This window comes from Notolabrus celidotus, chromosome 7 (genome assembly GCF_009762535.1).
Source record: "Notolabrus celidotus isolate fNotCel1 chromosome 7, fNotCel1.pri, whole genome shotgun sequence".
In the NCBI taxonomy this organism is placed as follows: domain Eukaryota; kingdom Metazoa; phylum Chordata; class Actinopteri; order Labriformes; family Labridae; genus Notolabrus; species Notolabrus celidotus.
Genome location: NC_048278.1, coordinates 31,324,879 through 31,431,886, shown reverse-complemented (window position 1 = coordinate 31,431,886; position 107,008 = coordinate 31,324,879). Strand labels below are relative to the sequence as shown.

General features: G+C 39.4%; 6 protein-coding genes across 8 annotated transcripts; 1 reads left to right on the top strand and 5 right to left on the bottom strand.

The window, feature by feature from the left end:
* Positions 1–2,961: 2,961 nt before the first annotated feature.
* cdc37 (cell division cycle 37 homolog (S. cerevisiae)) lies at positions 2,962–15,026 on the bottom strand. 2 transcript variants are annotated; one of them, XM_034688899.1, is made up of 8 exons: positions 14,709–15,026; positions 12,305–12,601; positions 12,103–12,208; positions 8,369–8,484; positions 8,142–8,264; positions 7,852–8,034; positions 5,150–5,221; positions 2,962–4,674 (listed from the first exon to the last, which is right to left on the bottom strand). In XM_034688899.1, exons 1-8 carry the CDS (start codon positions 14,823–14,825, stop codon positions 4,588–4,590), a joined length of 1,101 nt encoding a protein of 366 aa, XP_034544790.1. In that variant the 5' UTR covers positions 14,826–15,026; the 3' UTR covers positions 2,962–4,587. The 2 variants fall into 2 exon arrangements, with proteins under 2 accessions (XP_034544790.1, XP_034544791.1); XM_034688900.1 differs by having other exon boundaries at positions 14,662–14,821.
* A 975-nt stretch (positions 15,027–16,001) lies between these two features.
* LOC117815264 (neurotrimin-like) lies at positions 16,002–25,904 on the bottom strand. Its single transcript, XM_034686877.1, has 6 exons — positions 25,814–25,904; positions 25,399–25,669; positions 20,936–21,205; positions 20,463–20,795; positions 19,838–20,095; positions 16,002–19,725 (listed from the first exon to the last, which is right to left on the bottom strand). Exons 2-6 carry the CDS (start codon positions 25,469–25,471, stop codon positions 19,553–19,555), a joined length of 1,107 nt encoding a protein of 368 aa, XP_034542768.1. The 5' UTR covers positions 25,472–25,669; positions 25,814–25,904; the 3' UTR covers positions 16,002–19,552.
* Positions 25,905–36,245: 10,341 nt separating this feature from the next.
* Positions 36,246–52,105, top strand: LOC117815266 (proline-rich protein 36-like). Of its 2 annotated transcripts, XM_034686881.1 has the most exons (5): positions 36,246–36,393; positions 49,337–49,396; positions 49,823–49,884; positions 49,945–50,380; positions 51,347–52,105. In XM_034686881.1, exons 1-5 carry the CDS (start codon positions 36,336–36,338, stop codon positions 51,439–51,441), a joined length of 711 nt encoding a protein of 236 aa, XP_034542772.1. In that variant the 5' UTR covers positions 36,246–36,335; the 3' UTR covers positions 51,442–52,105. The 2 variants fall into 2 exon arrangements, with proteins under 2 accessions (XP_034542772.1, XP_034542771.1); XM_034686880.1 differs by having other exon boundaries at positions 36,247–36,393; positions 49,823–50,380.
* LOC117815265 (cell adhesion molecule 3-like) lies at positions 37,474–43,622 on the bottom strand. Its single transcript, XM_034686879.1, has 5 exons — positions 43,478–43,622; positions 41,715–41,984; positions 41,242–41,574; positions 38,951–39,208; positions 37,474–38,838 (listed from the first exon to the last, which is right to left on the bottom strand). The coding sequence occupies exons 1-5, from the start codon at positions 43,548–43,550 to the stop codon at positions 38,666–38,668; spliced, it is 1,107 nt and encodes a 368-aa protein (XP_034542770.1). The 5' UTR covers positions 43,551–43,622; the 3' UTR covers positions 37,474–38,665.
* A 332-nt stretch (positions 52,106–52,437) lies between the features above and the next one.
* LOC117815263 (general transcription factor 3C polypeptide 1) lies at positions 52,438–78,101 on the bottom strand. Its single transcript, XM_034686876.1, has 40 exons — positions 77,620–78,101; positions 76,542–76,751; positions 76,064–76,240; positions 75,832–75,975; positions 75,611–75,707; positions 75,377–75,500; positions 73,683–73,862; positions 73,223–73,338; positions 71,727–71,779; positions 71,300–71,634; positions 71,114–71,173; positions 70,244–70,371; positions 70,035–70,162; positions 69,794–69,944; positions 69,290–69,393; positions 68,892–68,974; positions 68,235–68,507; positions 67,950–68,095; positions 66,654–66,751; positions 66,476–66,572; positions 65,944–66,127; positions 65,759–65,855; positions 65,546–65,678; positions 65,359–65,446; positions 63,876–63,937; positions 63,213–63,321; positions 62,983–63,125; positions 62,135–62,277; positions 60,742–60,826; positions 60,535–60,653; positions 60,326–60,385; positions 60,133–60,226; positions 58,244–58,416; positions 57,175–57,816; positions 56,926–57,065; positions 56,051–56,155; positions 55,673–55,971; positions 54,696–55,234; positions 54,398–54,587; positions 52,438–54,283 (listed from the first exon to the last, which is right to left on the bottom strand). Exons 1-40 carry the CDS (start codon positions 77,838–77,840, stop codon positions 54,071–54,073), a joined length of 6,543 nt encoding a protein of 2,180 aa, XP_034542767.1. The 5' UTR covers positions 77,841–78,101; the 3' UTR covers positions 52,438–54,070.
* A 2,385-nt stretch (positions 78,102–80,486) lies between these two features.
* Positions 80,487–99,434, bottom strand: LOC117815851 (axin-1-like). The gene is made up of 13 exons (XM_034687816.1): positions 99,255–99,434; positions 96,094–96,787; positions 92,749–92,942; positions 92,487–92,639; positions 90,758–90,892; positions 90,554–90,650; positions 90,129–90,266; positions 87,732–88,122; positions 86,252–86,429; positions 85,974–86,150; positions 84,120–84,419; positions 83,885–84,034; positions 80,487–83,793 (listed from the first exon to the last, which is right to left on the bottom strand). The coding sequence occupies exons 2-13, from the start codon at positions 96,715–96,717 to the stop codon at positions 83,667–83,669; spliced, it is 2,664 nt and encodes an 887-aa protein (XP_034543707.1). The 5' UTR covers positions 96,718–96,787; positions 99,255–99,434; the 3' UTR covers positions 80,487–83,666.
* Positions 99,435–107,008: the final 7,574 nt, after the last annotated feature.

Below are 107,008 nucleotides of genomic sequence, written 5' to 3'. Positions count from 1 at the left end.
GCACCAAAATCAACAAAAACAGAAATTTCCTCACAGAAATGTAAAAAAAGTCATCTCTTTGGGTGCTCACATGACCCCTGGGTGCTCCTTCATGAACCCTGGGTGCTCCTTCATGAACCCTGGGTGCTCCTAAATGAACCCTGGGTACTCCTACATGAACCCTGGGTGCTCCTACATGAACCCTGGGTGCTCCTACATGAACCCTGGGTGCTCCTAAATGAACCCTGGGGTGCCCCTAAATGAACCCTGGGGTGCCCCTAAATGAACCCTGGGTGCTCCTAAATGAACCCTGGGTACTCCTAAATGAACCCTGGGTGCTCCTAAATGAACCCTGGGGTGCCCCTACATGAACCCTGGGTGCTCCTACATGAACCCTGTGTGCTCCTTCATGAACCCTAGGCGCTCCTAAATTAACCCTGGGGTGCCCCTAAATGAACCCTAGGTGCTCCTACATGAACCCCGGGTGCTCCTAAATGAACCTTGGGTGCTCCTACATGAACCCCGGGTGCTCCTAAATGAACCCTGGGTGAGCCCTGGGTGCTCCTAAATGAACCCTGGGCGCTTCTAAATGAAACCCAGGCGGCTCATTGTTTGTCAGAGACTTTGTTTACAGTGCTGCTGACCGTCTTGTCAAGGACACTCAAGATCTTTCATCTTAACAAGCTTTTCCTCGGTAGAATGAAGGTTTAAGAACTAAAGATAAAACTCCCAGAGCACAAGATGATGACTTCATCTAACCTACTGTCCTCGAGGAGGACGACTAAAGACAGCCAGTACTTATTTTTTTCATGGCTGAAAACAAGTTCATATGTGTCGCTTCAGGACTTAGAAAAATAGATCTTTTATATATAACTAGCTTGTAGTCAGCAGGTAATACCAAAGAATACTGAGCTAAGTATTTTTCTTTCTAGCTTCAGAATTCTTTGCCACTGGATCTCAGATTAGCAAAGTCTGTCCTCTTTTAAATCCATCCATCCATTATCTTGACCGCTTATCCCGTTCGGGGGGCTGGAGCCTATCCCAGCTGACATTTGAAGGGAAGGCAGGCAACACCCTGGACAGGTCGCCAAAAAATCTGCTAATGGGCAACTAAGAGTGACTAATGAACCTGACAAGCATGTTTTGTGGGAGGAGGAGGGTACCCAGAGGGAACACACATGTGCACGGGGAGAACATACAAACTCCACACAGATATCACCTGCCTGAACCGGGTTACGAACCAGGAACAATTTTGCTGTGGGGCAACAGAGCTACCCACTACACCACTGTGCATCCCCCTTTAAAATCATCATTAAAAATGAACTTTTAACATATTCTAACACAGGGACTTCTCTTAACTGGTGTGCTAGTTTAATTATTGAGTCTTATTTTCATTTTACTGTTTTTTTTATGTAACTTTTTCACCCCTTCTATTTGAATTCTGAGCTTGAGGTACCTTGATACACTTGTTTTTAAAGGTGCATTACAAATGGTTATTATAATTATTATCATGTATTGAATTCTTAAATGTGAAGAAGTATTTAAGTAAATTTACAGAACGGAAAGAGATTTTTTTCTCAAAGACGTGTCATCCAAATTGCAAAATTACTTTACAAAAAGTGGAAATCTCGTCTGAGTCTGGAGTTAAGTCTTGGGTGTTTTAAATTTTGTTAGATCTCTATTTCACATATTTTTCTAAACAAAATTAACTTTTAGTTTTTCTGAGTGGACGACACTTAACCTCATTGGTAGTGCCATATGATCCAACCACTTTTGTTTTCCTTTTTTCTAAGATAATTACATGAACCATGTCACCCAACCTATGGTGATTGTATGTATGGACTTCTGGAATGTCTGTTCTTTTTAAATTTAAAATAAAAAAAAAAACAATGTAAAAAGAAGGCTTTAGTCACTTTATCACCAAAATATTGTATTTATTTCAGATTTGTTGTTTATTCAGCTCTACAGGACAGACACTCTGACAGAACACAATGTCAGTGAAACAGCCTCTAATGATCACAGTGTACCTTTAAAAGTCAAACCTGTGCTGACATATGAAGTTCAGTGATTTTTTCAAACTTTAAAACATTCACACACAAAGAGACGACCCCACACAATACTTTAAATACACAAATAAACACATCCATACAGTCCTGCATGAAGCTGGGAGGCCTCCCTGTTACTCTCCCAGCGGCTTTTATAGGCATTATCTAGATTTGATTTATGCCCCGGGCCTGCGCTGATTGTTTTCTATTTACAAAAGTGACTGCACAAAGAAGCTTTGCCTCAAAAAATCCTGCACAGACCACTAAATCAAACCCACCAATTAATTATAAAGGAGAGAGAGAGAGAGAGAGAGAGAGAAAGGGAGAGGGAGAGAGAGAAAGGGGGCTACCCAGCAATTAATTAAGTGATTGAGAGAGGAGTATGGCAGAAAACCAGTCAGGATTCACAGCAAGAAATAATACATTTACCTGTAACAAATTAGGACTGATTTACTGTAAATGATTTGAAAACACAACTAAAATACAGTCAACTAATAGCTATATTAAATATATGTACAATTATATTCATCATGTTGTTAAAACTGTTTAATGTGGAAGAGGATTAGGGCCACTGAAATTTAAAAAAGGTATGAAAATGAAAGTCAATTTTTTTATTATTATTATTATTATTATGAGAAAAAACAGATTAAAGTCAAAATTTTGAGATTAAATTTGGAATTCTGAGGAAAGTCAGAATTATGTCTACTTTTTGTCTGAAATTAAATAAGTAAGTGGAAACAGGGAATATTAAAAGTATCTCATTTTGAAAATATCCAAAATCATCATTAAAAAAGTCACAGAACTCAAAATTAATCTCAGAATTCTGACTTTAATCTCATAATAATAATAATAACAATAATAATAACAATAATAATAATAATAATAATAATAATAATAATAATAATAATAATAATAAACATAAAAATTCAGTGTCCATAATCCTCTTCCGTAGTTTAATTACCAAGCAGCTAAAAATAAATAAAACAACTTCCCTCAGTTAGACTTAAATTTAAACGCAGCTCTACTTCAATTTTAGAAGTGGAGCCCACTCTACACAGATTTTACACTGTAATATTAGAAGTTTTGATATTAAGTTGATGATTTCAGTCATTTTTAAAGGGATAGTTCCACATTTTGAAGTGGGGTTGAATGAGGTATATTAGTCACAGGGGATACTGGTCAGCTCGGCCCCTTGGTCAGGAAACAGGCCGGAGCTCTGCTATAAACCGCTGCAGACTGGGTCAGCTCTGCTATGTAAGTTAGTTCATTTTAATAAAGTCAGACTAAATATTTACGTCTGCGTAAGCATGCACTCTAGTCAGCAATTTTCAGTGCTTTACTTTGCTGTCAGAAAGCCTATTTGTTTTCATCTGTGTACACTACTCATGTTCTTCCACCTGCAGCGCACTGATCAGCTGTTCGGGTATGCGGGCTTCAAAAGAGGAAAAAATATAACCAAACTGAAAATGAATGATTCTAACAACAACATGACAAGTTGTTTACTGTGGACACAAGAGGACACCTTTATGAACCGGAGTTCAACCCCACTTCCAAAAACAGGAACTATCCCTTTAAATGTTGAGAAGTCACATTTTGCACAAATAGCTTCTCATAAATGTAGCTTGTTTACTTCTTTTCTCTTCCTTGTGTCATTGGACTGACATTTTTTACACAAACATAGTAAGGTACTGAAAATAAAACCCTCCACAGTGTATTGAATTGTAGTTAATTGAATCACTAAAGTCCAGTGGTACCGAGCAGACTCTGAAAGTCTGCCTGAGGCCACTCATGGACTGGATAGATTGTTGGTATTGGAAGCCTTCAGCACTCACAGATTTCTTGGGAACATGCTCACAAAGTGTGCAAGTCTGCTGGAGCTGTGAAGTCTGGACATTTGGATTCAGCCTCTGAGTGTTGACACACTTTGTTTGGATATACTAATGACGAATTCAGGCTGACTAATATCAGTTGATAGTAAATATTAATCAGTCAGTCGGAGGCCTTTAATTTCACCAACCACAAAATGTACATATTGTAAGTAGGTGCTGTGGAGTTCAGACTTTTTACTGTCCCCAAATAGACTGAAGAGGGCGCTGTTGGCCAGTGAAACAACAGGTGCAGGCTGACATGTAAACAGTTGTGTTGGCATTCTTAACTTTCTCTCTACTAAAATATGACGCTTTGACCTTTTTGATATCTGAAACTTAAAGAGACAATGTCATCCCTCAGGTCTTCCTAACAGCTTCACATCCAGTGTGATCTGAATAAAATCAGCTGATTCTAAAGGAGAGTAAACAGGGGACTATAAGAAACTCTTCAAGGAGATCATAAATGTACGTGGTTGACCAATATATCTAAAAAATAACTGATTACTAAATAAATACAAATGACCATTACATTGACAACAGGTAATTTTGGAGTTGTCCACATTTACAGTCAACTACCGAGGATGATTGCCTTACAATGACTATGAACAAAGAAGAGGTCTTTCAGTTCAGCTGATGTTACATGTAACATTAACCCACTTCTTTTTCACAACTCAATCATCTTCTTCTTTCTCTGTCTAATCTTCATCATCTTCATCAGCCTCTCCTGATTCAGGGACCCACAGCCCAGAGTCAATGCACCGATGGAGGTGGTATTTTCCCTCCTGTACAAAAGGAAAAAAAAACACAGAGATGTTTTTTAAAAGACTGAATGAGTGAATAAAAAACATGTTCAAGTTATTTTTGGGGCATTTTTTTTCTTCCTTTGTTAGATACAGCAGCTGAGGAGAGAGAGGAAATGTAGGGAGTAGAGATGGTAAGGGGTCATGGCTGCAAGAAAAAGCAGTAATCGCTGCAACAAAGCATACAGCCTCTATATGGCACTTTCTTTTAATTGCACTCTTTTTTACATTAATGCACTTTTTAATTATTTAATGAACTACATATTTTACCTCAACACCGGCACTTTTTTTTGCTCTAAGTAGCCGTCCATTGTATTGTCTTGTATTGTCTTATTTTATGTTTTTTTTTATTTATTCTATTTTATATCTGATCTGGGGGCACAGTATTTCACCTCTCTGATTCTGATTCTATAAATGGGACGCATGCTCAAAGTGTAAGGCCAACCAGCACACTCACCAGAGGATCCAGCTTGCTGATAGCTTCCTGCAGCATCTGAATGTTCTTCTCATCAAAGCTCTTCTGCATTTCCTGTGAAAGAAAACACGTGTCAGTGCTCATGTGATGACAAGTCAGCACTAAATCTGAAAAAAAACACAAGGACAGAAAACTTTCATGACAAACAATCCAGGAAATATCTACACCTGAGTCCTTCAAATTTCATACAATTGAATTAATTTGATTGAATCTGTGGTGTTTTATGTCAAGAAGAAGAAATCAAAGCTTGAAGTAAAGCTATGGATAATGTTTACCTGGCACAGTGAGCTCATGCCTGCCTGTGGAGTCCAGTCTGCTGATCTGTTTATTGACTCCTCTGATTATCCAACTGGCAACACGCTTTGTATCAATACGCTGCGCAAACATTTACTTGAAAAATAAATGCTTTCCGAATCTGTGAAAAAATGCCATCTGTCTCACAAGATGGTCAAAAACGTAAAGACCACTTCTGTTGCTTGTGTCGTGCAATTTCATCCACATGGAAGAAAGACACGTTCACTCAAAACAGACAAGGTGTGGAGGAAACAACCGCAGGGAAAAAGGTGTCTCAGTTTCTTATTTTACATCAAATATTTATGCTATTAACGCCCTTAAACAATACTAAAAGTAGACAGACAATTTGCATTTCTTTAATTCTCATGTATGAACACTGGCTTGTGGCTTCAGACAGCACACACAGAGAAAGGTGGTCTCTGATATTCTGTGTAGACTGGATGAAATGGGAGACAGTAAACAGGCTGGTGTTTGTTCTCACAGCCTCGAGGGATGCAGATGGAGGAAACACAGTGTTTTAAGCTGCAGAATTAGACTACATTAAATACTGCTGACCTGAGTTCACAGTGAACGTTCTGTTAGGGTGTAAACATTCAGCGCTCATTACAAGGAGAGAAAGGTTTATTCTGCAACAGACAACCGATACTTATTGACTGGGTTATTTATTCTTCATTGGATTGTCTTGTGTAATCATGATGTTTGTGTCTGTCTCTAGAGAAAAAGACATGCACTACAATAAATACAATGATAATAATAAATTGAAACACCAAATACTGTGATCTGTCCTTCTTGAAACACATAAGAAAGCTTTAGGGGTCCGAAAACCTTCAACTGAGAATCTCTTTTGTGGTTTTTAACATGATGTGCTCATATAAGACTGATTTCACCTCTAAACATGGCTTAATTCATGAAGTTTAACAACAGTTTTAGTTTGTAAGATCTTTTAATATCATAACTATTGACAACTAGGGTAAAAAATAGGGATATCAACAATTAATTAAGTTAAGGACTTACTTGAACACATTTTTTGTCTGGATTTTATATCACGTGGAACAAACATCATGTGGTCTCATACTTCGTTCAGCTATCAGGGAGGTGTTTTAAGTTTAAAGCATGTTTCAATGTGAATCAGCTGACTGAACGTGTTGTGCACAGCGGAGATGCTCAAATGGGGGCTGCGGCTGAGTGACAGGTCTCCACGAGCACTTTTTTTCACCACAGCCGGACTGATTATGACCCTGTTGCGCTCCCGGCTGACACTTGACCGCGTTCATATGCTTATTTTTCTCAATAAGAAAACTTGACACTGTGAGTCTAAAATATGTTTCTGTTCAGTTCCCTTGTTGAAGTCTGAGCCTTCACTTTTATGACTGTATGTCTGCGGAGATTATGAGCCTGCTCCACATGTTGATATTCAGGGTGTTTAATATTTTGAACACCTCAATACGATCCGTAGCAACTCAATACCATCAGTTATAAACATTGTGTCGTGAAGGAAAATTTGATTTAGGGGGAAAACTCATTTGCCATTGTTTTTGTCATGGAAAACTTTTACGTTTTTTTAATGGTTAAATGATATCAATGAGAATACTTGGAATTTAAATCCCTAATTTAAAGAGATTTAACTCATTTGTTTAAATATTTAATACTTTCATTTGGGAATCGTTCACTTTCAATTTCTCTATAATTGTTCTGAAATTTTTCAACAAGGTATTTTTGTGCAGTCATTTTTTGTTATTTTGCAAGGTACTGAAAAAAAGTGTACAGTGGTTTTACTTGAGTTACAACACACCTTAAAAATGAAAAATGATTACTTTGTTTCTAAAGAAATATAAGAGAAAAAATATATATTTCAACTGTCCACATCTGAGAATTGAAATAAAATAATAGTTATTTAAGTTCAATCCAGTTTTCTTGAAAATCGTTAGAGAATAGTGAGTGAATCGAATCTTAAATCGGGATTTGAATCGCATCATGGGTTGAGTGTATCGTTACATCCCTAGTGCTCACATTAGACTTATTTCACTTCTAAACATGGCTTAATTCATGATGTTGAACAACAGTTTTAGTTTGTAAGATCTTTTAATATCATAACTATTGACAACTAGAGTAAACAACATCCTGTTATCAATGAGGAAGAAGTCAACAAACTCCTTTTCTGACTGTTTAACATTGCATGTCCATGGATTAGCATGAAAGTGTGTTCTTTGCAAACAACCAGGCCTTTATTGTCTGTCTTTCTATTCTCTCATATTTCAGCAGCTTGTCATATAACATGTCCCTCTTTTTTTCTGTGTGTTAAAAGGCAACATCTGCTGAGCCTCTTGAAAGGATCAGACCTTTGTGTATCTTTGCGTGCGTGTGTGTTTGTGTTTGTGTGAATGGCTTACCGTTGGCAGTGACTCATAAACCTCTAGAGGGTCTAAACCACCCGGGCCCAGTCTCTTCTCCTTCTCCTCTTCCTCTAACTCCTTCATGGCGCCCTCCATACGGCTCTGCGCACAGCTGCGGACCCGCTCCTTCAGCAGCTCCAGCTCACGGTCAAACATGTCCAGGTACTGCTTCTCTGCAGTCTGACGTGAACAAGGGGAAACATCAATGTACAAATGTGTTTGGTATAACATTTAAAACTTAAAAAACACTTGAGGGTTTGAGGCGAGCATGTTTTGATGCTGCAGACCTTGATCTTTGAAAAGAAATGCCTGAAGCAGCCTCTCGGGTCGACCTTCAGCGTCCGAGCCAAATCCAAGATAAACTGCATGACTATGGCCTGATGAGCCACTTGCTCCATCAGTGCATGTTTCTGTAAATACATGGGATATTTCACAGAGCTTTACAAGGTAAAGTTTCCTTTTTTTTTCATGGTTAACCCAGAACATTAACACAGATCTTTCTCACAGCACTCACCTCATCGATCTCATGGTCAATACACATGACAACAAGGCAATTAGGCGTCTCTTCACACACCAGATGAGGGTTGTCTGACAGATACTTCTGACTGTCGTCCCAGCGATGCAGCATACCTGATGTACAACAAAAACACATTCAACAAATGTCACACAAAAGTAGAGCTGTAAGGGATGATTTTGAAACAAGATGTCAAATGTGTTTAAGAATCAGACATGAGAACACTTGTTTGGTGACTTCCAAAAAATGGCGACATTCACCCACCTTGACTCAAATAAAATGCCAAGGATTCTTTTTAAATGTGTGTCTTTGAGTCCCCAAAAATTACATTAAAGAGGCACTAAATATAATAATAATAAACTTTATTTATATAGCACTTTTCTTAACAAGGTTACAAAGTGCTTCACAACAAAAAAGCAGATTAGAAAGCATAAAATACAGTGCAAACAGGTGTAAGAATGCAGAGCAAATTCATGAATTAGGGGTGGAGAAATGCCTTCTTCTTATATTAAATGTTTTTAGTGAGGATTTAAAAGCAGTTAAGGCTGTGGATTGTCTAATTGTCAGTGGCAGGGAGTTCCACAAACTTGGAGCCCTGACTGAAAAGGCCCGGTCACCTTTTGTTTCAAGGCGGGATCTTGGCACAACCAGCAGAGCTGACCCCCACAGACCTGAGGGGCAGCCCAGGCACAAAGGGGGTCAAAAGGTCGTCCATTTAAAATTTTGAAAGTAATCAATAAAATCAACACGATAAAAAAATGGCAGTCAATGTAAGCTGGCGAGGACAGGAGTGATGTGTTGATATTTTGATGTGCCAGTTGAAATCCGAGCGGCTGCTTTTTTAACTAGTTGGAGTCTGTGGAGGGAGCTCTGACTGATACCTGTTAAAAGTGCATTACAATAATCAAGACGAGAAAAAATAAAAGCATGGATGACTTTGGACAGATTGGAGGGGGAAAGGAAAGATCTTATTTTGGAGATTTGTTTGAGGTGTAAAAAAACAGGATTTTCAGAGTAGTTTATACATGAGTGTCAAAGCAAAGATCTGTGTCAAATGTCACTTCTAAATTTGTGACCTTCGTTGTGATGTTATTGCAAAACAACCACAGTGTCTCTTTAGAAACATCAGCATATGATATAACTGATCAGATTAGCATACACTGTGCAACAGCTTGTGTCAAATGAAGAATATCATGTGGTCAGTGACGCCAGGAGTTTGAAGAGACACTGTGGTGTTTCAGAAAGCGCTTCATTCAGTTTGATCGTTTAGAAACAGTTTATGGTTGACGTTGATACATTTTACGTGTCATGTTACAATAATGTGATAAAAGCTATTCAATGAATTTGGGTCCCTTTATAAATTGAAATTTCAAAATGTGAAACAAATATCCACCATGTGCCTACACTGGCGGTCAAACTACATCAAAAAGGTCATGGTCATGATGTTATCATGGAAAATATTTCATATCAGTCGATATCGATTATTATCACGATAAATATCAAATCATTATATCATTTAAATTGAAAGTCAAATAAAATTTTGTCCGTTTCAGCTGTGTTTACATTCCGCTCCGAAGGTCTTTAAGTCCCGCCTACCTCTCACCCTGCGACATGATTGGCTGTTCAATGCTGTCTTCTTCTGCTGTCTAATGCTGGCTGGCAACTAGTGTTTAAGGCTCATTAGTGACTCCCTTTCCAGTGGTTGGGGGGTGTAATTACAGGTTTATCTATATCAAATTTTATTAAACAGTTGTTATATTTATATTGAGAAAAATTATATCACAATAATTATCGTTATTGAATTATCGCCCAGCCCTAGTTGTGTGTCAGCAAAAGTATCCGATGAAGCCTCATTATTTACAACATAATTTGACCCCATAACATCTGCAGGCTTCTTGGGCTTTAATTGTTCACATATGAACCTCCAACTATCAATAGAAGCACATGGTTGTGGTGCATCACGCTTTTAAATGAAGGACTGCTCTGAGTATTTTTACAAGCTACTAGATGTCATCGTGTTTGATGTATCAAACACTCAGACAGAAAAACCATTGACTTGATTTGGCTTCAACCACCCCACACCAGTTCTTATAGACATCTATACTCAGCACGACCGCAGCACATGACACGAAGATAATGAATGAAGATGATTATTCTGAAGATCCCTCAGATTTAAAAATACAGTGTTGTCTACAAAACTGTTAAGTATTTACTGTGGTGTTTCCATATCAGCTATCATCAAGCACACATTTAATACACAGAGAAGTGACATTAAATGATAGTAAAGGTCTCAGTAGTGTCCAAATTAGTTTTTCAATACCTCTACTTGTGTTTGTTTAAAATCATCTGAGGTTCACAGGATTTGTGTAAATTTTTTCAATTTACTCATATGTGCATTGTTAATGACACAATGCCTGTTCTGCTACATGTTTCTTAATACTACCCACTGTACCTTTAAGCTAACAAACAGATGTTATATTCCTGTGTTTAGTTTTTGATATAAAAAAGTAGCTCAACAAGGTGGCAACATGTTCATTTTTTAAGCTTAGTTCTTCAAGGACTCAAAAAGAGGATGTATGCCAAAGTCAAAATTCAGTGAACTAAAATGATTGCTCTGCACTTTGCTGAAATGTTGCCAATGAATATATTTTTGCTTGTTAATAGATATATACATAACATATACACTCCCAGTCAAAAGTTTGGACATACCTTCTCATTCAATGGTTTTTATTTATATTAATTATTTTCAACATTGCAGATTAATACTGAAGACATCAAAACTATGAAATAATCTGGTTTTGCCATAATCTGGATTACAACAGTAGTCAAATAGGACTCTCCATTGTGTACTAACCCTACCTCTGAACAACACAACTGATGGTCTCAAACACATTAAGAAGGCAAGTCATTCTACAAATGAACTCTTGACAAGGCTCATGTTAATTAGAAACCATTCCAGGAGACCACTTCATGAAGCAGACTGAGAGAATACCAAGAGTGTGCAAAGCTGTCATGAATGAAAAAGGGGGCTACTTTACAGAATCTAAAATATAAAACATATTCTGTTTTGTTTAACACTTTTTTGTTAATTAAATAATTCCACATATGTTCTTTCATAGTTTTGATGTCTTCAGTATTAATCTACAGTGTTTCAAATAATAAAAAAAAATACAAACCCTTGAATGAGAAGGTGTTTCCAAACTTTTGACTGGTAGTGTATATATATATATATTTATATACATGTATTTGTTTAGACATTTTATTTTTCAATTTTGCAGTTTGACTGTTCCTGCCAATAATTCTTGATACTGTGACAGTTAGTTTAAGTATATATAACAGTTATCATTTTGCAAAAATGGCTACTGTCATGTTTAATGTCTTAAAACTTTAGAAACAACTCATTTGTTAATCTTGTATGATTTAAAAATATTGCTATTTTCAATTTGTGTCTCATTTTATTTAACTGAAACCTATTTATAAGAAAGTAACGCTGTTTGGGTTTCTGTTCTTGTTCTTATCTCCATAATAACTGGGTTATCTGGTTCACTTGACTGTAGTGTAGATTGCCAGTTGAATTTGTCATTTGCCATTGTTTTGGTTTTTGCTGTGTCACTGTTTATGCTGCTCTCTTGGGCAAGTCTCTCTTGTTAAAGAAATTATAATATCATCAAGGTTTCAGCAGGTTAAATAGAGGGTTGAACAACATACTCAGTCAAATGGAGACTAAAGCATACCAAAGTGTTTGATTTCCGCTGCATGCTTCTCCACAAAGGTCTTGTGCTTCTCCACCTTTTCCTCCTCAGTTTCCTCCTTTGTTATGGGTTTAACGTTGAGTACACTCTAGAAATCAAGATAAAGGAAAAAAAAAAAAAGAGTGCTCAAACAAGTGAAGTCAGACTAAGTCTTGTGACCCTGATGATGACTCAGCCTTGTTACCTTGCTGAACCCTTCTTTACTGAGAGTGTCGACGTTCCAGGGAAGTTTCTTTTCTTCCCGTCGGTATTCTTCGATCATTTTTTCAAACTTCTTTTCATCTTTCGTCAGTTTTTTCACCTCAGCCTGGGCTTTCTTCAGCTCAGCCTCCCTCTCCTCATCCTCCTCTCCTTCCTGCCTTTCTTCTTCCAGCTTTTTAAGCCGTCCCTGGGCCTCCTTTAATAGGGTCTTGCATTCTGCAAAGTTATGCTCCAGGTCTTCTCCTTTCTGCTGGAACTCAGCCATTTGCTCCAGACGGGACTGTTACAGAGAGTAATAGAGAGGAAAGAAATAATTGAAAGAGACAAAGAAACAGTATAACTCCAGTTGGGAATTTTACTTTAGAGCTAGATCAATTCACTGGTGGGTTGATATTACAGCCCAATCACAGGTATGCTTGTGTCTCTGTTTTAGTTTGTCCAATATAATGTTTGAAACAATCTTTACAGAACATCTCGAGAGGAAAAGTGCTTCTTATTATTTTAAAATGGTCCTATTGTGGGTTTTTTTTTTTGGGATACAAGTTTATCAAACTGAGCTGAAATATCACAGCAGAGGTAAATCAAATCAAATTTAAATTCTAAAAGGAAAAATGGGATTTCAAATATCATGGGAAGTATTTGTTAGAATAATATTGACATGTATAGAAGAGCTGATCGTCTTCACTAGTATTATATAAAATGACTCGAACAAAAAACAATTGTTCAACACTAGATGAAATGAACAATGATACTGAACCTCATGCTCCAGTGCATGAGCCATTATCAAAACACACATATCAGCCAGTGGTTATGCTTAACCTTTCCCACATCTCAGCTTGATTTCTCACAGACATGACATTTAACCAACAATGGAATAAAAACCAATGACAAAACCAGGGGAATTCTACAAACGACATCACACTCAGTCCACTTTCACTTCACAAGTCACATGACAGTTACACAGAAGTAGAGCCATACAAACAGAGCTTGATCAAAGATGTGTTATCAGACTATTTCCAAAATAACTTGTGACCCATGACTCAAATCTTTCTTTTTTGGGGAGTGGCTTATGATTTACTTCAATCTCAAGGCCACTAAAAATGATTCATTTACAGGAAGTCACAAACAATAGACACTCCAAAGTTCACACATTTAAATTGTAAAGGGATTATAAATGTTGGCTTTCAATGAGCTTCAGTAATGTTTAAAGGGCCACATGGCCCATTTCTACAGCCTGACCTTTTTTTTTTTTTTTTTTTTTAAACTTTATGCAGATATTTACGGTGGCCCTGAAGTGGCAAATCAAAAAACATAAAGGCAAATCAGAAAACACTACAGAAAATCAGAAAACACAACGCCATCAACCAAACCGGAAAAGGTAGGTACCCTTGGGCCATTAGCACGTTGTTTTGTTTTCTGATTTGTTGTAGTGTTTTCTGATTTGCTGTTGTGATCATAGACTGTAAATAAAAGGTTGTGATTTGCACTTCAGGGCCACCGTATATATTTAATTAAATGACTGTATACTATCACAAATTTGTTGTTATTGGTCCAAAAGTTTGGTTGTTTTGTCCAAGATGTTTACAGCCTAGATCATTTAAATGTTTAAAAATAAACCTGCAAATGTTACAACAGACAGTTGTTAGGTAAATTCAAATATACTGAATAATCATTGAAACCTCAGGTTTACTCACTAGCTTAATCCAGAGCTTTCTACAACATTCGCATTCACCAGTGACGACACATGGGTAATGATGTCCATGAGATGCAGGGGAAAGCTCTAGAAAAAAGCAGGTTATGCAACAGTGCAATGTGGCTGCAAGTTTGTGAAGAATTCATTAAGTAGATCTGGATTCTATAATAGTAGTCAAATGAGCATTTTCCAATTTCAAATTGAACATTCAGGCTCAATCTAAAGTTAATTTAGATATTTATGTACTGAAGTGCAACATCAAAAGATCTCCTATCATCCGAAACATGCTATTGATACAATCATTGCCAATTTTTTCAGTGAGGGTTATATATTCCATTTATAATGTGATCCTTTATGTTTCAGGTGATCTTAGCTGCTTCAAAGTGTCATCTTTTTGTCTTTTTTATTATGTATTAACTTGTATGTTGTCAGCTGCACATTTAATAACATGTCACAATTATCTCATTTTAAAGTCCTTTACAACTGCTGCTCTCTGCAAGTGCCTTATTAGTTTTAAGCCAGCTGGTGGGTCACGAATCAGATGAGTCACAGATTTCTACAGAACACCTGTCGCTTCAATCACAGACTGTGGTCCCCTCTCTGGTTGTCGCTCTGTTACTAGGTCACTTCTACAGGTAAAAACTAACCAGGTAAGACTCCAAACTTCACGGCTACAAAGAGTTTCACTGCTGACCCGGTGTCTCATTCTAAATAAGCTCGGCGTGTCGACGTACGGACAGGTCACATCTTCATCGTCGGACACATAGATGTGATCCCACACGCTGTAGTCGATGCCCGCTTTGGTGCTCATCCTCCTGCTCTGTCCGCCCCGCTCTCTCCTGGTGTTTACTCACAAATACAGATACACTTGGAAGAAGATACAGAGCTTTTCAACTGGGACACTTGAGACGAGAAGGCGTCAGTACACAAGCTAGAAAATTGATAGTTTCCTCAATCCTCTTAGAGTGTAAGCAGCTGACAGAAATCCCCTTAGTGCCCCGCGCGCCTGGGATCCAATCAATATACGTCATCAAGAAGCGCAGGTGGAGTCTATTCTTTAAAGTGTTAATATTTTATTTATTACTACGGAAGAAAAAAGGTCAATTTTTTTATTATTCTGAGTTTAAACTCAGAATTCTGAATTTACTTATCAGAATTCTGAATTTAATTCTCAGAATTCTGAATTTATTCCCAGAGTTCTGACTTTATTCTCAGAATTCTGAATTTAATTCTCAGAATTCTGACTTTATTCTCAGAATTCTTACTTTATTCTCAGAATTCTGACTTTAAACAGCAACAAGTTTTTTCTTGGCTTCAAAAGAAAGGCAGGATCTGATGCTGAAATAAAAATCCAGCTTTAATTTCAACCTTTTAGTGAGCTGCTGGATGTAAGGGGTAAAAGTCAAAGAATCATCAATTAAAATGTTAATGTATCTGTAGTGCGATACAAGTTTACAAGTTCAATATGCATCCCCTCATGGGTTGCATGCACATTGTCCCAGCTCCAATGACCTTATCATTTGAGTTTAAAATTTACAACAACAAATGTGACTTATCAGGTGTTCACATGTTTTTCCTACACTTCTGCAATAACAAGCATGCGCTTGTGCCATGATCAATATGGAGCAACTGCCGGAGTGTTCCAGGCCAGGATGCAGAGGTGTTTCCTGTTTAAGTGCTCTCAGTTTTTAAGTCATTACTCTGTCACCATGGCTCGATATTCAGTGGTAACTTGAAAAAAAAGGAAGTGGTTTTTTGAGTCTTGTTCAGCTAAAGGAATGTTACAAATCTGACTGCAGGACATCTGGACATAATGGTTTGGACATGTTTTCAAATAAAGTCTCACAAGAATGTAATCTGTGTAGTCTATCACGAGTCTCCTGAAGTAATAAACATGCAATAACAGTGCAGACATGATTAGATTTCACACTTGTGTATCTTGGATGAACAAGTGTGAACATATTTTCATCAGCTTTGACAAGGATACTTCATTAGTAAAATTTCTTTTACTGAGAATCAGAGATTAAAAACAAACAAAATGAATGTTGTCCTCCTCTTATCTTATCTCCTATAAAAGTTTCTTCCTGGCAGGAGAGGAGAGGTAAAGGGAGGAAAGAAACAGAGTTGGAGTGAAACATTTTTGGGATGCATTAACCCGCCCCGCCCAAAACAAAATCTGTGCAGCAGGCAGGGTTCCCCATAAAAGATCAAAACCCTCCAACAGTTCTGAAAGGGTTAAAATGGCCTCGCAATGAAGAATCTCATAAACAGGAAATCTGTAATTACTTTTTTCCAGTTCCAGCAGATGCTTCAGTTTACTCCACTTTGTAGAACCAAGCAAGCATGACAAGCAACCATTTACACACACTATAAGGCATTTGAGGTCAGATCCTCAAGCTTGATGGCAGAAATCTGTAGTTTTAAGTGAACAGTTAGGAAACAGAAAACAGGTCATGTTGTGTTTTAGTTCCATGTATTTGTAAATGCAATGAAATATTGTTTAAAGACACTGTATGTATTGTTTGTACAAAGTGTGTACATTTATCCACATATCAAAAAGGATCTTTTCAGCTAACAACTTGGAATTACAGTTTTTGGTACAAAAACAACAACAAAATTTATTCCAGTGTCATAAAGCTATCACACCAATACTGCACACCACAAAAAATACACACACATGAACTCGCATACAGAGGGGCAACTGTTGCACAATCAGTGACTGTAGGTTAGAACCATAGGTTGTACATTAAAATGGATACCATGAGTGCATTTTTGCTTTGAGGCCAAAAGTTTAGCGCGCCCCCTGCTGACTGGCTGCAGTACAGTTCATAAAGCATCCGCCTCCGTAGTGTTAACAGAGGGAAAAGAGGCAAAGCTATAAAATTAAAATATCAAATTGACTTTTTTCAAACATGGTTTCTGACATTACAGTTCTTATCATGCTGATTTCTGTCAAAGTGTTCATTTTTCTGACAAGTTTAGTTTTAATTAGTTATTTCATTTTAAAAAGAGCGTATGTGACGTCATGATTGACAGCTCTGTGGAGGCTCCTGCAGTTCTGTATCAGATTAGCAGAGCAGAGAAGGAATGCTGAGAAAAAAACATACTGAACACCAACACAAGAGTCATTGAACTTTTAAAAGCCATATGTTTCCAACCTGAGGGATCTTCAATGTTCTATCAGTAAGTGTAATGCTTGTTTTGGTTTCGGTGTCCCATGAGACTACTAGCCAGGTTGCTTCCGCGAATGCTTTGGCTGCAGCAGCACAATATGTCAACGCCTGTTGGCCTTTTGGCTCCAAAGCTCACAATGGGCGGAAATGAAGGAACTTTGTCATATACAGCCAATTCTTAGAACAAGTTTACAGTATATATTTCTTTCATGTTAAAAAAAAAAGATGTATGTAAATATACAGCCACTCCCTACAGACAGTCATTTGTAGTGATACAACAACAACAAAACAGCAAAAAACACAAAAGAGCAGATTACCTAATTAACACTTACAGTTTATATTTTAGCCAATGTGGCCAAATACACAAGATGTGAGTGACTTTTTTTATTTTCCAAATTAAATGAATTAAATTATTGATTGTAAGACTGCAAAGAGTTTTTTTGTTTTTTTTAATGGGTTAAGTGGCTCTAACCACCTGTAATTACTTTCACTCTGAGGCTTCAATGACCTATAAATCAACCTACATAAAAATATCCATGTCTTAGGACTGAGTGTCTACTCCTCAAACAATCTGTACAGCTTAGAAATGTTTAAAATGAAGAATCAACATCCAATATCAATCATCAATATACTCTAACCCTGTGGAAATGTACATTCGGACTTGGTCTTTGAAACATATATTTTACATTTACACATTTCTGTATTTTTTTCATGTATTTACAAACCACATCTATGTCTTTAACAACAAGGATGACACTGAGATTAGAATGAATTCTAAGGTTCTTCTTTGTGGCTTCAATAAAAGGAAAAGAATAGCTTTATTTTCTATGAAAATGTAAGTTGTCAGTGCACTGAGAGCCCCGTTTATCTTCATTATGACTGTGCTGTGTTCCTTGTACGGCTTCAATAGTAGCTTTTGCTTCAAGAAGTATAATTATATTATGCAACACGGTAGTCTAGAAAGGAACTTGTAGACTGAGGCATTTAAATGTATGTAGATTATCGCAATGTAACGTGATGCTAAGCAGCTCAGTTATGAATGTATGCTTATGATGTTACAGCTTAAATACTTAAGTTATGTCTAAATACTGATGCTTTAAGCCATTTTAGCATTCGGTGAACTAACAGCAAAGAAGTAGCAACTCAGCTTCTAGCGTAGGTTTTTCAGCAATACTGAGAGAATCAAATCATAGCTAAGAGAACAAAGTATACTGTATTAAATGTGTGTTAATCAAGCGGAAACCTCCGGTCTCAAACTATGAAGCCCATGCGAAAGTGTTATAAACTGCAATTCATCGAGAATCTGCTTGAGGCTGGCTGCAGAAACACCGGAAACCACATAGACATGAATGGGAAAAAGACGATCTTTGCAGCATTAATAAACATGTTTACAGCCTGGTTCAAACAGCCTGGTTCGGCCTACGTAGCTAATCTCTCTATCGGCACACACTGTACGGGGGTGAATTTTTTTTCTAACACGACAGTTCAGAAGATATTAAGATTATGAGTTTTTGCCCAAATAAGGACATGACTGACTTGACTCCCGGTCGGGAACACATAGCTGTTGGCTAAGAGGCTCAAACTCCGCCCCTTTACGTCACACTCTGCCTGGTTGAGTTCCGCATTTCCAATATGGCTGCCGCCATCGATTGGCTTCAAAACAGCGCTCAGGAACAGATGGGTGACGTCATGGATACTACGTCCATATTTTATACAGTCTATGGTGTTAATTAGCTCAAACGGTCCTCATCAAGAGTATTTTTTAAATCTTCTATTGAAATAATGTTTTTAAAAAACTACAGTGCCCTGTTACAGAAAGCTTTGAGTAGACATAGGTCAAACTAGCAAATTAAAACGCACTTTAAGTAACTATTTCTCAAGCATATTTTCTGTAAGTATAGTTAGTATATTTCTGAGAAGTTTGGTTATTTCATAATAAAGAAAGAGGATGCGACGTCATGATTGACAGCTGCGTTAACTCATGTGGCTCCAGTGACACTGTGTGTACCAAATTAGCAGAGAAGAGGAACAGCAAGAGGAAATGCAGCAAACACTAGGACAAGAGTCACTGAACTATCCATCACCCAGAGAGTCCGCTTCGAACTGGCACAAGCATCTGTTCTGCTTCAGACTGTACCAACTTTAGGGAACTTGTGGTGTTATCTGTAGGTTCCATGTGCTTTGGTTGGCAGCAGGGACTTGGTGTCAATATTGTGTCACCAGTGCAAGATGTCAGTGCCTGTCGCAGGGGGTAGCTCATTAGCTGATCAGGGAGTATCATTGTACAATAGGAGGAGGTGGAGACGTGTCGTCCATATTTGAATTCAATAAATGGCCCATACACATTTCAGGCTTCTCCATAGATTCACTCTACAGTAGGCACTGGAGTGTGTCGTTTGCGAAAGCGTAGAGCGTCCCTCAGGTTGTACTCCCCTGTTCGGTTATTCTTGTAGTAGCGGTTGTATACGATAGCCCCAATGATGACAAGAATAGCAACAGCAATAACCACCCCAATTAGGATGTATCCAAGGTAGCTGACTGTGGGAGGATTGGGTAAATGAAAAGAGGAACAAAAAAAACATCAGTGTAAGACAAATATAAAAAACAACCACAATTGGTCAAAATGTAACAAACTGGATTGTGAACTCACCTCTGACCTCCACATTAAACTCTACAGGGATAGTCCCGTAATCGTTGCTGACAACACAGGTGTACTTCCCTTCATGTTCAACAGCTACAGATTCGACAGTAAAGACGCTGCTCCTGGAAGGGGAAAGTCTGCCTGATGGAAGCGTCCAGTTGTACGAAGGGCTGGGGTTTCCCACAGATGTGCAGTTCAGTTGCAACTTTTCTCCTTCATTGATGGTGACCCAGTCTGAATCTCTTATCACCTGAAGCTTAGGTTTATCTGTGTGTGGATTAAAGAGAAAATATGACATGTCAGGACAGAAAAATGGGAACAATTTAATACGATGATCCATCAAAGCAATCTATTAAAAAAGCAGTGTTGGATTGTACTCTCCTCGCTGTCCCATCTTCAGCTCTATAACATTTTACAGATAATTTTGTTCCACTTTAATCCACTAAGTTTATGAAAAGACACATCTGTAGTTATCTGTCACTTTGCAGAGTGCAGAGTGAGGTGATGGAACATGGCTAGTTTGTGCATACAAAGTAGTGATGTGACCGATTGCTCAATAGATGGTTGAAGCAGCTTTAAGGAACATATTTTAAAGATCATAACTGATAGAGAAGATAATTGTAATCAGACTCACAGTGCACGATGGCAGTACTTCTTTGTGATCTAACCACTGGAGGGGGCTGTTGTCCTTTAGATTTCAGTCTAAACACTGACTCACACCAGTACTCTGATCCGTTATCATGCTCAGAAAGGAGACGGGACAAAGGAAAGGACTGAGTCGTTGGTTTTTTGTCTTCTAAGAGGGTCTTCATTACTTGACCAAAAGGGATGCCGTCTTTGTAGAAGACTGCTTCGACATTTCCAATAGGAGCAACATTTTCAATTGTACACTCCAGAGTGTACAAGGTATTTATCATCAATGGCCCTGTGTTGTTACCAAAGCTGAAAGACACATTATCCGGGGGCTCTGAGGAGACAAACAAAGAGAGATCACAGGGTAAACACACTGTAAGAACATCTAGAATGAACCTGAATATCATTCATTTAGTCTCTAAACCAGGAATCCTCACTAGCAACAGTATTTTGTTTAAAGGCAGGTTTACTTACTGTAGAGAGTTAGAGGCAGTTTAGTGCAGCACTGGTAATCTGAAGCATTACTATAATAGCACTGGAGAGAAAGTTCCCATTCTTTCAAACTATCAACTGTCCATGAAAGCAAAGTTCCATTTGTTTCAGTAACTCCCACAGAATGCTCCAAATTAACAATGTTGTTGATGCATTCACGCTGACATGCAGTGCAGCTCGCAGACGCTGGGTCACCATACTTCACTATCAGGTGGGTTGGACTGAACACAGGTTTATCACCACAGTTTTCATCTGTAACACACACAAAGAGAAGAGATTTCAAAACACATGTCTAAAACTGTCTTTTTACACACATTCATTAAAGAAGCACTTAGAAGTAGAAGTGCGACCAACCATACCCTCACAACATTGTTTTACATGTTTATCTATATTTCCTGAAAGCTCTTCCTCTTTACTGGAGAGCTACATTTCCAGGAAACCACACACTCTCTGTAAACGAGCCATACATGCTGCCCCTGCTACATTTCATTTTAGTGGATTGTTGATCAAACATATATTTACATTAGACCTGTTAACTGTGCCAGAGTCAAAGCTGCGGTCAAAGGGCGATTAAGCTGTTGCTGGGACAGCACTTCAACTCTCTCATATTCAGTCAGTAGAAACAGTTTTCTGTTTCTAAATCCTGTCTCAGAAGATTCATTTTTACAGACTCGCCTTTTTAGCTGACAGATAACATTATTACAGTTTGTGTGCACATTCACTTTGTTTTCACATTCGCAACCTATTCCTTATCTGTATCAATCTTTTCTCTTGATCGTGTCTTTTAACTTGTTTTTGGAAATCACTTTGTGCTCCTGTCTCGAAAAGTGCTCTACAAATACAAACAATAGTTGTAATAATCATGATAACAAATCATTAAGTTATAGTTTCTGTTATTCAATCTGATGGCAACATGGCCATATTGCTAATAGGTATAGACCTGAAGACACCTGCTGTAGTAACATGACTATAGATACTAACACAGAGCTTCATATGTGAAGTGTAATATTCAGAAAGTAAGAATAACATATGGTTTGTATGTTATGGCAATAAATACTGTATGACTACACAAAGCCAATGCCAGCAATGGATAAGCATTAGTCTAGGTCTTAAAGCTGCTGTGAGGAACTTTTTATTTGTGGCGGTTTTAGGTCCCCCTGTGGACAAAGTGATACCTCTCATCCCTTGTCCTGTACATGTGAAAGTAGTGTTTTCAGACAAAGAACTCATCCTGTTGTCTTTTAACAAATGACATGTATCACTCACTGCGGGTATATAAAAAATGCTGTTTCTTCTGCCTGCTGTCAATCACCTGGTATATCACATTGTCTGTATATAGAACGGAGATCATCACTTAATTTTTGCCGACTGTGAGCTTTGAAGCCAAAAGATCACCTCCATGGATGCTGACATTTGCGCTGTTGGTGCATAAGCCATGTGCAGAGAGTCTGACGTCACACCCGCAACTAAGGATAGGCAATTCAAGTCAAATCACTATTCATAATCAAGCTTTCTGACAGCACACCTGTCCCGTTAACAGTCCGTTTGTGTGGTAGTAGTGTAAACCAGCACTGGGACGAGGTGCTGCAAGTAGCAGGCACTGGCAGCGTCTGTATGCCGGTGTTTCTGTGATGCAGCAACGTGCCGTGTATGTTTACATTTCACAGCCATGCTCAGTCTCTGCTATTTCTGTTTCTGAATCTCACAGCACTACAGAAATATTTCCAGCAACTGTCGCTGATTTTTTCTTCTTTGGCTGATTTATACTTCTGATGGGAGCCGGATGCTCCCCTGGTGTTGAAGCTTTCAGCAGTGTGTCTGCCCCCTGGTGGCTGGCTGCAGTATAGGTGAAAAATCTGTCTGGGAGCAGTCAAACTTTAAAAAATAAATACATGTCGTACGAATGTTTCTCACATCCGTATGCTGTGGTGATATGTAGTTATTATTTGACTGTTTTGTGTTCAAGGCCTCTTTTTCCTGAAAAGTTTCTTTTTCGTTAGTTATTAGAGTTTAAAAAACGAGGTTTTACTCTCGGGCTTCCTTTGATTCACAGCTGCCGTAGAGGGAAACTTCAAAGGACACTCAGCGTCTTGTGACGCTACGCTGTAGGGTGGAGCTCGTTACAGTGGCTTCACAGGCTCTGGCTGCACAATGGCGGCGCCCAGGACCGGGACTTTTTGGCTTCAGAACCATACAACGGGAAAAGGCGGAGCAATGCTGTCCATTTTTATTTACAGTCTATGGTAACTACACATAGAATTGACACGGGCCACAAGCCCTGTGATTGGTCGGCTCGGCAGCATTGTACTTCCCACATTTACAGCACTTTCGGGATCCCCGCTCATCAGCCGCACATTGGCCGTGTATTTCATCTCCTCCTCTCTATCTTCCATTTAATCATGTCTGTATGATAAACAGCAACATGTATCAGGTGTAGATTAACATAACACGCTCTGAATCGCTGTGGAAAAGTAAACAGAGATCGCAGCGGGGCCGGACACAGGCGGCTGGACTATCAGAGAGACCACACTGCCCTCAAGCCTTTTCGGCTGAGAATTGCTGCGCGTCACTGAGTCATTGACGTAGAAGTATGTGGTGCTCATGTCCGTGTCAGCCCCTGCTGCGTAGGGCCGACGCAGAAGCATCAGCCTTTATTATCCTCCGGTTAGCTACTTAATGCGGTTAGCAAACAGCTTCATGACGCTCTTTAGCCACCGTCTGGCGGGAAGGGCGTATTGCAAACAAGCACCGGTAAAAACAACAAAAAATTTTACTTTTAGAATGAGATCATATTTGCATTGCATTGCATTGTAGCATTAACTCTGCGTTTTTTAATAAGTGAATGAATAGTTGAGCATTCGAAAATCATGTCCGATCCCTACCCGTGACACTAATTAAAACATGCATTGTTCCCTCAGCTGGGTTCAGTCCACAGCAGAGCAGATTCATTCATGTGTTGATTTGATGGAGACATTTATGGCTTTTGAAAGTTCAATGACTCTTTTTTAAGTGTCAGTTATACATTTTTAAAGCTGTTTCTACTTTACTCTGCAAACTCTACAGAACACTGGGGAGCGAGCATTGGTCAACAGAGCTGTCAATCATGATGTCACATCGTCTCTTTTTAAAATGAAATATCCAATTAAAACAATGTTTTGGGGAAATATGGGCACTTGGTCATAAATCATAAAAAGTAATATACAGCATATTTTCATTTGGGTCTGACACACACCAACTCACAGCTGTTTCAGGCATTAGCCTACAAATTACAATAGAGACATGATCAATCTTGCAGCTTATGAAGGTCATAAAGAAGCATCTGTTTCAGTCTGTTTCACAGCCAGTTAAATCTCCTCAAAGTGCCTTTAAAAATAAACAGATGTTTGCTGTACTTCCACACAAAGTTTACAATGTCAGGTAGAATATTAAGAAGGAAAACATAAACATCATGACAATAACTAGACTATATAACACTGTATTCATGAACATGGTCAGTCTACAGCCTAATGCACAGTACACAGAAACGAACAAAGGTCAATTTGGTTAACAAATCATCCAACACCATATAAAATAATAATCTGCAATGGATAGGATGTGGTGCATTGGGTGCATTAAACCTCTTTAATTTGGAGTACGATTTGGTGCAAGACCTGCACATGTTTAGCCTTCCTTATCTGCTAAAGTAAACAACTGTCAAGGACATAGTAAGCAACATTTAGAACAACAAACTGAGCTGTTCATTGACACATGGAGGTAATACAGAGAGGAAATAGTTACCCAGCTAGCAGGGAATGTTCTCACCACATTGGCTAACATTCCACATAAGTCCTGATAATGTTTCAAGACAAGGTTCTGAGTGAAATAATACAAAAAAAAGTTCCTTTTTGGTAACTATCAATGAAAGAAGAACATTTTGTCATAACACTCAGATGATGTTTCAATAATATTCTTCAGGTCACAGATTATTGAATGTTTTCCATAAAATGTTCCCATAATGTTACTTAATAACAAAATCCTCAAAACAGCATTTTTTTACATGTTGCTTTGAGGATTTTTCTGACGCCTCAAATCACAAAATGTTTTATTTAAGAATAAGTTGGTTATATTTAATTAGAACAAAGATAGAATGTGTTATCTTCAAAGTTCAAAGAATGTTTTGATAACATTCTTTGGGTCACAGATTATTGAATGTTTTTACCTCTGAGAACAAATTGTGAACATTTGAGAATGTTTCAAAGAACATTGGGACCCTGTTGTCACTTAACATTTTATGAATGTTTACCAAACATTGTATTAATGTTTTTAGAGAATCTTACAAGAGAACATTCTTTGAACACAAAGCAAACTTAAAAACATTACAGTAACATTCTCTGGAAAATTAACAGAATGTTTTTAGAACAGAACGTTACTAGCTGGGACTCCAAATTGTGTTTCTAAAGACTTACCACAGCCGGACACATGGAGGACGAATAGAAAATTCACCCCAAATAAAACCCAAATCACTTTAGAGGAAGACATCCTGGTGATCCGATCAAATCGTTTAAAAACGGTACGAAATGACTGAATGAAGAAAAGGACGGTGTGAGAGAGTGAGAGAAAAGAGTGAAAGTAAAGTCTATGGGAACATTAAATCTCCTCTCCACTCCCTTTATGGTTGTGGCGATTACAAACTGTCTACTGCGGGTTACTGTGCTGCCTTCACAATCACGTCATCCTCTGTGGGAAGGGCGAGAGAGAGAAATTGAAACCAGTTACTCAGTGAATTTCCGATGTATTGTGTCGTTTCGGAAATTCCGGGACTTTTGAAGAAAAGTGATTCTGAACTTTGTGACCCTGAATGTTGCATATATGTGAACCCACCGTCTTACACAAATGTCCACAAATACATGGGTTCACTTCACACAAGCACCAAAGCATAGAGGAGCTCTAAACAGCACAGTATTTTTTGGTTGAGGAATGTCAGTGGTCCGGAAACACACTTCCCCTATCGGATTCCTGACAGCTCCTTTTCCCTTAAGAGGAAAATCCCTCCTGTCCGTTATCACAGCTCTTCAATCCAAAATGCACAGGCAGGGGCGCTGCCAGGGATTTTGGGCCCCATTAAAAAACATCACATTGGGCCCCATACATGTCTTGTAATATACCATTTATAATAACATCATAATCAAAATTACAACAGTCTTTAAAAATGAATGCACATCAGAAAAGAGCAGCACTGAATCATGCAGAATAATAGATCTATAATGCTATTCTGTATCAGTAACGCTAGATTTGATACTTTATTGTGCTAAAGTTTACCGGATCAAGTTTATTAATTGCAATTATTAAGAGGTTAAAGCTACTTAAACAAATTGCCCCTTGTGGGACCGCCCATAATTCAGTCAGCATCAAAATATCTGATTTTTAGGTATTGTTTGAGAAATCTCTGGGACATTAAAACAGACTAAATCACTCAATGCTTCAACCTGCCCAGCATCCAAAACAGACTATAGGCTGTAGCTTATGTAGCTTAGCTATAGCTTTGTTTTTATAGGCTTTTGTAATAGCGCAGGTCGCCTTAGCAGCATTTTCCTGCATTTTACTGGTGGCACTTTCTAACTTGTTTTTTTGACTAATGGTTGATTTTATGTCTATCTTGTTTTTTATTTTATTATTATTGTATTTTTATTTGGAAAGGGACAATACAAAATTTACAACACTTCAATAATTATATTCATCCTTTTCCAGTCTTTTATATCAATTAATCAAACAATCAATCAAGGAGTTGGTTGGTGGAGTCATACAAAATCTGCTCCTCCCACTAGGGTTATAAATTGGTCTATCTTGTTTTTATTGATTCTACTAATTTCCTGTTTTTATTGAGCGTTTCCTTTTTAGCACTAAGGGAAGGCAACATTATTTGTATAACGCATTTCATACACGAGGGCAACTCAATGTGCTTTACATTAAAACATTAAAAGCATTGGAAACATTCAGACAAGCATAAAAGAACACAATTAAAATGACAAATATGATAAAAGAGAAAAGAAAAGTAAAATTACGAATATGTTAAAAGTAAATTTAAAATGAGCATTTAAAGTGAGTTAAAATGAGCTAAGATAGGAAGGCAGTGGCAAATTAAAAAAGAGGTGAGAGTTGGAGCGGACCTGCAGCTTTCAGGGAGTGTGTTCCAGATATGTGGTGCATAATGACTAAACGCTGCTTCACCATGTTTAGTTCTGACTCTAGGGACTGAACACAGACCAGTACCTGATGACCTCAGAGGTCCAGATGGTTCATAAAGTAGTAGCAGATCAGCAATGTATTTTGGGCCTAAACCATTCAGTGCTTTATAAACGATCAGCAGGATTTTAAAGTCTATTCTCTGACAGACAGGAAGCCAGTGTAGAGATCTAAGAACTGGAGTGATGTGGTCTACTTTCTTGGTCCTTGTTAGGACTCGAGCAGCAGCATTCTGTATGAGCTGCAGCCGTCTGATGGACTTTTTAGGGAGTCCTGTAAAGACCACGTTACAGTAGTCTAGTCTGCTAAAGGTAAATGTATGGAGGAGTTTTTCAGCATCCTGCTGAGACATAAGTCCTTTAATCCTTGATATATTCTTAAGGTGATGGTAGGCTGACTTTGTAATTGTCTTAATGTGGCTGCTGAAATTAAGGTCTGAGTCTAAGACTACACCAAGGTTTCTGGCTTGGTTTGAACATTTCATTGTTGCAGATTGGAGCTGAGCAGTAACCTTTAACCTTTCTTCCTTAGCTTGAAAAACAAAAAGCACTTGTCATGTATTGTCCTGTGCTGTTTGTTGGTTTTGATGTAAAAAGGAGGCTGACTCACGGCAAACAAAATCTTCCCACGGGTACAAATAAAGTAACTTTGAGCCTTCAACTTTAGCTGTATCTGCTCCCTCCTTCAAACCCTGAATTCTTGATATCCAACTGTTATTCATTTTTACTTCCTCATTGCTGCCTTCCTGGTTATAATTAATCTCCTCCCCTCTCTTCAGACAATCTGGCTCGCTCTAAATCTGGCTGCACTCCACATCAGTAGGGAGGATATTGTTTGTGGAAGCCTCTGATAGAAAAAGAGCAGCGATATCAAACAACTTCAATGGAAAACGATAGGAGAACTGAAAAGTGAAACAACTACCTAACAGAGTTTCTGAAAGCTTTTAAAGGTTGAATAAGTTTTCACTTTTGCCTTATTGTTGATACAACTTTGCAGACCCAAAAAAAAAACTAGAAGCAAGATTCTTTTAATTCAGATTTATGTAACCAAACACAACAATTCAACTTATTTTTTTCCTCAAACACGTCAAAGCAAAATAATCTTGACTGGCCAAATCTGTTTCTACAGTTTAGGTCTTTGTTTCAAAGTAGACTGGACCTAAACATCAGGGCAAAGTAGGTTTATTTTGAAGGATCATTATGAACAATCAAATACAAATCTAGATTTAAGAATGAGTTTCAAACAGGTAAATCTGCTTAGTTGCTTCCTTGCTGTAAGAAGAGGATACAGGGCTCACTCATTATTTCAGCTGTTAACACTTGCATAGCTTATCTTAATGAAATGAGATAAGGAGAAGTAGAATGTGTGGAAATGGACACAATAGGAAACATTGAGCAACACTCTAAAACCACAGGATGTTATTTTTGCACGTCAGTAACTGTGTTTATGAAAAAACTTCAAATCTTAATGGAGAGAGAGAGAGTAAGCTAAGCTGCTTGCTTCATCTTTGTTGTAGCCTCATTTAAAGTAACATCTCCATGTTTAAACTGAGCCTAGAGCCTACAGCGGGCAGTTTCCCATGATTCTAGTAAAACGTCAAGCTAAGCTATACTACGCACGGTGTCTTCTGGCTGCTTCCTCATTTTAAGCTTTTTTGTCACTTTGGTTTTAACAGGATATCACTTGAACCAGTGACCTTAAGTTGTGAAAGGTTAAATATTTGGAAAGCTCTATATGTCTAAGGGCTACACCAGCTGTTTCTGTTGAATCTTTGTTGTTGGTTTTTTTTTTTACCCCTGTGCATGTGTGGTATTTTCTTTTCTCTAAAGTTGTGTTTTTGTGCATTGTTGCCTTTACTGGATAGGAAAGCTGGAGAGAGAAAGGAGATGTGGGGGAGTGGAGAGTGGGGGAAGACATGCAGCAAATGGTAGAGGCCAGGAGTCGAGCCTGCGACCGCTGTGACGAGGGCCATAGCCTCTGTGTATTAGACCGCTAGGCCAACAGCGCCATGCGTGGTGTTTTCTGACAAACTAACCAGTTAAATGTACCAATAACTGTAAATCATAGCTAGGGAAGAAGTTGAAGCTCAGGTTGGTAGTCACGGAAAACTAACATGAATTTGAATGTAGCATTTCCTCAGAAACCCCCCCCTCCTATTGATAACATGCCTGTGAAGTTTTGTAACTTTTTGCACCATTACTGTACTGATAGGCAACTAGTCATCATATCCTTGCATTGTTCTCAAATGCCTTCATTTTCAATGGGCATAAATGCGGCTGAAACAGGTGCAACCCAAATATTTCAACATTAAAATAACATTATAGTCATTATGGCCTTTAGAAACATGTTTTTTTTGGGAGGTGGGATAGTGCACTATAGGCTCCTGTTGCGCAGCCTAAGCTTTTGTCCTTAATGTCATTATTTCTCCCCTTACAAAACTTTTACTTTTATACTTTAAGTAGTTTTGAAACCAGTACTTTTACACTTGAGTAAAAAGCTTGAGTTGATACTTCAACTTCTACAGAATTCTTTTTAAACCAATGTGAATACTTTTGACACCTCTGGGACTAAGTCTATGTTTTATTCAGTTTATGCATCTGACACTACATCTTCACAGTGGTTACATGCATTAAAAATTACAATATATATTTTTTCATTCTTGTTGTTGATGATCTTGTTTATTTTTGTACTTCAGAGAGGCATCACTGTTAATTTCAGTCTGTTTCAAGACCAGTCAAACTCCTCACATGAGCTGTAGGTATTATTTTTACAAGCAGACCACAGAGTGGTATCAGTCCTTCCTTTCACATAGCCCTTAACAAGTGTTCTCTCAAGTATAGTCGACTGCTCTGTCCCAGTGAGATCACCTACTGCTGAAATAATTTTAATGTTTAACCACAGGCAAATGTAGTATCAGAGACAACAGTACAGTGTCCCTGCTCAACCTCTCTTACAAAAAATGAACAGGTGGCTTTCTCAATACAACAACCCTCCGCCTATGCAACCCTCTATTTCACTGCACATGTGACCACACAATAAATTCTATCATTTACAAGAAATGAAACTGCAAAAAATACAAAGACAAGCACACCGTAAACCTCTAAATGACCACAAAGTGCCTTTTCAATTCACTCATGGCTCCTACAGCAGACTTATCTCAGACAGGTTCAACAGGTAGTCATGAAACAAACCGGCGATAACTCCATGGTTTACCTTCATGTTTGTTATATTTAATTACTCATTGACCTTATTAAACTTGTCTCAGCTTGTTCTTTAGAAAGCTTGTTATTTCAGAGAAGGTGAAGCAGTCAGGCACGTCCCAGTTCACAGAAATGATACAGTTTGGCTTGAGGTGGAAAAACTGAAAGCTACAGCATAATGTCATTCACACCATAAGCAGAGACGAGCTGAAACAGGAACTGAGGGTATTTTTAACTCCAGTAAATCTCACAACCTCAAACAGACAAATAACTGTCATATAGCAAATTCACATGAATTAAATTTATCTGGTGGAAATAAGTCAGCTTTGTTTTTCCATATACACTAACAAAGTAGTCTACTGAACGTCACCTATAGGTTAAAATAAAGAACTGATACAATGATGTTTAAGTTACACATTTACAAATACAACCGCATGTCTTTCCCCTAAATGTACTTTAAAGTGCTTAGAACAAAGTCTCCAGCTCAGCAGAAAAGCAGAAGTGAAACACTAAAGTAATTTCCTTTTGGATCATTCCTTCAACAATGCGTCACAATGAAAGGGAAGTTGATCTTGGGTGATGTTCAAGACCTAATGTATCTTGTAAGAGAGTTTTTTCATAGAAGTATGACTAAACCTGACAGTCTGAGAAGTCAAATAAATCATCAGTCAGAGTTGCACACACTGGACGTGATGGCAACAAGTGCGCTGAGGTCATGTGAGGTAGTCACACTCTTACACAGTGTCTGAGTGAGGTGGTGATTCAAGGGGAATTCATATTTCACAGCCCAGTTTTCACACATCTACTGAAGTTGCTCATTTAAGCAACACCACATAAGATCATAAACTGATGCTGTAGAAGATATCAGCAGGGCTGTGATTCAGTTATGAATATGAGGCTTCAAGCAGGGTGCTGAAGATAATGGCGGCAGATATTCATGACATTCATACCACAACTTTAGGTGTGATGTTGCCTTTAATAGTTGTGCTAACGGAAAACAGCAGCAAAAAGTAATGAACATCAACCGATTATATTCTTATCACACCAGCTCAACTAGTTCCACACTCGACTGAAACATGACAAACAGTATCATACACTCTAGCTACTTTTTTGCATGTATGGTCACTATACCTGCTACTTTGTACGAGTGCATTTACACGGATCAGCGACAACATTGCAACTGCTGACAGGTCTAGTAAATAACATTGATTATATCATTCCAATGGACCCTGTTGATGGGCTGAAAAGGCAGCAATTGAATATTTTGTCCTTGAAGTTGATGTGTTGGAAATAGCAGGACAAATGGACAAGAGTAAGGATGTGATTGACTTTGATAAGGACCAAGCTGTGAAGGCTAGACTGTCAGAGCATCTCCAAAACTGCAGCTCTGTGATAGATAGATAGATAGATAGATAGATAGATAGATAGATAGATAGATAGATAGATAGATAGATAGATAGATAGATAGATAGATAGATAGATAGATAGATAGATAGATAGATAGATAGATAGATAGATAGATACAAGAATACATACATAAAACGGCTCGTCTCCAGTATGGAGATCTATATCTGCCACCAGATGGAAGCAGAGTGAAAAATTAGTAGAGGTGTTGGGAGTCCAGTGTTAGCTTGCGTGCTCTGCATATGATGGCTCTGTTATTGAGGTCAGACAGGTTGGGTGTGGGGAGGCGAATTATTTTGGTGGCAGTGTTTGTGGTGCGTGTGAGTTTGTTTTTGTAGGGTGTTCCTGGTTTGCAGGGGTCATTATTTACCAACAGAGGTCCAAAGGAGGTAAACTGGTGACAAGAGCATGGGCGGCAAAGGCTCATTATAGTGTGTAAGGAGTGAAGGCTGGACTGTGTGGTCTGATCCAACAGAAGAGCTGCTGGAGCTCAGACTGCTGAAAAAGTTAAAACTGAAAGTGTCAGAAAAGACTGACCCCTGTCTCTACTGAAAACACTTACAACAGACACATGAGCATCAGAACTGGACCATAAAGCGATGGAAGAGGATGGCCTGGATGTCTCCAATTTCATCTTATCTAAATCTAATCCAGCATCTGTGGGATTTGCTTTACAACCATGTCTTATACATGGAGGCCCCACCTCCATCTGCCCCATCTGCTGCTAATGTATTTGGTGCCTGATACCGCAGCACACCATCAGAGTTCTTGTGGAGTCCATGCCTTATCAGGTTAGGGGCTTTTTTTTAGCCGTGACCTGACCAGAAAGGAGCCTACACACATATAAGGAAGGTGGTCATAATGTTATGTCTGATAGGTGTGTTTGCATGTTTTGATTTATCATGCAGCCATTGAAACGCAGATCTGTTGTTTGATACAGCAGCATCAGCTTTAAGTAATCAAGACTAACATCATCCACTGTAGTGTTCATAAAGAGTATTTAGAACAGCAGGCTGAGGCATAGTGATACATGAACTGAAACTAGGAGTTACCCTTTGGAATTCCTCTTGTCCAATCAAACACAAATCTAGTTTAAGAATGAGCAGGTACATCTGCTACAGGATACAGGACTCACTCATTATTTCGGCTGTTTCCATTTAAATATCTTATCTTAATGAAATTAAATAAGGATTACGTGTGGAAATTGGCACAATATGAAACATGAAGCAAAACTCAAACCACAGGATGTTATTTTTCCACGTCAGTAACTGTGTTTGTGAAAGATTTAATGGAGAGAGAGAGTAAGCTAAGTTTCCCACAATTCTAGTATAATGTCAAGCTTCATGTAGCTGCTTCCTCATTTTAGTTTTTTTTTTCACTCTGGTTCTAACAGGATATAACTTAACCAAGTGACCTAAGCAGTTTAATCTTTGTTGTTTTTTTTCCTTTTCATGTGTGGTGTTTTCTGATAATCTAATCTAATCTTGCTGTCTTTCATCAGTACATTGATATGTGTAGCCTACCAGAGCACTTAGCAGGGGATTTCTCACAGTTGCATTCAAGACATCTCTTAGTGCTTTGTCTCCCTCTGCTGTCCACCTTGTGCATGCATTTTTCATACAGCACCGAATCCACTACAGCACTGAATCCACTTCAAGATCCTGCTCATCACCTACAAAACCCTCAATAACCTCGCCCCCTCATACCTGACCGACCTCCTCAAACGCCACTCCCCGCCCCGCCGCCTCAGATCATCAGATGCCAATCTCCTGTCCCCCATTCACCAAGACCAAGCACCGCACCTTGGGGGACAGAGCCTTTGCCATCAATGCCCCGGCTCTCTGGAACTCTCTCCCTCCACACATCCGCAACTCTGACTCTCTTCAATCATTCAAAAACCATGACAAGACCTACCTGTTCAACAAAGCATACAACAGATGACCTCTACCCCCGCTCCACCTCTGTCCTTGTTCTGTTTTATTTACCTGTTTTATTTTTACTTTTATTGTATGTAAAGTGACTTTGAGTATTAAGAAAAGTGCTATATAAATCCTATAAATTATTAAATTATTATCATACATAACAATATTTGCTATGTGCCTCATGACCACCTGTATCTTTATAGATAGTGAGGTAATATAAATCACAGTTTAAATAAATCACACATATAGAGCTTCGGTTTGGTTAAGTGGTTGGATTGCACACTCTATAAACGGAGGCTGCTGTCCTTGGCTCAATGGTTGCTTGTTTGACTTTATGACATGATTCTATGCTGCATGTCATCCCTTGTTTTCTGCTCCCCACATGACCTGTCTGTCTTCAGCTGTCCTATTGAAGGCAAAAATTTGTACCATTTTTTTTCTATTAAATATGTGTTTACCTATTGAGTCAAGTCAAGTCAAGCTTCATTTATAAAGCATATTTAAAACAACCTCAGTTGACCAAAGTGCTGTACAGTTATTAAAATACAATATAATCATACACAAATATAACAATAAATAAAAACAATAAAAGAATAGTAAGAGCTCAATTTAGGAAATAAAAGAGTAAAAAATTGAAAAGCCAAGGATTCTTGTTTAGCTGGGACTGAACGCCAAGGAGAAAAGATAGGTTTTCAGCAGTGTTTTAAAGAGCTCCACAGACTGTGCAGCTCTAACCTGGAAAGGTAGGCTGTTCCAAAGCTTTGGGGCCACCATTGAGAAGGCTCTGTCCCCTCGAGACTTTGATGACCTAAGTACTCTGGAAGTACTGTGAGGCTGTACAAGGTCTAATAAATAAGACGGTGCCAGACCACTGAAACACTTATAAACAATTAATGAAACCTTGAACTGGATCCTAAAGTTCACAGACAACCAGTGCAAAGATGCAAGGACAGGACTGATGTGATCACACCATTTCTTTCTGTCAAACTTAAAGTCACTGTCCAAAATAACACAGAGGTTCCTTGCAAAAGGGTGACAGTAAGGCTTAAGGGTGCCAATGGCACTATCATAGCCATCCAACAGATTTTGTTGGCCAAATAAAATAATCTCCTTTTTATTTTTGTTCATGGAGAGAAAGTTCACTTCCATCCAAGATCGAACATCATTGAGGCAGTCTAGTAAGACCTGGACAGAGGATTGATCATTTGTCAGACTTGTACGTCATTGTTAATCTCACCAGCTAACTGCAGTAAAGAATCCTCTCCATGTTTATTCATCGAATTTGGATGTATCACACTCTTTCTAACAGATCTCTCTCCTCATCTGTCTTTATTTGCACGTGTGTTTAAAAATCCATACTCCAAAGCTCTCCTTTGGGTCAAACAAGATCTAAAATACAGTCATTGTTTTAACAGATCAATATCTGTGCATGTGTAGGGACATATTCTTTTGTGGATATAATGCAGTGATACCCCTAAGCTTGTTTAATAACCCATAATGTCAGGTGGAAACAGTTGTGCAAAGTGCTTCAGTGCACACTCAAAACCTGCTACCTGTGAAGGTACATCATTACATTACTGCAGTTTAACAGCATCAGGTCTTACCTGAGTACAGATACAGGACAACCTTTGCTTTAAAGGTGGTCTGTTTCAGATTCCCTTTTTCATTTCTGTGGCAAAGTGACAAAATTAATTTATCCTGCACTTCAAAAAGTTAAAGAACTTTGATTCCTCTGTTAAAAGGAAGTTTAGACCTGATGCTGTGGCTGAATGATTGTAGATACTGTAAGCACTCCAGTTTGACTTTGTGGATTGCACTGTAATGTGCTTCTCATTTATATTTATGTTTACTTTATTTTTACTGTATACAGGTGCTGAATTCAAAGAGGATTTTTTTTTTGTTGCAAAATTAATTTAGTCTTCTGTGAACAATAAACATTATTTCTACAGCTTCATGTCCTGAGCATTGTGTTTTCAATTTTTTGATGTAGTGTGTAATGACTGCTCAGCATTGTTTTTAATTTTGATTGACTTGGCATTGACAATTGACATTGTTCAGTTTTGCAGGAAGAGTCAGAGGTTTGGTGAATTTAGTTTGAAAATTGGGTTTTGTGCTTATAGTGTTGAGAAAAGCATGGTGGATGCCAGGAAATGTGTTTTAGCAATTGAGAAATACTGTAAGAAAAGATTACTTACTAGAAAGTCAACACCAAATTCATGAGGAACTTTGAACTTTTGATTTGATTTGAAAAAAACAGTAGAAAAGCTTTTGCTTTCTTTAATATCAGCCAGTATAGACATAGATAATAGGACTACGTTTATGTGACATCATTTTTAAATGAATTTCACCAAGTATCCTGTTGGAGTGTGAACGCAGAGTGAACTCCTGTCTATCCTAAACTTTTACTTTTGTTTAGCAACGGAAAGTACCTAAAAAAAAAGGTAACAACACAGTGCCCACTTTTACTTTCACAATGACTTTTAAGAGAGAGAGAGGGCAAAGACTGTCACGTGTGAAGAGAGAGAGGCAGTACTGAATATTTAATCCACTATAAAAGGGACCAGACTCTTTGACATCCAGACTATCTTTGAGTCTTATTTCTTACGTTTCTTCGTTTTCAACCAAAAATTAACAATGAACTTTGCTTCTGTTTTTTGGGTCACTGCTTTGATGACACTGCAGAGCGTCTGTGGTAAGTTAAGAGCTTTACACCTTTAGTCCCCCACAAGAAGGGGGCTGTTCTTTTGAAACTAATGATAGAGACAGTGGTTTGCATTTGTACTAGATGCTTAAAAAAATCTAACTTTTATGTAAATGCATGTTAAACTCATCTAAATGTTAGCCTTAAAGACTGATGAACTCAGAACTACTCTTACAAATGAGGTTTTATTAGGATTTTAATGGAGTTTTAGATTCCCAGATGGATCAAACCTGTAGAATTATGTTGTTTCCCACAATCCCATAAGTGCTTAAAAGTGAAGTCAGAGTTTATTACTATTCTCATTGTGTCCCTGCACTGCCTGGTCTTTCCAAAAACTCATACCTCACATTGGTAAATGATAGTTGAATATGGAGTTTTGTGTGTACACTTGAGAAAGTAAGGCTAAATAAAGCAGAGTTTAAATTTGAAGCAGGCGAACTCTTTGTAATATTTAAAATAGAAATTTTTGGTTCCTGAATGTGTGCAGCTATCATAAGAGGAAAGTGCAGGAGGGTGATGAATATTTCACTTCAACTATTCTTCTTCTTCTTCTTTTTCTTCTTGTTATTTTTATTATTATTAGTCTATTTTGTCTTTATTACGTTTTAACCCTTACATCTGCTTTATTGTTATTTCCTTTAATATTTTCTGTCTTTTATTTATGTTACAGTCTTAATTTATTCTATTGTTCTTAGAGCTTATATCTCTCTTACTATTTCTATCCATTTTAGTTATCTATCATTTCACATATTTGGTCCTCTTGGTCTTGATTCTTGTGTTGCTTGAGTTCTAATGTTGTCTTGGTTAACCATGTTGGCATGATTGTCTTGTTGTTTGTGGTCTTTTCTTCTGTTTGGATTATTTCATCATTTGTTTTTTTTGTGTTTGTGTTTTAAATGTATGTTTGGCTCTTTGTATGCTTTAGCTTGTCAGTCAAAGCACTTTGTATACCCTTCCCTTTAAAGGTGCTATATTGATAAAGCTATTATTATAACTTTTGTTGTTATTATTTTTATGAATTGTAAGGTCTGAAGCAAGAGCACACATTATGCAAACATGCAAAGAGTTTTAATCAGGAGAAAGTAGCTGCAGTTAAGAAATCATGCAAATTCAGAAACACAGGAGAAAAAAAACATGGGAAATGTACGACAAATGAAAGAAGGTTCCTCAAAAACCCAAAAACAAAAGGACAACCAAGATCTTGCTTCTGCTTCATGCATCACATGTCAGTTGTTTGCAAAAATTTCTTCATTGTTTGCATTATTTTATGTTTTGAAACTGCATCTTTCATTAAGTTCCCGTGCATTTCTCCTAGCGGAAACTTCTGGGCAGTTGAAGGTTTTTTTTTTTTATTACGTAAATCCCCATCTCTGCTGGCCTTGGAACAAATTTTCAGTTTTGTTTTCTTGTGTGGAAACTCCCCAAGATAATTATGCATCGCCAGCCTACCCTTGTTTTGTTCAAAGATCATATCTGTGAGTGTGTGTTCACACTTTTCAGTTCTGTGAGTCGAGCGTTGGGTGAAAGCTTCTGTTACGACCGAAAGTGAGAAGTGCAGGTGGTGCATGCTGCTCCTGGGCACACTGAGCCTGCCACCGGATAATATTCATTCTCTATATTGACTATTGGCATGACAGTTTCCAATAGAAATCCTATCCTGACGGTCATTTAGTTTAATCTAGATTTCTCCTGCACTGACATGCGACGGTCAATTAAGTGTCTTTTTCCTTCTGATTTCTTTGTATTTTTTGTTTCTTTCATTATTTTTGTAATAATTTGTGAGTGTTTAAGAAGGGCATATACAACATCGCTACAGAGTATTCAATGTAAATGTATGGCAGATATTTACAGACTTACTGGTGATCTAATGTGGACAAAATAAAAAGGCTTTACAACATGGTGTATACACATAAAAGCAGGCCATCTGCTCATTGTATTAATACTGTTCACTTTAACACAATGTGACAGGAAATCCAGACATTTTAGGTCTACTAAGAGTTGTTCCATCGTCCAAGAGCATTTTATAAAAAAAAAAAAAAAGTAAAGGCACAGGCAGCCTATCTGTAGGTTCCGTGTGTTTTGGTTGGCAGCAGGGACCTGGTGTCAATATTGTGTCACCAGTGCAAGATGTCAGTGCCTGTCGCAGGTGGTAGCTCTTTAGCTGATCAGGGAGTATCATTGTACAATAGGAGGAGGTGGAGACGTGTCGTCCATATTTGAATTCAATAAATGGCCCATACACATTTCAGGCTTCTCCATAGATTCACTCTACAGTAGGCACTGAAGTGTGTCGTTTGCGAAAGCGTAGAGCGTCCCTCAGGTTGTACTCTCCCCTTTGGTTATTTTTGTAGTAACGTAAGTATACGAAAGCCACAATGATGACAAGAATAGCAACAGCAATAACCAGCCCAACTCTGATGTATACAAGGTAGCTGACTGTGGGAGAATTGGGCAAAAGAAAAGAGGAACAGAAAAAACATTAGTGTAAGACAAATATAAAAAACAACCACGATTGGTCAAAATGTAACAAACTGGATTGTGAACTCACCTCTGACCTCCACATTAAACTCTACAGGGACAGTCCCGTAATCATTGCTGACAACACAGGTGTACTTCCCTTCATGTTCAACAGCTACAGATTTGATAGTAAAGACGCTGCTCCTGGAAGGGGAAAGTCTGCCTGATGGAAGCGTCCAGTTGTACGAGGGGCTGGGGTTTCCCACAGATGTGCAGTTCAGTTGCAACTTTTCTTCTTCATTGATGGTGACCCAGTCTTCATCTCTTATCACCTGAAGCTTAGGTTTATCTGTGTGTGGATTAAAGAGAAAATATGACATGTCAGGACAGAAAAATGGGAACAATTTAATACGATGATCCATCAAAGCAATCTATTAAAAAAGCAGTGATGGAATGTACTCTCTCGCTGTCCCAAAAGCCTGTTGTACTTTCAGTTTTGCTGCCATCTTCAGCTCCCTGACATTTCACAGCTAATTATGTTCCACTTTAATCCACTAAGTTTATGAAAAGACACATCTGTAGTTAACTGTCACTTTGCAGACTGATGATTATCTATAACATATATGACTATCTTACTGTAAAAGACACAAACTCTGTATTAAAGAAGCCTCAGGGTCTGAAAAGCAACACTAATGTGGACGAACCTTCATTTTTATAAAGGCCTGCAAGGGACAACCTTTCCGGTTGCAAAGAGAAGCGTGATTGTTTGTAAATCCATATGAAACAACTCTACTTCTCAAATGATGTATTGTCTTTTTTTTTAGTTATAATTTTGGCCGTTTTTGCCTTTATTGGATAGGAAAGTTTAAGAGAGACAGGAAATGTGGGAAGCAGTGGAAGACATACAGCTAAGGACAGTGGTCGTGAGTCGAACCCGCGGCTGCTGCTACCAGGACTATAGCCTCTCGATATGGGGCGCACTAAGACCTCTTGGCCAATGGCGCCCCATGATTTATTTTCTTAGTAAACATTTTCTAAAGAATTTATTGTCTCAATAGATAGTTTTAAGCTTTACTCAAAACAGCATGTTGCTTGTTTGGTAAGTTATTGGTCCCATTTAGAGTTAAAATGGCAACACAGAGGATGTGCTTTAGGGTGTAGGTACCTTGTGAATAACAGGGTGCTACAACGACAGGCTCTCAATCAGGATAAAGGTAGAAAGTTGCATACTTAAACCCTCCCTCCTGGTGTGATCAATTCTGGCTCCCAAAAATCAAGATGCTAACAGCAGTAATGCTTAACTTGTGGTTTATAGTGGGAGTCATGTTAGTAGGTACCACATTGTTATGAGTCTTTATGTAAGTTGGTGCTTTTCACTTAATGTTGACATTGGTATACCTTCATGCTCGTGGCAGCACTTAAACTTTTAGGGATTACAAAATTATTTTACCACACATACTATCACAGTTATCAATCCTACATGGCAATGCATTCAGTAGCTGTTGGTATTTCTCCCTGAACCACAAAAATCTAAGGCAGCTCTAACAGCTGTATATTACTTGAGGACATTGTCCAATCATGTGCAAAATGTCTGTTGGCAGAAAATTAATCAATCTAAGACTGAACAAGGCAAAAAAAACAGAGTTAACTGTTTTGTATTGGCATTGGGTTTGACCTTAAGAAGTCTAAAGTAGCATGCATGCTAATCACAATTTACATATAAATAGTACTTTAGTACTTCTAAACCAATATTATAATGATTGATTTATTTACTTCTTGATTTATAATGAAATTTGAACGCAGAGATCTGACTCCTTATGAAGTATGCATACAGTGTAGTAGTGCTACATCTAACCTGCAATAAAGTAGGTCATCAGTGTGCAAAAGAAACATGCTGTACCCTCAACACTGACATATACTGTCACCTTCAAAATTCATGAGGCCAAAATGTGGTTGGAAGTTGCTCATTTAAACATCTAGCAGATGCAAAGCAACAGTATATTTTTTTTGCCATTATTCACTCTGCTTTGGTCATATTTTAGGAATCTTCAGCTGTCACTTATTCTGTCTTTTTCTCATTTGGTGCTGAGCAGGATGTATTCAGGGAGCTTTTGGAGCTTCTTAAAGCTGATAATATGCCAATGAGGGCTACGAGACTTGACTTAGACCATACATTTATGGACAATAAATAATCAGTCAGATGAAAGACACTGCAAAATGGATTGAGGCAAAGAAAAGAGCAGAGTGAGGTGATGGAACATGGCTAGTTTGTGCAAACAAAGTAGTGATGTGACCGATTGCTCAATAGATGGTTGAAGCAGCTTTAAGGAACATATTTTAAAGATCATAACTGATAGAGAAGATAATTGTAATCAGACTCACAGTGCACGATGGCAGTACTTCTTTGTGATCTAACCACTGGAGGGGGCTGTTGTCCTTCAGATTTCAGTTTAAACACTGACTCACACCAGTACTCTGATCCGTTATCATACTCAAAAAGGATACGGGACAAAGGAAAGGACTGAGTCGTTGGTTTTTTGTCTTCTAAGAGGGTCTTCATTACTTGACCAAAGGGGTTGCCGTCTTTGTAGAAGACTGCTTCGACATTTCCAATAGGAGCAACATTTTCAATTGTACACTCCAGAGTGTACAAGGTATTTATCATCAATGGCCCTGTGTTGTTACCAAAGCTGAAAGACACATTATCCGGGGGCTCTGAGGAGACAAACAAAGAGAGATCACAGGGTAAACACACTGTAAGAACATCTAGAATGAACCTGAATATCATTCATTTAGTCTCTAAACGAGGAATCCTCACTAGCAACAGTATTTTGTTTAAAGGCAGGTTTACTTACTGTAGATAGTTAGAGGCAGTTTAGTGCAGCACTGGTAATCTGAAGCATTACTATAGTAGCACTGGAGAGAAAGTTCCCATTCTTTCAAACTATCAACTGTCCATGAAAGCAAAGTTCCATTTGTTTCAGTATCTCCCACAGAATGCTCCAAATTAACAATGTTGTTGATGCATTCACGCTGACATGCAGTGCAGCTCGCAGACGCTGGGTCACCATACTTCACTATCAGGTGGGCTGGACTGAACACAGGTTTATCACCACAGTTTTCATCTGTAACACACACAAAGAGAAGAGATTTCAAAACACATGTCTAAAACTGTCTTTTTACACACATTCATTAAAGAAGCACTAGGAAGTAGAAGTGCGACCAACCATACCCTCACAACATTGTTTTACATGTTTATCTATATTTCCTGAAAGCTCTTCCTCTTTACTGGAGAGCTACGTTTCCAGGAAACCACACACTCTCTGTAAACGAGCCATACATGCTGCCCCTGCTACATTTCATTTTAGTGGATGTTGATCAAACATATATTTACATTAGACCTGTTAACTGTGCCAGAGTCAAAGGGCGATTAAGCTGTTGCTGGGACAGCACTTCAGCTCTCTCATATTCAGTCAGTAGAAACGTTTTTGTTTCTAAATCCTGTCTCAGAAGATTCATTTTTACAGACTTGCATTCTTAGCTGATAGATAACATTATTACAGTTTGTGTGCACATTCACTTTGTTTTCACATTTTCAACCTATTCCTTATCTGTATCTTATCTTTTAACTTTTTTTTGGAATTGTATTGAAAAGTGCCCTACAAATAATAATAATAACTATAATACAATAAATAATAATGAATCAAGAATGTATAGGTTCACAGATTCATTCATGTGTTGATTTGATGGAGACATTTATGGCTTTTCAAAGTTCAATGACTCTTCTGTAAGTGTCAGTTATACATTTTTAAAGCTGTTTCTACTTTACTCTGCAAACTCTACAGAACGCTGGGGAGCGAGCATTGGTCAACAGAGCTGTCAATCATGAAGTCACATCATCTCTTTTTCAAATGAAATATCCAATTAAAACAATATTTTTGGGAAATATGGGTACTTGGTCATAAATCGTAAAAATGAAACAACTAACTATCTTGACCAAAACCATGTTTGAGAAATAATGTATAACCTATATTTTAATTTGGGTCTGACACACATCAACTCACAGCTGTTTCAGGCATTAGCCTCAAATTACAATAGAGACATGATCAATTTTTTTATGAAGGTCATAAAGAAGCATCTGTTTCAGTCTGTTTCTCAGCCAGTTAAAACTCCTCAAAGTGCCTTTAAAAATTAACATGCGTTTGCTGTACTTCCACGCAAAGTTTACAATGTCAGGTAGAATATTAAGAAGAAAAACATAAGCATCATGACAATAACTAGACTATATAACACTGTATTCATTAACATTATCAGTCTACAGCCTAATGCACAGTACACAGAAATGAATAAAGGTCAGTTTGGACAACAATTCATCCAACACCATATAAAATAATAATCGACAATGGATAGGACGTGGTGCATTACACCTCTTTAATGTGGAGTAGGATGTGGTGCCTGCACATGTTTAGCCTTCCTTATCTGTTAAAGTAAACAACTGTCAAGGACATAGAAAGCAACATTTAAAACTACACACTGAGCTGTTCAATGAAACATGGAGGTTATATCTCTGTTTGTAAAGAGAGGGAATAGACTCCAAATTGTGTTTCGAAAGACTTACCACAGCCGGACACATGGAGGTCATATAGAAAAGTCATCAAAGATAAAACCCAAATCACTTTAGAGGAAGACATCGTGTCTGAAGATCCGATCAAATCAGAAGTCCGGCGTTAAAAACCTCTCCTCTCCACTCTATTTATGGTTGTGGCGACTACAAAGTGTTAAGTGAGGGCTACTGTTGCCTTCACGGTCACGTCATCTTTGGTGGGAAGGGCAAGAGAAATTTAAACTAGTTAGTCACAGTGGTAACATGCATTAAAAATTACAACATATACATTTTAATTCTTGTTGTTGATGATCTTGTTTATTTTTGTACTTCAGAGAGGCATCACTGTTAATTTCAGTCTGTTTCAAAATCAGTCAAACTCCTCACATGAGCTGTAGGTGTTATTTTTACCAGCAGACCACAGAGTGGAATCAGTCCTTCCGTTCACACAGCCCTTAACAAGAGTTCTCTCAAGTATAGTCGACTGCTCTGTCCCAGTGAGATCACCTACTGCTGAAATAATTTTAATGTTTAACCACAGGCAAAAGTAGTATCGGAGACAACAGCACAGTGTCCCTGCTCAACCTCTCTTACAAAAAATGAACAGGTGGCTTTCTCAATACAACACCCCTCCGCCTATGCAACCCTCTATTTCACTGCACGTGACCACACAATAAATTCCATAATTTACAAGAAATGAAACCGCAATAAATACAAAGACAAGCACACCGTAAACCTCAAAATGACCACGAAATGCAATTTTAATTCACTCATGGCTCCTACAGTAGTAGACTGGAAACATGTGGGTTTGACACCAAAAGATGAACATGAGACAAGAGATCAACATTTCAGCTTTTATTTCCAGGTATTGACATCTGGATCTGATACACAACTTAGAAGATAGCATTATTTGTAAAGGAACACCACATTTTTAGGTGAGCAAAACTATTGGAACAGATACACTTAAAATACATTAAAGTGAATAAGACTTAATATTTTGTTGCAAATCCATTGCTTGCAATAACTGCATCAAGCCTGTGACCCATTGACATCACCAAACTTTTGCATTTTTCTTTTGTGATGCTTTTCCAGGTTTTCACCGCAGCCTCTTTCAGTTGTTGTTTGTTTTGGGGGTCACTCCCTTCAGTCTCCTCTTTAGCAGGTAAAATGCATGCTCTATAGGGTTTAAGTCTGGAGATTGACTTGACCAGTCTAAAAGCTTCCACTTCTTGCCCCTGATGAACTCCTTTGTTGTATTTGCAGTGTGTTTGGGGTCATTATCTTGCTGCATGAAGAAGGATCTCCCTATCAGTTTGGTTGCATATTTCTTTAAATTGGCAGACAATGTTTCTGTAGACTGCCAAGTTCATTTTGGTGCTGCCATCATGTGTTACATCATCAATGAAGGTTAATCATTCGCGAACAAAAATACAGAGGCTACACTAGAAGATGCAAACCACTCATTAGCAAAAAGAATAGGAAGGCCAGACTGGATTTTGCCAAAAAGTGCAGAGATGAGCCTCAACAATTCTGGGACAAAGTTTTATGGCCTGATGAGACAAAGATGAACCTTTACCAAAGTGATGGAAAGGCTAAAGTTTGGAGAAAGGAAGGATCTGCTCATGATCCCAAACATACAAGCTCATCTGTGAAACACGGTGCAATGTAGTGGCGTGGGTTTGCATGGCTTCTTCTGGGATGGGATCATTAACCGTCATTGATGATGTAACACATGATGGCAGCAGCAAAATGAACTTGGCAGTCTACAGAAACATTGTCTGCCAATTTAAAGAAATATGCAACCAAACTGATAGGGAGATCCTTCTTCATGCAGCAAGATAATGACCCCAAACACACTGCAAATACAACAAAGGAGTTCATCAGGGGCAAGAAGTGGAAGCTTTTAGACTGGCCAAGTCAATCTCCAGATTTAAACCCTATAGAGCATGCATTTTATCTGCTAAAGAGGAGACTGAAGGGAGTAACCCCCTAAAACAAACAACAACTGAAAGAGGCTGCGGTGAAAACCTGGAAAAGCATCACAAAAGAAGAATGCAAAAGTTTGGTGATGTCAATGGGTCACAGGCTTGATGCAGTTATTGCAAGCAATGGATTTGCAACAAAATATTAAGTCTTATTCACTTTAATGTATTTTTAGTGTATCTGTTCCAATAGTTTTGCTCACCTTAAAATAATGCTATCTTCTAAGTTGTGTATCAGATCCAGATGTAAATACCTGGAAATAAAAGCTGAAATGTTGATCTCTTGTCTCATGTTCATCTTTTGGTGTCAAACCCACATGTTTCCAGTCTACTGCAAAAATAAGGGAATTGGCCTCAGTGTTCCAATACTTTTGGAGGGGACTGTATCTCAGACAGGCTCAACAGGTAGTCATGAAACAAACCGGCAATAACTCCATGGTTTACCTTCATGTTTGTTATATTTAATTACTCATTGACCTTATTAAACTTGTCTCAGCGTGTTCTTTAGAGGCTTGGTTTTTCAGAGAAGGTGAAGCAGTCAGGCACGTTCAAGTTCACAGAAATGATACAGCTTGGCTTGAGGTGGAAAAACTGAAAGCTACAGCAGAATGTCATTCACACATAAGCAGAGACGAGCTGAAACAGGAACTGAAGGTATTTTTAACTCCAGTAAATCTCGCACCCTCGTGTTAAACAGACAAATAACTGTCATATAGCAAATTCACATGAATTAAATTTATCTGGTGTAAATAAGTCAGCTTTGTTTTTCCATATACACTGACAAAGTAGTCTACTGAACGTCACCAATAGGTTAAAATAAAGAACTGATACAATGATGTTTAAGTTACACATTTACAAATACAACCGCATGTCTTTCCCCTAAATGTACTTTAAAGTGCTTAGAACAAAGTCTCCAGCTCAGCAGAGAAGCAGAAGTGAAACATTAAAGTAATTTCCTTTTGGATCATTCCTTCAAAAATGCGTCACAATGAAAGGGAAGTTGATCTTGGGTGATGTTCAAGACCTAGAGTGTCTTGTAGGAGAGTGTTTTTATAGAAGTATGACTAAACCTGACAGTCTAAGAAGTCAAATAAATCAACAGTCAGAGCTGCACACACTGGACGTGATGGCAACATGTGTGCTGAATTCGTCTGAGGTAGTCACACTCTTATCATACAAGATATCAGCAGGGCTTGTACTAACGGAAAACAGCAGCAAAAAGTAATCAAGATCCACTGATTATATTCTTATCACACCAACACAGCTTCCTGGTCTAGACGTGATCTCACGACCAACTTCTCACTGCGATATGGAAGCACGTCCATCTGCCACAGTTTCTCCACATGAGAAAACATGTGGGTTGGAGATGGTGTGAATGTGAAGAGGCACTGTGCTCCATCAAGGCTGTGATTAATGTCATGAGATGGGCCTTGAAGTGTCCATCCTAGACTTGTCTGTACTTCTGCTGCAGTGCATCAGCAGGATGGCTGTGCTCTGCCAGCCCCAGATGCTCAGCCGTGAATGCGCTCTGGATCTTAAACCTCCTTTTCTGTTCAGCAACAGGTGATATAGTGAATGAGACAGCCGCCCCGTGAAGCACCTGTAGCTCCTGGCATACCTCGCGGAGAGCCAAGTCTTCTGGCTTGCCCTTTAGTCCTAACTTCCTTGCGGCTGTTTGGAGAAGGATGGTTCTCTCGGATCCATCGTCAAGGATTGCGTATGCCTCCAGAGATCTGTCCCTGTTCCTTATGATAGCCCTGCTGATCTTGAGAAGTACTTTGCAGCTGTAAGTTGGACGGTCAACATACAGGTCTTTGCTGGTGGTACTTATGAGACAGCTTTCAGTCGTGGCTTTCTCAGGCACATCACTTACTGGTCTCTCGTTCACCTCGTGCAGTACAAGCAGATGCCTTCTGTTGCTCGTCTTGCAGGGAGCCTTCAGTGTTCACTTAGCTGCTTGATGGCCACAACAACAGCGCCAACACCTATTGTTACTTCTGATCCATGTCTCTTTCTACTCTTTGTTCAGCAGCTTGAAGTTAGCACAACTGTTCAGAAAGTGGTTGCTATTATTGCAGTATGGACAGTACCCCTTCCCTGGTTCCACTTTGCTGGTACTGTTGGCCGGAGACTCTGCTGCAGGTGGGTTAACAGGAGTACTTGGTTCAGCTGCTTTGCCTGTGCCAAGGAAGATGGTTGTTAGTTTGCTAGCTGGCTTAGAGTCCTTCCGGTTTTCTTTCTTCCTGTTGAAGGGCTCCTCTCTCTCGTAGCTAACTCACTTTACATTATCCTCCTGCACTTCAAGCTCATATTCCAGCCACTGTGCAAAGTCAACCAGCGTGGGGATGGCTACTCTCAAAGGATGGATAAATCTCTTAAAGCTAGAAGCGAGATCATAAAACCTCTGTGGTCTTTGCAGCGCGTTTTCTAAATGCTGCGCATGTGTTGTCAAATTGATGAAGATGTTTTCTTAATTTGCGTGTGTTTTCATAAGTTGCAGTGCTGTGAGCTCTCAGGGCCACCGTATATATCTCTCTTATTATTTCTATCTATTTTAGTTATCTATCATTTCACATCTTTGGTCCTCTTGGTCTTGATTCTTATGTTGCTTGAGTTTTAATATTGTCTGGGTTAACCATGTTGGCTAGATTTTCTTGTTGTTTGTGGTCTTTTCTTCTGTTTGGATTATTTCATCGTTTGTTTTTGTGTTTTAAATGTATGTTTGGCTCTTTGTATGCTTTAGCTTGTCTGTCAAAGCACTTTGTATACCCTTCCTTTTAAAGGTGCTATATTGATAAAGCTATTATTATAACTTTTGTTTTTATTATCATTTTTTATGAATTGTAAGGTCTGAAGCAAGAGCACACATGATGCAAATATGCAAAGAGTTTCAATCAGGAGAAAGTAGCTGCAGCTGCAGAAATAATGCAAATTCAGAAATGCATTAAAGTACAGGAGAAATGCATCATGGGAAATGTTCAACAAATAAAAGACGGTGCTGCAAAAGACCAAAACAAAAGGTTGTGTTTCTGCTTCATGCATCACATGTCAGTTGTTTGCAAAATGTCTTCATTGTTTGCATTATTTTATGTTTTGAATCTGCATCTTTCATGATGTTCCAGCACATTTCTCTTAGTGGAAACTTTTGGGCGGTTGAATGGTGGTTTTTTTGGTTACCCAAATCCCCCTCTCGGTGGAAACTCCCCGAGATAATTTGCATAGCCTACCGTTGTTTTGCTCACAGATCATATCTGCGAGTGTGTGTTCACACTGTTCAGCTCAGCTTCTGTTACGACCGAAAGTGAGAAGTGCAGGAAGGATGGTGCATGCTGCTCCTGGGCACACTGAGCCTGCCACCAGATTCCTCCATATTGACTTAAGGCATGACGGTTTCCCATAAAAATCCTATCCTGACGGTCATTTAGTGTAGTCTAGATTTATCCTGCAATGATATATGACGGCAAATAAAAGTGGCTTTTTTCCTCTGATTTCTTTGTATTTTTTGTTTCTTTCATTATTTTTGTAATAATTTGTGAGTGTTTAAGAAGGGCATATACAACATCACTACAGAGTATTCAATGTAAATGTATGGCAGATATTTACAGACTTACTGGTGATCTAATGTGGACAAAATAAAAAGGCTTTACAACATGGTGTATACACATAAAAGCAGGCCATCTGCTCATTTTATTAATCCTGTTCATTTGAAACTGCAAACACAATTTGACATTTTTGCTCTACTAAGAGTTGTTCCATCGTCCAAGAGCATTTTATTAGAAAAAAGTAAAGCCACAGGCAGTAATACCTCTGGTTGTTATAATGGAAGACAGATTTAGGTGCTGATTCTACACTGCTGAAAATCAAGACTGTCTTTTCCCTATCTGCATTACAGGTCAAATCTGGATATGCAGTCCATCCAGGGGGGTAGTAGTAAATATACCCAAGGCCACAAGTAAGTGCTTTTCTAAAATTGCTCTTCACTTGATCACACTGTTAAAGTACCCTGAAACTTGTTATCTTAACCAAACGTAATGTCACTTTTACCAAGGGACAAAAACACATCTTTGACTCACCCAACATTTTGAGACTGTTGCATTTTAAAAAGGGCATAGAAGTCCAACTCAGCTGGCTCCAACAAAAAGACCACAGCAGTCCAATGTATTGCTTTTCTTTTGCATAGTTTGCATTGGTACACAGCCTTGCAAGACCAAGATAACCCAACACTGTGTTGCTGGTCAGCATCTGTTAAAAATCAGGGACCTGCACTGATGAAAAACCACAACTATGTCACCTATTCTCATTTTCTGAAAGTGTTCCTGTTAACCAGAAGTGCCATGCTTAAAATCAATGATGTCTTACGTCATCTGTATTTTGGCAGATGTGCCGATACACAGTCCAGCCCAGCCTGTGGCCACACCTGTAGACCAAGACCCTCCCAAGATCGCGGAAGATGAGAGTCAGAAACCAGTGGCCACACCCGTCGACCAAGACCCTCCCAAGATGGCGGAAGATGAGAGTCAGAAACCAGTGGCCACACCTGTCGACCAAGACCCTCCCAAGATGGCGGAAGATGAGAGTGAGAAACCAGTGGTCACACCTGTCGACCAAGACCCTCCCAAGATGGCGGAAGATGAGAGTGAGAAACCAGTGGCCACACCTGTCGACCAAGACCCTCCCAAGATGGCGGAAGATGAGAGTGAGAAACCAGTGGCCACACCTGTCGACCAAGACCCTCCCAAGATGGCGGAGGATGAGTGTGAGAAACCAGTGGCCACACCTGTTGACCAAGACCCTCCCAAGATGGCGGAGGATGAGAGTGAGAAACCAGTGGCCACACCTGTTGACCAAGACCCTCCCAAGATGGCGGAGGATGAGAGTGAGAAACCAGTGGCCACACCTGTTGACCAAGACCCTCCCACATGTCGACCGAATACAGGTAGGTTTGGTTTTAGAGCCTTAACTGGGCTCATCCACACATAAGTTAAAGCTAGTTACATTTAAGCAGCTACCTAGCTTTCTGGTCCTTATCATTGTCTTATATTAAAGTTCTGGTTTGGTCCAAATTGCAACCTTCAATGCCTAAAAAATGAGGCCAATTCAGAGCCCCTCAAAAAAAAGCATTTCCCCACATAGCAAAATGGGTCTGGCCCGGTTCTGGCCCTCATTACAATTAGACTCGGCCAACATACCCCAAAGAATGACGGCCCTTAAGTGGCCCAGATATAGTTTGCCAGAGACGGCTCACACATGGGCCAGCTTGATCACAAGCTCAACCTTAATCGGCCCAGATGCAGCATTGACAGATCTGGGCCACATAAACCAAGCCACAATCGGGCCAGATGTGGCATGCCATCATATATACAATGCCTTCATTCCCAGATCTGGTCCACATCCAGTTGACATACCACTTGTCATGCCAGCAGTGCCGGCTTGACGCCAGATCTGGTCCAGACCTATGCTGTGTGGGTCCTTGAGTGTTCTCTTGAGGCTCCAAAACCCCTAGAAATGTCTTCAAAATCTTACTAAAACGTTTAACTTTGGACAGCTTTTACACTCTGTTAACTTTCCAGGCTGCAACAGCTAAGATAGTTTCAACGAAGGCATAAGTTAATCTTAACTCTTACACCTCGCTCCGAGTCGGAGTAAAGTCCTCTGTGGAACACCAGTATTCACGGCGCATTGTATTGAAAGATGGAATATGTTGGAGAATGAAGTGAAGTGGAAGGTTTTACCAGTTGGTCAGTGAAGGCAACGTGTTCTCTGCAATAGATTCCCTGGTTACTCTGAATGAGTAAAACACCTTTCCACCTGCCACTTTGGTGATCACCTGTGTTGTTTTTTACCCTCTTTTATTGATATGTATTGTCTTATGTTTTCCCTTCCCTCCTAAAATAACTCACAGACCAAGATCAACAAACCAAGAAGGTGCCAGGATGTCACCCCAGCCACACCTTGATGATCCCTTTAGTTGGCCTTATTGCCTGCAAGTCTATCTGATCAACTCTGTGACCCTTACCATCAGGAAGAAGACAGTCTAAAGCTGTTTTATCAGAAATTATTTGGTGATTAATACATTGAAATTTGATGTGTTGGTAAAGTGCTCACATTAACACTGCTTTCTATGTTCTTTCTTTGACTCAACTTCAGATTTGACTCAGTTAAAGCTCTAAAAGCAGGGGTTGTTGTGGTTGTCAACATTGACACCTGCATATGTGGAGTCTCAATAATTAATTTAAGTCAGAAGGGAAGTCACAAGCTTGTTTCACTTTTGTTTTAGAATACTAAATGTTATAGCTTAGCACTGAAGTAAATGCATATACCTTTTTATAGGTTATTTTTAGTTTAATTAAGAAGCAGCTTTGATGCCTTTACATTGAATAAAAATGTAATGGAACACGAGTTGTATATTTTCATCAAGAGTTTGAAAAAAAAAAGAAGTTTTTAACAAATGTTTATTTTTCTACTGTCTAACAAGTTTTATCTTTAGCCATTTCTCTCACTCTTGTTCATTCTGCTCTCACAGTTACTGTTTTGAATCAAGGGTTATTAGTCGGCAATGAGATGATGTGGAAGAGAAAATGTGTGCTGGTGTGTATAGTAGTTGCTGACTGTAATCCTGAAGAGCTCACAAATAAAGATTGAATTTAAATTGAATATCAAATTATGGCTGCAGTGCATGTGAATGAAATGGTTGGGGGGGTCTTCATATTGTGCACTGCCTTTTAATGAATGAAGCATCACATCACGAGTATGACACGAGCTTAAAGTACTGAAACCTTGTAAATAATGTCTTTAGCCATGCTTGCAGTGAGACTCAACCTGAGAATGAGCTAGTGGGTGCCTGCTATAGGATCGGAAATACAAATGTATTCTGCTAAGGGTAAAATAATGCTGAGCAGTGTGACAATCTAACAAGTGATGCAATACAGCCGTCTTTAAAAATGTTATACTAAAACACGCCTACTTATCCGAAAGACACACATCAGTCCAGAATACTTGTGATGCATTTTTATTAATTTTAATGTAACAAGCACAATGAACACAAACACACAACTTTAAAAAATGTACAACAAAAGTTCTGTAAAACCAGAAGTAAAGGGTATCATTCAAAAAACTTGATGACTCTCTTTGTATCACACAACCAGAGGCTTTCACTTAAAAAGCCTTACAATGCACTTTGTTCACCTTATTCACTATACACACTGGTTATTTATCCTCAGATGTCAAGCTCTGGTTGGAGGCTCAAATGCTGTCATCATGTTATACTGTTGTGTGGTTTGTAATTTAAGTTAACAGAATCTGACAAGTTGTTGACATTTCAATGCTTTATTATTAAAGTAATAGTGGGTGGTTTTAAGTTGAAACAGCATTTTGTGTAATAACTTGTTAGCTATCATTTAACGACAGCCAACACTAGAATTCAAACACTTCCTGGCTATCACTTCTGTTTCCTCATGTTACAGGATACAAAAGGAAAGTTGAAAATTCTTGCTGTGAGGTGAGCTAGCAAACGCAATAAATAGCTATCAAACAGTTAAGTTAGCTAGCTATTGTTGAATTCTAACTTTAGCTATGGCTATCCAGTTGGTTGTCAAATAAGCTTTCATGTTTACCTAGCTGCCTGCTTATTAAGTACTGTTTAACAGCAGCTTAAAAGAGCACTCAGCTAGTTATTGGCTAACAATATGTTTGACAGTTTACTGGATACAAAAGGAAACGCATAAATTTGTCGCTAACAGTGACGTGTATTCTTAGCTAGGGTATGTTTTTGTTAGTTAGCAGATGGGTCTTTTAGCTATTAACTGTTGAAAGCTAACATTAGATGTTGGTATTTTTTACATTGTAATAAGGCTAATTATCTCTGAGGTGAAATAACTTGAGCCAGGAGAGCTAACAGCTGAGAGATAGTTTACATTACTGTTAGGATTACAGCTAGGAATTCAGTCTTTTCCTATGGTATCATGCTATGCTATCAAAAAGTTCAGTTTTGAAAAAAGTGGTAGCTTACTGCAGGGGTTCCCAAGTAGGGGTCGGGACCCCCTGGGGGGTCCCCAGACACTAATTGGGGGTCGCAAGAAGTGATCTAAAATTTCGTAGATTGTCCATTACTGTTTAAAGTAATTCAATTTGAAATTAAAACCTTGCAAATACATTGCTAGATAACGCCTTAGGTTGGGACGATTAATTACAAAAGCATCAGTAACAGAGGTTAATTCATAGCAGCACAGGAAACAAAGCTACATGAGCATGTTGGTGTCTAATTTTTTTGCAGACCAGCAAAATGAAGTGTGAAGCTAAAAGTTGTTCAAGGGATAGTGGGGGTCACAAGTCTTTGTCACCCCTGGCTTACCGGATCTCATCTATAGTGCCTCACCTTGAACTATATCCTGATGTTCTTCCATATTCAACCATCTACTGCCATGAAAGCTGATGTTTAACACTTAAGCAGTGAAATGATTATTTTAACATTCCTCTAACAACTTGTCAAACAGTACAACATGATAATATCATTTTTACTTTCCACACTGAGGATGACGTCACAGGAAGAGCCATGTGAATACAGTGAATACTGTGAAACAAGGCCAGGTAAGGACAAGTGCAGGCCATGTGAGGTCCTTAATTACATTCACGGTAGATAAGTGTTCCAGTTTCGTTCATTGGGTAACACCTGAGGGAGTCGCAGAGAGCAGCTGATTGTGGGCTCATAAAAAACGGAGTCTGGGTCTTCAATCATCACTTGTGTCTCACTTCTCGTCTGAGGCACAGAGCGGGTGAAGAGCGAGGGTTTAGGAGCTTTAACCACGGTTTTCTTCTTCACGCAGCCCAAAGATATGAGCGCCTGTCGAGGAACAATAAGAGGGGTTAAATCACACCTCATAACCCTGCAATCTTCCATAGTACCAAGAGAGGAGAGGTGGGGATGTTTAAGTAGGTGAGTGTTATTTTCAGTTACCTCCAGCAGGTCCAGCACCGCCATCGGCTGCAGCAGAGCTTTGTAATGTTCCACCAGAGACCTCTGCGTGAGTCCGGGTCGATACATGATGTGGTAAAGAAGGCCTTCCAGCATGCCTTTGCAAACTGGCCGGTTCAGGCTCCCATCAACCATTCTCCATGGGCGGCTGATGAAGCTCAAATTTTCATCCCTGTGAGGATGAGAGGATTTAAATGAACACACAAAAATGAGAGAGGTGACACACAGCACAGGAGAAGGAAATACATAATTAACAGAGTTTATCAGAGTGTGTACGTACGCATCATGATCATCAGCTGCTGTGTCTTCGTCAATACTGCCCTTCCTTGCTCTACGCTCTCTCCTCTTTCCCCGTCTTTCTTCAATTTCCACCTTCTCTTGCTCCGTCTCCTTCCCTCCTTCCTCTTCAAGCAGCAACTGCTTCTCTCCCTCATTTTCTGCGTTCAACACTTTCTCTTCAGTCCCATCATCCAGACTTTCCTTCTGCTTTTCAGGCTGTTCTTCCTGCGTCCCTTCATCTCTTTTTACATCAGTGGATACTGCCTCAACATCCTCCCTGTCCTCATCCTCTTGTCTGTCCACAGCTAGTTTTTTTGCAGGTGGTTCCTCTTTCTCTCGTCGAAATCCTCGCCTGCATCTCTTGCGCATGAAGGGGAAGTTGTGCTGTCTCTGCAGAAAGGTCAGTTTGTCCGATGAGGAGCGGGACTGGGACCACTGTTTGCAGTTCAGAGTCAGCAGCCATGGCTCAGCATGCTGGGTGAGCACCCAACGGGCGGCGAAACTCCCAACTTGTAGCACCTGTCCTTCTTCTTGTAACTCCTGGAGAAAAAGGATGGAAAAACAGAGGAAGAAGGAATACATCAAAAACTGTGCAGACGTAGAGATGTTACTGTTACTAGGTAGATCTGCAGAGCTATGGAGGTCACGCTCAAGTGCTGTCCGAGGGGCAGTATTAGAAGTAATACATCTTAAACAATTCTTTGTTTAAGATGTATCACTGTTTTTCTAACGTCATGATTCAGAAGATATTAAGATTATGAGTTTTGCCCAAATAATGACATGACTGACTTGATTGACACGCAGGAACACATAGCTGTTAGCTAGGAGGCTCAAATGCCACCAGCATTAGCCGACTGTGTAGCTCTGCTGCCATAACGGTTTGATGCTCTACTACTCTGATGTAAACAAGCACAGATGTCAGATTGAATCTGATAGTATGGCATGGTTTGTCAGTATTTTGATCTAGAATGAATTTACCTTCAAATACTGCTGCAGGCCTCTTGTGCGTCCACACTGTTGCTCCTCCAGGTGTCTGTGAGTCTGGTGGAGATCCTGTATATCCATGCCACTCTCACCAGCTTCCTCTAAGCTCTTTCTGATCCGAGCACAGGCTTCTACATCCTGAGGAGTGTAACCTTTTCCCTCAACCAATCGGTTCTCACACTCCGTCACGTCGGACGCAGAGGAGGAGAAGGAGCAGCAGGTGGAGCGGGTGAGGATTGAGGGCACCAGCGAGGGACCATATTTGATCATGTCCAAAGGAGGAGAGTCTGCAACTGTAGACAGAAAGGGGATAAGAGGACTTATTGTTTGTAGTGGACAGAGTGTTGATGGATGTCCTGCGTTGATGCTTACTTTCTTTACTGAAGGTGTGGTGAGCAGGAGTGTTACGCAGCTGCACTTTCATGTTACAGGACTCCAACACGATGTTGTCACTGGTGTTGAGGTTGCGGAGTTGGACTGGGAACAAAACAGAACAAAACACAAATTTTTAAAAATCCAGACAGAAATAAATTCATATATTTTGGAAGCACATTAGGTGGAAGAGCAGGCGGCCCACATGCAGAGGCTGCAGTCCTCATCGCACTAATAATAATAATTATAACTGGTATTTATATAGCACCTTTCAAGAAACCCAAGGTGGGTCTGGGGGGTAGGTGGGGATATCTAATGGGGAAACGCCTTGAGGAAAAGGTGCGTTTTGACACCTTTTTTAGAACAGTCCAGGGTTGGGGTGCTGCGGATGTCGGGAGGGAGAGAGTTCCACAGAGTGGGGGCTGCCACACTGAAGGCTCTGTCTCCAAAAGTCTGCAGCTTAGTCCGGGGGATGGAGAGGAGACCCAGGTCCGAAGACCGTAGGTTCCGGGATGGAGTGTGTTGGTGGAGGAGGTCAGCCAGGTATTGGGGGGGAAAGGGCATGCAGGGATTTGTAGGCGAGGAGGAGGAGTTTATAGGAGATATGGCACCTAACAGGGAACCAGTAGAGGTGAATGAGATCTATCGATTCCCGGTCCCAGCAGGATTTGATGCATGTCACCCTCCTCCTTTCTCTGCCCACCTCTCCCATCTCTCTCAAGCTGTGCTTAGTTTTTAGTTTTTACACAATATAGTTTCAAGAAGCGAGTTTTGCAGACATAAGAGACCTTTTTTCCTCTTTGTTAAATTTAGGGAGAAGCGATTCAAAGACAAAAAGGGGGAAGGAAAAAGGAAGAATAATGAAGCATGTGTACCTATGCCAGGACTGCAGTATCCTCTCAACATCAGGTAGTTGGTATGAGATGCTTGATGTGCCTTCACCTGCAGCTTCTTTTTCCCATCACAATCCTCACCGTCTTCATCCTCATCGTCCTCTTCATCTAGAGCTGCCAGACTAAAAAGACACAAAACACATCAACGATCATTTACAAGACTTCTTCAAATGGCTTTTAATGCTTCACTGAAAAAAAATCAGAGATTAATTTATGTAGATTATCACTCACCTCTTGACAACATCATTGTCCACCATGGTGCTGTCCACCACCACCATCCGTCTGGGTATGGACAGGTGCACGCTCAGCAGTCCCAGAGACATCAGGCTGAGAGAGGCCACGCAGGCTCCACCTGGAGAGTCCAGAGAGAAGCGCAGCATGTCCGACACATCTGCCTCTGAAGCTTCAGGTAAGGAGTCTGAGGAAGCACCTTCAGGTAAAGGATCCTGTGTTTCCTCTGTGATGGGCTGATCTTCACCTGTACCGACTGTCGAGGAATCTTCTGGGTTTTTCTGTTCTTCAGCTTCGCCTGTCATCTCTGGTTTTTCATCGTTTACCTCCACCAGCTTCTCCTCTCCCTCCAGGTTTTCTTGGTTGTTCTCTCCTTCCTTTGCGGGGTCACTGTTTCCTTCCTCGGGTTGCACTTCTGTCTCACTCACTGGTCTGCTAGTTGTCTTCACTTTGCTTCTCTTTTTTTTCTCTTCAGACACGGATTTTCCCTCCGTCACTATCTCCCCGTGTGCTGACCTGTTTTCAGGTTCATGGTAGAAGGTAGCGAAAGGTTTGTCATCTGCCGTCCCGTTGTTAATCAGAGTTCTCATGAAGCGGAAGGAATCAGTGCACAGCGAGTTAGGAAAACGCCACGAGAAACACCTGTCAGACAGACGAGAGAGAAGGCGTTGGGATTAAGAAAGAGTTAAACAACAGAAAACTCATGGCTTTGGGACCAAACATTAACAGGAGAATTTAACTTGAGTACTCAACTCAGCTACTCTGTTAGAAGTTAAATGTTCCTGAGGAAGTTATACTTAAATTTAAATCACATCCACACAAACCATGTGACATTTTGTCTTCTTTTAACTGAAGATGAAACAGTAATGACGCTGTAAGATCTGAACCAAGAGTAGAAAACAGAAACAGTTGAAGAAGAGATTAAAACGTAGGAAAAGCATGGATCATATTTCAGCAACAATGATCTATTTGTTGTTTTGTTTTCTTGGTTTGAGTCATTCTTTCACTGACACAACAGTCCTCCAAAACACCAGTAACACAGTGAGGCCTCTCTCAGGTGTGGGTGTACCTGTAATAGGAGTGGGACAGCTGGTAGGACATGGGCAGGATGGGCAGGGCTCGGTTCTTCTTTGGTCCAAACGGTTGATTGACTCGACGGCGGTTCACCAGACCTCTCTTCCTGCACTGGATGAAGACTTGGCACAGCAGCTCCTGACTGTACTTGCTGTACATGTGGAAAGTCTGAGAGAGTCGATAGATGAATAATTAGGATTACAGTGAAATTATAGGACAATATAAAGTCTGTGGATATTTAAACTGTGTTTATGTTGATTTTATACCTCATAAATCTATACTTCTATGTCTGTGGCCTTTTTTTTTTATATCCTGAAGCATTTTTTAGTCTCTTTTTTTGATTCTCTGAAGAATTTTAAGCAAACTTTTGACCTCTAAAAAAAAATTCCCTTAGGTCTCTTTCCTTTAATTCGTCAGGAGGATAAAATCCGTCTTGTTGCTAAACCTTTCTACCAGAAGATGGCAATGCAGGCTCCCATGTGCACTCAGAGCTCATTGATTTCTCAGAGCAGAATAATTAGATGTTGGGAATCCTAAACAAAACAAGTTGCCTTTGATGACTAACCCATCTCTGAGAGAAGGATTGAGAGGTCCTCTGGAATATGCATCTTTTGGGTACGTCTCAATTGTTCTTTCATGTCGGCTGCCTTTGTAATGCTGTCTGGATATTAAAGCTTTAAGGAGCAGTGCAGCTGCTAGTCTGAATCAGAGTGTGAAACAGACAGCTCATAAGTACTTTAATAATAATAATAATAATAATAATAATAATAATAATAATAATAATAACTGTATTGCATTTTTTTTTAAAGGTGAGTTTTGTTATCACAGGACTATAGAACTTAATTGTGTTAATATCTACCCTTTTAATTTAATTTTATTGATTTAATATTTTTTGTCAACCAACCCCAACAAATTCTGAATGTAAAAATGTAAACATCCTGCAGACCATCTTAATCTAACAAGCTTGTCTAATTTTGGTTTGGTGGTGTAGACTTACAGCCCCCTGTAGTTTGATGTTTGTACTACAGTCTGTAAATAGTAGATAACACATTTTATGCTAATGTAAGTGTACCTTTCTTTAAGTTATGTATTGTTATTCATTTATTTATATACATACTCACTTCTGTTCTGACAGTTCTGGTCAATCAAACAATCTTTATTTATATAGCGCCAAATCACAACAAACGTTATCTCAAGACGCTTTTACAAACATAGGAGGTCTAGACCACTCTATGTCAAATAAGTTCATTATTGTGTTTATGATGTTGTAAAAATGTGAAAAATAATAAAAAAACTTTGGTCATAAAAAAGGTGAGTTTTGAGTTGGGATTTAAATGAGTGGAGTGAGTCTGATTTGTGGATGGTTGGAGGGAGGGAGGGAGGGAGGGAGTTAGTGAGTGAGTGAGTTCCAGAGGGTTGGGGCAGTAATGCCAAAGTCTCTCCTCAAAGGTTTTAGAGTCATGGGAGTTTAATTCTACAAATTCAAAACTTTGAATCCAGTAAAGACATTATCATATTACATCGACTGAGAAGACTTTTCACTTTTAAACAGAGAAAACACCTTAAAGCATGAGGGGCTCCGTTGGCCTAGCGGTCAATGCGTGCCCCATGTACAGAGGCTTTATTCCTCATTGCAGTGATCAGAGGTTCGACTCCCAGCCTCTGCAATTTGCTGCTTGCCCCCCCTCACCCTCCCTCTGCCCCCTACATTTCCCATCTATCCCAAGCGTTCCTGTCCAATAAAAATGGCAAAATTGCCCCCAAACAAACACAACTTAAACTTAGAAAGCATGAACATTTTTACTAATGCTACTATTAATATACAGCTGTACTAGTTATATACTTCAAATGTAAGATGAAAATAGAAGTAAAATTCTGCTATACCTGAAAGGATCTGGAGGACTTCATCTGGATGTTGGTCATTGCCAGAGTGCTCTGGATCAAGTTATGCAACACTATAGCATGAATGTCGTCCGTGCTGTAACACACAGGCCAAAGAAGATTCAAATAACTTGAACCATAACAACACATGTTTCAATCAGTAGAAGAAATTATTCTGTGTTTTTTGAATCCTTACCAGGTGAGAGTGTCTTTGCGTGACAACTGCTTTCTGTGCTCTATGGCTGAAACTCTGAATCTGTAACACACACACACACACACACACACACACACACACACACACACACACACGCACATTCACAGAATAACATTACAAACATCATCCAGCTTTTCCCCCAGCCATCACTGCTAGTTATGTCAGGAAATCAAACCTCTTCTTCTTCTCACCGTGTAAAGAGCTCATGTTTCGTGTTGGGCATGACCACATCGTGCAGCCCAGCACCTAAAGCAGAGCTGAACTTCTCTCGCAGCAGCCGGACGTACTCGGAGAACGCTGTCGCACAATCCTTCAACAACAAAAGTGTAAAAAATTTAAATCAGAAAGTCATGAATAATAAAAAATATGTGATAGAAATATTATGAGGTAAAAAGTACCTCTGGACTGTCTGGATCAACAGGTTTCTTCTCCTCCAACATCTTCATCAGAGGTTTGTCCTCGTACACCTCAGCCAGACAGATCCTACAACACGTTTATGATAAATATTAGGGCCTGTGTCCACTGACAGAGCTTTTTTAATACAAAACCAGTGTAGCTTAGTATTTTTAAGGCTCAGCACCCTATGCCCTCAATGACCAATGTTTTTTGTCACAGCACACACAGCGCTCTCATCTGGAAATAGTTCAACTTTTGGACACCATTGCACTCATTAATGTCACTTATCCATCACCGACCAATCAATATTAAGAAAGATGGGACTTCTGATTTCAACTGTGTCAATAACATTGGAGGAGGTTTACCCTGAGGAGATGCTAACCTCAATTATTTTTTCAAGGGAAGATTTCCAGGTCTAGAGCTGCTGTTAATGCTACTAATGATTTCTATCATTTGTTTTTATGTTTTATTTGTTAAAATCTAACAAATAAGAGCAAATATGGAGCATACAGTGGTCAGAGAGCTTTCTGTTTTTATGCCCTTAAACTGTGGAACTCTCTGCCTCTGGATATCAAAACAGCGAGCTCTCCGGGTGTTTTTAAAAGTAAATTAAAGACTTACCTTTTTAATCTGTTTTTTAACTTGGAGTCATTTCCTTTCATCAATCATTTTTATTTTTTCCATCTTATTCTATCTTATTTGATTTCATTTATTTTTCTGGTATTTATCTGATCTTATTTTATTGATTTGATCGCAATTCAATTCAATTCAATTCAAAACCTTTATTTATTCTCGGAAAGACATTGAGGTTTCCCTCATTTCCAATGTCGTCGAGATCACAGGCACATTAGAAACAACGAACAAACACACAATCATTCACAAAATAATATATAAATTAAAACAGATACAATTTGAGACACAGTGGTCTGAGATCAAAGTCTTGAATTCTGCAAAAGAGGGGAATGGATATCAACTTTAAAATCTGTTGGAGGGTATTCCATGAGTAAGGGGCATCAATGGAAAATGCTGATTGACCCAGTTCAGTGTTAACTCGAGGGACTTTCAAAATGATTTTATTTTATTTTTAAGTGTTTCATACTGCTTTCCTCTATCTTGCTTTAGCCTTGCATCATTTTACCTACTGCTGTTGTTTTCCGTCTCTGCTATACAAATAAAAAATGAGCAGAGTTGAGTTTTAAAATAGACTCTGTAGTCACTACTAAAAGAAAGAGATGTGTCTCAGGACAACTTTTATAGCAACAGTGAGAAGTGCTCTAAAATTGAGGTCATGGGTGCTGCAAGCTCAAAAAAAAAAACATGCAGTCAGTGGAGACAGGCCCTACAGCTCAGGACTGTATCTAAAATATGTGCCATGTCTGTGTTGAGCTGACTTACCTGTAGTTCAGAAGTGTCTGAGGATTTTTGAGGATGTATCGTGAGCGACGTCCGACGGCAACAGATGTTTTATCCACGGATATCTCAAACTCAGTGTGGAGCAGGTCTCTCACCACACAGTGAGGTATGAACGGCCTTTTCAACTACAACACATGAACAACGGACATTCATTTTAGAATCGAACAAGCACAAAGAAGTGTTAACTTAATCCCCAAATATAAAGTGCTCATGCCACAATTACTTCACAAATTTTAAGGGTATTTTTGGCCTTAGATTCAAGATGTACACTACCAGTCAAAAGTTTGGAAACACCTTCTCATTCAATGGTTTGTATTTATTCTAATTATTTGAAACACTGTAGATTAATACTGAAGGCATCAAAACTATGAAAGAACATATATGGAATTATTTAATGAACAAAAAAGTGTTAAACAAAGCAGAATATGTTTTATATTTTAGATTCTGTAAAATAGCCCCCTTTTTTCCTTCATGTCAGCTTTGCACACTCTTGGTATTCTCTCAGTCTGCTTCATGAAGTGGTCTCCTGGAATGGTTTCTAATTAACATGAGCATTGTCAAGACTTCATTTGTAGAATGACTTGCCTTCTTAATGTGTTTGAGACCATCAGTTGTGTTGTTCAGAGGTAGGGTTAGCACACAATAGATAGCCCTATTTGACTACTGTTGTAATCCAGATTATTGCAAAACCAGATTATTTCATAGTTTTGATGTCTTCAGTTTTAATCTACAATGTTGAAAATAATTAAAATAAATAAAAAACATTGAATGAGAAAGTGAGTCCAAACTTTGGACTGTTTAAGGCTTCATGTATTTGTCTGTGTGTGCACCTTGCTGTTGAGCAGCTGTGAGGCCACACTGCAGAGCATCATCAGCGAGTCCTCCTGTACGGACCAGAGGACTCTCTGTCTGGTCATCATTTTCAAAGCTCGGTGGTCGGCCTCATCGTGGGCAGGAGTGCGTTTCTTTGGCTCTTGAAATAAAAATAAAAAAACACACACAATCAGTTAGCAATCTATCTGTTATCAGTCCTATTCTTTTCCTCGTTTTAATGCTGTACCTTTCTTCTTCTTGGGTGGAGGTTTGACGACTTCCTTTTTGCTTCTCTTCCTCTTCTGACCCTTTCCTCCTACAACCTGCTTATTTCTGATCGCAGGCTCGATCCCCACCTGGTGACAAACACACAACAACAAATAACAAATAACACTGATTATAGCCTCCACTCCAAAAAAAGTCAAGCCAGGGAGTGGACTCATGTTTTATCTGTCCTGGTAGAATTGTCTGGTTCTCATTTAGACAGATTTCCAGCGGACCTGATCAACTACTACATCATGCAGTGCCAAGAGTTTGTGTGTTTTGTTAAACTAGGAGCTATAGAACCATATTAATGGTAGGAAAAAGCTCCCTAGCTTAGTTTAGCTTTTGCTTATATCTGTGATTTAATTTGGAAAACAGTATCTTAAGTAGAAACTCCAACACATTATTTTTTATTATCTGTAAAATAATAATAAGAGACTAATAGGAGGATACAACTCTGACAATGTTGTATGTTGTAAGTATCAATGCCTCAAAACATTTCTGATGAACTTCACAGCACTCGCCATCATTGGTTGACAGTGAGCTTCCATTGAATGCATTGTTTAAATCTAAATCTGGTCCCTGATAAACCAGCGACTATCTGTCGAGATAAAAAAAAAATGATGAAATGATTTCAATCTCTTACCTTGACATTTTCCAACATCACTGAGCGCTTGTTGGTCACACATCGCGGTGCAGTGGTTCCTCCTGTGACAAACAGATGTGTGAAAAAAGCAGATTACTAATGAGAGGAATTAGTGCAAGGATCAGAGTTTAATCAAACAAAATAGAAATCAGAAGAATCATCACTAATACTGATTAAATTGTATTACTTTAATGCTTTATACTGATTGTAATGTTATCTTATTCATTTTTAACTATTTGTCTTTTATTATTCATCTACTCAGTTTTATTGATATTTTTAGTGCATTTATTTGATTGCTGCACAGAGGATAAAAACATCATATGAAACAACAGAATAATAAAAACATGAATGAAACGAATAAAATACATTTAAAAGCAATCATACGTTTAAAGCAGTTCTGAATAGGCAGGTTTTGGTGAGTGGTTTGAAGGTGGACAGGTTGGAGGCAGGTTCTAATGTTAAGTGGTGAGGCGTTCCAGGGGGTCGGGGCAGCGACAGAGAAAGCTCTGTCCCCCCAGATTCGGTGCTTGGTGTCAGGTGGTAGGGAGGGGAGGTGGGCGTTGGAGGATCGGAGTTTTACGGGAGGGGGTGTGGTGGTGGAGCAGGTCGGTGAGGTAAGAGGGGGCCTGGTTATGGAGGGCATTGTGGGTGAGGAGGAGGATTTTAAAAAGTATTCGCTGTTTGATAGGGAGCAAGTGGAGGTTTTGGAGGACAGGGGTGATATGGTCACGGGAGCAGGTTTGGATGAGCAGGCGGGTGTCAGAGTTCTGGAAATATTGTAGTTTGTTGAGTTGTTTGGAAAGAAGGCCATAGAAGATGCTATTACAGTAATAAAGTTTGGAAGTGATAAGGATCAGGGTTTCAGCGGTGGAGAAGGAGAGAGATGGACGGAGACGGGCAATATTTTTCAAGTGGAAGAAGGCGGTTTTGGTGATGTGATTGATTTTGCCATTATTTTATTTCTGATTCTTTGTTGTTGTCAATCACTATAAAGCATGTTGAATTGCATTTATTCATACGAAAGGTGCTGTACAAATAAAGCTTGATTGATTTATAATACCTGGTATTGTTTGGTATGGGCTGACATGGAGCACCCTTCTTATAGGACTGAATCTAACTTAATGTAAAAACAAAAACATCTTTAAGAGTGATAAGAAAATAGTAATGTCTGACTCTTTGCTATCTGTCACTAACTTTACTCTGCCCTTGAATTTTTGTTGTGTATGCTGCTGAGTTTTTTTTTTCATCTGGTACAAGAGCATTTGAAAAGATCGCTTCATTTGCTGCCGTACCCAACAATACCCAATACATAATTTTCAGCCAACATGCAAACTGACTTTCTGATTCTGGTAACTGAAACACAGTATTCTAGCGTGCTGTAAGGATTGTTATTGTTTCAAAAGACAAAACTCTCTCTGACACGACTGGACTCAGAAAGTGTTCAAGGAAAAAAAAAATCATGTGGTTGAAATCAGCAGCTCACCAGCCGTCAGTGCGATCCTGAGAGCATTTCTACTCAGCAAGCTCCTCAGTCTGATTTTAGTCTGCTTGGCCTCCGTACCAGTTGGTGCCTGAAATCAACAAACAGCAGTTGCATGTAAAGAACAAACACATGGCACGAGACCGGGCTAAACACTGTCTGATCTGCTTTGTGTGTATTGTGCACTTACCGTTTTCACAGCGAGGAGGTGATTGGTCCACAGCCAGTTACGTTTAAGATGACTGAAGAACTCAGAGTCTAGACCTCCTGCTCCTTTACCATCACCTGGTATCAAGCCTTCGTCACTCACGTCACAGCTGCCCCTGTGTTTGTGTACAGATCAACATAATCAACACATGTTTGTCTGTTTGTTCTACAGAGAAATTAAAGATGGTATGCTTACTTCAGCAGGTAGGCCAGTCCTGCAAACACGTAACGATCGTGCACAAAGGAAGGAGCAGTCACATCCACCGGGGCGTTTCTCTTATTGCGGATGACCCCTGGAGGAAAGAAGACAGGAACATGCACGAAGAAATGTAAAATTATGACTCCACCGAGAGTGACTCTCCTGTGTGTGTGTGCACGTACCCAGCGGTGTGTTGAGGCAGACACACATCAGGTCAAACCAGTAGTTTTCCACATCTTCAGCGGTGTTGAACGTGTACCGACGCCTCTCAAACGGTTTGTCAGGAGACTCAGAGACTAGCCAGTAGTGTGGCTCAGAGCTGGTGGAGTCAACGATGGTGGCGTTGCGCTTCAGGTACAGAAACACCTGGATGATGAAAATATGGACAAAAATGATGAGACATTAAAATAGAAATGACTTCATTTAGATTTTCTTTGATTGTTTGTATTTTCATTGAGTTGTTCTGTTGATAAATCATAACTGGTGAGAAGCAAAGAAATGCTTAAAAAGGCTCGATTTAGCATTTTATGCTTTTATTTAAGAGCAAATCCCAGAAAAAGTAAAGATATTACTTTTTCCTTTTAAAGGATCTTAATATTATTTTATTTGTTTTTTTAAAAGCATAGATTAGTTACAGTAAAAGACAAATCTTTTTTAGTCACTAGAGGAAGATGTGTTTGTGTTTCTGGACTTGACTATGAGATTAATACGTACCAGGTCTTTGTCCTTGAACTTCTCTACTGGACCAAACTGCACCAGACCCATGTAGACCAGCCTCTGCAGGTTCTCGTGGAATAAGAAGATGTATTTCCTGATTCAAAAATAACAAAAATCTTTAGAAAATTGAATATGACATTATCAAATATAGAGAGGTCAGTAGAGAGAGAATCACCGTCTGTAAAGCAGCTGTCTTTTCATCTTTGCCGGCAGCGTTCGGACCAAGTGGTGTTGTTTCTCTGGGTCGCTGAGGTATTCCTCCAGTCCGTCCACCTGTAACACACAACACAACTACTGTGTTTCTTTGTATTCTATGTGCCAATTCTCTCGTTCTGTAAGGTGTTTTTCAAGAAATCTGACACTAACAACAGGGAAAAATTAAGTTATACGAATAAACATGTTTATATGGTTAACCATAACCCACTTTTTTACCCCCTCATTTATTTCAGTTAACTAAACTGGAATCACTTTTTGATTTCAGTGACTAAAGTGTAAAAGTACTACAAACTGCAGCCTTCAAAAGATTCTGTAATCTTTATACTGGAGTTCTACGGAAGCCCTAAGTGGACATAGATCCACACATTTTATTTACTTCATATTCCAGTAATAATAAACTATTTCTGGTTTGGCAGTGTGGTGTGTTGTGGTCTGACTATCAATACATTTTACCCCTTTATTTTGAGTAACAAGCTTTGATGTCTTGAGATGAAGAGAAAATAAGTCAAGATCTCAAGGGAACTGAAAAGAATCACTGTCACAGGAAAGAAGAGCAAACTATGTGTAAGGAGGATGCACACTTCAGGGGTAATGCAGATTGCAAGACAGAGAGAAGGGGAAAATCTCAACATTTGAGAAGTTTGAATAGGAGTCAATTTAGCATTGTAGCTTGACCAAATAGTTCTGAATCTAAATTTAAATGAATATTAATAAACGTATCAATGCTGCACCTCATGATGGATTTATTTATTTATATAGAAGGGAATGTTTTGTCTGAAAACTCAGATTTTTTTTGTCTCCTGGCCCCAAAAAATTACTCCCAATCATGATATTCTCTTCCTAATTTTAGTTTTTTTTAAACTATATTTGTTTAGCTTAGTAAAATGTATTTATTTGAGAGAAAAGAAAATATCAAAACAAGATATAAACAGACTTCTGCATACAAATTGCACATCTGGGAGGAAAAAAACTCCCAAGGGTTGGTAAAAAGCGCCCGCCTAACATTGAAATGAAAGCAGATCTATGTGTTCATAAAAGTCTAACAGCATGAAAAGATGACATCAATGCTATTATCAGCTGCAACACACCTCATTCAAATACTATCATACACATGTTTTCCTCTCTGATCTCAAACACTTCTCCTCTGATTGTTCAGAGGGGATAACACAGCTCATTAATCCTGCAGTCTGAGCCTTGATTAAGTAGAGCGAACTGCGTAACAACCCTTTAAATACAGACCTTAAAATGTGCTCACCTTATAATTGATCTGGATAACCTGAATAAATACAGAGAGCGGCAGGCAGAGGAGCAGGTCGCTGACCATCGCCCAACCCGTACCGTACTCCTTGTGCACACAGACGGGAGGCACGAATCTCCTCCACGACTCTTCATCAGCGTACACTGACAGACAGAGAGAACAATCACAATCACCAACAAGTTCCAAAATACAGTGAGTGATAACATTATACAGAAGGCACACAAACTATATCATAACACAATCATGTTATAAGGAACAAAGTGGAAGTTTAGCTCCCCCTACCTGTCATTTTCTTTTGAGAGGTACCAGGTTCTGACTTGTCCTGCTCTTCATCTTCATCCCCTGATGACATCACATCCAACTTAGACTTAGACTCTGCGGTTTGTGGCTCTGCTGAGTTTTCAGATGTGTTTGCTGGTGTTTGACTGTCTGATGAGGAGCCAGGAGTTTCTTTTCTCAGTGGGTGTCCGTATATCAGGTACCAGAGGAAGTTGTGAATAACACGCAGGCGATGCATCTTGGGCTGAAAGCCGAGACTCTTCCCCAATCCTCGAACTACAAAAAGAGAAACAGAGATAAAAGAAGTAAATACTGATAACAGACATAAATACAGTGCAAATAGAGGCAAAGTGACACTTTATAGGGGGAGAAGAAGCTGAAAAAAGTTTTTCTTTTCTTTTCTTTTCTTAAAGCAAAAGTATCAACCCTTTCTTCTTGAAATCATCATGAAAATATGAAATGTATGTATTAAATGACATAGACGAATTTTATGTCAGGTGACTTTTTTGTGTCTGGGTAGTTTCTCTCATTGCTTACACATGAAGAGTTTCATCATATCGAACGTCTGTGACTGAACACTGATGATTCAGGAAAATGATTGGGCCAACCAAAGTTACTCCCCCCATTCTGCTGCTCTTTGAACATGAAGTGAAACAGAACCTGGTGTGGGCTTGAAGTCCCTGTCATCATATCTTTTCTTGTCTTTCTCAAGTTGTTTGGCTCTCTCTTCAGCTTGCTGCAGGCTGCAGGACAGAGGGAGACAGAGGGTGAAGACTGAGGACTGCTGGGCAAAAGTTAAATCATGTAGCATGAAAAATCAAGTGCAAAATCAGAGACTATTAAACTGCCACGGGGCCCGCACTCAGCTTTAAGAAGAACCCTGAAGATTAACCTGTCGATATTACAAGTCTATGTGGATTTATCACATTTGCAAGATCAAGGTATATGTTTTCAAATATGAAGATATTTAACATTTAATACAGAAAACTGTGTCTGGGGTGATTTTAAAAAGTGTCATATAAAAAAAAGCTTGATTGATTGATTCGTCTCGTACTCACCGCACCGCTGCGTAAGAGCTGGAGATCCTGAAGCGGACCTGCTCGATGACTCGCTTCACGATGTCATCGCTGGGCAGAATGGACGGATGAACAAACATCTCAACCTGCGTGTAAAGACACATCAGACAGAGAAGAGGACATCAACAGATAAATGTTAACATTTGAAATATATCTAATTTCTAACCTTCTATTTTGTACACGTGTTATAATTGTGTCTTCATTTAATGAAGTTTGTGCTGCTCTTGGGATTATTTGTGGCTACTGAAATGACTGAATTTATAAGAAGCATTTAACATGAAAGTCTAAAGTATCTAAAAGAAAAATCTTAACCTGTTGAAACTCTTCAAACTAAGGATTCAGTTTTTGTCTGGTTAAAAAATCCAGTCAATCAGAAGTCTTTATAGATGCTCTAAGGCAGACTTTGTTTGTATTCAATCTGTACTGAAGCTGAAGGCTGCACTGAAGCAAAACAACCTCTACATAAAGGTGTGATTGTGCATTTACATTCTTGGTGATGCCGTCCTGTACAATAGTCGTCTTGTAAATCTTGATCAAGCCTTGTCTGGACAGACTTTGAGTGAGACGTAAAATCGTCTTCTTGCAACACCTAGTGCTGCAGTTCTGCTTCTCCTCGTCGTTGATCATCTTCTGAAGCCTGCAGGATGACATCACGTTCACATTTGTGCACGCTCTCTTTTTTTTACTTTGCATTAAATTTAACTCAGAAGAGTGGAGACAAACTCACGGGAAAGTCCCCTCAATGACTTTGTGGTGTCGGACGGCTTCAACGATGAGGTTTTTCCTCCTCAGCAGGCGGTACGTCTCGTGACCCCCCTCTGGAGATCTCTTGGATGATTTGCCATGACTGTGGGTCTGATGGAGGTGGATTAAACTTTTAGATTGACTGTCTGATCTCAAACTGAAATAAACACTGAAACCATCCATCAGACTGACCTGCTCTTTAACAACTTCAACGCTGTTCTCCTCTGGTTTCTCTGCTGCATTCAACGTCTCAGCCTGAGGCAGAGAGCTCACTGGACTTGAGCTGCGTTCTTCCTCCTCTGCTTCAACTTGACCTGGTTCTGATGGAGAAGACAAACTAAATTAAACATAAATAAACAGAAAAGAAAAAGTAGAAGATGAAGTCTGTCATGAAAAAAAAATTAATTTTGAAATTAAAGTTTAACTGTAAAGGCGTTTCTCGACCGGGGGAACTTTACCCCGGAACTACGTGCGTTTCGACCGGTGGACCCAGGGTCTAAATTTAGTTCAGGGGTAGATAATCTCCTCCCTAAAAAGCCCCTGCTAGGGGGTAGTACTTTTCAAAGGTCCCGGGACTTTTGGGGGGCAGGGTGTGTGGGTATGTGTGTGTGTACTTTTCAAAAGAAGAAGCTGTGATTCTCTTGATTTAGCAGCTTGTAACAGTAGTCTTCTCTCAGGGCTCCACGAATGCGTCTCTCCCGGTGTTACGGTTTTAAAAGTGACCCTGTAAACTGGAGACCTTCAGCTGAACGTGTCAGTGTTTGTGGAGTTTACACAGCTGTTGAAACACAGAGGGAGTTCCTCTCACGGGATGATTCAGTGAATCCATCTGTGATGAATGGCATTCGTCTTTGTCTTACTGCCCTCTACTGGTGTGGTGGTGTAGTGCATTTACTTTTTTTTTTTGTGCACAATCTACCCGGGACTTCAGCCCGTGGTTGAAACGCAGACAACAATTGGGGCACATGAACCTTTTAGCTCAGGGTAAAGTAGTTCTGGGGGCTAAAAGATCCCGGAACTCTTGGTCGAAATGCACCTAAAGAGCTCTTTCTCTTCATTTACCTGCTCTGGAGTTGGATGCTGAGTCTGGTGTTAGGGGTTTGCTGGAGTCCGGGGTTTCACCTGAGATATGTAAAACAAATGAGCGTGAAGGAAGGCTAAAGCTTTAAATGCTAATCAGGGTAACACTTTGATTCTGAGGGTGTGAATTTCAGCTACAAGCCTTTCAAAGTGAACTGTGTGACTCACTTTCAGCAGTCACAGGTTGTGTAACGGGCTCCTCAGGCTCTGTGGTTTTTGGACCATCATTCTTCCCTGCAGCCTTTCCTCTTCCTCCAGCCTTTCCTCTTCCTTTCCCCCCTTCTCCATTCTCCTCTGCGCCTCTCTTTCCTCCTCTGCCTGCTTTCTGACCCTTCTGTTTTGCAGGAGTTTTGCTTTTCTCCTCTGCTCTGGACTTTGAGGTTGATGCAGCTGCAGGAGAAGCCAGAGCGCTCTCTGGAGTCTGAGAAGAAGAAGAGGAGAGCAGCTTGTTCCGTTCCTGCTCTTTGGCGAAGCGCTGGAGTTGATCGCTCACGCCCACAGACCTGTAGTGGGAGGTGTGCAGAGAAATATCTGGTTCAACAAAGCCTTTTAATAAGATGTGGTTTAAAATAATTTACTTGTTGTGGATACAGACTTATGGCTGATAAACTTTGTTGTCCTTTGCCGACCCTCGTCCACCATGAATCCCTGCAGGGTGAAAAACATCACACACAGAAAAGTAGTGATCAGAAACAGCATCACAATGTAACACAATATGAAGTTAGATAGACCTGAATTATACACTGTATTACTTTAGAGCAGGATATAATTATTTTTTTTTGTTGCCTTTTCTTTTGTTGTTGTGTTTTTTTTAATTGTAGTGGTTCCTTTTTTTGTTGTTTTTTTCTTTTTTTAATTTTTTTTGTGTTTTCTATTGTTGTTGTTGTGTTTTCTTTTGTTGTTGTGTTTTCTATTGTTGTTGTGTTTTCTTTTGTTGTTGTGTTTTCTTTTGTGTTGTTGTGTTTTCTATTGTTGTTGTGTTTTCTTATTTTGTTGTGTTTTATTTTGTTATGTTTTATTTTGTTGTTGTGTTTTCCTTTGTTGTGTTTTATTTTGTGTTGTTGTGTTTAATTTTGCGTTGTCGTGTTTTATTTTGAATGTCTCCAATGCTTTTAATGTTTTAATGTAAAGCACATTGAGTTGCCCTCGTGTATGAAATGCGCTATACAAATAAAGTTGCCTTGCCTTGCCTTGCCTTATTTTGTTGTTGTGTTTTCCTTTGTTGTGTTTTATTTTGTTTGTTGTGTTTTATTTTGTTTGTTGTGTTTTATTTTGTGTTATGTTTTCTTTTGTTGTGTTTTCTTTTGTGTTGTGTTTTCTTTTGTTGTGTTTAATTTTGTATTGTGTTTTCTTTTGTTGTGTTTAATTTGTTGTTGTGTTGTTTTCTTTTGTTTTGTATTTCTTTTGTTGTTGTGTTTTCCTTTGTTGTGTTTTATTTTGTTTTGTGTTTTCTTTTGTTGTTGCGTTTTATTGTGCTGTTCTGTTTTCTTTTTTTTTTCTTTTTTTCTGTATTTTATTTTGTTTTGTTGTGTTTTCTATTTTGTGTTGTGTTTTATTTTGTGTTGTTGTGTTTTCTTTTGTTGTTGTGTTTTCTTTTGTTGTTGTTCTGTTTTATTTTTTTTGCTTTTTTGAGTATTTTGTTGTTGTGTTTTCTGATTTGTTGTTTAACATTACTGATTGTCTGTTGTGTTTTCTTTGTTGTTGTGAATTTTTCAGATATATATATTTCTTTTTTTTTTCATTGTGTTTTCTTTTTCTGTCATCATATTTATTCTTTTCTTGTTGTTGTTGTTTTTTTTTCTATTTTTTGTTGTGTTTTGCACTTCAGGGCCACAGTAGTATAGTATAAATTACATAATATATAATAAACAAGATTAAGTGCTCACAGTGATAACAGCTCTTAAAGGCTGTACTGAGACACAGCAGGGCTTTGAGCAAAGAGCTAATGTAAACATGTGAATGATTAGAGTGTCAATAATAGGATGTTGATGTTTATCACTTAATCACGCTAACATTTTCCTATCAGCACGAAAAACAGCATTGTGGAGGAGTTGGGACATTCTGGCATTATGGCAGGAGTCTTGGTCTCACCTTAATCACGCCGGCTCTCTCTAGCGTTCGGCAGATCATTCGAGATTCCAGCTTACCGATGTTCATCTTAAAGGCGATAGTACTCTTTGCGATTCCGTTCGTCCCAGAGGATAATACTGCAGCATGAAAACAAAACCAGAACACAGAGAATAAATGATACTGCTACGGGAGATCAGATCAGCTGAGTGTTATCAATATCTTCAGGACCAGCTACATTTCTCTGCTGTGTCGTCTGTGTCATACATTTGGTCTACGTCTTTAAACATTTGGGAACCTGCCAGTTTCTTGAGTTTTAAAAGAGTTTCATTAACACGTTACACAGAGTCCGAACATTTTTTGGAACTGGGGTTGTAAATAACAGCCATCATGAGGAAGACTGCAGAGAATCTTGAACAACTGCATGTAAATGTAACAAAATCAATGCATCTCCTTCATACGTAATGAAAGTGTTCAAACCCACCTAACTGATAGGCCTGTGACAGGATGTCGGTCTCCATGATTCGCCCCTGTGCAGGAGTCGCTCTCCTCCTAGCTCCAGAGTCATCTTCGTCGTCCTCATCATCATCATCGTCGTCATCCGTAACGTTCTTTTTTGAGTATGGCTTCAACAGTTTCAGACAGCGGACCATCACTTTCTTCCCTGGAAATAGAAACCATGCAGTGTTAGGCATGAGGAAAATACTGTGCTGAATTACATCACCACAAAACTTAATTATCAAACAGTGTGAGGAGTTCTCACAGGGACGCTAACATTGGTACCTTTTAAATCTGACATATCTTGTTCTGGTTATAGCTTATGGAAAAAATGCTTGACAATGTCTGTGGAGTTCTTGGTGTGAAATACAACTAATGGCTTAAAAGAAAAGGTACTGTGAGTGTCCTTGAATCTTTTTGGCAATCTTTTTTATCCAAGAAACAACTTTTACTAAATTAAAAAAAACTATAAACCACATAGCAGATAGGTCTGGGCCAGATCTGGCGTCAAGCTGGCACTGCTGGCTGACTGCTGGCATGGCAAGTGGTATGTCAACCGGATGTGGACCAGGTCTGGCAATGATGACATTGTATATATGATGGCATGCCACATCTAGCCCGATTGTGGCTTCGTTTATGTGGCCCAGATCTAGAACCGGGCCAGACCAATTTTGCTATGTGGGAATGCCTCAATCTTACATTTATCCTTTTTAGCACTTCTGCATCAGCTTCATTTCTCAAGACAGGAGGTGCCGATTGGTCATAACAGATATTTAAGATCAACCAATAAGTGATTGTGTTGACATACTCTGTTAATAAGGTATTGTTACTGAGCAAATGGAATCAATCAGTGATGAAATAATACACTATCACAGGGGTGTCCAAAGTACTGCCCGGGGGCCAATCGCGGCCCAAGGTCCATTTATTTATGGCCCCAAGCTTCCATCTTAAAATGTGTTATTTATAGCATTAGAAATTAATCACATTCTGAATCATCTGTACATTTGCTGTTTCTTTCAAGCGCACACACAAAACTAAAGTCAATCCAGAAATGTCTCAAAAAGCTTCATATGGACTACTTGTATAAAGCCAAAGCTCTTGGAATTCTGGAAGACAGCAGTAAAGAAGAAACACAAGAACTCTTAAAGCTGACAGGTTTTCAAATTAATGTTTGTATCATGATGTGAAAATGTTCTTGATGAACACTAAAAGTTCAGAAGACACAAAAGAGGACACAAGACAAGATCCAAATTATGAAATGGCAAAATTTGGTGCATAAAAATTGTTCAGAATGCAGGAAAATAATTATTTACTTCTTAAAATGTGTCTGCTGGTCAGAAAAGTCTTTGTGATCCTGCCATAGAAAAATAATCAGACAATATTTTTTCCGCATTGTCCGACCAAATTTTCCTCCAGAGGAAGATAAAGTTTGATAATGTATACGTGGCTTGTGGAGAACTCAGGACTACCTACTGATTTATTGAGAGAATGTTTAAAATAATTGTTATTAAATAGATATTTCATCTATAACTTTTATGATTCCTAAGTCTCAGTAGGAGTCACTGGCCCCGAGGTATTCTGACAACATCAAATGCGGCCCTCTTTGAAAAAAGTTTGGACACCACTGCACTATCATATCATGTTGACTTTAATTCTTCTGGTGCTTCAGTTATACATCACCTTTTTTGTTGGTGCAGGGTCCAGCGGCGGGGTCTAAGTCCTCCAGAGGATACATGCAATACTCAGCCAACTTGGCAGATCGCATGTATTGAAACATCCGCTTAAAAGTACCATCGTTTACATTCTGTGAACGATACACACACACCAAAAATCAGCAACATTGATTACTAACTGTATCACAAACTCAGAGAACAAAACACTCAAACCAACAAAACCTCACAGACTGATACTCACCAGCTGTTGTCTGAGTGACATCAAGGTTGTGAACTGACCCGGCATCTGCTGGAGGAGGTTTGACACGTACTCCATCAGTAGGTCATACTTACTCCTCCTGAGAAACACAAGAGGGATTTAAAGGTTGCCACTTTTGCAGTTCTTCTTTTTTTTTTTCTGACAAAATACCAAAAATGACAGAGATCAAAACAAGAAAGAGAGTACACACATTGTGAACAGACCTGTTTACATGGAAGCGTTTGAGCAGCAGTAGAACCGAGTGCTGCTGCTGCCCCGACCGTGCGCGTGTGACATAAGACTGCACAGTGATGAGTCCATTTTTGACAAGAGACTTCCTCAAGTAGTGCACTTTGCGAGCGTCGATTCTGTTGGAACACAAGACTGGCGTTTAGTCAAGGAAAGATTTGAAGCAGCGGCGGCACTATGCTAAGAAAGCCTGAACATCTGTCCTACTTGAACGAGCATCTGTGCAGATCCCTCTGCAGCTCTCCCTGCCGTCGAGCGCGGCCGATTCGTTCCAACACACAGTAAGAGTCATCGGTGAGCTTCAGGTCAGGATCACTCTCTATGCCAATCAGGGTCCTGAACCGTAGCACCTGAGACGCCACGACAACGAGCTTTCGTCCATATCTGAAGAGGTGTGGGTTAGAGAGAGAGGAGACAAATGTGAGAACAAGAAATGTGAAAATTTCTACCAAATTTAAAAAAGCTTCAAAGTTCTGTTGAGTTCTTCTAAAAAGTAAGTCACTCTGTTTAACTCACATATAAAATATTGAATTTAATGATTAATTCAAAGACAGATGGATCGGTTTCTTGAGAACCAAACATCTCCAAGACCTTCGGCTGAGTCCAGCTGCCTGTTAACTTTTGTTTTGAATCACTATGACGGGGAAGACTGAGCACCCTCACAGATCAAACAACTTCTACAAACCTTTCCAGAGCCTCCTGTAGGGTGAGTGTTGGAGTAAAAGATTTCGAGCGGACAAGCTTAGTGATTTCTTTCCTCTCCTTGAGGACTGCACACGAGCCCTGAATCCCATCCTTGTTATCTAGGAGGATGTGGACCGGATAGATGTCTCTCTGCGTGTCAGAAAACCTCTGTGTTGTCTCAATGCCTGTTTCTGGGTCAATGTCTTTAAACCTGAAAACAAAAACACACAAACACAAAGTCTTAGAGCATCCAAACAATAATCCAAGAGGCACATTTCACTTGCAGATAATCCCAAAAAGAACACTGATTGAACAGTCTCTTTTACTTGAATTGGGACTCTTTGATCAAGATTACTCATCATAGAAAACATCTGCCAGAAACACATGATGCGTCATGTTTCCATTTTCGAGGATGCAGTTTCACAGCAGAAAAGTCTGCAGGTGTTTCAGTAGTGAAAAACAAAGAAGTCAGATTATTTCTTTGAGTTAAGCTGTGTTTTTAAGTCTGTGGACTCATTCTGCCTACAGTCTTATGTTTCATGTTTTATACATATGTGCACCACATATCTGGAACAAACTCCCTGAAAGCTGTAGGTCCGCTCCAACTCTCACACCTCTTTTAAATCAAAGATTAAGACTTTTTTATTTGCCACTGCCTTCCTATCTTAGCTTATTTTAACCCACTTTAAATTCAAATTTTAATGTAATTTTTAATATATTTCAAATTATCCTTATCTTTTCTGTTTTATTATGTTTGTCATTTTAATTGTGCTATTTTATGCCTGTCTGAATGTTTCCAATACTTTTAATCTTTTAATGTAAAGCACATTAAGTTGCCCTCGTGTATGAAATGCGCTTTACAAGTAAAGCTGCCTTGCCTTGCCTAAAACAGGTTAAAAACTTCACATGGGAGGCTGTAAAGAAAGAAGTCCCACTCAAAATGTTTCCACATGTTGTCTGTTGATTAGTTTCATTATCGGGTGCTTTATTATGCATAATTGGAACATTTGCATGTACTTCTCTTTATCAAAATAGAATAAATGGTTGAGCTGAGCCTTTCTAATAAGTGATAAACTCACCTGTCAGTCAGCTCCACATCATCTCTCTCCTGTGGGAGCTCATAGAACTTCAGGTCGCTGTTACTGAGGAGAGACTTCCAGAGAAGCTCCTTGGTGCAGTCGTCGAGCTGTAGGGGAAACTTGGGCTTTCTATCCTCTAGTCGGATCCATAAAGAGGGAAGAGTGATCCCATCCAGCCCCTCCAGAGCCACTTCATCCGCAACTAAACTCAAAGGGTCCATGGCGTGCCTCTCCAAGTGGGCTAACGCTGTCGGCTAGCTGCCATGCTAACTTAGCTTCACTAAAGCTGTTTTATCAGAGTGTGTGTTCGTTTTTTACTCGTAAACTCACCGCGTGTCAAAGACAGACTGTTTGCGTACAAGTGCGCTTTCAGGAAATGTAAGTATATCAGTGGACGGAGGAATAAATACACTTGTTTACAAAATGCTTCCTCCGACTACGCTGTGCGACTGTTGCGTCTCTGTTTACGTGCTTACGTCATTATTCAACTTTGACCTCACGCTGTACGTCTATTGTAGAGACAGCTGTCCATAGTCGGCGCTGACTGTTCTTCAACTCAATGCAGAATTAAAATTAAGTGGTTTATCTTACACTAAGCAAAACACAAAAAATAAAATATACAAACAAATCGAAACATAGTATGTGTGTGATATTAGGACCTCTCAGAACCAGACAGTACGGTGGCCCTGAAGGACAAAATACATTTACAGAAGATGAAACTTTTGTACAAATATGAAGACAATTTTACAAACCCTATTCATAACCCTAAACTATTCAAAACCCTAACCCTATTCATAACCCTAACCCTAAACCTATTCATAACCCTAACCCTATTCATAACCCTAACTTATTCATAAGCCTAACCCTATTCATAACCATAACCCCAATCATAACCCTAACCCTATTTATAACTCTAACTCTATTTATAACCATAACCCTAATCATAATCCTAACTTTATCATAACCATAACCCTATTCATAAACCTAACCCTATTCATAACCATAACCTTATTCATAACCATAACCCTAACCCTATTCATAACCCTAACTTATTCATAAACCTAACCCTATTCATAACCCTAACTCTATTCATAACTCTAACCCTATTCATAACCCTAACTTATTTATAACCATAATCCTATTCATAACCCCAACTTATTCATAACCCTAACCGTATTTATAACCATAACCCTATTCATAACCCTAACTTATTCATAAACCTAACCCTATTCATAACCCTAACCCTATTTATAACCATAACCCTATTCATAACCCTAACTTATTCATAAACCTAACCCTATTCATAACCCTAACCCTATTTATAACCATAACCCTATTCATAACCCTAACCCTATTTATAACCATAACCCTATTCATAACCCTAACTTATTCATAAACCTAACCCTATTCATAACCCTAACCCTATTTATAACCATAACCCTATTCATAACCCTAACTTATTCATAAACCTAACCCTATTCATAACCCTAACCCTATTTATAACCATAACCCTATTCATAACCCTAACTTATTCATAAACCTAACCCTATTCATAACCCTAACCCTATTTATAACCATAACCCTATTCATAACCCTAACTTATTCATAACCCTAACCCTATTCATAACCCTAACCATATTCATAACCCTAACTTATTCACAACCCTAACCCTTTTTATAACCCTAATCCAGGGGTGGAGCTAGACTCTCATCGAAATAAATTTCAAGTATTTTCTATGATTGAGCTTTGGAAATGTTAACGATCATTTATTGATTATCATAAAATAAACAAACGTTAATGTTTTCCATGTCAAAAACAATGCCAAATGTGTTTTTCCCCCTGAATCAAAATTTCCTTTACGACACAATGTATACAACTCACAGTATTGAATAGCTACAGATTGTATTGGGGTGTTCAAAACATTAAACACGCTGAATATCAACATGTGGAGCCGGCTCATAATCTCCAGTCACAAAAGTGAAGGCTCAGTCTTTAAAAAGGGAACTGGACAGAATCATATTTTAGACTCACAGTGTCCAGTTTTCTGTCTACTCGTTCTTGTTGAGAAAAATAAGCATGTGAACGCGGTCAGGTGTCAGCCGGGAGTGCAACCTGGTCATAATCAGTCCAGCGGCAGAGAAACAAAGCGCTCGTGGAGACCTGTCACTCAGCTGCAGCCCCAAGCTGAGCGTCTCCGCTGTGCACAACACCTTCAGTCAGCTGATTCACATGGAAACATGCTTTAAACTTAAAACACCTCCCTGATAGCTGAACCAAATATGAGACCACATGATGTTTGTTCCACGTGATATAAAATCGAAACAAAAAAATGTGTTTGAGTAAGTTCTTAACAATCAATTAATCCATACTTTGTTAAAAACAAGGCCAAACTCACATGCATAACCACCACAGCTTCTAAAATAATCAGTCTCCCCACACCAAACCTCACAGACTTAAACCACAGAACCATCACATGCATCACAACCTCAATAGAAAAGGACATCACACATCCACTAAACACCCACCTCATCCCACTCCCCTTAAGACGCAGGTACAGAGCTCTGAGGTGCAGAAGGGCTCGCCTCGGCAAGAGCCTGATCCCTGCTGTTATAGCGAGCCTGAACTAAAGGCCTCGCTGAATTATACAACTCTGAGTGTTGATGTCTTGGTGGACAGTTTGTTGAGCCTACAGTGTATGTTCTATGTTTGTCTATGTCTGTGGAAATGCAGGAAGGTGCTGTGGAAAACAATTTCCCCAAGGGGACAGTAAAGTCTAAAGTCTAAAGTCTACTAGATTAATTGACATCTCTAGGAACGATAAACTTCTTATATGGCAAATTAATGACTGGAGAATGAGGCCTGAGCAATAAATGTGGAGCATTTTTTTTATTCAACATCTTTATTATGAAGTACCTTTTTAAAAGAAATGTACAAGTGGAACCAGCACAGTGACATCTTGGCGTTTACCTTTGAAAAACAGAAACACCGTGGACATGTGGTGCGGGTCTGAAGACACATATGAAATGATAATGTACATATTTACAGCAGAGGATCTATCAGAACAGAAGTGAGCAAGCATGACTGCAGCTAAAAAAAAAAACAAACAGGACTGAGTGAAAATAAAAAGTTCCATTAAAAAGCATGGATTGGTTCAATAAAGATATTTCCAAAGATAAGATGATAAAGGCACTGTGTTTCACACAAACTGACAACACAACAGACGCAGCTGTTTGTTTTGTCCATCGAATCATAATCACGAGAAACAACTCTTAACAAATGTTGTCATTCAACTGTCCCTGGGCTTTCTTTCTGACAGACAGATCAAATGAATCAGAGGGCCGTAGCTGTTCGCACATAAACATTAAAACAAAATAGATAATTCAACTCGTCAGGAAAACATTCCTTTAAAGAACATGCTTGGTGATTATTAAAATTACATTTTTTTTTCATAAACAAATACATATCTAAATTTAAATTTCATATTGAAGGCATAATGGGTTGAAGTAAGGACAAATATGATTTGATGATCCTGTTTCCCTTATCTGGGGCAGAAGCCCAGGACAACTTGTGTTTGACATTCCTGCAAGACGTTCGGTAGGATCTCTTTGTTTGATGAACACATTCAATGAACTACCAGCATAGATAACACAAAACAATCAGCTCCAGATCAATACTGAGGACAGACATGATGATGTGACCACAGAGAGGGGGTTTCTTTTTGAGGTTAAAAGTTTGAAAAAGTCAAACTACATTCAGCATAAACAGCTGGTGTGTGATCAGTGCACTGTCTGCACGGTGCTTTTAGGATGATCCGACCACAGGGTCAAACTGTAGGAAAGTTAAAAGACATAGTTTCACATCGTTTAAAATACGCTCCAGAGCTGTCTCACTGGAAACTACACTGATATCATCTCAGCTCATTAAACACAATACAGACAGCTCAGTTTGCTTAGACACAAAACTACTAGACTGGCTCTGTCGACAGGGGACAAAACACAAACCAGCACCTTTAAAAACCCACAAGGTAACTTACTCGTCTGCCTTCTTTAATGTAAGGAATCACTGCGTCTCTCCATCATTCAGGAGGGGACATAAACACCTTTAGTTTGGGGCTTCAGAAGCAACGTTCAAGATTTCATTTTGTGCTTTGGGCAGCTGTGACGACCGTGTTTCACATTCTGAATCGTATTAAACTCAAGGTTTCATCTTGAGTACATTTGTGATTTGATTAAAATAATAGATAGTGTTTGATGGATCAGTTTGAGGGTTGGGAAACTGTGATGACATAACATTGTATGGATAAATTAATGTATCCAGATTCTTTTCAAACGTTATAAATAAGAAGTATTTGCAGCTTCAGTTTAATTCATTGGTACAAAGGCCAGGCTAGCTGTTTCCCTCTTGTTCCAAGTGTTTTATGCTAAGCTAAGAAACAACAGGCTATAGCTCTGTATTTGAAATAAACGCATAAAATTAGTTGGACAATTTCTCATCGACTCAGCAAGAAAAACAATGAGCATGTATCCCGAATTTCACCTTAACTTTCAGAGTGAGATGTCGATTATAAACTTTAGATTTCAAATAGAAGGTTTAGATTCCCTTCAGCTCATGATGGACAATTTATCTGACACTCGTAGACTTGGGACTGCACAGACACACGCACGACACAGGCTTAAGGGACGCATGATATGCTCTTTGGCTGAGTTCAGGCATACATGACGGAAGCTTTTTAACACTCACAAACACGCTTCAGAATAAGCATTTCGAGATAGTGATGGCACTGGCCAGGCAGGCAGGCGGCAGGCAGGCAGGCACCGAGACCGAGCTTGGAGTTACGCAGGCTCAAAAGTAGAGCTGAAAAAAAAAATGAGGTGTGACCTGCTGAAAAACAACAGGTACTGTGGTCAAAGACTGCACGTCTGAAGTGCGCGCTCTTTTATGTTCCATGAGAATTTTTTTGAAGGTGGAAACAAAAAAAAATCAGATCGTTCAAATCCATCACGAAGGAGAACAAAAACGGCACACTCAAAGTTAACAGTACAGAACTGAGGTGGAGATGTGTTATAGAGAGGAGAAAACAAAAAAAACATGGCTGCCCTGAAATGACTAATGAACTAGCTTCAAAACATACACAATAATACGACATTAAAGTTGAGATATAGCGAAATTAGGCTGCATTAATAAGTAATAGTACCTGCCTTGTACATAGACAATTCAAATAAAATGAAACAAGTAGCTAGGATACTTGTCTTATCAAAAATATGTAGCTTTGGTAAACAAGTTGTGAGGAGAACTGTAGGCTGAACATGTGGGTGTGAGAGATCACTACATGACATCTAGGAATCACGGTGAGAAAAGTTTGTTTTGAGGCTATGACGTCGACGAAGAGGAGAAGCGGGCTTAAGTTCCACTCCCCCCAGAAGAAAGCCTCCGTCCTCTTTCCGTGTCGCCAGCTGATGAGGAACAGAGACAGCGAAAAGGCAGCGAGACTCCGGCATGGAACGAAAAACCGCTTTTCTTTACTGTCCCGAGCACCGATTGAAGAGTTTCCGTGGTAATGTAGCAGCATCGTAATGGTCTGCGGAGGACAGACTCCTCCAGAGCAGAAGTGGAAGACTACTTTTTCCTCTCTCCTTCCAGCAGTCCCCCCCCCCACCCTTTTCCATCCGTGGAAGAGGAAGACTGGACAGACATCAGATTTTTAACAGCGCCCTTCGAAAAAAATCCACAGCTGAGATGAGACAGGTGACACTAACGTTCCTCCTCCTTTGCTTCTGCTTCATCAGGCCTGAGCTTCTTCGCTGTATGTGTTTGATCCAGGCATGACGCAGATATCCAGATATGCCATAAAAATAACCACATCCTTAATACTTGAGCTTCTACCACGCAGCTCAATCTCCCCTCTGTCTCACTTCGCTCCTTCCATCTTACTACTTTCTTTCGTACTTTTTTCCCTCGCAGCTTAATTTCCATCCCGTCCAAAAGTTCTCTTCTGATCTCCTTTTGTGTTTCAAATAATCTGTGTCATCTTCCTGTTCCCAAAGATTTCAGTCAACCTTCTCCACCTTTCCGATGATCTTCTCCTCGAAGATGGGCAAGATGGCGTCGTCGTCACGAACCTCCTCGAACACGACACCGCAGTCAAACTCGTCGCTCACTTTCTTAAAGTAGAACCTGCACACGAGATCATCAAGCTTGATTACTCCAGAGGCAGGTGATTTAAAAACTCTCCATGACTTTGAATAACTGAGGACGATGTTCTCACCTGTAATGGCCCTTTTTGGTAAGCAGCTCCTTGAACTGGCCCAGAGTCACCACCCTGCCTTTGACAGATGTTCGGTACGGGATCGGCTCTCCACAGAAGTAGTAAGCAACGGTCATGTTCTCACACAATTGGCGCTTACCAGACTTATGCCTGAGGGAGATAAATCCACGTCAAACAGGAACACATGCAACAAAAACACAAAACTCTGAAAGAGTGGTTGAAGTTTTAAAACTACCTCTGCTTGGCCTGCTGTAGTGCGTTCCTCCTCCTCTCCTCCTCCAGCCTCCTCCTAGCCTCCTCTAGCTGGGTGAGCGGGTTGGGAGCCGGGTTGGGGGGCATAGCTGGGTCCTGGATGAAAGGGTGTGAGGGCTGGACCTGGGCGGATGTCGAACCAGGGAGGGCGGGTGACACAGAGGAGGGGTTGTTACGCAGCTGGGCAGAGACCCAGGGGTGCACGGCTCCGGGTCGCTCCACTGATGTTGGACGTGGCGACTCGCTGCTGGCTCCTGTTCTCCTGGAGCTGCTGGTGCTGCTTCTGGAAGGACGACAGGGACGGAGACAACGTGAGCATTGAAGGTTTGACTGATTATCACTAAAATATAGAACAATATGTCCTCAGATGAAACATTTTTTTTATCAATCCTGCTTCCTGATGTGATAAGTGAAAACTTGGTTTTCAGCAGGCTTAGAGAAACGTGCATGTGCATGTGTCTTGTGATAGGAGACAATGAAAGGGACAGAGCTTCATGAAAAAAGCCATTTGAATAGTATGAGAGGAAAACAATTCTCTAGTGAAGCCATTTTAACCAATATTTCCTTTTAAGAATGATTTAACCCTCTTATTAGCCTTGGGGTCAGTTGGACCCCATTCAATGTTTAACGTCTCTAAATTGAAATTTGGCTTCATATTTCATGACTTTTCCTAATTTAAAGAGGAAAACTGGGAAAATGTAAAATTAAAATGTTGATATTTTCCAATTTCCTGTAAAAAAATAATTGCATCGGTGTTCCTTGGGGTCAATTTGACCCCAGGCTGTTTTAGCTGTATATAAATAACATAAGAAATATAACATTTGTTTTGGTTGTTTTGGATGATATTGAGGTCACTATGACCAAGGACACTTCCACATGTGACTGCAGGAGCTTGGATCAAACCGCCAACCTTTAAATTGAGATATAATATTTCCAGCCACCTCGTCTCTAAAGACATTCAATGATGTGTCCTGTGTCATATGTTTTGATAACATAGAAACAAGTCAGGGCTGACGAGAGCATGACAAACTCGCAGCAGTTTGATGTTCTGTTTTACAAATAAAGTCCATCTGAATACTTTAAATTGTGTTTATGCTTCAAATATTTTATTTAAAATGCTATTTAGGTAGTCAACAAAGAAACATAAAGTACCTGACACATAAACCTGGGTAACAATCAGTTTCTGGAGGTTTAAATTGCTGGGGTCAAATTGACCCCAAGGATAAAAGATGTTAGTAAATTTGAGGGAAATGGGAGGATTAAAGGAAAGTGTACAATGTGAACTCATTAAAAGTGATAAGGAAAAATATGCATCTGTCAATTTTCAGAGTTTCACAGAGCATCTTAAAGCAACATGCTTTGATCAGCTCTCTGAGTTTTCTGCCTCTTCCTGCACAGTATTTTATTTATCTTTGTTCTTATTTTGTGTGTATCTTTTTAATTGTGCAAATAAACAAACAAACATAAAAACAGTGTACAATCTTGACCATTCATCAGATGGACACAAACTGGCATTAATCAAGCCTAATGTTCGTTCTGTATCTTTTAGATTTGTCGTCAGGCAACAAGTGCTGATAAGGACTTATTAATTCAATCATAACAGCAGTTTGCTTCCTTAAAATACGTGTAATGTGTCATATTATACACATCAGCATTGACATATTGAGCCTTCTATCTTCCTGCTGCCTTTCATCTGATAAAATCTGCTTGATTAAGTATCCTGGCACATCAGTTCAGGCTTTAAATCATTGCAAATGTAATCAAACATTTAAATATGAAGAGCTTACTTCATTTGTAAACCTCTCTTTTAGAGTGAAACATTTTTAGTATGACTCACCCGTGTGAGCTCTTCCTTTGTCGGTCTCCCTCCATCATCCACTGAAGGATCTTCTGGTTTCTCTCCAGGTCCTCCATTGGCACCTGGCCCTCCATGTTACGCCCGCTCTCCTCACTTTTACCTGATGTCTCAGCTGTCTTCTTACAGCCTCGCCGTGATAGCGTGCTGCCTTTACTACTGCAGAACGAACAGGTGACACAAACACACACCAGGTGAGGCCATGTGGATTGAATACAGAACATTTAGTTCACTGATGAGAGCAGGATCAGCAAACCTACCTGTAACCCATGCCCTCCAGCGTGCTGGCTCCGGCCCCGTCAGCGTAGTTACGACTCCTCGCTGGGTACTGGTTGGCTGGGTCCCCGTTCCACGTGAAGTTAGCCTGAGACCTAGAGCCCGCCTCCTCCTGCCCTTCTCTTCCTCTGTGGTGATACACCGGCTTGTGGTGATGCATACCTGGGATGGAAATCACAATGAGGCTTGTTAGTGAAAAACCAGACTCCTTTTCATCAAATCTAAAACACGCTGCTACTGCAGGATAAAATGATGAAATTCCATTCAAATGAAATGTTACTTGGTTTCAGGCCTTTCCTTTTGTGTCATCTCACATGACTCTACATAAACAACTTTATTAACCCTTATGGAGGAAAATGGTTTTGAGCAGCTTGAAGATAAAAGACTAAATCATAAATGAACACAACAAGCTAAACATCAGATCTGACATGTAGAGGACAAATTGTCCGTGATGTTTTGTAAGATTTATGTTTAGCATGAATAAACTGGCCCTGTCCAGATCTCCTGCCCAAGTCTCTTTTGGCAGTTTTTTGATTAAGATCATGTAAACAGCAAAAACTTCATGACTTATAATTTCTGAAATCATCAGCTGTAAAAGAGCTCGCCAAAGTCTACTTCATTACCACTGCAACCTAAGCAGGAAGTCATAAAGATCCCGTCCATTCACATGTAACTAACAGTGCAAAAGATGTGATTGAAGTCCAATATAATCTTTGGTCTGATCATGAGGCTGGAAGATGACGGTGGAATATCTATTTTTGGTTTGGGTGTTCCCATGGTTAAATTAAAGATAAATACTGCTACAGTATTGAATCCCTGACGGCATTGAACAGCAAATGTTAACACGCTGTATATCAAAGTGTGAAGCAGGCTCATAAAAAAGTCGGGAACACGACCATGTCATAATCAGCTCTGATGTTGCTGGTCTGCAGACATACTAGCATGCCAGCAACATCAGAGCCATCCCACGGTCTGTTGGCTTTGTATCCAAAGATGGGAGATTGTCCTGTGCTAAGTTCTCAACCCTCGTGTCTGTGTAGTTGTTGGCAGCATAGTTTTGTATTCTGCCCCTAAAATAAGAGCTTGTGGAGATCTGGAGAACAGCCACAGCTGGTTGAAAAATGTGTCTTGGAGTAAATTCTTAACAATCAATTAATCAATACCTGATTAATGAATCACAACCCTAGTGCAGGTCAATTAAAAAAGCATCAAGAAAATTAAGATAAGCCTGAAAATGTTGGTTTATCAAAACCTTATACCTGATAAAGATCACTCAGGTGACATGATGAGATAATCTAATATTCTGAGGCATTAAATCAGTGTCAGCCTGTGTTCTTTTCCTAGCTGCTCATTTCATTCAGAAAATAACCGAAGTGTTCCGTTATGAATCCAGCGTGTGTGATAATTCATCCTCCCTGCTCTCTCACCCTTTCACCCCCCTCTCTCCTCTCCACCTTTTCTTACCTTTGCCCCCGGGTAGAGGCAGAGTGTGACCCCCTCCTCGGTGCGGGGGAAAGTGAGGAGGTCCGGTCCCCCCGTCGGGCGAACGTGACGATTTGGGAGGAGAATGTCGACCCCCTCCTCCTAAGGTGCTGTTGGTTGCCCCCGGTGACTGGCAGCCTGGCGTTTTCATCACGCGCTGCACGTGCTCGTCCAGGATGGACTCCGGATCGTCGTCGTGGGAGTCCTCCATGGCAACCAGGCCGCCGTATGTGGCGACAGTCGCAGTGTTAGCAGTGGTCTCTGAGTAGCGGGCGCCATATAGAGGGGGGAACGATGAGGGGAGGGGGAGTGGTATGCTGTGAGAAGAAATGGAGGTCGTCACGGAGATGTCAGCATCATCACCCTCTTCTTCCTGTTGGGATAAGGAGACAAAGGTTTGCTCGTTACCTGTTAAAACAGTGCTGACACACAGATGAGGCAGCACCGAACAGAGGAACTTTATAATGAGGACGAACAGGAAGAATAACTCGTGGCTGCCTCAGTTACATTCTGTGTTTTTAAATGAACACCGAGTTCAAGATTCAAACAACTTTATTGATCCCAGCAGAGCAATTCAGTTCTGCAGCCTTCCCATAAAACAACAAAGCACACACAGACAAACAGAGTCAACAGCAGCATTCATACGTCAGTGACAACAGATCTATCATAGAGAGCTGTGTCATAAAGAGCTTCAACAACCTACCTCACTGAGCCTCACCTTTAAGGCCATCAATAACCTCGCTCCTCCATACCTCTGTGAACTTCTGCTCATCAACACACACAGCCACACTCCCAGGTCCTCTTCTTCTATTCACCTCACTACACCACCCACCCTCTTCACCACCATGGGATCAAGAGCCTTCAGCTGACCTGACCCCCGCCTCTGGAACTCCCTCCCATCCGTAACATCGACTCTCTTTCCATTTTTAAATCCAATCTCAAAACACAACTTTCTAAACCGACATATTCACTCTGATTCAGCTCTTCACTGCACTGCATCTTATCCTGTTCATTGTATTTATTATTCACACTGTAACATGTCTTGTTGATTTCATCGGACTCGTTTTAGTGTTGTTGTTCTTTCTTTTTAAACTCTGCCTTGTAAGGGGACCTCGAGTGCTTTGAAAGGCATCTGTAGATAAAATGTATTTTTGTTATCATTAGAGATGTAAGGATGCATCACAAGACGGTAATAAATCGATACAAATAAGGGTGGATTGAAATCGACTCAACAAAATTTGAATTTTTAAACAGTAGAAGGCACTATCTGCATTTCACTCGGCTTGTTCAGCATCATTAAGTCTCTTGCGCTGCTCTCTTGTCACTCGCTGAGTTGAGCGTAACAGACATGGCGGCAGCAGGTGAAGACCGAGCAGTTCAGTGTTTCAAGTCTGAGGTTTGGCAGCATTTTGGCTTTCCCTGGTATTCCTGAAGAAAAACATGTAAATTCACAGCCAGGAGCATAAGCTGCACTTTTGTTTATTAAAGAGATTTAGCTTATTTGTTTTAATATTTGATACTTTTATTTGGGAATCTTTCACTTTCCATTTCTTTATAATTGCTCTGAAATGTTCCAACAAGGTTTTTTTGTACGGTTATTTTTAGTTTTTTTGCAAGGTGCTGAAAAAAAAGTGTGCATTGGTTTTAATATGAGTTACACCTTAAAATGAAAAAGGATTACTTTGTTTACAAAGGAATATAAGAGAAAAAATAGATATTGCAACTGTCCATATCTGAGAATTGAAATAAAAAAGTTATTTCAATTTTGAGTTCAATCCAGTTTTCTTGAAAATCGTAAGTGAATCGTATCGTGAACCAAAAATCGTGATTCGAATCAAATCGTGGGTTGAGTGTCGTTACATCCCTAGTTATTGTTATTAAAAATAATAAATAGTAAAAGACAACTTATCAAAAATAAGTCTACAGGAACAGGCCGAACAAGTAGTAACTAACAAGTTTTAATATATGTTGAAGGGGGGTATGATCATGATCATGGTACATCATGACCTCTGATTAACTGGAGGATACAAAATGCCTTTAAAAAGGTCAAGTGGAGGATTAATGTCTTTAGTGCCAGTACAAGGAGCCACGATGTAGTGACGTGATGTGTCAAATTATCTGGGAAATCTGTTCAGAGCATCATATTATTTTCAAGTAAAAATATTGATATTTAGTGCTTGTGATTAAATAACGGTATCGCACAATCTGGACAATGGTATAACCCCTGAATATGATCATCAGTGCCTCCCTGCACTGCTGCTGATTCATCCTGAACAAACTCGCCAACCACACCGAACAGTTCTCATCAAGTATAATCTGAATCGTTATTAAATAAGTGCACCAGGAGAAACAACACCACCAACACAGCGATGCACTCACCAGTCGTACTCTCTTCAGCCTCTCTTCAAGTCTTTCCTGAGCCTCCCTCTCTCTGAGAACCGTCTCCAGCTTGCTGATGAGCTCTGCTGCAAACCTCTCAGGCTTTACGTGGATGTCCTTTGGCATGCGGTACGTGCGCTGTATGCAAACACAAGTTAAAAAAAGGGAAAATTACATACAGAAATTTTCATACATATCTTAATGCTAAAAGTTGGACGGTACTTTAATTAGCTTGTTAAATGTTTCACCAGGAAGAATTTTAATAACCATTTAATGGCTCTGAAACAAAAGAAACACGGTCCACGACATAATTTCTTATTAACAGTCCTGCAAATATTGGATCTAAGTCCCCAGGGGTCATGTTACCATTAGTAGTACATGAATAAAGCAGTGGACGCTGATATGAGTCTGAGCTGAAAACTCACAGGTATATGAGGTAGGGGCACACGTCCATTAGCTTTGGCACTTTCATGCATCTCCTTACGATGCTGCTTCCGATATCTGTATGGAGGAATACCATCTCTGCAGACAAACACAGACGAACAATCAATCACAGCTTTTCATTCTGAAACCCAGCCATGTGAGGAAGGATGTTTTGATTGGTTAGAATATACTGAAGGTGTACTCACACACTGCTGTCGGTCAGTGACAGTGTGTCTGCATCACTCGACATGCTCTGCTGCTCACTGTCATTGGCACTGGTCGCTGGAGCACGAGCATAACCCATGTTGGCGTAGTACGGGTTCACCGGTTCACGCCATGTTCTGAGGATGAGCAGAGAGACGATGATGTCGTGTGAGTGCTTTGAATCAATGATATATGTACATGTGCATGCCCATAGAAGCAAGAATCAGCATACCGCTATCATGAATCATTGGAGGGACTTTCCTTAAGAACATAGCCCAAGAGAATGATTGTCCTTTACATAAAACAGGGTTTTCCCATCATCAAATGTCATCGTCTGTTTAAGATTTTATCACGAGGAACGGACTCATTAGATCATCCTAGAGAGAGAATTCAGCAGTGAAAATGTTGAACGTTCCTAATGTAAACTACACGTCTATATTTTAATTTAAAATTGAAAATATTGGCATTGTTTCCAATGTTGGCTCACTCATCATGGAAATGTGAGTACACCGTATGTACCATAAAAATCAGGTTTCTTAAAAAGGTAGATGATTTAACACCGCTTTGTTTTTTGTTTCTACTCATGCTCAGCTGGTTGAGCTGATGCCGACCGGCGCATCGGCTGAATAGCTGGATGTTCCTGCAGAACTCTGGAGATTTAGAACACACAGAGGCAGAAGAGGCATAGAGCTACGAGGGGGGAGAGCTGGTATAAGAAGACGGAGGTTTATGGAGAGGCGCTAGAAGCAGCGTCTCTCCTCTCTCATCATGAGCAACATGAGATCATTGGCTAATAAGATGGACGAGCTAACAGGACTAGCCAGGAGTCAGACGGAGTTTCAGGAATGTAGCATGATGTGTTTTACGGAAATGTGGCTGCATTGTGTAATGGTATTTTACCAAGAGGATGGCACTCTAAGAATCAAGTATCAAGTTACTGCTTCAATGCTTGAAGTGTGCTGGATACAGTGAGGCAGAGCAGTCTAACAAGACAGCCCTTCTCCCTCATTAGGTTATAATCATGCACTTCAAGAAAACAGCGGTATACTATTAAGTAAGTAAATCTTGTGGCCTGAAGGTTTGATTGAAAATACTCTTCAACAAGGGAACTGACAAGAAACATATTTCAGACTCACAGTGTCCAGTTTTCTGTCTACTCGTTCTTATAGAGAAAAATCAGCATATGAACGTGGTCAGGTGTCAGCCGGGAGCGCAACTGGGTCATAATCAGTCCGGCGGCAGAGGAAAAAAAGCGCTCATGGAGACCTGTCACTCAGCCACAGCCCCCAGCTGAGCATCTCCGCTGTGAGCAACACCTTCAGTCAGCTGATTCACATCTAAACATGCTTTAAACATAAAACACCTCCCTGATAGCTGAACCAAATATGAGACCACATGATGTTTGTTCCACGTGATAGAAAATCCAATCCATCAATGAATCAATACTTGATTAATTGTTGACATCCCTACTATCAACGCCACTTTAGTCTGAGCTCAACAAATGCACAGGTAGCTGGCAGCACGGCAATAACAAATGGTACCACAAAGAACATAGAATCTATGCAAGTCTTCTTGCAGGGACACAGTTTTAAACCTTTTACCCCGAGTGTTCCCCAAAAACAGACTGGGTCTTTTATTCTGAACTTTCTCTTTCACTTTCTTAAATGTGCATTTTATCTCTCTGCTGTCGGTCATGAAGGGAGACAATATAGAAATCATAGATCCTCTCACCTGTACTCTCTGCTGTCCGGCCTCCTCCTGTTAGTCGAGGATCTCTGCGGGGCTGTCTGCATCAGCAGGCTGTGAGTCAGCCTATCAGCTGGTGTGTCTCCACACTCCTCCTCGTCTTTCTCGTCCTCTTCCTCCTTCCCGCCTCCTCCACACCTGAGATCAGATTAAGACAGAGCCGTTAGTCAAACATCAGAACAATCCATCATCGCACATTATAAGAACGCGCTCCAGTCTGGTTTTAGTGTTACAGCGAGTAACTCACCTCCACTCCTCATCCTCAGCCAGTGTAGGTAGGTACCCAGGCACGGGCTTGGCTGGACCCGATGAAGGGCTCTGATCACTGGGGTTTGGCTTGGGGCTCTCCCCTCCTGTCCGTGTGTACTCCAGGTACAGATCCGACTTCAGAAACAAAGGGTAGGTGTTCTCCTCCATCATGGCCTGGATCTCTGTCTGGGCCTGGAAAGAAGGCACACAGTGAACATGTTAGTGGACTGTGGATAGTCGAGACAGAACTAAATAAAGCCTGAAGACTGGACTTTACTTCACATCATTTTGAACCCTTTGAATTAAGTCCTACTTCTGCTTGATGACATTACAAATCGTAGTCCCTGCATCAGACTTAAAAAAAGTGTACTGTCTATAACAAACTAGTATGCAATAGGATACCAGATTTTGTAACTTGAATACTTTACTATAGGAGCCACGAGTGAATTGATATGAGACATTTGGCAGCAATCTTTCAAGGTTTAAGTTAATGGATTGTTTATATTTTTTTATCTGTTATATTTTTTTAGGATATAATTCACTGTGTGGTCACACTGAGCAGGGAAACAGTGGGACACATGGCCGGACCGGGGATACTGTGCTGATTTAATTCCTCTGTTCACCTTTGATGATCAGTGAGAGCAAGAGGGTAATTTCTTTTACAGGTAGATGTTCTCCCTGCATGGCCCTCGGCCTGCCGCACCTCCACCGGTGCCCTTTTTTGTTTAGCTGCCTGCAGGTTCATCAGCTGGAGACCACCGCTCATAGATGTTTCGCCCCTTAGCCCAGAACATCTCCTGGTGGCGGGGCAGTGAACAGGGACGTCTCCCTGACACTCCCTGCAGCTAACCTTCTTCAGGAGCTGCTTGCTCCCAATATTTTGATTGAGTTAGGGAGCCATATATTTTGTTGCCTATTATTTTTATATCACTGTTGATTTTTCTCTCGTTCTTACAGGGTCAATCATATTTATTCAGATTTCAGTGACTTTTGGTTAAACCTGTCGTACAAAGGTGTGAGTTTAGCGTAATGTGTAAGTCAGGCACCCATAGAGCGGGCAGCCCGGGTTCGATCCCAACCATAGGCCACTTTCCTGCATGTCATTCCCCCACTCTCTCTCTCCCTGTTTCCTGCTATATCCACTGTCCTCTCCTTTCTAAAAGAGGTGTAATAAAACACAAACCCTCATACAAGCACTACCCAGACCTTTGCCCCTCAGCAGCTACAGATATTAGAAATCATATAATAATGAAACCTGTTTCAATACCATGGCAACAAAAAAAAACCTCCTGGGCACCTACAGTGGGTCGTTTCTTATTTTTGATTTCTAATGTGCACACAGAGCAGGTTTAGAAAAAACTACTCAACACAAACTAACATCTATTATCTATTTACATTTGCCCATTTTTAAACTGTCACAGCACTGCACTCCCTGCACTGTGTAGATGTAGGCTGTTTTTAACTGTATGTTATTATAATTTTAATGTATTTTATACTTAAATTCTGCTATTTAAGAGTTGGAAGAGAGAAACAGCATCTCGATTTTCCTGTCTGTCTTCGTGTATATGGTCAAAATTGAAAATAATAACCTTTGAATCTTGAATCTAACATACTGGTAATAACGATAAAAGGCGAACTAAGAAAGATTTTCATCCATATTCTCATATTAAAGTATTTCCTCTCAGACATCATGTATAATCAAAAGTGTGTGAATCTGCTCCGTCTCTCCTTTCTAATTCTCTCATTATGCTGCTGTGTTTCGGGACATTTATGTGACTCAATCTCTCATTCTTCAGAAATGTGAAACTCACAGCTGACAGTAAACTAGTTGGAACTTAAAGCACGGCTGCATTTCAACAGAGTGAGCGCTGTGAGACAATCAGAAAAAAACAACATCTTATTATTTCATTAATTCTTTGCTTTGTGTTCATTAGCGGTGCTTGCTCGTCTGACACTGTTCTCTCTCTCCCCCTCTCCCTCTCTCTGCCTCTCTCCCTGCCTCTCGCTCATGGCGACTCCGGGTTGAAAACTTGACTTCAGATCTGTTTTCTATCTAACGTTAAATTGTCAGAGACTGTGTCATTTGAAAGTATGTGGAATAAAATACAATCAAAGCATTGCACATTTTGAGAACCATAACACACACTCCAGGCTACACCACTGACTTAAAGTGAACCACATTTGTAACCGAGTCCGTCCGGTCTTACACTGAATTAATGAGTAAGGTGTGTATGCACATGTGAAGGTGATAGGTGATGTGAATCACTCTGTGAGGCTTTGTGACAGTCCTCCTGACCAGTCGTGACTTACAGTCAGACTGCGCCTAGCTTTGGTGACCTCCTGGAATTGAAATTTATATCCGGACTTTTGAGCAACATCTAACTAAGTTACAAAATCTCATAAAAGCAGCAATATAAAAGAAATAAAAGACACAAAGCTGGAAAAGATTCACTGCAGAGAAAACTCAACCCAGCCTTAATTGGTTCATTGTGTGATTATGTAACCTCATTCTGGGTAATTTTGTTCTGTAGTGTTGTTGCCCAAGGATCTACAACTGTAAGGAAACACATGGAGGGGCCAGGTGGGAGAGGAGAGGATAACTAACATTAAACTCAGACTTTACTTGTTATACAGTTATACGCAACTGTGCATCCTTTATCTCATGTTTAAAAATACAACTTCAAGTTTACAACAGTCCTTGACGGCCACACAGACATTTGAGGCAACCGAAGAATCTTTTGAAGTACTCAGGTACTGTAACTGCATTTCAAATTCAGGAAGCCAGGTCCAGTTATAGATCCTGGGCCATAGTTCCTGCCCCCTAAAGATTCTTTCCAGTGGGGAAGCAGCATTCCAGTACTGAATGATGATGGCAGGTTCATCACAAGCCCTAAGCCTTGTGCAGCGTTTCTTTTGAGTGAAACCTTCCTTATACATCATAATGCATACACAAAAACTTTGGATACAGCTTCCAGGAGAGGGTTTAAAGTGGTCTAAAACAACTGTACTCTCTCAATCTGCTAGTCTTTTCAAAGGTCACATGTCAGCCTTAATGGGAGCAGACAGCACAGCGCTGCCATCAAAGCTAATTGTGGTACTTTTCGGTGTCATAAATCCTCTTGCCAACAGCAGCAATTCAGTTTCAGTTTCTTAATGTTGCCAGCCTGCATAGCAATACGGTCCAGCACTGGCTATAACATCAACAGCCTAAAGTCTGAGTCCAAGCCTGAATGGAAATGACTTCTTTGATGAACAGAGGTGGAAAAGAAACACAGGTTGTGAGAAATGTATGTGTAATCCAGCATACATTAATCTTACACACATGATGCAAGTGGTTTCTTACCTGTTCAAACATGGCAGGGTCTGGATGCGGCTTTCCCACACAGTCTCTGATGAAGCTCTTAGTGGGTGCTTTGATCTGCCTCGAGACAATCCCGCTTCCGTCCACGATGTACTTCCTGTAGATGACCTTGGCCAGCTTCGCCCTCCTCTCCTGGCTCGTCTTCCTGAACCCCGAGCAAGCGAACCAGAAGTCCAGCAGGTCCGCACACCCTTCCTGGCACAGGAAGTTACGGAACAGCTGGATGCCTTCCTGGTCGTCCAGAAGAGAGTGAAGCGACTCTGCCCACTTCAGGTAAGGTGGTGTCGGTGAAGCCGAGCCCTCGGGTTCGTACCCCAAGTCCAGATCGGGGCGCCGCGGAGTCGCCGACGATGAGGAGGGTATGTAATTCGATGGATCCCCCATTTTAGATGATGTGGATGACGGGGGGTAGCCTAGTGTTTGGGAAAGGGTGTTTGGACGGGTGTTGGCTGACTGGACTGGGGGGTCCACATCAGATCCCTCCTCACCAGGAACAGGGGGTCGCGGGGCATCCTCGGTAAAGTGGGTAGGGCTGCTCAGAGAGGCCACAACCCCGCCACCGCCGCCCCTGTACCCAATCCCATGTAATTCTCTGACAACACTCATGTCTCTGGTTGCACAAGGCAGAGGTCAGATCTTCCCCTCTGGCAATGATTTTGCTGGCAAACAATTCACCCTGCGAGACAAACAAGAAGACGGTTAGTTGTGTCTGGAAGCAGCAAGAAAGGAGACACAGGTTATTAGAAAGTTTAGACTTAATCATCTCATCCTCATGACTGTCTCATAATGCAATTGTTAAAGATTATAGTCACAATCTACAGCAAATAAACTGCAAGGTGAGCAGGACAGAAACATAAAAAAAAAGGCAAAGACAGTTACCAAAAAAGTGTAGTTGACCCTGAGGATGAACTTGTAGAAATACACCATTACTAGGACACTAATTTGCACGACTACAAGCTTTACGCTTAGTTAAATCTGTGACGTACTTTCCACTCTGAAAAGTTATTGTTGTCAACAGAAACTGATATAATCATTAAAACTAGGTTGTAAAAACATTAAACTCATTGAAATCAAAATCAAAAGAGAAACAAGCTACAACTATCTCAAGTGTAGATTTGGGGTTATAAGGGTATAAAAGGGACTTAGTTTATTACTTTCACTTTAAATTACCGACATTACAAAGCACCGAGATATCGTTACGATATCAGCTCTTTTTGTTCTACTTAAATTAGAGTTTCTAAGTAAAAAGTACCCTTAGTGTGTAGTGATTGCAGGTGTAAGTATGAAGATAGGTTATGAAGATGTGCTTGGTGGGAATGCTATAGTATAATGCCAGAAAATAGTGAATAAAGGGGTAGGATTACATCAGTTTTGCACATGTAAAGTAAAATGTTTCAGTGCTTGCTAATGGAACTGATTGATTTTGAACTATTTCTTTTTTTTTTACTTGTATGCTTCATTACTTGAGTCAAAGTATAGATCCACTTGGTCAAATATTACTCCAATAAAAGTGAAAGTTGCTCTGTCAAATTATTACTTGAGTTAAAGTACTGAAGTACTTTCTTTGAAAAATACTTAAAGCTGCTGTTGGTAGAAAAACTTGCAAAACTATCTCAAGTGAAATTAAATGATAGAGAAATGTCTTCAGACTTCATCTTTATCCGTATGTCAAAGTATAACACAATCACACTAATACACATCCTTGATGTCTTTGAGGATGGTTCACAGTGTTAATGGTGTGATGGTTGAAGTATTTTTTTTAGCACATCTCTTTTCTTGTGTCTCAAAGCAAAACTAAAACGATAGATAAACAAACGAATAAGCATTGCAAACCTTCCAAATCTACACGTATTTTATTCCTAAACGTCAAAACTAAATGAAAACCTAAACTAATGAAGAATCCAAAACAATTATAACCTTGATCCGACACAATACAGTGTAGTGTTGTGTTTTAATATCCCAGCTGAAGTTCACCATTAAGTTTCACAGCTAACTAAACAGCTAGTGTCAACAGTTGTCACATAGTTTCCCAAATAACCAAGCTTTTACAAAAAATGTGTGGTTGAACATGAGGGTGAACTTGTAGAAATACACTCAGAATTTTACTAGGACACTACTTTGCACAGCTACAAGCTTGAAGTAGTTATCATTACGCTTAGTTAAATCTGTAAGTTACTTTCCAGTCTGATTCAAAGTTATTGTTATCAAAGTAAACTAAAACTAGGTTGTCAAAAACATTAAACTCATTGAAATCAAAATAGAAACAAATCTACAGATATCTGAAACTGTATTAATGAGTTGCAAAACTATCTCAAGTGAAATTAAATGATAAAGTAATGTCTTCAGACTTCATCTTTAACACTAACACATATGCTTGATGTCTTTGAGGATGGTTCACAGTGTTAATGGTGTGATGTTTGGAGTATTTTTTAGCACATCTCTCTTCTTGTATCTCAAAGTAAAACTAAAACGAATCAAGACTTTGATAAACAAACAAATAAGCATTGCAAACCACTCAAATCTACACCTGCATTATTCCTAAAAGTCAAAAGTTAATGAAACCCAAACTTATGAAGAATCCATAACAATTCTAACCTTGATCCGACACAATACAGTGTACTGTTGTGTTTAAATTTCCCAGCTGAAGTTCATTATTAAGTTTCAGTCGCCTGTTTCCCAGCTAACTGTACAGCTAGCGTCAACAGTTGTCAAAACAAAGCTTCGTGTGAATGGACATACTTTCCCAAATAACCAAGTAATGTTAACAAGCTAAGACAGCCAGCTAGCTAGCCTTGTAGCAATGCCAGCACCAGTGCCAGTGCTTTGAAGTGAGAATCTCATTCATCTTGGCCTGCAAAGACGGTGGGGGATGGGTACAGAAACAAACTCTACAACCACACAAGATGGGCCTGCGTGCAAAAACACTTCTACACAAGCGCACTTTGGACATCTATTCATGCTGCTTGAACTCACACAGAAGCAAAGCGAACTTTCCTACTGGTTAAAAGCAACGAATCAGCCCATGTAAGATGAATCAAAACAAGAAAGCGAAGGCACGTTTTCCTCTCTGAGTGTTAGCTAGTTTGGGTTAGCTTGTTAGCTGGCTAGCTTAGCCGTGTTTTCCACTAAAGTATCCGTCCTACCGTCTCTGGAAGCCCGGTCCCCGTAATCCACTGCATTGGGGATACTGGCGTGAACTGTAGGCTCCGAAACGCAGCATATGGATATCTTTTTGATATTAAATATGAAGGAAAAGAACCCGTCGCCTGTCCCATTAACTCCCCATGGTCGCTGCTCTCAGAGCAATAATACAGAGAGGAGACGTGCACGCGGACGACGTGCGGCGTGTAGCACGTTCATAGAGCTGCGTCAGACAGAAGCGACAGACACAGAGAAACATCTAACTCTCAGTTTATAAGGGTTTAAACATGACTTAGTGTATTACTTTCACTTTGAATTACTGTTATTACAAAGCACCAAGATACAGTTACGATATAACCTCTTTTTTCTACTTAAATTAGAGTTTATAAGTAAATAGTACCCTTAGTGTATATTGATGGTAGGTAAAAGTTATGAATATGTGCTTGGTGGGAATGCACTAGTATAATGCCAGAAAATAGTGAATGAAGGGGTAGGATTACATCAGTTTTGCACATGTAAAGTAAAATGTTTCAGTGCTTGCTAATGGAACTGATTGATTTTGAACTATTTCTTTTTTTTTACTTGTATGTTTTTTTGGGGGGCGGCAGTAGCTCAGTCCATAGGGACTTGGGTTGCCAGTTCGAGTCCCAGCATGGACGAAGTTTGGCAAGTGGACTGGTGGCTGGAGAGGTGCTGGTTCACTTGCCTGGGCACTGCCAAGGTGCCCTTGAGCAAGGCACCGAACCCCCAACTGCTCTGGGTGCGCTGGTTGACGGCAGTATCCTCACTCTGACATCTCTCCCTAAGCATGTTCACTGCGTGTGTGCATTTGTATGTATATACCAAAAAAACTATGTGTAGCATTTCCAAAAAATAGCATGAGTGAGAAAATTGAATTTCCCCCCTGGGGATCAATAAAGTACCTTTCTTTCTTTTCCTTTCTATTTTGCTTTTGCAAAGTACACAGCTTCATTACTTGAGTCAAAGTATAGATCCACCTGGTCAAATATTACTCTAATACAAGTAAAAGTTGCTCTGTCAGATTATTACTTGAGTTTAAGTACTGAAGCACTTTCTTTAAAAAATACTTAAAGCTGCTGTTGGTTTGAAAACTTGCAAACCTATCTCAAGTGAAATTAAATGATGGAGAAATGTCTTCAGACTTCATCTTTATCCATATGTCAAAGTATAACATACTAACACACATCCTTGATGTCTTTGAGGATGGTTCACAGTGTTAATGGTGTTATGTTTAAGTATTTTTTAGCACATCTCTCTTCTTGTATCTCAAAGTAAAAGTAAAACGAATCAAGACTTAGATAAACAAACAAATTAGCATTGCAAACCTTCCAAATCTACACGTACTTAAATCCTGAAAGTCAAAACTACATGAAAACCCAAACTTATGAAGATTCCATAAGAATTATAACCTTGATCTGACACAATACAGTTTAGTTTTGTGTGTTTTCTACTTAAATTAGAGTTTATAAGTAAATAATACCCTTAGTGTATAACTGGAGTACTATCTGGTTCTAGAAAATTACCTTTGAAAATATTACCATTTGTTCTATCACTTGATAATACTCACCAATGAAAGGTACCAATGTAAAGGTTAATTCTCTGTTTGACAAAGGATTGTACAAAAGGTTCTCTTGATATGTTTTTAAACCCATCATTTGAAAAGTCAATATACTGTGTCAAATAAATGTGTATAACTATATTTAAAGCTGCTGTTGGTAGGAATGGTGCAAAAATCTTTACTTTTTTCCTGCTGGGTTTGGAGAAAAGGTCATAATACCCATCTGTACCATAGACTGTATAAAATATGGACGTAGTATTTGTGACGTCACCCATCTGTTTCTGAAGCGCTGTTTTGAGGCCAATCGTCGGCGGGAGCCATATTGCTGCTGTCGAGCGATTGTGACATGAAGAGGTGGGCTTTGAGCCTCCCGAACACATACGCAACTCCACTGACCTACAAACATTCAAATCCCAGCTCAAAACACATCTCTTCAGAACTACTTTTAACTGTTAATGTTTTTAAATCCACTGTGTTTCTATTTTGTTTCTTTTGTTCTGTCTTTTATTGTGTTATTTGTGAATTTGCTTTGAGTTTTTATATCATCCTGTATATAATACCTTCATTCCCAGCGCTTTGGTTCATAGCGAACTGTAACTAGTCTGTGTTTCTGTACTTATTATTAATCCAATTTATATTACTTCATTCGTAATTATATATTATTTTATTCCTTCTTTCTATTAATATTTTGACTTTTTCATACTGTGTATAAGAGCATTCTGTAACAACTGAATTATGAAGTATTTCTGATTCTGATTCTGATTAAGCAGCTACACTCTAGCAGTACTTTGTTAGTTGACCCGTATGCTTATTGTAACTACGCCACACCAACACTGTGTGCTTGAATTTACAATTAAACCTTAGAAAATAATGCATCATGATCCATAAGTGCATCATATGTCTAATAGGTTAAATGTTGACAAGTGTTTTGAGTTGTTGTATAAATGTGGGTGTAATAGACATGTAAAATTACAAGTGTTTTTGTATGTATACTTGTGAATTAGTGGGGCTGTAGGTTTGTGTGTGTGTGTGTATATGTATGTGCATATGCTTACATGTATGTATGTATGTATGTATGTATGTATGTATGTGTGTGTGTGTGTGTGTGTGTGTGTGTGTGTGTGTGTGTGTGTGTGTGTTATGTATAGGTATACAAAAAAAAGGAGTATGGACAATCTTTAAAAAGAGATGAATATTGGATATGTTTGTATATAAAAGGTAAGCTTACTTGATCATTAATTACAGATAACGGGTGGGATTTAATAAGTGTTACTTCTTCCCACTCCTTTTCGGACATGTTAAAGAATCTGCACAAATTGTGTACAAGGCAAGGAAAAATCTCCTTCCAGGAAATATTCAAAGATTATTCTGTGAAAGAGAGGGGGGTTATAACTTCAGAGGGAAGTTAAGATTAAAGATGATGAGTGTTCGGACCACAAGTAGAAGTTTTTGTATTTCCGTCTGTGGTGTAAAACTGTGGAACAGTCTCAAAATGGAGCTACAGCAATGTCTGAACATAATTCAATTCAAGAAGAAGTACAAAGAAATGATTTTCATGAGGTACAAGGAGGAAGACTAGTGCTGAGAATCACGAGGGGTTTACTTTTGTTTGTCGGTGGAAATATGAAGATAATATATGAAGATTTAACTTGTGGGATTTCACTCGTATAATGGCAGAAAATAGTGAATAGAGGGGTAGGATTAGATAAGTTTTAACTTCTTCCTACTCCTTTTGGCACATGTAAAGTAAATTGTTTCACTGCTTGCTAATATTGATTTTGTTTCTTTTGTAAAACTGTTTCTTTTTTTTTCTTGTATGTTTGTATAACTCTTTCTTCTTTTCTACTTGTATGCTTTTTTTCTTGTATTTTTTACTTTTACATGTTCGAAATAAAGCCATCAAATCAATTCATATTAGTGATGAAACAGCTTTGTTTTGATTTTTGAAATTTTTTGCATTGTTTGTAACGATTGTTTTTTTTTTTGTTGTTTATTTGTATTTCTTTTTTTTACATGTTCGAAATAAACACTTTCAAATCAAATCAAAATCAAATGCTGGAATGTAAAAATACAAATAACTTCCTAAATGCAGTGAGCAGGATGTAGCATCAAATCAAAAAATTTGTATGGCTACTTTAAAATTGCAATAATATAAAGGAGGTATGTAAATGCAGTCAGAAACTTCACCTCTCCTTCACTGATAATAGATCACAACAGTTCTACATGTCGCAGTTCTATGTAAGAGCAGCGAAATTCCGCCCAACAGCGCCCCTTCTGGCACTAAAAGGTATTACACATTTCAAAAGCATTGAGTGAATCACAGCACAAACGCGAACCTTTTAATTGACTCTAATTAGTAACTATTACGTTATTTACTACAACAAGTCTTTACTAAACGTCACCGGAATTCGTAAGACATGCATTCAAAGGGAAGAACTAAAAAAAGACAGAAAGGAGAAGCAAAACATACAACATATTACAGCAGGTACAGCACTTTGCTCCAGGCAATCACTGCGAGACAAATCTGAGACAACCCCACATGTCAGGGAAAACTGTGACAAAACAACCAGGAGACCCACTGCGGGGTTTTCTTACCTCAGGGAACAGGTGTTCAATGCACGGCTCCCTCCTCCGCTGAGTGCAGGGTGACTGCCAGGACACAGAAAACACACCGCTGCAGACTCCACCTGAGCATCCCGGCTGTCAGTCTCCTCCGCCGGGCTGTCAGTCAGTCAGGAGCACCGAGCTGCCACCACCACTGTGACTGTGTATGTGTGTGTGTGAGAGAGAGAGAGAGAGAGTGACAGTGAGAGAAAGAGAAAGAGGAAGGGAGGGAAAGAGAGAGGGGGGAAAGAAAGAGAGAGAGAGATTAAGCAATTAATTTCCTCTCAATATCACCACCAGATGTGAAATTCATATCACAACCTATATGTCTGAATGAGAGCTCATGTAGGGTACATTATATGTAAATTTAGGCTTATGTGAAAATGATTTTTTCTCATGTAGATACAACAACATTTTTTTTTTCTAAAGGGAAGTCTTCTACTCTTTGATATTTACAAGATACATGTGTTAATATATATATATAAATATAAATATGTATATATAGCTGTTATGGAGCTCACAGTGGCCAAGATGCACAGAGCCACACAGGAACCACTATCTAATCCTGGTTAAAATCCATAACTAAGATCAAAGAATATGTCTAACTTTATGATTTAACTGAGCATTATTACGGTATTACTTGACAATTATCTTCTGTTGTTGTCTTTATTTTTATTTCCATTAATGTTATAAATTATGTCATTGTCACTATTCACTTCCTTTATCACTATGAATACAATATTCCCTGTTGTTATCATACAGAGATCTATTCTGAGGTGGGGTGGGATGGGGTGGGTGTCGCCATACCTTCTTTTCTTTTCTTTTCTTTTTTCTTTGTTTTACTTTATGACATGCCTTGTCTTATTCTATACAGTTGATATTTCATTGTGTCGCATATCTTTAAAAACAATAAAAATTTGATCGCAAAAAAAATATACATTTACTAAAAATAAAATAATTGAGAAAAGAAGTTATAATAGCTTTTATAAATTCACCTCTAAGCAGCTGTACTCTTTTATATACTGATATTTCTCTTTTACAAGTCAGGAATGAAACAAATCTTTACAGGTTCACAAACAGCAAAATAATGTCCACTCGAGTGCAGTAAATTGACGCAGTAAATTCCACAATGCATGATATACAGTGGCCTTGGAAATGTTTTTGTACCCTTCTCCTGACTGATACCTTTCAACAACGAGATCCCTCTGCTGCTTTGGAAGCTCTCTGTGGACCATGGCTTTTGCTGCAAGATGCAACTAAGAAAATGTCAGGAAAATCCTACTAGAACAGCTGATCTACATTTGGGATTAATCAAAGCCACTTTGAATTATGACAGGTGTATACTGACTACTATATGTCATGAGTTTGAATGTGATTGGTTACAAGAGGGTGTGTACACTTATGCAACCACATTATTAAATTTTTTAATTTTGTATTCTTCCCCCTAAAATATTTCAATTGTGCACGCTATAGGTCACATTAAAGGTGGAAAAAGTTCTGACATGATTTACCTTGGTCTCATTTTTTTACATAAAAAAACCTGGTACTTTAACAGGGGTGTGTAGTCTTTTGCTATCCACTGTATGGACGGTGAGAAACAAATTCTTCTGCTTGAGCAGCAGGACTGGCACTGCCTGCATGTACCAAGAATCACTGCCAAGAGCAGTTACTGTCTTGGTTTGCTCCACTGCCTTTCTCTGGCTCAAATGAATACAGCTCATACCCAAGTAAGCCACTGCACTGTAAGATGGGCTCTGGTCCACAACATCCTCCACACTTAAATTCTCGGAGGCCATTTTTGCTGTTAGTTAGAATGGATGTGTAGCTAGTTAGTAATCTGAGCAAAGGTGGAGGAGACTAGAGCATTTCTTCAGGGACACCAGCTATGTCAAATGATGATAAATGCTGCTGCTGTTTGAGCAAAGAGGCACAGAATACATTTGAAAAAAACTGCAAACGTACACACTGTATAAGTATTTTGCACAAAGTGTTAAGGTTGAAAATTAAAGAGTAATCTCTTTGAAGAATTTAATTTGGCGCCTAAATAATGACGAAACTAAGAATCTTAATTGTATAGCAAAAGTCAATAATAGCTGTACAAGCCAGAGGTCAAATGAAACAACAGATTGTTATGGTGTGATGGCTTCAAATGGTCAAATCAGCAAATAAATGCAGACAAAATACACGTAAAAATCAAAGCACTCAGCTTAAATGAAAGATTCAATGAAGAGTCGTCTCACAGCAGCCTCAGGGTTTGTTTCTGAAAACAATATCACTGCCCTCTCTGCTGTTCAGTTTCATAAGAGGCTGAGAGTTGTAGAGTTTAATGGATGATACTACGATAATAAAATAATAGAGACACAGGAATATAATAAAGTATTTTAGAGTTTCTTTCTTATTCAACTTCACATTTTAAAGACCTTAGCATCAAACCCTCATGCGCTGCATAGAGGTTTACCATGACTGATTTGTTCAGGCTAGCTGTCCCATGTGGAGAGGGCGGGGTCAGGCGGCTCAGGTGAGGTCCACGATCCTGTCCTCATCTCTGCAGACAATTCTTCCATTGTTATCTGGTCCTGTGAAATATAACACAATCAGTATTAAGAATTCAAGCTGAATACTGGAGAAGTTTTCTCATCGGTCGCTTCCTCCATGTCAACAGATGGGACGTGGGTCAAACTATAAAGTCAAATTGAACGTAAAATAAATGTTTCCTAGACGTGGTTTCTGTGGTTATAGTTAGATCTTATAGTGAGTTATATCCAAGTGTCCATTTTCTGAGAAGCTCAGTTTATTTGATGTAATAAAAAGGTGTGCAATGTCCTGATTGACAGCTCTGTTGACAAATGTGACTCCTGTGGCACTGTGTGCACGGGGTAAGCAGAGTTAAGGAGGAACAGCAAGAGTAGACAAGAAAATTGACACAAGACTCATAACTTTTCGTGCTTTCGCGTTCACCTCAAACCCAGGAAAGAAGCTGTGATGCTGTGGTCTGTGCTGATGCTTTAGCCTATGCCAATGTTTGGCCTTAAAGTCGACTACTGCACAAACTCTGGCTCCAAAAGTGTCACCAGGGTAAGATGTCATCACCTATTGCAAGGGGACATTTTGTACAACCTTAGGAGGTGGAGATACGTTATCAATGTTTGTATTCATTCGGTGAATGCGTAGAGGATACTGGCTAGACATATTGATTAGGTTAAAACTCTCTTCATCCCTATTATGGACTAAATATCAAACCATTGAACTGTCTTTTTGAAATTTGAATAAGTCAGACATAGATCAGCATAAAGAATAAGAGATCTAGTGTTTTGGTGGGCAGTGATGAAGACTGGCAGTGCTGTTTGCAGTGATGGCCTGAGAATTTATTTGGTTTGATTGGCAGACTTTACAGCCAAGCTAAACACGCTCCATTATGTAAATGTATTCATATCACTTTGGCTTATACCCTCAGCAGTCAACACACACACACAAACACACACGCAGGTTCTTGCTGCAACAGGCTGTTGTTGTTATGGTTGCTGTGTTGCCTCCAGAGACAACGAGGAGAGAGAGAGAGGAGACACAGAGAGA

What these genes read in the sequence shown, in the direction of transcription:
- cdc37 (XM_034688899.1), bottom strand. Translation starts at nt 14,825, where the DNA reads ATGAGCACCAAAGCGGGCATCGACTACAGCGTGTGGGATCACATCTAT. An exon ending in TTGACCATGAGATCGATGAG is followed by an intron (nt 8,265 to 8,368) that starts GTGAGTGCTGTG and finishes ATGTATTTACAG; the next exon opens with AAACATGCACTGATGGAGCA. An exon ending in ATTTCTTTTCAAAGATCAAG is followed by an intron (nt 8,035 to 8,141) that starts GTCTGCAGCATC and finishes TGTTCACGTCAG; the next exon opens with ACTGCAGAGAAGCAGTACCT.
- LOC117815264 (XM_034686877.1), bottom strand. Translation starts at nt 25,471, where the DNA reads ATGTCTTCCTCTAAAGTGATTTGGGTTTTATTTGGGGTGAATTTTCTA. An exon ending in CCTCCATGTGTCCGGCTGTG is followed by an intron (nt 21,206 to 25,398) that starts GTAAGTCTTTAG and finishes TGTGTGTTACAG; the next exon opens with ATGAAAACTGTGGTGATAAA. An exon ending in GTTTAATGTGGAGGTCAGAG is followed by an intron (nt 19,726 to 19,837) that starts GTGAGTTCACAA and finishes ATCCTCCCACAG; the next exon opens with TCAGCTACCTTGGATACATC.
- LOC117815266 (XM_034686880.1), top strand. Translation starts at nt 36,336, where the DNA reads ATGAACTTTGCTTCTGTTTTTTGGGTCACTGCTTTGATGACACTGCAG. An exon ending in GACACTGCAGAGCGTCTGTG is followed by an intron (nt 36,394 to 49,336) that starts GTAAGTTAAGAG and finishes TCTGCATTACAG; the next exon opens with GTCAAATCTGGATATGCAGT. An exon ending in CACATGTCGACCGAATACAG is followed by an intron (nt 50,381 to 51,346) that starts GTAGGTTTGGTT and finishes AATAACTCACAG; the next exon opens with ACCAAGATCAACAAACCAAG.
- LOC117815265 (XM_034686879.1), bottom strand. Translation starts at nt 43,550, where the DNA reads ATGTCTTCCTCTAAAGTGATTTGGGTTTTATCTTTGATGACTTTTCTA. An exon ending in AAGTACTGCCATCGTGCACT is followed by an intron (nt 39,209 to 41,241) that starts GTGAGTCTGATT and finishes ATCCACACACAG; the next exon opens with ATAAACCTAAGCTTCAGGTG. An exon ending in GTTTAATGTGGAGGTCAGAG is followed by an intron (nt 38,839 to 38,950) that starts GTGAGTTCACAA and finishes ATTCTCCCACAG; the next exon opens with TCAGCTACCTTGTATACATC.
- LOC117815263 (XM_034686876.1), bottom strand. Translation starts at nt 77,840, where the DNA reads ATGGACCCTTTGAGTTTAGTTGCGGATGAAGTGGCTCTGGAGGGGCTG. An exon ending in TCCACCCAAGAAGAAGAAAG is followed by an intron (nt 63,126 to 63,212) that starts GTACAGCATTAA and finishes TTTTATTTCAAG; the next exon opens with AGCCAAAGAAACGCACTCCT. An exon ending in AGTCCTCCAGATCCTTTCAG is followed by an intron (nt 58,417 to 60,132) that starts GTATAGCAGAAT and finishes CGACTCTCTCAG; the next exon opens with ACTTTCCACATGTACAGCAA.
- LOC117815851 (XM_034687816.1), bottom strand. Translation starts at nt 96,717, where the DNA reads ATGAGTGTTGTCAGAGAATTACATGGGATTGGGTACAGGGGCGGCGGT. An exon ending in TGCCCCTACCTCATATACCT is followed by an intron (nt 90,267 to 90,553) that starts GTGAGTTTTCAG and finishes GTTTGCATACAG; the next exon opens with CGCACGTACCGCATGCCAAA. An exon ending in GCCTCTACCCGGGGGCAAAG is followed by an intron (nt 86,430 to 87,731) that starts GTAAGAAAAGGT and finishes TTTCCATCCCAG; the next exon opens with GTATGCATCACCACAAGCCG.